Source organism: Mesoplodon mirus, assembly GCF_964341445.2.
Source record: "Mesoplodon mirus genome assembly, chromosome: 13".
Classification (NCBI taxonomy): Eukaryota; Metazoa; Chordata; class Mammalia; order Artiodactyla; family Ziphiidae; genus Mesoplodon; species Mesoplodon mirus.
The window spans coordinates 73041206-73185384 of NC_138989.1; the positions used below are offsets into that span (position 1 = coordinate 73041206).

General features: G+C 43.0%; 1 protein-coding gene across 2 annotated transcripts; it reads right to left on the reverse strand.

The window, feature by feature from the left end:
- Positions 1–5030: 5030 nt before the first annotated feature.
- On the reverse strand, positions 5031–117988 carry ATP8B1 (ATPase phospholipid transporting 8B1). Of its 2 annotated transcripts, none has more exons than XM_082641139.1 (28): positions 117736–117988; positions 68704–68906; positions 49182–49279; positions 47415–47528; positions 45740–45838; positions 45565–45626; positions 42580–42652; positions 42395–42465; positions 40689–40771; positions 40410–40568; positions 40152–40240; positions 37906–38096; positions 35086–35294; positions 33323–33366; positions 32522–32678; positions 26457–26645; positions 24602–24714; positions 22829–22993; positions 21969–22080; positions 20905–20980; positions 18198–18330; positions 17114–17402; positions 12748–12971; positions 11247–11330; positions 10239–10484; positions 9745–9883; positions 7906–8036; positions 5031–6742 (listed from the first exon to the last, which is right to left on the reverse strand). In XM_082641139.1, the coding sequence occupies exons 2-28, from the start codon at positions 68882–68884 to the stop codon at positions 6518–6520; spliced, it is 3756 nt and encodes a 1251-aa protein (XP_082497265.1). In that variant the 5' UTR covers positions 68885–68906; positions 117736–117988; the 3' UTR covers positions 5031–6517. The 2 variants fall into 2 exon arrangements, with proteins under 2 accessions (XP_082497265.1, XP_082497266.1); XM_082641140.1 differs by lacking the exon at positions 117736–117988 and adding an exon at positions 78725–78823.
- Positions 117989–144179: the final 26191 nt, after the last annotated feature.

The window sequence follows — 144179 nt, forward strand, 5'->3', positions numbered from 1 at the left end:
TTGTTAGATTGACCTCATTGTACCTATGTAATGATCTTCTTTATCTCTTATTACAGACTGTTTTAAACTCTATATTATCTGATATAAGTCTAGCCCCCCCAGCTTGTTTTGGTTTTCATTTGCATGGAATATATTTTTCCTATCCTTTCACTTTCAGTCTGTGTGCCTTTACATCTGAAGTGAGTCTCTTGTAGGCAGCATAGATGGGTCTTTTTTTTTTTTTTATTCCATTCAGCCACTCTGTGTCTTTTGATTGGAGAATTTAGTTCTTTTACATTTAAAGTAATTATTGATAGGTATGTACTTATTGCCATCTTGTTACTTGCTTCCTGGCTGTTTTATTTTTCTTCTGTTCCTTTCTTCTCTTGCTTCCTTTCTGATTTGATGCTTTCCTGTAGTGGTATGCTTAGATTCCTTTATCTCTCTCTTTTGTGTATCTACTATGGTTTTTTTTCTGTGACTTACATATAACAACTTACATTTATAGCAGTTTATTTTAAGGTGCTAACAACTTAAAAGTTTGAATGCATCCTACAGCTCTATATTTTTATTTTCTGCTTCCTCTTGTTTTATGTTTTTGATGTCACAACTTACATCTTTTTGTGTATCCCTTAGCAAATTATTATAGTTACATTTTTTACTACTTTTGTACTTTAACTTTCATACTAGCTTTATTAGTGATTAATGTACCACCTTTATAACATTATTCTGAATTTTACTATATATTTACCTTTACCAGTGAGACTTTCATGTTTTCCTGTTACTGATTAGCACAGTTTCCTTTCAGCTTATAGAAGTCCTTTTAACATTTCTTGTAAGGCTGGTCTAGTGTTGATGAACTCCTTTAGTTTTTGCTTGTCTGGAAAACTCTTTATCTCTTCAGTTCTGAATGACATCTTTGCCAGATACAGTATTCTTGGTTCGAAGCTTTTTTCTTTAATCACTTTGAATATATCATGCCACTCCCTATTGCCTGCAGAACTTCTGCTCAAAAATCTGATGATAGTCTTAGGGGGGATTCTTTGTACATAAAAAGTTGTTTTCCTCTTGATGCTTTTAAGATTCTCTCCTTGTCTTTAACTTTTGACATTTTAATTATAATATGTCTTGGTGTGGGTCTCTTTGGGTTCTTATTTGGAACTATCTGTTCCTCTTACACCTAGGTGTCTGTTTCCTTCCCCAGGTTAGGGAAGTTTTCAGCTGTTATTTCTTCAAATGAGTCTTCTCCTTTCTCCTATTTCTGTGACCCCTTTAATGCAAATGTTGGTCCATTTGATGTTGTCCCATAAGTCCTTTAAGCTATCTTCACTTCTTTTCATTTTTCTTTTTGTTTCTCTGATTAGGTGAAGTCCACTGCCCACTTGTCCTTTCTTCTGCTTCGTCTAGTTTACTGTTGAACCCCAGTAGTGTACTTTTCAGTTTGATCATTGTTTCTTTAGCTCTGTGACTTTTTTTTTTTAATTGCAGTATAGTTGGTTTACTATGTTGTTAGTTCCTTCTGTACAGCAAAGTGAATCAGTTATACGTATACATATATCCACTCTTTTTAAGATTTCCTTCCCATTTAGGTCACCACAGAGCACTGAGTAAAGTTCCCTGTGCTGTACGGTAGGTTCTCATTAGTTATCTGTTTTCTATATAGTGTCTGTATGTCAATCCCAGTCTCTCAGTTCATCCCACCCCCCAACCACCAGCTCTGTGACTTCTATTTGATACTTTCTTTTTTTTTTTTTTGTGGTATGCGGGCCTCTCACTGCTGTGGCCTCTTCCGTTGTGGAGCACAGGCTCCGGACGTGCAGGCTCGGCGGCCATGGCTCACGGGCCCAGCCGCTCCGTGGCATGTGGGATCCTCCCAGACCGGGGCACGAACCCGCGTCCCCTGCATCAGCAGGCGGACTCTCAACCACTGCACCACCAGGGAAGCCCTTGATACTTTCTTATACCTTCTATCTCTTTGTCAAAGATTTTACTGTGTTCATCCATTCCCTTCCTGAGCTTGGTAAGCATCTTTATGATCTTTGTTTTGAACGCTTTATGAGGTAAATTACTTATCTGCATTACATTCATTCTTTTTCTGAGGTTTTATCTTATTTCGTTTGGAACATATTCCTCTATTTCTTCATTTTCCTTGACTCTCTGTGTTGGTGTCTATGCGGAGGTAAAACAGCCACCTCTCCTTAATCTTGAGGGGGTGGCCTCATGTAGGGGATGAACCTTGTCATCCAACCCTGCTCTAGCTCTTGGTTGTCTTTCAAACCTTTGTGATTGTCCAAGCTGCCCATTTTAATTTTAGAGGTTCTCAGTTGTTGAGCGTTGGCAAGACCTGTCAGTATCCCATAGAGGAGGATCTCAGCAGGCTTATTGGAAGCTAGACTCTCAGGTAGCAGTATATGCAAATATACACAGTACTGAAGGACTGCAAGCATAAACCTGCTGGCTGCAAGAGCTGGATACCCTAGAAGTGTCCCCCTGGGTATCAGTCACAGAAAGTGGGGCTCCAGACAACTGTACAAACTCCTTTCTGAGAGATACTGGTGGGCAGATGGAGAGCACAGAAATGGTGTCCTCTGGCTTTTGTCCAGGGAGAGCATCTCAGTAGGTCCCTACATTCAGCCAGAAGCCTGCCCCTCAGGCCAAAGCTCCAGGACAAGCCAACATTCCTTTATCACAGAAAGACTGAGGTTTGTTTCAGTCAGCTGTCTCGCTGTGCCCTGGGGCTGGTCGTAGGCCAAGAACTGTCTCCCCGTTTATACCAACGCCATGGGACCCAGGAACACAAGCCCTGCCGGCCCCCAGAGGCAGGTGAGTAAGGGGCGTCCCCTAGGTGGCAGCCACAAAAACTGAGGCACCAGATGTAACGTCTGGGACCAGACACATGCATGAGCTCCTCCCTGGGGGACAGCAGTGCTCTGAGGGCTGTGGGGTGAAAGTGCAGAGAGCGTGCTCACCCTCCGAGGTGGCTGGAGAACGTTACCGCAGACACGTAGACATGTGCTTCCTTGGAAATCGGCTCCGCAGGCCACAGTTACGAAGGGAAGTCAGTGGGCCTCTCATAGTGAGACTCCTCGGACTGTTGCCCTTGCTGTGCCCTGGAGATGGTAGCCGGTTAAGAACTCTTTCGCTGTTGGTTACAGTCCTGCTGGACCCATGAGCATAAGCCCCACTGGCCGCCAGAGCCAGGCAATCAGGGGTGTCCCCTGAGTTGCAGTCACAAAAACCAGGGTACCAGACATAAAAAAAGGATACCAGATGCACGTAAAAGCTCCCCTCTGGGAGATACTGGTGCTCTAGATTGCAGCATAGGGAGGGCATAAAGATGGTGCTGACTGGGGGGAAAAAAAGAACATAGATTAAAATACTAAAAAGATGGTGCCCTGCTGGCAGGAGTGAGACAAAGATGGCATCCACCAGCCTTTGTCCTTGGAGGGTACCCCAGCAGGTATGTGTGTTAAATCTGATCCCTGCCCCTAGGACCAACACTCTAAGGTAAGCAATAAAGCCTCTTACATAAAGTCTGGATGCATTTCAGTTGGCTCCTTCTGTGCTGGGCCCTGCCTGGTGCAGGTGGGTCTGAGAGTCTGAGCCTTTTTTTTTTAAAAATAAATTTATTTATTTATTTTTTGGCTGCGTTGGGTCTTCGTTGCTGTGTGCGGGCTCTGTCTAGTTGCGGCGAGCGGAGTCTACTCTTTGTTGCGGTGTGTGGGCTTCTCGTTGCGGTGGCTTCTCTTTGTTGCGGAGCACAGGCTCTAGGCACGCGGGCTGCAGTAGTTGTGGCTCACAGGCTCTAGAGCGCAGGCTCAGTAGTTATGGCACGTGGGCTTAGTTGCTCCGCGGCATGTAGGATCTTCCTGGACCAGGGCTCGAACCCGTGTTCCCTGCATTGGCAGGCAGATTCTTAGCCACTGCGCCACCAGGGAAGTCCCATGCACCAGCAGTTTTATTACAGCTATAACTTAGAAGCAGATTCTGACAAGACTTGTAGAAGCTGTCTTAAAATTTTCCTAAGCTTCATTCACATCACATGAAGGCAGCAACTGTTAAAACATTTAGATTCCATTAGGGTACATTTTGCTAGCACATTGGAGTCTCTTAAGAACCATTTTATCCCCATCAGATGCCTTTACTGAACAGTTTCTGGTACTGAACATCAGTAAGAACCTTTAGGTGGTGCTCTTTGGTTAAAAACATTTATGCCTCAACCAATTTAAATATAGTAGTATATCCTAAGGAAAAAATGGACCTTAATTTTTTTTAAGGGACCATCTCCCAGGTCTGCTCAGGTTTTCTCATACCATTTCTATTGCAGAGGCTAATAATCTGTCCTGTCTCCTCCCACCCATTTCTAACAGGTTGCCCTGATGTAGATATGAAATTCCGTTCTGGAAGCAGGCTGTCCGGAAGCCAGGGTCCTGATTTCCTACCTTACAGAACACCCCTAGACTGATACTCTCTCATCACCTACTAATTATGCCTCCCAGAAAAGTCCCCCATCTCTGTCCTCCTGCAAAGAACCTCCTCATCTGTCACATTTCCCTAATGGGGTCACAGCTTTCCTTACTGTCCAGGAACTGACTACCTGTCCTGCAGCTAGCTCATCAGACTCGGCCCTCCTCCAGCCTCAGGCATCCCTCCTTGTCCTTACCTGCTTCTCCTGCCCTTCAATATCCTAATGCCCCTTTGCTCATTTTCTGCTCACTTCCCAGCCCCTACTTTTGGTCAGGGCTTACCTTTGCTTTTATTCTGGCTCCAAAGAGTTGAGGTCACTTGGAAAAATTGTTCCCTAATATCCTAAGATGCACCCTCCCGGGGTACAGTTGGTCTTGCCAACTATAAATCCATACCCTCTGCCTCTGTAGTCTGATCCTTTTCTCAGCCACTTTGACCCTAACACTTAGTACCCTGCCAGTAACTTCTTACCACCTATGTTCCTTTAAAAACCAGGTAGGCCTAGATTCTTCCATCATCTGCCCCCAGTCTAAAATAAAGAACCCAACTTAAAAAATATTTTAAAAGATTTGTACTTCCAAAGATTTTACTAAAGCATTTATTTTTTAAACAAAAATATACATTAATCTCAGATTTACAGAATATAGAAATAATTTATCCAAAGCAATTTGCATTTTAAAATTGTTAATATTGCACCCAACCATGTAAGTCTTTGACACATTTGCATTGTCGACCTTTCCCACAATTTGCAAAACGGGAGAGAAATCTGAAACTGACAGAATTACACAAAAATCTTACAATTTTTAAATTTACAAGATAAAGTTGTAAACTTCCGGAAATTTACTTCCTTAGACTAAAGAGCTGTATTTTTTTCATATCTAGACAATGAACTATATACATGCTGTGATTTCCTCATAAGGAATTCAAAGGAACAGATACTGTGAACATTCACAACCTAATGGTAAAGAACAGAATTACTGAAGACACTTCTCTGTCTTCACTGAAACATGGAAACTAGTGTGTGAAACACACAGAGTGAGAAAAGCCCCTGGATAAATAACTTTTACCTCTTTGAGGATAGTTTCCATAATTGCCTAAAGTTATCTTCAGTTTTAAAATGATACACTGTTAGTCTTAGAAATATGGCTACCAACAGCCTTTTCTCTCAAGACATTAAGTAGAAAAGAGTGAGGTCTCTGTTCAAGTCCCTTATAAAATACTTTACATATAGGCAGGCACAAAAGTTTGCTTTTCAAAAGAAAGCTTTGCAAAATATTCTGCAGTTTATCACTGATACCCTCAGTTTTTAAAAGCTTTTTTTTAAAAAGCCCATAAATATTTAAGTGTATCTTTTTTTTAATGACAGTAGAAAATAAATGCACTTGGTACTACAGGAAGTGTCTGAAATAATATATAATAGTAAGAGTAAACATAGGTAATGTGCTCTTTTAACCTGGTAGTAAACCAAAACAGATCAAAACCTTGTACTTATGAAATGTGAAGTAATTTTTGTTGATTGAGCTGAATTAGTAAACCAATGAGAACATGAAACCAAGCATCCCCATTATCAACTCTGAAAAAGTCATCAGACCACTTAGCTTCTAGGGGATGAACATTCATGAATCTTTCGTCATTACCATTGTAAATAAAAGATCTTTGTTAGTAAGGTCGACTCCAGGAAAAAAGGAGCCTCTGGGAAATTTGTGCTGAAGATCCCAGACAGGAAAATCTAATTGTAATTTTATAGTACAATACCATTTGAACCGAAATGAGACGTTTTCTAATTCTCTTGTCCTAGATTGAGATGGGGTTAAAAACGTTCACTTTGAATCAAAACAAAACATCAACAGTTGAATAATATGACTTTTCAAAAGGTCTCCTTGGCTTTGCTATTGCAGTAGTCCAACCCAAGTATTGTAGCTTGTTTAAAAGGTGGTTGCCTTCAACATCCTCGTGACAAATTGTTTTTTTTTTTTTTTTCAAAAAGTCGAGTCTCTCATAAAAAAAGAAAAAAAAGAAGACATTTTACTTTGTGTGATTGTTTTGCTGCAGGTCACCTGAAGCAAATGCCTCAGCTCTCCATGGTTCGCCTGTATTCTGCCGTCCCGTCGGCAATGACTGCATCCAGGGGATAGCGCTTCTTGCGGATGCTGCGCCCGGAGGAGATGAGGTCGGCGTAGCCACGCTGGTGGGAGAAAGCGTAGGCCGAGCGCCGCGTGGACATGCCCCGGCGGAACACATTCTGCCGCCGCTTCCACTGCTCTTCAGCTTTCAACTGCTTTCGGTGCTTCTGAATCTGCGAAAGCGGGAGAGATGGGGTAAGGTTAAAAAGAACTGGCTGCACACCTGTCTCATTTGGGGGCGGGCATAACCATCCTCGCTTTAAAGTGGAGAAAATGGAGGGAGGCAGGTTACATGACGTTTCCAAGCTCTCAGAGCTAGAAAACGGGGTGCCAGGATTCCCACTCCTAAACTAGTGCTCTTTCCATTTCATAAATCAGACTGGTACAGGTTTAGAAAAGACTGTTAGCCTCCTTCTGGGTTGCTACCACACACCCTTGTCAGTGGAGGAGGGAAAGCTGGAGGATAGTGAAGGCTGCCTACCTAGCAGCTGTTCTCTCCTCCTTTCTGATGGAAATGGAGTTTAGTCAGGTACCATCCTCCTGCTTACAGCCACATTCCTCCATGTGGACCCTCCAGGGGTAGGACTGATTGACTTCCCTTGCTCTCTACTAGTCCAGGAATGGGCATGTGATCTCATTCTGGCTAATGAGACCTGAGGAAAGTGTGCTGGGCCCTTCCATAAAAAGTTGCCAGGCAAAAAAAAAAAAAAAAAAAGTTGCCAGGCTCCTAAGGGAAAGCAACAGCATAATCAGTCTTTAATCTTCCCCTGGATATTGACATGTCAGGACGCAATGCCGGGAACTGCTGTAGCCATCTTTCAGCAGAGCGGGGAGATGGAAAAAAACCCAGTTCTTTTTTGATAACATTAAGTTGCCCATCAGCTGAGCCTGAAACCTAATTATTATGTGAGTGGAGGTGATACATCATCACTGAACCATTTTGAGCCGTATCTTCCTGTTACTTGTAGCTCAAAGGATCCTGCTACAAGAGGATTTTTCTTTTTCCTTTAAATGAAGAAAAACCCCAACCTGTGTATGCAGGGCAAAATATTAATAGTATAATTGCTAAATTGAGAAGATAGATATATGGGGGTTCATTATACTGTTTTCCTTTTGATATTTGGTAATTTTTGTAATAAAAAGCAAGCAAACAAAAATACCAATCCCAAAGGACTTATTTGCAAGGGGGAGTTAAAAAAAAAAGAGTAGTAGTCCTAAAAAATTTTCAGACCAAACTTCCCAAGAGCTTAGAATTTTGCAGGAAAGCTGCTTTGGAGAAATGCTTTGATTTCTGTGAGAGGCACTCAGAGTTAGGAGAAGACTCTTTTTTCTATACCTTATCACTTTCTGATGGCCAAATGGTCATTGACAAGAATCGTATGGCAACAACAGGCAGCAAGCACACGGCAACAGTCAAGATGATGGTCAACCAAATATATGGCTGTCTCAGAGCATTTGAAGCTGTGCCTGGAAAAAGCACAGAGAATGAATCACAATGGTTTTCATCCCAAGGGGGGCATAGCTAATATCCCACAGTCCACAAATGGATTCTCTGTGGTGAGCTTTTACAACCAGATTGCCCTCCCGAAAACATCCCACCACTGCTCAAGGAATGAACATTTTAAAACCAGACTAAGCAAAGCAGAATTAGGCACGTAAATTCTTTGGAACAAGGCAAATGTATATAAGTGAACAAATAGCGAAAAAAGAAAGTACATTTGTTGACATTGCATTAATTAAAAATGGAAAAGTAGGATTTTTTCAGGAACTTAAAAAAGCACTTCCAATTTATAGTTTAGTTTTGGTTTGAAACGCCACGTATTTAACAACGGGCACTGCCATCTGTGGGATAAGCCTTATGCTGGGCACTGCCATCTGTGGGATAAGCCTTATGCTGGGTGTTTTAGGTCATGCCATTTAATCATTTCTGAGAGAGGAGTATTGTCCTCTATCACATGAAGAAACTGAGTTGTGGAGAGTAAAAAAATTTGCCCAAGGTAACAGAACTGGCTATGGCAACTCCTGAATTAAAACCCATGTCCATCGGACTAGAGCTAGGCTTTTACCACTGAATTAGGCTACTAGTTTTTATGTCAAAGGAAGTAACAATTCAATTCTGTAATACAACCAGGTGCAGGTGACCATATACTACTCAATTTTAAAACTAGAACCAAATTTCTCAATATTTTCTGTACTTACACTGTGAGTTTATAAAAATAATAGCATAAATGTGTATGGGTTTAAAACACTTTCCCTATGGGAATATTCTAAGTAAGTGGATACTAAAATTTTAAAACAGAGAGTCAGTAAACAAGAACACAGTCTTAAAAAAAAAAAAAGCTCAATCCCAATAAGAAAAGGGTTACCATAGCAATTGTGTTAACAAACGAAGAAAAACCTAAAACCTAATCTTTTACAGGGAAATTAGTTTATGGGGAATTTTTTTCCACTGTGAATCCAAACTACCCTATGCATAATAAGATGTTCATAAATTCCAATTTATGCTATTTATAATATTTTTGATATTTATCATTTCATCCTAGCGTTTGTCAATTTGTCATATATTTTATATAGCTGTAAACTTTTGTTTTCCATAAGTTTACTTATTGCTCTGTATATGTATTTCCGATGATGCAGTCCACTTTTAAGTTCTAGAATTCCATCATCTGGGATTCATAGTTTGTTTAGCTAATTTGATATTCTTAGGTCTTAGGGTTATTTCCAATTTTTAAAAGACAATTAGAAATGTAGTGATGCAGTCTTTGTACGGATTACCTTTCCAAAATTTGGTGTGTTTCATCTTAGGGTATTTTCCCCATGTGGAAATACTGGACCAAAATGTACAAAAAACTTCATTACATATTTCTAGGTAGTGCTTTAGAAAGATTAAACGATAGTGCTACCAGCAATGCATGTATCCCCAGTTTCCCAGTAACCTACCAATATTAGGTTTTATGGAAGAAAAAAAGCACAATTATAGCTTAGTTATTTTAATTTGCTTTCCTCCCATCACGTTACCACCCTTCCAACCCACCACCCCCAATTCTAGTCAGGACATTAATTTTCACTAGCAGTAATTTACACTTTATGTTTTTACTTACCCTGAAGTTATGTCAGAATCTAAATTAATGACATATTTCTATTTATTTACTTTTGGAATTTAGAAAATACCAACCTGTAAATTTAAATGCAGATGGAAAGAGAACATGTATTCCAGCACTATGAAGGTCAAATATGATGCCAAAATAAAGTGCAATGCTTCCAAAAATTGAAAAAGCATTCACAAAAGTCCAATAAGAAGTATCCAAGCCAATCTGTTGGGAAACCAGAGAAAAACGGAGCACTCATTTTGGGGAGTTAGCAAGAAATAAAGGATCTAAGGATTCTGAAAATATAGAATTCAGCAGTTTAAGCATGGTATGGCTTGAATACTGAACAATCAGAAGCTATCTTTGGCTCAGGCAAGAAATAGGAAATATGTTTGGTATAAGGGATGAAAATAGCATCCTTTTGGTATAAGGGATGAAAATAGCATCCATTCACGTTTGCAAAGCAGCAGAGGCTCAGTTGGAGGAAGAATGGGAGCCAGGCGGATGTGCACGCTGGTCTACATACAGAAATGCACACAGTACCAACAGGTACTGAAAACAGTCGACTAAAGCCACATACCTGGAAATTGACTGTTATTACAAGAGCAGAGGCAATTGTGACAGCAAAAGATTGGTAGTCTGAGGGCGCCTCTCCATCCTGTCCCACAGTTTGCAGATAAGCTCCAAGAGGTATGAAGAAGAGGATCAATGATGTTAAAACCCCGTGCAACAAGCTTACGAAGAATCTCCTATAGTTGAATAGTAAGTCTCTTTGTCCCACCACGTATAACCCAGGGAAGCGGAGGCTTAGTTTGTCGCTCACATCCTTAAGGGGAAAACATAAGTAGAGTTGAGTGCTGTCCATCGGGATCAAAGAACTCAGAGACACGTCACCACCTCTATGTCGAAAAGAGTTGCAACTTGTTAAGTTCTAGGAAGGCAAAAACTAAACAAGATGATAAATCCTGAATAATTTCATTGTGCAGAGAGCATTGCTGTAGTCCACCATTATTTGATATTTAATTCTGAGACTAGGTAAAGTATTATTATTTTGCTACTTAAGAAAGCAAATCAGTCATGTTTTTTTAAAAAGTGTAGGAAGCCTATTTTTACTTTCTGAGAGAATATATTTTTTCTAATACTTTGGGAAAGCATTTTCACATACACATTGATGAGTTAATTCCAAATTATTCTTTTTATTCTTGAAAGCAGTTTCTGTAAAAATTGCTACTAGATAGAATGCGGACTAATTTGGAAATTAAACCTGTAAGTTTGGGGAGGTATTAAAATAATTTACTTTAAAGATGTGTAAGTTGTTGTTGTAGAGACATACTGTTAGGTATCTAACAAGAAATTCTTAGTGTCCAAAATGAGGGTAATAAACTCTTTTGTCAATGAATTCAACCCAGGCACAGAAATCCTCTTCTTACTATGAAACAAGCATAGCAGTTACTCTTGTTGCCTGACAGCAGAAATATAATAGGGTTTACTCAGAAAGAAGTGAAACCAAAAGAATGCATTGAAATATTTGCTTTGAAACAGTCCCTCGGTCTGTCCAGCAGCGACCCTGTCAGTGCCAGGCTCCTACCTGGTCGAGCAGCCCCATGAGGAGGACGGGCAGGCTGGAGTACAGCACGTTGTAGAGGGTGATGAACCAGTCTTCGTACGCGGTCTGTGAAGAGATGACAGAGTCTGCGTGTCACCGATGAAGAAATATTGCCCACCTAGTTGACACGTGTGCATCTGCCCTCAAAGCTGGGGTGTCCCCAGGGAAAGTAAACCACCACCACCACCACCGCCCGCCGCCAGCTATGCCAGTAGCAGGCACGAGTTTGTTTTGATGGAATGGACCGGCTTCCCACAGGCAATAATCTTCCCTGTAAAATAAGTGGGGAAATAGACTCCGAAAAGTTTTTGGAAAAGGAGTCTGGTCTATTTGAAGAACGCTGGAAAACAAATCAGTGTTCATCGTCTTTTATATCCCTTTTATTAATGAATTAGATTACATACAACTGGTTCAAAAGCACGTAAGTACCGTTCAGATATACTTTTCTCTTGCCAGTCCAGCATCTCCATTTAAACATTTTATAAACCAGAATTTGAATATAAGAAAGATGCTTCTGGGGCCTCCCTGGTGGCGCAAGTGGTTGAGAGTCCGCCTGCCGATGCAGGGGATACGGGTTCGTGCCCCGGTCTGGGAGGATCCCATATGCCGCGGAGCGGCTGGGCCCGTGAGCCATGGCCGCTGGGCCTGCGTGTCCGGAGCCTGTGCTCCGCAACGGGGGAGGCCACAACAGTGAGAGGCCCGCATACCGCAAAAAAAAAGAAAAAAAAAAAAAAAAAGAAAGATGCTTGTGAAAAGGAGCACACCCCAGTCCTCAGTGGGGGATAGAGGAAATGGGCTTCCTCAGCACCAACAGTGATATACCATCCTGCACAGAAACAGGAGGAAGGCCCCAACCTTGCTCAAAACCCCAGGGCACCCTGGCCTCCAGTTTCTACACCTGGCCTCCTCTCATGCCAGTTGTCTGTAGCATAGCATCAGAGAAGTTTGGACAACCACAGGCACTGACTTAGGTTTTTTGCTAATGGTGTGTTTCTGCCATATCAACGATTTAACGTTGTAGATATGCCCCCACTCCCATTTCAGCAAAAGGTCAAAATTAAAAAACCAACAATGGAGACATGATGTTAGATCTGTGATCACCCCCAAATTTATATAATCCCCTCAGCCCCAATGTAATTTTATACTTAAATTTGAACAGTTTTTTCAAAGTTGAACAATTTGTTATCACTATTCTGAACGGCAAGGTGACTTGGGAAAAAAAAAATCTATGGTGAAGGCAAAGACGCATCAACAAAAGCCAACAGACCAGGAACAAATCCTACCTTTTTAAAGGCACAATAAAATATGTTTCAAGCACCAGAAACATTTTAGAAGCTTCATAAACTTAATCTGTACCTCAGCTGTTAAGAGAGAGCACCAAAACTACCAATATGGAGGGGGAATCACATGTTTTTCAGACATAGTTTTGTTCATGTAAGAGAAGAGCGCTACTCATTTAATCATGATGATGATGGTATGTTACCTGTGCCGAGTACCCGTTGAAGAAGGAGTACCAGAAATGAACCAAAGTGAATGCAAAGTTTTTATAAAAGAAGTATCGTAGGAACTTGCACATCCTGATGTAAGACCACCTGCCGTGTACCAACAGCAGTCTCTGCAGGTATCTGAACTGTGCCAAGGAATAGTCACTTGACATGACGGCTTGCATGCCTTCTTGTCCACTTATTCCAACACCAATGTGGGCAGCTATGGCGGGGGGAGAAGATAACTGTGAATCATAAGCGTACGTGAAGGCAAACCATTGAGATGATAAAAACGTTTCCATAGCAACACAAAAAACCCCTCAAATGGATGACACAATAAATGTGAAAACTGTTGCTCACCATGCCCCACCCCCAGCTTCCGAACTCAGAGGTACGCGTCGCTAAACGGAGCACGTGGTTGGGCCTCCATAAATATTGGTGAAAGGATCTCAAATGGGTAATGAATTCCATTTGGATTATCTGCCCAGCTCATAAGCCATCCTTCCCACCCAAAGGGTGAGCCCCAGGCACCCATGTGTACCGTGTATCCCTGCCTCCCTGGCCACAGCTGAGTCAGCCATGGGCAGATACATAATCTATGGTAGATACTACGAATTGGCTCTCCTTCGTTCTAGAACTCTTGTTCTAATTGGAGAGGTGGGAAAGCAAATAAAAACCCCACATTGCTTAGACTCCCTTGCAGCTAGGTTCTCTTTGTGAATTAAGTTCCACTTGTTTGGACCTGCTTGTGACTTGGAAGCAGAAGCAAATTGGAGCCCAGCATCCCTTCCCTTTTTGGCATTTCTGCAGCAGAATTCATATCCATTCTCCAGCTGCCCAGATGTTGATAAACAACTGCAAGGGCTTCTCAGTTGGAAAGCTCTTCAGAGGAGCCTCAAAGCTAGAAGCTCCTCTGGTGAGTGACCCAGACTTGCAGACACAGCCTAGAACCTACTTCTTCAGTTCATCCAGAATTTTCATGAGCACCTGGTCCCCTATATTAATCACTTCCTGCTTAAAGTACCTAAAGGGATCTGTTTCCCTCAGTCTCTCTTGGTATTTTGGAATTAGGATTTGGGTGTGTTTGTGTTTGGAATTTTAACATGTAAATTTTTGAGTTGTGGGATGGATATACTTCTTTCTGAGCGGCAGAGAAAGTCGTCTAGAGAAAGGATGAGAGAGAAGGGCAGACATTGGGTTCCTGGTGCAGCTTCAGGTCCTGGTTCTAGCATATTCCTGAGGCCCGGCTTCTTGAGCAGCATGAGACATATTTGTAACTTTTAAAATAGGTTTCTTTTCGTCTTAAGCTAACTTGAATTGTTCTCCAATACATGCAACCAAAAGTGTTTAAACTTAGATACTGTTAAACTTTCAAAGGCTTATGCATGGCCCACTGAGACCTCAAGACACACAGTTGTTTTGAGGGGGGGAGGTTTCCAGAATGGATAAAAAGGAAAGTCCCAATTTTATCCATCCTCCCAATAGTCATTAAATCACATGTTCCACTTAGAGAATTATGAGTTTTATCTAGGTCTTAAAAGTCATGGAAGTGAGATCACTTTAAGAACATGTGTTGCAGAATACAACCTATTATTACTCAGACCCTGAGAAGTGTCAGCCAGCTCAGCAGTCTCCAACTAAAAGAAGCTCCACAACTCCTGCCCCACTTGCAGAATACAAGGTCTGGCATTAACATAGTGACTTGTCCAAAACCTAAGTTTTTAATAACACTTTGCAATTCTGTAAAATAGAATTAACTGCATCTCAATCAATACTTATAACCTCTTTATACACATAAATAGTTCTTAATGACCAGTTATGGTTGCCAAACTGTTCTTTCCTACCAAACCATGGCCTTCTTTTCTGAACAGATAACAGGGAAATGTTGAGATTCTGTCAGAGACAAGGAAGAGGAGCCACCGCCCCAGGCCCTGACATCCAGTCCAGCCTCTGCCGAGCAGACCAAGGACAGTATGTGAAGTGAACGCTGCCACAGTTTACAGAGTGACTCAAGGCAACTGAACAGATGTACTTTATCAGGCCACACTGCTTTTTGTTTGTATTTTCCTAAAATCTAAACATAGGCACCTAGACTTCCCTGCAGTTGCCAACGTGGTTTCAATTGCCTGTCCGGTAGGCCACTTCATCATTCCCTAACTAGCTGATCGCTTCCTCTTGCCTCTCTAATGCCACCTGTTCATTCTCAGAATTTAGACCAAGGAAAATAACACCCACCAGCCATCTTCAGGCACAAGGGGGAGAGAGGGCAGTATCCGAGGGCCCTTGGATCCTTGCTAGCAGCAGACCATGGTGGGCTGCTGTTCCCTCCACTTCTGCTAGACTACACCACTAACCATGAAACATGTTAGCAAATGGTCAGATTTGTTGGACACTTAAATTTCACTGTACTTCTTTATAAACAACAAAGTTTCTTTCGGTTCATTGTTCTTGATGTAGGTAAAAGAGATGACAGTTTTCACAAAGTTCAAAAAGGCACTTAATACTTAGGTTAAGCTACTGAGTTCCAAGGAGACCTGAGCTTCTTTGATTTTCATCCCAAGTGGATGTCTCCTACATTATATATAAAAATGTGTATCGGGGCCTCCCTGGTGGCGCAGTGGTTGAGAGTCCGCCTGCCGATGCAGGGGATACGGGTTCGTGCCCCGGTCTGGGAGGATCCCATATGCCGCGGAGCGGCTGGGCCCGTGGGCCGTGGCCGCTGGGCCTGCGCGTCCGGAGCCTGTGCTCCGCGACGGGAGAGGCCACAACAGTGAGAGGCCCGCATACCGCAAAAAAAAAAAAAAAAAAAAAAAAATGTGTATCGCATAACAGAGCTTAATAAAATTCTGAAAACAACTTAAGAAAAAACAGTCTCTAGGAGGTTATCTATGCCAACTTTGTGTGATCCCTTTTGCTATCAGTTGGTGAACTCAGAGGAACAAGAGTTTTCAAGTCTCAGTCACATAATCGGTAAATCTGAAAGGGAATCCCCCTTTCCCGACATCTAGAAGTCTTCATTATAACTGAAGAAAAATAATGTTTGAGTCACTTGCCCTTTTGGCACAGTCATTTATGTTAAAAGGTACATAATGGAAAATAAACTAGAGCTGGCTACAGAGGAAAGAAATAGATCTAACTCAGAGCAAGAATCGCCATTTGCATGGCAGGATGAACATGTGCAAAAAACACAGTGGAAAGGAATTAAACTGGCCGTGGCCACAGACATAAACATGAAGAAGTGAGAAGACGTACATTATATAGCTGACTCCTTTTGAGGAAGATAAAGTTGGAATATTCTTAGTATATATCAAGGAGGAGAAGGAAGAGACTCTAAGGAAAGAAAGAGAAGAGTTACGAAACAGGCTGAATTAAAAGTCTAGTTATACATATAATGCATTTAAGCTACCTGGCACCACAGGACATGTGTATACATGCCATGGATAGTTCATCTTAAGAAAAATACTACAAAGCTAGAGGTGACATCAGAGATAATTTTCTTGTTCTCAAATGAGAAAACTGAGGCCTGAGCATGAGCCCAGGGTGACACAGCATGCTGACATTAGGATGAGGACAAGTATTCAGAGCTCATTAGTTTGGGCATTTTCATTACAAGATACTCCTGTATAAGTAATACAGGGAGAAAAAGGACCAGGATTCAGACATATTGATGAGGGTTTGGTTCCATATGCTTTTAATACCAGCAGAATTGTATTTCTGCAGTGACAGGACTCAGTCCATCTATTTGGGGGTACCTAGGGTCCTCCAACCAGCAAAATGACCTTGGGAGGTCAGGAGAATGTTGAGGCCACGTCAGAGCTGTGCTTCAATGTTACACTGAGCTCACACTAGGTCACCTAAGGGTGAAGTTCAACAGATTTACCAAAGGCAAGAAGAAAGCCCCAGAAAACAATGCTCAGGTGTGGGAGAATAATATTCCCAAAATAAATAACAAAGAGAGTTCAATAATTTATGCCAAGCTCAGCAGGAATTTTTGCAAAACATTAAATAGCAGGGTTCTTAATAAGCCCTGAAGAAATAAGGGAGGAGAAGCAGCAGGAGCAAACACAAAACCAAATCCAAACATACGTAAAAGAAGGAAACAAAAAAGGATAAGTTCACCCACACAGAGCTCATCTTCGACTTGGCACTCTTTGTATAGAATAGTCATACCTGCGCTCTCCTACTGAGTGGACTGTAAGCTTCCTGAGGGCAGGGTCACAGGTGTAGTTACCACAGTTAAGTGCCTTTATTAAAGGTCTGCTTCATGAAAGCCCAAGCAATGAAATCAGAAAAAAAACTACCCCAAAAATGTTCCTGCCATTTCCTCTACTAATTCAGGTGGCACTGGCCATGTGCGAGACTCACTTTTGATCATGTTGACATCATTGGCCCCGTCTCCAATGGCGAGCGTGATGGCTTTCTTGTACCTCTTCACCAGGTCCACCACCATGGCCTTCTGCTTGGGGGTGACCCGGCAGCAGATGACTGCACTGCACTCACAGGCCAGGTCAACAAAGTTCTGCTGCCGCTGCTCTTTTTTAGCTTCCATCCTCCTCTTACTTTGTGTCCGCATTCGTCTTTCTTCTTCTGTCCTGGGGAACTTCAGTTTCAAAATCTTACTTCTCTTGGTCTTTTTCTCAAGAAGAATTTCATTCTGTGAAAATCAGAAAGGGAAAGGATTCTAACCATTTGGGGTTTAATAACAAGAGTACCATTCCGGGCTTCCCTGGGGTGGTGTAGTCGTTAAGAATCCGCCTGCCAATGCAGGGGACATGGGTTCGAGCCCTGGTCCGGGAAGGTCCCACATGCCGCAGAGCAACTAAGCCTGTGCGCCACAACTACTGAGCCTCCGCTCTAGAGCCCGTGAGCCACAACTCCTGAGCCTGCGGGCCACGACTACTGAAGACTGCGCACCTAGAGCCCGTGCTCTGCAACAAGAGAAGCCACCGTGATAAGAAGCCTGCACGCCGCAACGAAGAGTAGCCCCTGCTTGCCACAGCTAGAGAAAACCCACGCACAGCAACAAAGACCCAACGCAGCCCAAAATAAATAAATAAATAAATATATATATATATATATTTTTAAGTACCATTCCCAAGACTTTAATCATCTGAAGGATAATTCTTGGGTTGTATCATTGATGATACTGTTCCGATTATAAAATATTTACTATAAAAATATAGAAAAATTTAAAATATACAAAGAAGAAAATTTTAAATTTAAATTAATTATCAACTAGTTGATAAACTGGTAATAACCACTGCCACCAGTTTGAATCATATAATATTATATGTATCATATAATATTAACTCTCAGACTTGGGAAATTGCACTTTATTTATAGGCTAAGAGATTTTTAGGTTGGTAATTAATACGACAGACCATCTAAAATTGGTCCAGAATGACCTGCTTTAGTTTGAGCCAAAGGGAGAGACACTAACGATACATACCAGCCAAGAGCCAGTGATGATTAAGGCACGGTTTCCACCAGATGGAAAAAAAGGTTCGTGCACTTGGGGTACAAATTTTGCGTAGACTCCACTTCGGTTCCTCTGGTTTTCCATCCTTGTATGAAGAAGAGCACTGGGGGGAAAATTTAAGTGTTTAAAAGTACAAGACCGGGCTTCCCTGGTGGCGCAGTGGTTGAGAGTCCGCCTGCCGATGCAGGGGACATGGGTTCGTGCCCCGGTCCAGGAGGATCCCACATGCCGCGGAGCGGCTGGGCCCGTGAGCCATGGCCACTGAGCCTGCGGGCCCGGAGCCTGTGCTCTGCAACAGGAGAGGCCACAACAGTGAGAGGCCCGCGTACCGCAAAAAAAAAAAAAAAAAAAAAAAAGTACAAGACCATTGGGCTCCCCTGGTGGCGCAGTGGTTGAGAGTCCGCCTGCCGATGCAGAGGACACGGGTTCGTGCCCCGGTCTGGGAGGATCCCACATGCCGCGGAGCGGCTGGGCCCGTGAGCCATGGCCGCTGAGCCATGGCCGCTGAGCCTGCGCGTCCAGAGCCTGTGCTCTGCAACGGGAGAGGCCACAACAGTGAGAGGCCCGCGTACCACAAAAAAAAAAAAAAAAAAAAAAAAGTACAAGACCATAAACAGGCCCTTGACTGTGAGATAATTTTGACATATGATCTTTTAAAAATTGTGGTAAAAAACACATAACATAGAATTTATCATCTTCACTATTTCTGAGTATACAGTTCAGTAGTATTAAGTATATTCATATCACCAACCTCCAGAACTTTTCCATCTTTTAAAATGAAACTCTATACCTATTAACTAACAACTCCCCATTCCTCCCCTCCCCCCAGCTCCTGGTAATCACCACTCTGCTTTCTGTTTCTATGAATTTGATGACTCTAGGTAAGTCATATAATGGAATCGTATGTGTCTTTTTGTGATTGGCTTATTTCACTTAATACTATCTTATTTCACTGTTCTCAAGGTTTACTCATGTTGTAGCATATGTCAGAATTTTATTCCTTTTTAAGGGTGAATAATATTCCATTGTATGGATATATCACATTTTATTTATCCACTCATCTGTCAGTGGACACTTGGGTTGCTTCCACTTCTTGGCTATTGTGAATAATGCCGCTATGGACATGGGTGGACAAATATCTATTCAAGTCCCTGCTTTTAATTCTTTTGGATATATATCCAGAAGTGGAATGGCTGGATCATATGGTGATTCTATTTTTAATTTTTTTGAGATACCACCATACTGTTTTCCATAGTGACTGCACCATTTTATATTCCCACCAACAGTGCACAGGGTTCAAATTTTTCCACATACTTGCCCAGACTTGTTATTTTCTGTGTTTCTTAAATAGTAGCCATCCGTGTGAGGTGAAATTATGGTGTTAATTTGTATTTCTCTAATGCTAAGTGATGTTGAGCATTATTTCATATGTTTATTGACCATTTGTATGTCCTCTTTGGAGAAATGTCTATTCAAGTCCTTTGCCCATTTTTTAATTAAGTGGCATATAATCTTACTAAGTCTTGATTCCTCCACCATGGAGGCACCATGTTCATGGTACTTCATTACTTGCCAAAGGCAGCTAAAGGAAGATACAGTTGAAAATGTGTTCACAAGCAACAGAAGGAGGGCAATCTTGATCTGAATTCTAATACACAGGGGTGAACCCTCGTGTATTACCAACAGTGACCACTGTTGGGCAGAAAAAAACTTATTTCCACATAAAGTTATGTCTGCTTTTGAGATATTCTCAGTGCTTTATATCAACAAATTATTGAGAAGACCACATATAACTCACTCATGTGATAGAAAAATGAGTCGTGGAACTTTGGAGTAAAAGGGACTGTAAATATCCAATCTCTTCATGTTACAAATAAGGAAATCAAGCCCGAGAGAGAGAGCGTGATTTGCCTGCAGCGAGTTGATGGGAAAACTGCAATGAGGACTCAGGACTCCGAACTCTCAGCCAGAGTTTTCCTCGTTACACACATGGAGCCTTTATTCTTCACCTTTAAGAACAGGTTTCTCAACCTTGGCACTATTGACGTCTTGGGCCAATTAATTCCTTGTTGCGTGTGGCTGTCTATTGTATTGTAGGGTGTTCAGCAGCATCCCTGGCCTCTACCCCCTGGAAGCCAGGAGCACCCCCCTCCTTCCCCACTGTGACAGTCAAAGATGTCTCCAGACATTGCCACATGTTCCCTGGAAGGCAAAGTCCCCACCTCCCCTACCCCAGTTGAAAACCACTGCACTAGAAGATTAGGTATTTATTATTCACTTTCCACATTAATTCTCATTTTCAAGTTGAAAATAAGGAGTGATCAAGACAAATCACTAAAGGCTGAAAGAGAAAAAATATGTATATAATTCATACTAAATAGTGGTGTCTCAAGCCCACTTCCTTTTTCAGCAGACAAGCACTGAGTGCTTCCAAGGACTACAGAAAAACGGCCCCTGAAAGGGGAAACAAGGCCCCAGGTTTTCCTACAACATAAGGTCGAAACATGGTAAATTGGAGCTGCCTGTTGTTTCCTTGCTTCATTTAAACTTGAGGAAACTGTGCCAACTGACACATTCTAGCTCCCATTTCTCTGTATCTGCTGTGTCTACTGGGTCTAGTCTTGCTTTTATAAAAATGAGACGTGACATATTCTCATACTGCAGGCCCTTTACTCACCTGATATCTTCCCCATAGCAGATAGTGGTATCTTCAGTAAGAAGTTCACAGGCAAATCCTATATTTTCAGCAGTTTCTGCAACAGAAAAAAGTTAAGTCATATGTCATTCCTACTGATGAATTTAATAATGGACTTTAGTAATGATATTTTTTCAATTAATGAAATAACCAGATTCAATCAAATATGTTGTTTTTCTGTAGCAATGTCTAGAAATCACATAAAGAAAAAAATCCCTTTCTCTGTAATAAAGTAAATGTAATAAGTCAAAGTCTGGTTGAGATGTTTTCAATAATAAAATGTGCTATATATCAAATACATAAACCGTTATTTAATAAATCAATGCTGATTGAAATACTGAACACATTTAGTTCATGTGGTTTAATCATTCTGTTATAGGGGAGAAGGATAACCATTTCCATAAGCCCTCATATGGGGCTCCTACTGGAGATTTTTCCCCTCTTCCACCACCTTAAGGTCAGGACTTAATCCCTTAGCTTATCAAAGTGTGTAACCCATCAACTATGTCAATCAGAGTAAGAGACGTGATCTAGTTTCCCATGGGAGGCTTCTGAAGTAAAGAATAAATACAAACAACTTGTTGAGCTCTAAATTTAAAAATGAAAATCTTCCCTTGGGTATAAAATTTTCATTATTTTCAAGCAGTAAAAGGGGCAGGAAAACAAAAGTTGTTCAGTATTTTGTACTGTTCTACTCTATGCCCAACAGGTGCCAAAGTGCTGGGGACGACAGAAGGGACCAGAGTATAGCAGCCCAGTATAGCAGCCCACATCTGGTGGGAGAGAGAAGACTAAACACAATCAGGAAGACACGACAAAGAGCTCAATTTTAAGGAGTAAACTCTGCTACTGAGGGAGCTTCGGGAAGGATGCGGTCAGGATGGGCTGGAATAACAGAGAAGGATTTCTTAGGGAAAGAGTCTCTGTCCCAAAGAAATAGACAGTGTTTGTACAGGATGGAAAGTTTGAGGTCACCTTGAGCAAGGGAAACAGGAGCTATGAATATTTGTGAATTAACAGATATGCTTCCCTGCAAACTAAATTACCCTTTTTGTCTCCAGTAAGCACCCAGATCTTAATGTCAGCTTTTGCAAGTTTTGAAATGGTTTCTGGGACTCCATCTTGTAGCTTGTCTTCAATAGCTGTTGCTCCCAATAGCTGAAATGTGCATTAAAAGAAAGGAATTAGCAAATAAGCCAAAAATGTTCTGTAATTGCAGTTTGCCAAACTGTAAAAAGAAGGACTAAATACACCCCAGTTGGTGCTCTGTTGGGGCCGGTGGCCAGCATTAACTGGGAAGGCTGTCATGTGTCACACTCATCAAAAACCAAACAGCCAAAAACTTTTTTCTTAAAGTAATTCACCAAGACAAAAATATAAGTACAAATCAAAGACAATAAAAATATACTTTCATTGTGTGTATACTACTTTACATGGACACAAGCCAATTTCTCTTGCTAAAAGTCAATACTGACTATTCACTGAACATTTCCTTTTAATATAAACACTAAAGGCAGTAAGTGTTAAACTTTAAAAAGTCTCTTTAACAAATGGTATATTTTCTCATTTCAAGATTTTGCAGAATATAAATCTCAGTAATTCTCACAATGTAATAAGTATATGCTGGCTTGTTACTGTATACAAATCATAATGAATTTTAATAAGTGATATAAAAATAACAATCAGAACCTCATAGTGTTTTCTGTCATTTGGTTTCTCCTAATGGAAACTCCTATTTTGCTTGCTGAACAAAAGAAATTCAAGTGACCTAGTTCCACTGTACCAATTTCAAATACTGAAGTTGGAATTATCTTTCAAGCATGAGATCAAAACTGTAATAAAACTTAATAAAATTTCCAATTCTGTTTGGAATATCAAGGAGAAAGTTACAAAGGTTAAGACTCACAATTAAGTCTTTTTCAATCTCCTCATAAACTTTATCCAGAGCTTCATCCCGGTTGGTTGAGGCTACACTTGCAGCCATAAACTTTTTATTCCATTCTTCAAATTCTTTTTCTTCAATTTCCTTATAGCAAAGGCACAGGGTTCTAAGAGTCTCACCTGCAAAGGTCTGTTTAAAAGACAATCCATTCACCCAAAGAATAGTTAATTTTATGTAATTCAAGATCAAGTTTGAAATCTTACTTTGAAATAATACAATAAGAGAATTTTAAAAGACTGTGAAAGATGGATTCTGTACACATACATTCCATAGAGGAGATTAAACAAATACTTTGTTTTTCTAAGTATTCTCAGTATCTTAGGAATATATTTGTAGTTCCCAAATTAGTTCAAGGGAAAAGCATATCTTCTAAATCAAGTCATGAGAATTAAAAAAAACCTTTTTCTCTTAACTAAGAAAATAACAGACCAAGGAAGCTGCCTTGGGGTATGATGATTTTGTAAACCTGACCTGACTCCTTTATAATTTGTTTCTACAAACTGTTACAAGTCCAATCAACTATGAACTCTCAACCAAGCATTATTCCCTCAAACCATTTCTGAAATACATGAGCCACTGCTAAAGCTGAGATAAAACATTTTAATGAGTCTGGAAAATTTAATCATGGTGAACAGATTTAAGCCATTTTAAATAGCTTAAATATGAACCAGTAAAAATGTTCCATTACTTCACAATCACATCTTGTCTAGCCAAAAATGGCAGAACTGGTTCACCCAACTGAGGGTCTGTTGTCAAAGACTCTTTGCAAGGTTCTGCGTGTATTTGATTAGACTGCCTTTGTTCATCTCCTCATGAGAAATTATCCAGTGTAACTGCTTCAGTAACATTTACAACCTTAAAATGTGACCCCACTTACTAAACATATTCATCAGGCTTCTTTCTGAAGGACCTTTGGCTCCCAAACTCAGACCCGTCAAGTGAAGGGAAGAAAAAAACCCTTTATTAAGCACCTACTAAGTGCTAGGGGCTGTGCAAGATGGTTTTCATCCACGAGGCTTTGCACCAACCCTCCATGGTAGGAATTATCCCCTTCCTCTTCCACACGGGCAATTAATGATTCATCTGAGACATCAACCATTTCCCCCCAGAGGGCACGAAACAAGTAAAGAGGCAGAACTGGGACACCAGATCTGACAGATATGCTCCATACTTCACTGCCATCATTATATATAAGCAAAACAATATAAGGGTTGGTAGGCAATTCGAAAAGAGAAATTTCCAGAAGCCTTCTGAATAACTGCAATATCACTGGACCAAGTACATAGTCCCCTAAAATAGCAGGTTTGAAGTAATGAAGACCAAACTGATTCTCTAACAAAGATATCAGAACTTGATTATCCAGTGCACTGCTTTGTCATGCCCTATCATACATGAATGCTTTCTTTCCTTCACTGGACACTAGGACGTTGGAATTCTTGGAGACTACGGCACAGGATGGTTATGTAGCTTGCTCGAGTTCACCAGAAGAAAGACCAGTGTTTCTCCTGGATCCGTCCTGCAGATACTGCTGACCTGGATGCTGGGAAGTGGTAGCAAGGTCATTTCCTAGGAAGTCAGCGTCAGGGACAGAACATATTCCTACTTCGGTGCTCTTTCCACTCAACTACACCAAGACAATAGGTCAACGGTTAACACAGAGCTTTCGTTGCAGCTTAAGGGATAGTACCAGAAAATAAGTTTGGAATCTGTGGCATAAAGAGTGGAAGTGAGACTTACATCCAGGGCATCCTGTGTCTCTTGTTTCATAGGAGTCGTTCGATGTAACCGTTCATAAATTACAGTGTCGGCACCTTTACAATAAAGCCTGATATTGCCTTCTAGGGTTCTTACTAGTAGCAAGGGAAGGAAAAGCAAATAGTAAAGTTAATGTTTGATTTCTTAAAAGAAAAGTACATTCATGAAGTTAATTTGAAGTGTTACAGTGCTAAACATTCATAATTAGTTTAAAATCAGCAATGTACTGAGAAAAATGGTCTCAACAACGTTGGTAAGCCACTGTCTACATAGAACGTAATAGTGAAATAAATATGAAAAGATTCCTTCAGTCAGCTCCGTTTTCCATAGCCTTGCTTATTCTTTCAGCAAATATTCACTGACTCCCTACTATGTGCTAGCTTCTTCCATAGAGCCTTTTTTGTCCATGCCAGCCAGTGGGAATCTTTCTTACCTATAAACCCACAACACTTAACTGCCTTTAATACTGGGACCAAAACACGCTCCTTGTGACCATTTTCTTGGCGTTTTTGATCTCTGCAGTAATTTAATTGTATTACGTGTCTCATCAGTAACTAGATTTTAAGTTCTCTAAGGTAGATGCCAGGCGTGATAATCAGCCCAGATCAGTGCTGGGTACGCAGAAAGCACTCAGGAAAATGAGCCTAATCAGAGTTCAGGAGGCAGTTAAACCTATATATCTTTTTGGTTAAAAAGTCAATCTCATGGTGGAAAAGCTTATAGATATCACTTAACCCAGTGATCCAAGCTGATGTGACCAGCAATCACAGGCCTTCTGATGTGATGTGCTGGGAAAGACACGGCACCGATCTACGTACCCCTCCTGCCAACAGTGCGTCATCTGAACCTAATCATGAGGGAACATCAGACAAACCCAAACTGAGGGACTCTTGACAAAATAATAGGCCTGGGCTTTTCAAAAATGTCAGTGTATGAAAGACCAAAAACAGGTTCTGGAACTCTTCTAGAATAAAGGAGACCAGAGTAACAATCACCGAATGCAATGTGGAATATTAGGTGGGGTCCTGAATCAGAAAGAGAATTCCTGGTAAAATTCGAAAACGTTCTGTACAGATAATAATACTGTAATGTTAAATTTTCTGAGTCTGATCAGTGTACTGTATATAAAAATAAGTGAAGGTTCCCGATCTTAGGAAATACCTACTTAAGTGTTTGGGGGAAAGGGGCATGAGATCTGCAATTGACTCTCAAATGGCTGAGAAAACAAGAACTTGTAAATGATAATGACAAAGGATTTGTGACCAGTGCTAACAATGGTGGATATGGAAGAAAATACAAGAGTTCTTTCAAGTGTTCTTGCAATTTTTCTGTAAGTTTGAAATTAACTTCAAAAATATGAACTTGAAACATTCCAATACTATGAAGTGATCATTGTCTCCACTTGGCTGCCTGGGCTGGAGGTATGATTTTGATTCATAAGCACAGCCTCGCTTTTCTCAGAACTCCTCTCCTGCTACACTCCCCCTTCCCTGATGTCCCTCAAGCCTCCAGCAGAAGTGCTCAGAGTGACTCACGATATAAAAGCTCATGTTGTGGGTCTACCACCCACAGTGCTGCCACCCCAATTCCACAGCTGGCAGCCCACATCTTTGAAGATACCCCAACATCTGCAAGATTCAGATCTACTGCATTTGTCCCTTTGAGTGATGGACATGGTGTAGAATGAAGAAAACACTAGTTTGGACAAGCCTGCAGAAATCCTCCGGGAGCCAAGGGGTTCATTCACTGCCTAGTTTATCCTGGTGTCGCTAAATAAAATGTGTGAAAGGCAGCATCTTCATGAGCCATTCACAGACGTACCCTGAGGGCGACCTACCAATTATAGACATTCGCTTCCGGTCACTGTTGAAGTCTAACATCGCGAGAACATTGTAGGTCCTCTCAGTGCCCAGCTCACTGATGGTGATCGTGTTCTGGGTCCTGGTGAGGAAGGCAAAACCGAAGTTCCTGGCGGCGCTTACCAGAGCACCTTCGTCAGGAGAGGCCGCCTGGTAGTTGAGCTGACCTAGCAAGCGAGGCAGGAGAGAAAACCGGAAAAGCTGAGCTCACCACCAAGAGTTCACCAGTGCAGTTCACATGCTGGGTGAGGATGTATGGTTACCCCTCAGTACCAGCAGGGGACTGATTCCAGGAGCACCCGCAGGCAAATTCTACGGATGCTCTAGTCCCTTATAAAATGGCAGACTACAGCAGATACAGCTGGTGTTCCACATCTGCGGGCACAGAGGACCAACTGTATTGCAAAGCCCAAAACAGCCTCAAGAAAACAAGTCACTGATTTTTAAGGAGTATGCCAACATTAATTTTAAAGTTTTTCAAAGGTAAACTTTTATTTCTAATCATAAACAGTGATATAAACTAGAAGTAAAAAACAAAAAAATCTGGCCAAGAATAGGGGGAAAAAAAATCTCATAATCCCACCATCCAGAGGAAGAACAACACTATTGACATTCTGTTATCATTTCTTCCAGTCCTTTTGGAAATGCCTATTTCTGTAATAGTTTCCATCATGTTAAATATACATTTACATCCTGGTTATTTTAACATTGTATTTTGAGCATGTTATCATAGCTTTAAAAAAGTCTTTCTATGTATTATTTTAAAGGAATGTAACCTGTGAATGTAACATGTGACCATTTTCCTATTACCGGCACTTAGTTCCTTCCCCCAATTTTTTTACTCTAAAAAATAACATTGTGGACTTCCCTGGTGGCGCAGTGGTTGGGAATCTGCCTGCCAATGCAGGGGACATGGGTTCCATCTCTGGTCCGGGAAGATCCCACATGCCACGGAGCAACTAAGCCCGCATGCCACAACTACTGAGTCTGCGTGCTACAACTGCTGAAGCCCGCGCACCTAGAGCCCGTGCTACGCAACAAGAGAAGCCACCACAATGAGAAGCCCGCGCACCACTGCGAGGAGTGGCCCCCACTCACCACAACTACAGAAAGCCCGCGTACAGCAACCAAGACCCAACAAGGCCATAAATAAATAAGTAAACAAACAAACAAAAAATTGCCTTCTCTCAAACTACTAAAAAAAAGTTTTAAAAATAAATAAATAATAAAAAACAACACTGTAATAAGCATTTTGTATGTGTATAAAGGTTTTTCTGACTCTATTTTCTAAGGATAGCTTCCTGGTCGTGAAAATACTGGGGTAAAGAATATTGACAATTTTTAAACCTGTTGGCACATATTTTACTCACTTCTTTTCTAAAAGGGTTGTACCAGGTTATCTTCCCTCTAGAAGAGTGTGCTTTCTTCACCTTAGCTATATTCTCATAATTTAAAAAAGTCTCAAAATGTATCAATCTGTTCAGTATCTTGATATTTGAAAGTTATATAATGGGAAACTGCCTTTATTTCACAACTAAATTGCAACAATAGGAGTAAATCTCACAATGTTGAGTGGAGAAGCCAGACACCAAGTACAAACCACATAATTCCATTTACACGAACCGCAAAGCAGACAAAGCTAACCCACACTATTCGAAGTCAGGATAGTAGTCACCCCTGGAGGGGCAATGACTGAAAGGGAACATAAAAGGGATGTCTAGGGGATGGGAAATGTTCTTTTTGTAAAAATCTGGGTACTCATGACGAGGGAGTATTCAACCTGTGAAAACGAGCTATACGCTTGTCTCTGTACACATGTTGTACCTCAGTAAAAAATTAAAAGAAAAAAAGCTCCACCTATCCAAGAGTTTCTATTTTTCTACTCTTAGTTCTTCCAACTCAAAGTAGAATGAAAAGTATTTCTATAGTCAGATGAATTTCCACAGGAAAAGGCATTTCGTTTTCCACCATGGAAATGATCAGGATGCACCCATAGATGGATGGGCAGCTCTTTACCCCATCCGTCTATGGGGAGGGGGCGGATGCCCCAGGGTGCACAGCTGTACGTAGAGCTAAACGCCCGGTCCCTACCCTACTCCCTTCACATACATGCTCAGGTGGTTCACTCTAAGTCAATATTAATCACTCCCAAATAGTAATTAAAGATGACTGTTAGGTTGGTCTCTCTCCATCTGTCCACCCAGAAAGTCATACACCAGAAGTTACGAATGTACTTGCTAAATCCAGCCATTCTACAAACACACACATACCAGAGGGTAAAATATTTAACCAGAGCTAAACAAGCAGCAGTGAGAACACAGTCCCCTCCCTTCAGCAAGTTTCACTGACAGGGATATAGTGCATCATACTGAAGGCAAACTTACTTCCAACAGAAAAAAAAGGAACAAAATGATAAAAGGTGGTAAGGTTCCCATGAGTAAGACAATCATATCTGGAGAGAACACTGATATTTTTATCATTAAAAGAAAATCCTTCCATTTTGTTCTAGTAATGGAATCACAGAATTGCAGACTAATAGAGACAGGAGGAACTTCAGAGACCTGGTCCAAACTCCAACTTTATGTTTGCAGGAGGAAACCTGGACTAAAAATTAACCTCCTGAAACCTCTTCTGCAGAAAACTCTTTATTTACCACACGCTCAGACACAACCAAAGAGACTTTTTCTTTTACAGACTAATTTGTGGATCACGGAACTGATGCAAATAAAAAAGATGCTGAAACAACAAACCCCACCTCTCATTATCCTGATTCCATAGCTTCCTCTGGTTGATAATCTTCTAGTCACCAGTCTTGAAACAAGTTACGTCTCAGATTGACTATCCCCTCCCCCAATTTGTTACTTTCTCATCCTTCCCAAAGACTCCACGCTAACCCAGGTCCTCAGTTTCCTCACCCATCTCGTGTGTCCCGGCTCCACACTCCTAAAACTCAGCTCTCTAATCATAATCTCATGGTGCATCCCAACTTAAAGGGCTTCAGGTAAAGAAAATGCCCCCAAGCCTTTTGAACGCTTCTCTCCCATGGCCTCTGCAGGAGGCAGGAGGCTATGATGGCCCCAAGGTGTGTCTCCCCACCTCGTGTACACATACACTTTCTCCCAGTGACTCAAGCAAACTCTAACCGAGGTATTTCTGGGAAGGGATTTTATTGATATAATTCAGGTCCAGATCGGGGTTGACCTTCAGATAAGGAGATTATCTGGGTGTTCCCAACCTAACTGGGTCAGTCCTCAAAAGGGACGGGGCTCTTCCTGGGGAGAGAGATTTGAAGCATGAAAGGGGTTTGATGGAAGGGAGATTCTCCACTGCTGGCTTTGAAGACAGGGGGAACCATGTGGCAAGGAAGGAGGGAGGCCCTGGGAGCAGAAAGAAGCCCTAGCTGACAGCAAGGAAATGGAGACCTCAGTCCTACAACCACACAGAACTGAATCCTGCTCTCAGCTTGCAAGACGATGCTGATCTCCAGTTGAAAACGTGGCCTGACCTTGATTCTAGGGAGATTCTTAGCAGAGAACCCAGTCACGCCGTGTGCCCAGACTGCTGACCTAAAGAACTGTGAGCTAATGAATAGGTGATTTAAGCCTCTGACTTGTGGTGATCCACTACAGAGCAACAGAAAACCAATGCAGCTTCTCCACACTCAGCCTCCACGTGCCCTACATGTACTCAACACTTGGGCCACACAAACCGTCTGCTGAGCATATGTGACAAGATTCTTACCTCTCACTGTTGATGTTATGCATAATAAAAGATGAGCCAATCTCTACTATTCTTGTAAAAGAGGGAAAATGAGAGTGCAAGAGCAGAGGCACCCCAGCATGGTGGAGTGGGAGGACTCAGCTAAAATGAGTCCTAACATGCTGTCTGAGCTCAGATAGGTCTTGGTGCTTCTGGGTCTGAATTTCCTCATCTATAACATTTGGAGGAGTTACTCCCAAGGTCCCTTCCAATGGACCCTTTCAAGGGGCTTTTATGTATCAAAGCCAAAATCAATTTTTCTTTTACCTCCAATAGCTTCTACACATTTAGTTTTTATGCCTATTTCTCCTCTGGAGATTTCATCCACTACATGTGAAGCCTCAGCATCAGAAAACAGAAAAGGACATTCGTTTGTATGCTGGGGCTGATTAAAGTGGAAAATGCATATGACAAAAGGGCACCTTTTGCTCTCTCCAGAACGCACATGTGTATCTATATAATGTATCACTGTGTGCATAGGTGACAAAATCCCTAGCTTTCATTAATACTGGACAAATTTGCTCTAACAAAGGCAGCACAAGCTGCATTTAGAATGCTGCAGACTTGGAAACAACCTAAATGTCCATCGACAGGTGAATAGAAGATGTGGTATATATACACAATGGAATATTACTCAGCCATAAAAAAGAATGAAATGCCATTTGCAGCAACATGGATGGACCTAGAGATTGTCATACTGAGTGAAGTCAGAAAGAGAAAGACAAATACCATGATATCACTCATCTGTGGAATCTAAAATACGACACAAATGAACTTAAACAGAAACTGACTCACAAACAGAGAGAACAGACTTGTGGTTGCTGAGGGAGAGGGAGGGTGGGGGAGGAATGCAGTGGGAGTTTGGGATTAGCAGATGCAAACTATTGTATAGAATGGACAAACAACAAGGTCCTACTGTATAGCATAGGAAACTGTATTTAATATCCTGTGATAAACCATATTGGAAAATAATACGAAAAAGAATGTGCATACATGTATAACTGAATCACTGTGCTGTACAGCAGAAATTAACACAACACTGTAAATCAACTATACTTCAATTTTTTTTAAAAAGGTTAATTTAAAAAAATAGAATTCTTCAGAGGACTCTACAAGTCAACTTGCTTGTTCCCATGCAACTACACATGAATTATGCTCCTTCAAATGAAAAAGGCAGCTTCAGGAGGCCTAGGCTTTTGGCTGCTATTATTTCAAACCCCAAACATATCTGAATGTAAAACATAAGTTCTCTCTGAAATTATTTTGTAGTAAAGACTGTCCGAGTTTAAAGTCCACTTATCATCCAGATAAGGTTTGACTCATCATAAATATTAAGTAATCAGATAGTGAGAAGATTTTGATCCTTCTGTTATAACGCAAGAGTCAATCATTTTTTTTTTACTGAAAAGATTTCAATTCCAAAGTGATAAATACATCTGGAGCTAGAACTGTGAAGGAGATGTATATTTCCGGAGGCCAGGAGCCTGTTTCATGGGTTGCTGGCTCGTATACCATCTAGTGGAAGGGGCCCACAGATAGTCATCATTTGGGTGGAGATTCGACAAACTTGTCACGCACACAACTCTTTTTTAATGTTTCCTTTGGACAGTAATATTTACTATTATAGGAAATACTTATACACCTTGTTATATTTGTACTTCGAATTAATTTAGTGATAATTTGCAATATGCTATGTGGATTCAGACTGCAATCATTTGAAACTTTACGTGACACACCATCATAATTCATATGATCCTGTGATTCTAAAGTTTAAATCTCACCAGGTTGAGATGGGAATTTTCAGAAGTCATTTACTTTGATGATATTTGGGTTCTCTGAAATAAGTGACAGGATCCCTGGGAGAAGGACTTTAAGACAGTTGCACTGCTATCCATTCACTTCTTTTCCCCAGAGGGGGTAAAAAAAAAAAAAAAAGGACTGAGGCGACCTGGTCTAACTGTTTTGTCAGCTGGCCCTCTGGGTAAACAGACCAATCATATTTTCTAGGAAGAAGAAACCTTATATCAGAAATGCCTTTTGCAGGATATCTCTGGCAAAGAATTACCTATGGGAAATAGAACCCAGGATCTAGAAGGCAAGGCTCCCTGGAGTATGCCATGTAAGCCATGCACTTCTCTGGGGTATAAAATATCATACGTGAAACCTAACTGAAACACCTCTAGTTCATACAACTCTTTATATGTGCATTCGAGTCCCAAGCACGAGTTCCCCGTAAACTAAAAAAACTGGTCCCCAGTGTCCGAGATGCGAGAGCCACACTCACCGTCAAGCCTGTCCACCATGACCGTGTGGCACACGGCCAGCAGGAAGAAGAACTGTCGCACTTCCGGCTCCTTCCCTGACTGGATTTGCTCGATGAGATAATGGTCATAAAATACAAGCTTCCCATCGGAATACATATTCCAGCTAAAATCCACTGGCTGAAAGCAGCAGAGGAGGAAAAGTCAGTGTGATTTAAAAGAAACAACTCGGGCTTCACGAATGATAGGGACTTTTCTCTGAAGCCGTGTCTTCATGCAAGCATCACCTTAGGATTTTAACACGTTCTGAAGTGTCAAGAGGCTCACATCTGTCTTAACACAGCCTGTTGTAAGTTGAATTGTGTTCACCCAAAAAGATATGTTGCCCTAACCCCTGGTACCTGGGAATAGGACCTTCTTTGGAAATAAGGTCTTGGTAGATGTAATCAAAATTCAGGTATACTGGATTGGGGGGGCCCTAATCCAGTGACTGGTATCTTTATAGAAGGAGGGAAATCTGGACACAGACACAGGCAGAAGGCCATGTGACGACACAGGCAGACTTCTGAGTGTTGAGTCCGCAAGCCAAGGAACGTCAAGGATTGCAGGCAACCACCAGAACCTAGGAAAAGGCAAGCAAGGAGTCTGCCCTAGAGCCTCCAGAGGGAGCGTGGCCCTGCTGACGCCTTCGTTTCAAACTTTGAGCCTCCAGAGCTGTGAGGGAATACATTATTGTTGCTCTAAGCCACCCATTTTATGGTGGTTTGTTACAGCCCAGGAAACTCATACACAACCCAAGAGATTTCCTAAGTGAAAGGACTCACCTCTATCTTGCTATGATTGTTCTGAGAAGCATCCCGATGGTCTCCTGTGAACAAACAGGACAAGACAAATTGAGTCAACGGGTCTCGAAGCCCGTTTCTGGACAGCCCTCGAGTTAAGAGTGGTTTTTCAAGAGTTGTAAAAAACAAAGCATAACCAAGAAGATACTTGATACAGACCATAGGTGGCCGGCAAAGGCTAAAATATTTCCTATCTGGCTCTTTACAGAAACAGTTTGCTGGCTTCTGGTCTAGAGGTTCAAATACTGGCAAATTGTGTCCCTCTACACTGCCATCTCCTCTGGGGCCAGAATCACGTCCTATGAAGTGCTTTACCCCCGCCCTCCCCCAGCTCAGAAGGAACCACCACCCACGCAGAGGAGAACCCCTTCCTCAAGCCCTCAGCATCCCACCTTCCTCACTGATGTTCTGGGAAAGTACCATACACAGCACAAAGTTTCCTCCAGGTGGAAAGCATATGATGTTATGCTTACAGCTTTTAAAAGAATTATGTCATTTTTATTTAAAAGTTAGAGCACCCTATTTTTTTTTTTGGTACGCAGGCCTCTCACTGTTGTGGCCTCTCCCATTGCAGAGCACAGGTTCCAGATGCGCAGGCTCAGCGGCCATGGCTCACGGGCCCAGCCACTTCGCTGCACGTGGGATCTTCCCGGACCGGGGCACGAACCCATGTCCCCTGCATTGGCAGGTGGACTCTCAACCACTGCGCCACCAGGGAAGCCCCCTAGAGCACCCTATTTGAATACAGCATTAGCCTTGTTATTTTTATAAATCTATAGCACATTTCAGAATATCAAATGGAAATCAATTTTTAAAATATAATGGTAGTGAAATACATGTTAACATACAATTTACCATCTCAACTTTTTTTTTTTTTTTTTTTTTTTTTTGGTATGCAGGCCTCTCACTGCTGTGGCCTCTCCCGTTGCGGAGCACAGGCTCCGGACGCACAGGCTCCGGACGCACAGGCTCAGCGGCCATGGCTCACGGGCGTAGCCGCTCCACGGCACGTGGGATCTTCCAGGACCGGGGCACGAACCCATGTCCTCTGCATCGGCAGGCGGACTCTCAACCACTGCGCCACCAGGGAAGCCCCATCTCAACTATTTTTGAGTGAACAGTTCAGCAGTACTAAGTCCAATCACACAGCTGTGCAGCCATCAACACCATCCATCTCCATGGCTCTTTCGTCTGGTAAAATTGAAACTCTGTACTTATTAAACACTAACTCCTCATTCCCTTCTCTCCTCAGCCCCTGGCAACCACCATTCTACTCTCTGTCTCTGTGAATTTGACTCCTCTAAGTACCTCAAATAAGTGGAATCATACAATATGTGTCCTTTTGTGCCTGGCTTATTTCACTTAGCAGAAAGACCTCAAGGTTCATCCATGTCGTAGCAAGTGTCAGAATCTCCTTCATTTTTAAGGCTGAATAAAATCCCATTGTGTGTATATACCACATTTTCCTTATCCATTCATCCACTGATGGACACTTAGGTTCCTTCTAAGCCTTCACCATTGTGGATAATGCTGCTACGAACATGGGTGTACACATATTGCTCGAGTCCCTGCTTTTGGTTCATTTGGGGTGTGCACCCAGGAGCAGAATTGCTGGGTCACATGGCAAGTTAAATTTTTGCAGAATGTGTACCTATTTCTGACTCCTGACCTCCCCGAGCCATTCTGGGAAGGCAGCCTCTGGCCACACATGCCCAGGGACTGAGTAACTAACAGCTACCACTCACCGTAAATTTGCCCGTTGATGCAGCACTTTTTAAAGGTCATGATGTTCTGTGTGAGCGTCCCTGTCTTGTCAGAGAAGATGTAATGGATCTGCCCGAGCTGCTCATTCAGCGTGGTGGTTCTTGCCTTCGCAGGTGTGTCTTTCTCAGGATAGTACATCTGCAGGTCCCAGTTGATGAAGTAACTCTGTCCAAGACGAATCACTTCCACGCTAGGAAGACAAAAGATTACTTTTGATCGAGCTCTCAGATATGAGTGGCAGGCAGTGGATCTTGTCCTAACTTTGCACCAGGAGCGAGCTGCTTATCTATTGATACAAAGAGACAAGCCCTGCGGTGACCCATGTGCCCAGTCTCTGGGTTCTCCTGACCAAACACATCTTTCTCCAGCTTCAGGGTCAAAGTGTCCTCTCAGTGTGATTTCCTGCTCACTCCTGAGCACATCTGGCCACGGCACCCCACATTCAGAACACGCCACCCACACGAGTGACATGGTGACACTGCAGGGGGCACCCCACGATGTGACAGCTTCTACTCTTTTCTCTCATTCCCCATCGCACTCAGAGACAACTGGAAAGGCATGTTCACCTTTGCCCTCAACTGGAGGACAAAGGGAGTGAGGGTCCACTAGGTTATACACCCCTGTGTACTCTTAAGTAGGACAAAGGGCTTTGGGCAAATAACCCCTAAAGCATGGTTTTTTCCTAAATTTTTTTTTTTTAACCATTTTTTAATTGAAGTATATTGTGTTAGTTTCAGGTATACAGCAAAGTGATTCAGTGATATATATACATTTTTTGAGGAATGTGTACCTATATTTACATATTCTTTTTCAGATTCTTTTCCATTATAGGTTATTACAAAATACTGACTATAGTTCCCTGTGCTAAACAGTAGGTCCTTGTCATTTATCCATTTTGTACATAGTCCTAAATTCTTATAAGGTTACAGAACGTCCAAAGTACGATAATCTAAAAGGATCATTTCCATTTAAAAACTATAACTGATTAAATCTATCTCAACTATTTAAGAAAGGTGCTTACACATCCAGCAACTGTTCAGTGGGCAAAGGATGTGTCTATAATAAGCTAAACAGATGGAAAAATAACTCCCTCCTTCTCTCCTCCCTTATGTATTTCCTGAGTGCCTACTATGTACCAGACACCATCCTAGGTACAGGGGACACATCAGTAAACAAAAGAGACAAAAACCCTGCTCTCAAGGAGGTTACCTTCTAATGGAGACGGACAAATAAATAAACCGGTAAACACACAGTATATCAGGTGATGAAAATTCTCTGCAGAAAATCAAAGCAGGGTGAGGGGAGCTGGAGACCGACAGGCAGAGGAAGTGTTGTTTAAGAAAGAGAGGGTCAGGAAAAGCCAGGGGGATTAAGGTGATTTTTGAGCAGAGACCTGAAGGAAATGAAAGAGCAACCATGTAGATATGGAGGGGAAAAGCATGTTATAGGTGGAGGTCAGAGCAGGTGCAAAGGCCCTGTGGCAGGCACTGGTACGGCTGTGGAATTCAAGGAGGCTAGAGATGAGGGAGTCTAGGGAGTGGGTAGAGATGCTGGAGGTTATGGTTGGGTGTGGAGGGCAGAGCAGCAGATCACATGGGCCTTGTGGGTATAGTGTGGCTTCAGTGAATCTATTCTGAATGAATAGATTGTAGGGTTAAAAACAAAGCAGAGATACTATCTGAAATGACCTGACCGATTTATAGTTTGAAAGGACCTTTACTTCCAAGAGAAACAAAGAAAATCATATTAATCACATGATGTGACTTTTTAAACCTAAAACTACATATACGGTTCATTTCATAACATACATTTATAGATAGAGACAAAATAATCTGTATAATAGTTCCCCTAACAAAGGTAAAACTCATCTCAGTTTTTTTTTTTTAAATAACTGCAAACACATGGCTCCCCAGGGCTTTACTTCATGTTAAAAGAACAATAGTAACTACCTGTAATAAAATTAAAAATAAAACAAATGCACATGTAATAAAATTAAAATAAAATAAATGCTTCTAATTACAGGTGTGCATGTGGCCCTATATGCCTCTGGGCTATTACTTCTTGGAACTAAGAGAAGGCTCTGAATGCTGGGTATATTTCAAGGCACAATTTCTCTCCCAACGGTCTAAAGTTCAATTGACCAGGGATAGTGAACTTTGATATTAAAAAATGAAAAAGTAAAAGAAGTCAGAAATATCACAAAACAAGGTGATGACCATTTGTCAGAGATACGATCCAGACTCTTATCACGGTTGAGGTTGAGATGAGAAACACAGAACACTTTGAGAAGTTGACGGTGGGCAGGGAGAGTGGTATTCCCATTAGAAGGCAGCGTTCAGGAAACCCAGTGAGTTTTCCAAGCAATAGGTGTAGCAGGTGGTAAAAAGGAAGACACAGAAAAGAGGTTAGGAAGGCTCCTGAAAAGGAAAACCACCACGTTATTCCACGACGTTCTAAATCTTCACCCAGCTCTTTCTGATGCTTGGGCTTTGGAGCCCACCAGGAAGGAATCTTGCCAAGCCAGTGACTAAGAAGTAGAGTTTGATCTCTGAATCTGGTAGCCGTATCTGTCAAGAGGTCGAGATAAAAGATGCTGTGTCTGGCACAGAGCAGACACACCGACGTTAATTTCCTTTCCCCGTATTAATTTCCTTCCTCCCTCAATTCTGAAACGAAAGCTATTTTCTTACTTGTTCCTTACGACCTTTGAAACAAGAATTGCTAGAGTTGAAGGTGTTCAGTTGGGAAGATGTACTGTGTTCTTCTGTTAAAGCAAAAGGCCAAAGAGAAGACAGCCTTACCTGACGTAGAGAGAGATGGGCACCAGGGTATTCAGAACAATGATGTAGCCCCAGAAATTTAGGAATCCACGGTAGGAGGGTGCAGAATCTTCTCCATCATAGAGGTACCAAGAAAAATTGCCAATTTGAGCTTCCCAGTAAGCATGGCCGATGGCAAGACCCGCAGAAAGCAAGATAAGAACCACAATGATCTAAAAGAGATTCAACAGTTAAGTGTATTCTAAAGATGCACTGTCGACCCCATGCTAGTTTATCTTATCAATACTTTCCTTATGTATGATAATTTACTAGTCTGTAAAAACAACACACTTAAAATAGAAACAGTGTCATAAGAATGCTTTGAAAATCTATTTATTTCTATGGTTGATTGATTTATCCTACATACCACATATAAGGTGAGGTTTTGTTCCCAAAATTATCTCTCAGAAGAGAAGGTGGTATCTTACATTCAAGTCTTTAAATATTCTCATATTATTGGACATCCTCTCAATTACTTTTCCTTTGAACAATAGCATGCTGTTTGGGAAAGATACCTTACCTTAGCATGAAACAATTTCAAAGAGTGCTAAATTGGGATACGTATAGAAAATGTTTGAAGGAAATGATTTTTTTTAAAAAAGAAGGCAAGGAAATTTCACCCAGATTTGGGTAATTATTCCTGAAGGTTTAATGATCACTTAACGTTTAAGATCCTTAAGAAGTCATATAGTAAGTATTCTGTTGCGGAAATTGAGCATATACTTAAAGGATGAATAAAAAAGTCAACAGCCCTAGTGCTAGTTGGTTATTTGTGAGTAAGAATAAAATTTCCAGGGGCAAATTGAAAGTTCTGGACACAGATTCCGAAAGTGCTGTATTTCAAAAGAACTTGGCACAGAGGAGAGATGATGAGCCTCTCATGAAGGCTCACGCCATAACCAAGACAATGACATGGAAGATGCATCCGAAAAGTTCAAATGAAGTTTTCATGAAATGTGAGAGCAGGGAAAAACGAATTGTCTCTTAAATTAATATATTACTTTCATGTAATTTTGAATATGTATATGCAGTTGAAGTACTGTGAGTACTGTAAGTCTCTAAAAGTTTATGTATTCAAAGTAAACTAGATCAGATTGATCAAAATGGTGGACTAGAAGGACCTGGAATTCACCCCCCCTGTGAACATACCAAACGAAACTAAATACCTGAAAAAAATTCTCACTGGCAAACTGGAGGACTGCCTGATATTCAGGGCCACGCTACATGCAGAACAGTTAACAAAGCAGCCCTGAGACTGCTATCCTTAGAAGGCCTGTTTGCAAGGTTGACTGTTGGCTGGCTTCTGGGAACTTAGATTTTGGAAGGGTTTCCTGATTCCTTATTTCTTATTCTCTGATAAGAATGGCTCATTGTACCTAACTATTTGTGTAAAACAATATGTTTTATGCTGAATACCCACATTCCTTTAGGGAGTCTGAAACTTTGGTACATGCCAGGCAGATAAATGCCTACACGACCAGACCCCAATAAAACCCAGGCACTGAGTCTCTAATGAGCTTCTCTGGTACAACCGACATTTCACATGGGCTGACACAAATTGTCACTGGGGAGGATTAAGTGTGTCTGGTGTGTATGACCCCACTGGGAGAGGACTCTTGGAAGCTTGCGCCTGGTTTCCTCTGAACTTTGCCCCATGAGCCTTCTCCCTTTGCTGATCTTGCTTTGTAATAAGCAAGAATTATCATAATTAATTCTAACTATAAGGACAACTATACACTGAATTCTGTAAGTCCTCCTAGTGAATCATCAAAACTGGGGGTGGTCTTGGGGACCCTTGAGAGAACTTATACCTAAACTTGCCTTATATTTGGACTCATACAGTACATGTTGGGGAGGGGGGCGGGAATGGTTGGCTTTTAAGAGAACTATCCTTATGGGAAACTAACAGCAGTAAAATCAACCCTACATTGACTTTAGGAGCCCAGTCCCACTAACTTATCTAAAGTAAAGGCTCCCTGGATTCCCAACTGATCACTCCACTCATCAACTCAGGGTACCCAACAACTGAAATTTACATTCCCAGGGAGATTCTCCAATTAGAAATGTAGCATTTCTGAGAAAAGGTGAGGGAATCTCCTCTCCCGCCCACCCCTCCCAACTTTGGTGCACCTTATGAACTATTCTACTTGGCCTACAGAGATAAGACTTCTCTGCGTCAACAAATCTAGACCAAAAGACAGCAGTCTACCAAAACAGAAAATAAATACCGTATACACCATGTAGTTCATCAAGTAATCAATTTTAGTTCTTTTAAATCTGGTTTTCCCACTATTCTTCATTATTTTAGTGTCAGCACCTAAAAATGGAAAATTCAATATGATCAACAATTGGGAAAATCAATTCACTGGCATGTCAATAAAATGACTCTTTCTTTGGTTTCAACAGAGAAAGGACATAAAATCAATTTCCTCCTTTAAATTTTTAATGAGCCCACAGATCAATTTCCCAAGAGACTCAGAAAGTACCTGCAAAAATGACCAATCCATGGCAGAAATCAGTGTTCCTGATTACACAGCCGCGTAACAAAATTTTATCAGCATCCAAAGGAAAACTTGTATTTCTCCAAAATAGTGTTCCTGTAAACTTATCTAGTCGGTTATTCGGTTCCTCACATTCAATAAAACCTTTTAAAGGAGATATGATCTACATAAGTACTCACATATGAAAGATTTTCTGGTTTTAATTAATATGGACTGAATCAAGCAATGAAAATTTGAAACAAAGTAAGACATGTTTGCACAAACCATCAAATGTTGCCAATGAATTTTCTTTTTGGAGATATTGGTGTGTGACTTCAAGTGCCATTTTGAACTTTAAATTGGTTTCTCTAAAGGAAGAGAAAAAAAATTAAATGAACAAATTTCAGAGTTCGAAAAGGACGTTAAAGAAAATTATACAAAGTAACATTAGGCATACCTGGAAGTGAAAGGTAAATAATTAGTTTTTTCTATTTTCAAGCTCTCTGTTCACTTTGGAACTTCAGGTTTGGATGAAGTTATCCCCTGAACTAGACAAAATTCCCTGACCCGGGAAATGTTGGCCCCCTTTGCTGTTTGTTACAGTGAGGCAATCTGGGTAGGACAGAGGTACCCAGAAGCTTCCTTTCCCTCTTCTTAACTAAATCCTTACCACCAACCTGAACAATCAAACTGCTGTTTAAAAACTTAGCTTCTAATATTTAATCACACTAAGATAATTCTACAAAACATATTTGTGTTTGAAAGGATCAAGACTCTATCAACTTAATATTTTCTAGAGTGAATAACTGGATCCTATGTCTTTGAAAGATTAATTCTATCTAAAAAAGGACATGGTCACCTTACCCCCAATACTTGGCATGTCCCCACCGCAGTGGAAGACTAGGCACATGCAAGAGGACACGCAGGGCCAGGCTGGGCACACATGCTCTGGAAAGCAAGCCTGTCTTACTAGGATGAATGACTTTTTTCAAGTTCCACAAATATTGACTGGGGATTTCCATGCGCTAAGAAGTGGACCAGTGGTTCTCAACTTTCCATTCTGTTTGCTCTGACAGAGCATGCTAGCATTTTATATCTTTGTAAAACTTTAGAATCTCTCACTCACAGGAATAAGAGCTGTTTTACAGTTAAGGTTGAACAATCAACAGACTGACTTACAGAGCAAAGAAAGCCCTCGTTTTTACTCAGATGATCTCAGCTCTCCATAAAGAAGCTTACGCACATCTAGGGTGTGGGAAAAGGGTTTTATGCCGGAATGGGAAACACAGGCACTGGCCTTGGGAGCGAGCACAGGGGAGCAGCACTCCAACTCTGCCACCCACTGTGTGACCTGGGGCAGGCGACCTCCCCTCCAGTGCCTCCGTTTCCTCATGGGTAACTTCGAGGTAATAATAATATTGCCTCATAGGGTTGTTGAAAAGATTAAATGAGCTACCACGTAAAACTAATGCAACCTAGTCGGCACTCCATAAATATACTGAAAACTGGTCAAAAACAGAAGTTTATCTTTTCAAGTGGTAGCATAATAACCAAAACCAACAAAGGGGGAAAATAGTCCACTGGCAAAGACTTTAAAAATCTATTCTTTTTTTTCCAAAACAGATACTAATAGTCATTCATCTGTGTCTGAATACTGATCAGCAGCTTACAAAGGGCTCAGGCATACATTGTGTCACCAAACCTTCTACTTTCCCTGAAAATGGGCTTTCAAATATGGCAATGGAATAGGCAAAGAGAAGTTGGTATACTAGGGAGTCAGACCGCTGTTGTCTTACTGTTGGTCCTTCTAGGTACTAACAAGGCAAAGACAAAGAGAGACTGGTCTCCTACAGAGGTTGTTGGACAGCCAGCAGGGGGTAGAGGTAAGGCCAGACCTCAGGGCTTCTCATCCAAGTGCACAGCTTTCCATGTAACAAAGGTTAGCCTTCCAAAGGTTAGCTTTCCAACAGGCCCACTTAAGACCCACTTACCCATCCAGTTCAGCCGTTTCCACGTAGCAGAGGCTGTTAGGTTCAGAGCTGGACAGCAGCAGGATGTCAGCCTGTTTGAAACAAAACACACCAATAACACAGAGAGACCCCAACCCCCGAGGCAAAACTGAGCACCAGGTCAGATGTGAGGACAAGGAATGAGACGGCAGAGCTTGTCCACTTACCGGGATGAAATCATTTTTTTTCAGACGAATGACATCTCCGACTTGAATCTCTTTCCACTTGGCAATTTTGAACCTAAATATTAAAAAAAAAAAAAAAAAAAAGATAGTTTAGTGGCTTTTTAAAGTTACTGACAAGGGATTTGGAATTATTCTGTCTGGAAGCCAAAGATTCTGGGAAAACATATACATCACAGGGAAAAGCTGTGCCAAAAGTTCAGCCATCTGATGATTAAGGCGTCACAGGATCGTCTTCTCCACTGAAGGAAGTCACAATGGCAGTGCTGACTTTGATGTGTCCTTTGCATTCTATGTTGTGTAACTGAGGGTCAATGGGGGCTCCTTAAATGTGTGGGAAGGAGACACATGCCACCCCTTTGTTTTTGCTCATGTCCTGTGCTCCCAGCCCTTCTCCTTCCTTTCCTCTCAGTTATCCATCACCTGCTGGTCCCAGGACAGGGATGTACTATGGCTCCCACATGGGCCACCTGGAATCATCATGGAGCTTTAGTGCTGGCCTCCTCTCTACTGTTTAAAGTTATCTTTTTGATGAGTGTGTACCACTTTCCTAATGAATCTCCTAAGGATATTGATAAAATAAAAAGATTGCTTCCTTCAGTATTAAATTCTACTGGAAACAACCATTTAAATGTTTACCAAGTCAACATTTTTTAAAAGTTTTAAAATATAGTATAGGCAGACCTCGGAGATACTGCAGGTTCAGTTCCAGACCACCACAACAAAGCAAATATTGCAATAAAGCGAGTCATATGAAATTTTTGGTTTCCAGTGCATATAAATGTTATGTTTACACTATAGTCTATTAAGTGTGCAACAGCATTATATCTAAAAAAAAAAAGTACATACATTCTTTAAAAATACTCTATTGCTAAAAAACACTGTCATCTGAGCCTTCAGTGAGTTGCAATCTTTCTGCAAACGCAACATCAAAGATCACTGATCACACACCACCATAACAAAAAAATAATAATGATTAAGTTTGAAATATTTCAAGAATTACCAAAATGTGACAGAGACATGAAATGAGCAAATGCTGTTGGAAATACGGCACCTTGCTTGACGCAGGGTTGCCACAAACCTTCAATTTGTTAAAAAATGCAGTGTTTGTGAAGCGCAATAAGGCAAAATGCAATAAAGTAAGGCCTACCTGTTGTCTGTTTTAAAGGTTTTCATTATAGAAAAGATATCCCTAACAGATATTATGAACCTACCGCAACTAATAACTTTAATTTTTTTGGAGGCAGAAATCCAATTACTATGTTGGTCCTCCCATTAATTTATGGATAAAAGAGACCTGGAGATTTAAAATACATTTAAAATATACGCTTCTACCCCAGTTTCCCCAATTTTACAAGAATTTAATACACAATTTTTAATCTCAAGATTTTTCTTAACCTGGTTATCTTTCACTACGAGGAATGGTAGTTAGTTCACATTTTAATGTTTCTGAAATGATCAATTAGCAATGTGCATGTGGGTCTCAATTATAAATGGATAAGTTAAGCACCTTCTTGCCACGGCTCTTCAGGGGTATTAGAAGCAATTCCGTTTGACTCTTCCACTATGATGTCCAGTTTCCCCTTGGGAGACCCCTGTCACTTTGCCCCACGGATGCCCAAGTCCCCATACATGGGCTGTAGGGGCCACAGTCATGCCCTATACGCACTCCTAACCCCAACTCAAGGCTACTCAGAGCTACTCTTTACCAGTGTAGTCAGCCAGACAGTGGGCTAAACAGGGCTCTGTGGGCTAGCTATGAATCTCACCACCATCCAAGACAGTGATTCTAAGTGACTTGAAAGGTAACCTTTGGAACAGAATCTATTTATTTGGAAGGGAAAAACATCTAAACATATTTATAGATTGAAATAGTCTATATTCAAAGTAGACACCATTGAAGTGTGGCTATAACTCGGGTTATTTTCCTTAGTGTTGACACATGAAACGTCTTTGAATTGGGCCTTAGTCACTATTTTTAGCACTTGAATTTGTAGTTCTGCCTCGAAGCTCTTGCTCAAAAAACGACTCACCACTGGCCCCTGAGTTGGCACGTTGGTCACCATTGACTAAGTTACTTTAGCAAACATTGATGAGCTCGTTCTGTGCACTGGATGCTCAGGCGGACACAAAAACAAATACCACCAGGTGCAGTCTCCCCAAGAAACTTAGAGCTCCAGAGAGATGAGACTTCCACACAAATAATTCTAACGAAATTCAGATCATAATAAGAAAGATGAAAACAAAACGCTCTGAAAACACAGTGAAGGACTTCCCTGGTGGCACAGTGGTTAAGAATCAGCCTGCCAATGCAGGGGACACGGGTTCGAGCCCTGGTCCGGGAAGATCCCACATGCTGCGGAGCAACTAAGCCCATGTGCCACAACTACTGAGCCTGCGCTCTAGAGCCTGCGAGCCACAACTATGGAGCCCACATGCCACAACTACTGAAGCCCGCGCACCTAGAGCCTGTGCTCTGCAACAAAGACAAGCCGACGCAATGAGAAGCCTGCACACTGCAACGAAGAGTAGCCCCCGCTCACCTCAACTAGAGAAAGCCCACGCACAGCAATGAAATAAATAAATATCTAAAAAAATAAATTTATTTTAAAAAAAAAACACAGTGAAGGAAGAAATCACTGTAGCTGAGGAGTCAGGAAGGGTGTCAGGACATCTGGGCAAAGCCCTGGGCAGCATAAGTTTGGGAAGAGCAGAGATGGAGCAGCGCGCTCCAGGATGACGGGTTGTGTAAACACAGGAGTGCCGAGGACACAGAGCCCCATCGGGCAACCGCCTGGACCCCAACTTGGGTACAGCTTTGTCTTAGGAAGTGAAGAGAGGCCTTTATCAGGAAAAGGTTCATGCACTGATAGACTTTCAAGTTCAAATAGTTATCTCTAAGGATGTTTCTAGATGTGTTTGTACATTACATCCTTGGAAGAAAGTCACACATTCAGAAAAGCGTGGTACCTGCCATCCTTAATGACTTCACACGTCCTATTGTTGATTTCCTTGTCCATTTTATGGCGAGCCTTGAGAGGACAGATGGGAAAGGTTATTTTAATCCTCTCAAAATGTCAAGTATTAAGGCCACTTGAAAATATGCTTGCAGCAGTGAGGAGGAAGCTGCACAAAAAATCCTTACCACATCGTCCACGAGGTCTTTGATGGCCGTGATGCCCAGAACCACAAGCAAGGGCACCAGGGTGGTGTACCACGCCAGGGTCGAGATTTGAGGGATGGCCTGAAAGAGATAAAAGAGAAGGCGTACGTGTGTGCCCGGGAAGGCACAGCTAACCTACAGGTAACTGCTAACTAAGCTTGTTGATTCTAAGGCTAATCTCCATTATCATCCAGGTCTGCATCCTGCCAAGCAGGCATGAAAAGGTGCTGAAGCATCCAGCTAACCTTTCTCGTGCCTCTCTCTGTCTCTCTGTGTCTCACTCACTCACTCACTTCTGGTCTCCTGGGACACAGCCCAGAGGACAGTGGCTCCTGGTCTCATTATGGCTTTCACTGGACACCAAGGAAGCTTTGTAACATGATACCTAAGAAAGAACTGCTCCAAACCTTTTGTGAAAGTCATAATTAACAACGGGCAGGCACTGTAGGGTCCCAGGGAGAAGTAGTCCTTTAACTTTTAGGGAATGCATACAGCAGGCTCTACGCTACTGGTTGTCCAGCAGTGGTCTCTGAGGGTCCCATGATGGAGGCAAAAATGGCAGTAGTTAGTGGCTGGCTCTGGATTGGGTGGGGCATCTATGGGACCATTAGAAGAAAGTGCTTCCTTCTTGGTCCCTGCTATCGGTCTAGCCAAGAAAGAGGGTGGCCTTGCAGGAAGCCTCACATCCATCAGGATGGCCATCACATTGGAGTAAAAGATTGGGAAGCAAGTAAAGATCTCTTGCAACCATCCTATTGATCATCAGGCTATAACATGTAGTGGTTAAAATGACAAGCTTTGGAGTCAAACTCCTGGATCCAAGTCCTACCCAGCCTCGCCACGTAGGGTGATAGGACTTGAAGCAAGTTCCTCTACCTCACCAGGCTTCAGTTCCTCTCTGCAAATTGAAGGTTATGATAGTACTTAACGAGCACAAGAATTAAGTGAAGTAACAGTGCAAGGAAAAGGCTGTCTAAGGCTATTACTAGTTCCCTAATTTGGATCACTGTACCTTCAGAAAAGATAATTAGGGGATGGTTAGAAGAGAGAAAGCTCATTTCCCACATTATTGTCAATATGTGGAAGTCCCTTTTTCCCTCTAGAAGGAAGTAAAGGGAAGGTAGCACTTTGCTCTCCAGATAAGTGAATTCCTTGCCACGATTAAGATAAAAACAACAACAAAAAAAAACCTCAGGAAAAAGTTAGGCCTTTCCAGTAGTGTAAAACCAGTTCACAAAAATAATTTGAGAATTATGACCAAAATGCTAATAAAAATCAATATTTTGGCATCTAAATAAAAAAATAAAGGCCAACCATGAAAAAATGGATTTAATTTTAAGGTACGATTATTTTACAAAGTGAAGATTTTAACTTTACTCACTTCAGGGAAACCAGTTTTACCACTGACATCAGTAGGAAATTGAATTTTTTAAAATACAGAATTAAAATAACATTTCCATTTGCTCCCATTCCCTGTTCACTTAACACTGTTGAGCTCGTTGTCTATAAGGCACTTTCCCTTACATGCAGAACGCAGATGTCCATATAGAAAACTTTCAAGATTATTCACATTTCATATGCAACTTAAACAATAACAACCTGAATGTTATTAAGTCACCATAATTCAAAACAGATTTAAGATATCAAAGGGTATTACCTGTAAGATAAGAAGGACCAGGAAATAGAAATTGGCTGCTCTCTTAAACTGCTCAAACAAATTCATTGGTAGAAAGGTAAATGCATTATACTTGTATGTTTTAATTGCATTATTCTGTTGGAAAAAATGAGAAAGTCATTTTAAACAATGCCACACACTTATCACAGTGTCACAATGTATATACACCTGCAAAAATCACTAAGCCCTGTGGCCTACAGGGACCAAGGACGTAATTTGTCAGAAAGATACTGAGATTTCCTTTAAGCTTTTACTTCTAACTGGGCCTCAAAATGACCCCTTGGAGGCTTATGTCAGAGACAGTAACAAGATGCAGACATTTCACCTCAAAGGTCTCTGTGGCAAATCTGGCTGTGACCAAATGGATCCTGCTGTTGGGTCCCTTGACCCCTTAGAGCCTCCTTGAAAATGGGGCAAAGATGGGAAGAAAATGGGAGACATCAACATGGGGGGAAAAGGAACATTCTTTTACTTAAGAGGGATGGAGGCTATGTAAGAAAAAGAAACAGGTGTGGCTGAGTTGTGTGCCCCAAAAGATATGCTCAAGTCCTGACCCCGATACCTGTGATGGTCATCTTATTTGGAAATATAGTGTTCGCAGATGTAATCAAGTTACAGTGAAGTCATGCTGGATTAAGGTGGCCCTAATCCAATGACTGCTGGCCTTAGTAGAGAAAACTTGGGCAAAGACACAGAAACACACAGGGAGGCCGTGTGAAGACAGAGGCAGAGATTGGAGTGATGCGTCTACAAGCCAAGGAACACCACGGATTGTCAGCCAGAAGCCACAGGAGAAGTTTGGAACAGATTCTCCCTCAGATGCTCCAGAAGGAACCAACCTTGCTGACACCTTGATTTTAGACTTCTGGCCCCTTGAATTGTAAGAGAATAAATTTCTGTTGACTTAAACCATCCAAGTGGTAATACTTCGTTAGAGCAGTCCTAGGGATCTAACAGACAAACATTTCAGCCCAGACATAATGGGGGTTCTTTATATTTCAATGATAATTTTGAGGTGAAAATATCTTCAAAGTCTCTAAATCCATCACAGGCAGAGGAGGGGGAAATAAGTTAGTAAGATTCCATTCAAATTCTTATTACTGTCAAAAACAAGGCTTCTGTGATATTACTGTAGATTCTTTTATAAAATATTTTTAAAAGAGCTTTGTACATACAGAGGGGAAATTTCAATCTACACAATTTTGTTTTGTTTTAAGCCACCCCCATACACCCTTAAGGTCGTTAATCATAGTGTGATGAATAAAAATGACATTCTAAGAATCTAAAATATGACACAAATGAACCTGTCTATGAAACAGAAACAGACTCACAGACCTAGAGAACAGACTTGTGGTTGCCAAGGGGAATGAAGTGAGTTTGGGGTTAGCAGATTCAAACTATTCTATATAGGATGGATAAACAACAAGGTCCTACTGTACAGCACAGGGAACTATAGTCAATATCCTGTGATAAACCACAATGGAAAAGAACTTTTAAAAGAATGTGTATATATATATATATATATATAGCTGAATCACTTCGCTGTTCAGCAGAAATTAACACAACATCGTAAATCAACTATACTTCAATTTAAAAAAATGACATTCTAGAGAACTAATGATGATCATCAGTAGCCCCAGGCCAGGAGTTACCTGGAAGGCAGGTGTCACACAAAGCCAGTAAGCATGATGGCTATTGGGAAAAACTGGCTTTCACTAAAATTAATTTAGGAAGTTAAAATCAACTTACCTCATATTTGCTCTCCTTAATGCAAAAGAACTTTGTGTTCATAAAATGAGGTTGTTCGTAGAAGTTTCGATCATTTGCTTTGACTTGCCATGTACAATCTTTAAAAAAGAAAGAGAAAAAAGTCCATCAAGTAGAAAATTCACATGTTGCTATGGGTTGAATTATGTCCTTCCTAGATTCACACATTGAAGCCCTAACCCCCATCCTGTACCTCAGAATATGACCTTATTTGGAAATAGTCACTGCAGATACAATTAAGTTAAAGTGGGGTCATTAGAGTGGACCCTAATCCAATATGACTGCTGTCCTTATGACAAAAGAAAATTGGGACAGGGATACCCATAGAGGGAAGACAGTGTGAAGTCACAAGGAGAAGACAGCCACTTACAAGCCAAGGAGAAAGAGGCCTGGAACAGAACTTTCCCTCACAGCCCTCAAAAGGAATCAACACCACAACACTTTGATCTCAGACTTCTAGCCTCCAGAACTGCGAGACAAAAAATATCTGCCGTTCCAGCCGCCCAGTTTATGGTACTTTGTTAGGGCAGCCTGAGCAAACCAATGACCATGTTGTAACTGGACCCACTGTTCATAGAACATTCAATTCTAAAAGGGAAATCCTCATTTAAACATGGCCCGAACAAAAATCCCAGAGCTCTACAAAATGACAGCTAAATTATTACTTCAAACTCATTTACCTGGTTTGTAAAATGTATAACCCATTACATACTTAGTGAATGAATAAATCAAAGAAAAAGGGTATCGCCGACGAATTCAACACTTTTGAGTCCTGATCATAGATCGGGGTTGTGCACGGCTTTATCCTGATGGCCAGCATCTGCTGCTGTCTTTCTAAGTTCATTCCATGCACTTAATGTCACATCTACCACCCAATTGCCAGTTCTCAATTCCAGGCAACTTTAGAAAGCCCTTGGCTTCTCTGTTGCTAAAGGGAACAACTCTCAGGCGATAGGTTCCCATAAAACCTCTGACAGGCTGGAAGGACCCTCCGAGGACATGCTTGCCGACCTTCTGAATGGACAGGAAAGGTAAAGTTCACAAACAGTGACATACAGTTTATCTCTAGCCTGATTCCTTTCCATCTCAATGGTGGAGTCCAGCTCCTAATGGGAATTTCAGCCAAAGGGACCTTCCAACCTAGAGGTGACTAGTCTGGCAGTCAGGCTACAGTTGTCGGGAAGAAATGTCCACCCACCTGTTCTGTCTTTGCCTATCTGCTCTTGAGTTCTACTGTCCCGTGATCTATGGTTCTAAAGGGAACATTTGTTCAGTGCTTAGTAGGCGCCAGGCATCATGCCAAGTAGTTAATATCTCAGCTTTACAGCTGAGGAAACCGAGGCAGAGACAGGATTCAGGGGGAGAATCAGAATTCAAAGTCTGGCAGTCTGACCCCCAAGCCAACCTCTCCATCCACCTTGCTCTACTGACTGGACTTTCTTTTGTGATTTATGCTACAAACCACCATGAGAACTGCCTTGTTAGTGAGCAGACTTTGGGGTGGGGGGCGGTCACTTATCAGTATAGAGTCAACCTTTCCACTGTTACCTAATATCAGGCTGTGCTTCTTCTCCTAACAGGAAGGCATAAGCTGTCACCACTATGAAAGCTCAAGACAAGGATATTATAACTTAGGAAGAAAAGTTCAGGAAGCACCTTTTTGGCATAAGGTCCCCCACCGACTGTGTGTTTGAACATGCACGTGAGATGAACTTCCCTTGTGTGACACACACGAGAGTGGGTGAACCAGGTGTTGTTGTTTTTTTTCCCACATTACTCTTTTTTAAATTTTTAAAGTTTTTTGTGTGTTTTGGCCGCACTGTGTGGCACATGGGATGGTTGCCGGACCAGGGGTCGAACACAGGCCTCCACAGTGAAAGTGCCAAATCCTAACCACTAGGCCACCAGGGAACTGCCATGAACCAGGTCTTGATGAGCTCCTTCTGCAAACTGACAAAGGGGGATCAACAACTCGTGAGACACTCTTTTTGGAGATGGGATTATATTAAAGAACACTTACAAGTAAAGGATTATAAGATTATCAATCTTATGACTACAATTATAAAAACTTAAATATGCTTTAGAAAAAAACATATTTCATTTTTTAATGATTCATTTTCTAGACTTTTACTTCAAAGAAAGGACGTATAATACTGCAAAAGGGACAGTTGCGGAGTACTGAAGAAAGCAAATAATTAACCTTATGGCTTTTTGAAAACCACTATACCATTACTGAACATTTCTCTTGCATCATTTGGACTGCCATTCATTGGGTAATCATAACTGTTATGTCATGACAAAGGGAAATGTTCTAAGCATCTTTTTAGCTTACGTGCAATATTATCAAAAGGGAAATTTTTAATGGAACTACACGACGGCCCCTAAGGGCTGTTAGAATGTGTACCGTCAGAACATTTCTTTTCGACTGAAAAAGGAGATCGAAATGAAAGTAGGTAAAAAAAAAAAAAAAAAAGATATTTTATAGGGTAATCTTGAATCCATTCTATTTTATGGTAACCTGCAAATTTTTAAAGGTTTAATTTGGCTCCCAGATGACTTGTAACACATCCCTGGTCACCAGTGTTCTAGAATACCTCTGAGAACTGCCGTTCAAAAATTCAGGAAGGTTGAGAAGAAAAACAGACAGGATTCCTCGAGAAGGGAGAAAAGACCAATGAGAAGGGATAAAATCAATCTCAGAAATACTTAAGAGGAAAGAATAAGCTGCCCTGTTAATGAGTTGGATTCTTCGTCCCCCTTGTGGCTCTTTAAATTTGCTTCATAATTAAGTCCTCCAGCCAGTGGTTCCTCTGTCTCAGCACAATCCCCTCATTCCCCAGCCCAGTTTGAACTGGATGCCTCAGATAGAGGGTAGTATCTGACCTCAAGTAGGGGCAGTGAAGGGTCCGCTAGAAATGACCTTGGTCTCTTAACTTTACAGTTTGAATAACACGTTGGGGAGCTTGGAGAAAGTAACTAGTGTCTTCGTCTACAATAAACTGAGCTTAACCACAGAAGCATTTGTAGTTAATTTCAGAAATCTGATTGCAGTCAAGTAATCAATAACCCTATTTCTAACAAGGTTCCTTGTTGGGCCTAATTCAGACAAATCAGCAGGCAAAGAAATTGGTTCCTTTTCCTGATACTTTCCTGAGTTTCACACTAATTGCTTGAGGAATATTTCAATCAGAGACCATAAAGTAAGTGAAACGTGTTCTGTGGTCAAATACATTTGCAAAACGCAGCATCCTACATCCCTCCCTTGGATATTCAATAGACCCACTGGTGTATTAAAGGCTCTGAGAAGTCCTGAAGTAAAGAAACATTTAATTTTATTTAATTCAATCTTTTCAAAATTAATGTGACCACAGGCACATTTTTAACAATCACAGAACACCTATTAATATGGTTTGAGAAATGCTGTGCTAAAGCACATGCCTTTAGGAAAGGTAGCAAAATGACACTTGGAAATTTGTGGTTTTGATCAAACATTTACTAGGTACCCAGTTAAAACAGAGAACCTTACCGGACACTTGGACCACAAGGCTAATTTACAGAAAAAGTAGGAACCTTGCCCCATTTTCTAGAATGGAAATACTGACCAAGAAAAGAGAAGAAGTAATACAATAACCAGCAAAAAATTCACCTTCACCATATGACCCGTTGGTTAAAAGCTAGAGAGAAATCAGCTAGCAAAGGTTGTGCCTAATAAAATCATCAATGCATGTTGCATTTACCATCAGCCAGCTCTGGCTCAAAAATCGTCTGGTAAACAAGTATTTAATGCATGTAAATGTGGCTACATGATGTTGGGTGTTCCCAGGGTCACCAAGTCCTTTGATCATCGCCATCCAGCAAAGAAAGTCAGCTTCGCCTGGCCTCTCATCCTCTCACAGCTGATTCTGAACTCTTGATTTATAGACAGCTCTGCAACCAAAAAGTTGCATTGGTTGGTACAAGCTGCAGCAAACTAGCAGAGTTAAACAATCAAAAGTTTAGTGTCAGAAAAGAAAAAAACAAACAACCCAACAGAGAAATGGGTAAAGGACAAATAGACCATTCATACACAGGGAAATTCAATGGCTCTTAAATACGTGAAAAGATACTCAAGTTCATCAAAAAAGAAGTACAATTCTTCAGTTACATGCCCATTTTTATCCTATAATGGCAAAATAAACAGGCCCTCTTAGGTGGTCTCTGTGGAGAGCAATTTGGCCATATCTATCAAACTTTAACACAGACACATGTGCTGAGTGAGTGTATATATACTCTTGGATAAAGAAACAACATATCTCAGGGCTATTCAATGCATCCCTGTTTATCAGAAAGATTAGAAACAACCTAAATACCAACCAAGAGCAGCTAGCTAAACATCTACACAGTGAAAGCCTATGTGGTCTGCAAAAAAGAATGAGGTACCTTGATGTGTACTGATAGGGAATATCTTCAAATTACACTAAGTGATAAAAGCAGGGAGTATCTACCATGCTTTAAGCCATGTGACATACAGGATGAATGCACAATAGGAATGCAAGCATGCACACACACTTACACACATGTGATTACATGTATGTGTATTTATGGGTCTATAAGGGCTCATGTTTGTAAGTATTCTTTGCGCAAGGAGTGTGTGTATATCTCCGGAAGGACATACGAGAAATTGGTAACAGCAGCTTCTTTCTGGGAAAGGAAACTGCATGGCTGAGACACAGAAGAGGCAGGGAGGGAGACTTCATTTTCATTCTGTACCCTTTTATCATCAGCTCTATGTGCATGTATTACCTTTGGAAAAAAATATGTTTGCAGTTCAATTCCTTCCCTTTATAGGTTTACATATAAATCAAATACGTAAGTTGCTTGACTTTCTTATGGTCATTATGCCATTATGCTTAATATTCTAAAAAAATATTATTCTAAAGGCAGTGGGATGGTGGGTGGGAATAAATCAAGAGAAGAGAATACAGGAAAAGATGGAAACCTATGCAGTCACAGGTAAAAACCACATCTACATTCAACAATGAGTAAATATTTAAAATATCTCAGAATAAAGCCACACACACACACATACAAATACATACTGTATTCCATTCCAAATCATTCCAAGTGTCTGATTCCATTTATACACAAAGTTTGAAAACATGAAAAACTAAACTGCAGTGTTTAGGGATATATATGTAGGTGGTAAAACCATAAAGGAAATCAAGGGAGTTATTACTATAAAAATGAGGATGGAGGTTACCTCTGAGGAGGGAGCAGAAAAGGGTGGGTAGGACGGACTCGGATGGGGCTTCAGGGGCCCCAGCAATGTTCCTTGCTGGACCTGGGTGGTACTTACACATGTGCTCACTTAATAATGACCTGTTAAACTATGTATTTGTTTTCTATGCACTTTTCAGTATTTCAAAATACAGGAAAAGTAGATCAAAAAAGAGGCAAGGATAAAAGTAGCGACAGGGCTTCCCTGGTGACGCAGTGGTTAGGAGTCCACCTGCCAATGCAGGGGACACGGGTTCGTGCCCCGGTCCGGGAGGATCCCACATGCCGCGGAGCAGCTGGGCCCGTGAGCCATGGCCACTGAGCCTGTGCGTCCGGAGCCTGTGCTCCGCAACGGGAGAGGCCACAGCAGTGAGAGGCCCACGTACCGCAAAAAAAAAAAAAAAAAAAAAAAAAAAAAAAAAAGTAGTGACAGAAGGGAACTAGCCCAGGATGCTGACAACGGCCAGAACTCAGAACAGGTGAATGAGAGGAACAGTGACCCAACAGTGAGCCAGGCCAAGTTCTCCTGGGGCTCTGGTTGGACATGACCTGGAGGGAGTCACGTTGGAGGGGGCAGCAGATGGTAGTGAGAAAAGTGTGTCCTGTCCACATCCAACCCTGCTGCCAGGAGGGGCTGTACCTCTCTCAGGTCACGAGTGCGTATCGGTCACTGAGCTATACATGCGCTGGGTCCTTCCACTCTAAACTGGGTCCAGAACCATCAACACGCCACAAGGGGTAGAACAGAAGGTGAGATTGAACAAATCATGAGATCAACCCTGCCTGGGAAAGTGAACGAAGTGCCTCCCCCTGGTGTCTTGGATTCTGGTCTTCCCAGATTAGGCTCTACCTCTAGGTACACTCCTAGTCTCTAGAACATATAGATGGAGAAAACACAGGTCAGCTGTAATCATGACATGTTTTGTAGCAGTGGTTCACAGAGTGAGGGTTCCAGACCAGTGGCAGCGGCATCACCTGAGAACCTGTTAAAAATGCCAGTTCCCAGGCACTACCCCAGAACTGTCATATCAGAACTTCCAGGCGTGGGCCTGACAAAGTGTTTTCACAAGCCTCCCCTGCTGATTCGCACGCACGCTCAAGTCTGAGAACCACTCATTTAAAATAAGGTAGACCTAGGGGTTAGCAGATGCAAACTATTACATATAGAAGGGATAAACAACAGGGTCCTGCTGTAGAGCACAGGGAACTATATTCAGTATCCTGAGATAAACCATAATGGAAAAGAACACAAAAAAGAATATATATACACACACACACACACACGTATGTATGTGTAACTGAGTCACTGCTGTACAGCAGAAATTAACACAACACTGTAAATGAACTATACTTCCATTTTAAAAAAAGCAAAAAATAAAAGAAGATAGAACTAGAACTCATTTCAATGGAAACCATCTCTCCATCAGACACAATCCCTACCTTGAGGAGCCCATTGTCTCTCCATGGTAGGCAGGAGAGATACCTAAACACATACAGGAGTGAAGACAATGTATAATGTGGAAGAAAATGTAAGGAAAGAGCTAAGCCCTCGGCAGGACTGGAATTCTAAGTAGCAGCAGTGAATCCGGCCAGGCTTTGGTGGCGTCAAGAGGTACCTTTTTGGAAGAGGTACCTGTTGAGTGGACTCTTAAAAGCTACCCCCAAATCATGCCTGTACAGGGAGAGGAGAGGGGTGAAAGGCATTCCGGGCATAAATACAACAGCAGTGGCCAAAGCACAAAGGCAGAAAACAGCCTGGCTTGGGTTCATATGTGAAGAGCTGGGTGTCAGGGGACCACAGGAAGGACAGGAGGTGAGCTGAGAGCCAGTGGAGTGAGGGGGCCTGGTACGGCAAGCAGAGGGCAGGGGACATCCACCAGGGGCTTCAGGATGGGAGTGGCACAGCCAGACCGTGGTTTGCCCAGGTCACAGTAGGAGCAGTGCACAGCATACATTTGGAGGGAAGAAGTCTAAAGGCAGAAGACAACTTCAGTCATGGAAGGGAGAGTTGATGAGAGCCTGACCCAGAGCTAAGGGGACAGAAATGGGGAGAAGACAGATTCAAGGACAGCTGACTGAATGTGGGCAAGAAAGAATGGGGAATAAAAATGAAATCAGGAGAAAGACAAACAGCCTATGATATCACTTAAATGTGGAATCTAAAAAATGGTACAAATGAACTTATTTACTAGACAGAAGTAGACTCATAGACATAGAGACAAGCCTGTGGTTATCAAAGGGGGAATGTGAGGGAGGGATGCATTGGGAATTAGGGATTAGCAGATACACATTACTATATATAAAATAGATAACCAACAAGGACCAACTGTATAGCACAGGGAACCATATTCAATAACTTATAATGGAAAAGAATCTGAAAAATAATATGTATACATATATATCTGAATCACTTTGCTGTACGTCTGAAACACTGTAAATCAACTATATACTTCAATAAAATATACATATAAATTTAAAAAATTAAAAATAAAAATGAGAAAAAAGTGACCCCAGGATCCTAGTTTGGGTGACTGGATGAACAGAGGTGCCACAGATGAGCTAGAGAACTTAAGAGGTATCCATCTAGTTGGGGGAACAATGCATTTTCAGATCTGGTGAACTGCAGACCCCCATAGGACACAAGGGTGGAAACGTCCATCCAGGAGCTGCAGAAACCAAGCTGGAACTCCAGGCTGAGGTGCAGGTCAAAGATACAGATTTGAGGGCTTCCCTGGTGGTGCAGTGGTTGAGAATCTGCCTGCCAATGCAGGGGACACGGGTTCGAGCCCTGGTCCGGGAAGATCCCACATGCCGCGGAGCAACTAGGCCTGTGAGCCACAACTACTGAGCCTGCGCATCTGGAGCCTGTGCTCCGCAACAGGAGAGGCCGCGATAGTGAGAGGCCCGCGCACCGCGATGAGGAGTGGCCCCTGCTTGCCACAACTAGAGAAAGCCCTCGCACAGAAACGAAGACGCAACACAGCCATAAATTAATTAATTATTTATTTATTTATTTATTTAAAAGATACAGATTTGAAGGTCCTCAACACTCAGACGTTAGTTGAAATCATGAGAGTGAATGGATTACATAGGAAGGGAGTATGGACGCAGAACAGTGAGCCAAGAGCAGAGAGTTATGGAAGTACTGGGGGGAGGGGGAGGAAGCCGTGAAAGAGACTTCAAGGCTCAGGGAGAAATCAGGAGAATGGGGGGTAACAGCAGTGAGAGGGCGCAGGCAGGAGGGGCAAGTAGCGAGCTGCCCGGTAAGAAAGGGCATCGATGCCCAATGATCTGGTGATCACAAAACCACACTGGTGACCTGATTGAAATACGTTTCTTCTGGATGAGAAACTAAAGGGGAGGTGGGCTCATTAGGAGGTGTTTTTTAGGAGGGGGAGACTGAAGGGGCCAGGAGAGAGGGAAACAGGCAGAGAGGGGATGGCTGATGGTGGGGGAGCGTAGAGCAGGCAGGATGGCTCCAAGGCGAGGGGCAGAGAAGGAGAAGCGAGGGTTTGAACAGCTTTGAGTTTCTTGACTTACGAAGCACCCTCCGGAGAGTGGTGACAGTTTGAAAAGCTTTTCAGAAAATGGGAAAGGCACTAAGTATGGGCAGGGAAGAGGCTAGAGTCAAGATTTTATCGAGTTTATCTGCTTGATTATGTGGTGTTTGTAGCATTCAGCTCTGTTGCTCCCCATTCCCACCACCAAGTAAAAGAAAAAAAGAAACTCAAACACTGATAGATTGAAGGCAAAGCAAAAGGCCAAATGCTGCTGTTTGCTTGTGGAAGAAAAAGAAAAAACACACAACTTCACTCTTGTTCACACTTGCTACTCAAGGTGTGGACCAGGTGTATCACCTGACATCCAGTTACAAACGCACAATTTCAGGCCATGCTCCAGACCTGGCACCAGAAGGGCATTTTAACAAGATCCCCAATGAATTCCTGTGCACCTTGACATGGGATGAGTTGCTCTTGATTCTGCTGGAATCCGGGCTTTTATCCAGATGCTCAGGGCTCCACCCCCAGGGATTTTTGCTCTACAGCAGGACCCTTTGCTGGGGTGGACCCAGCAAAGGTCTCAGGTGACCCTCATCTGCAGGCGAGGTTGCTATCCACTGTTCAAGAGCAGCATTTCCCAGCCTTTCTCCTGCCTCCGTCACATCCATCTGAGGGTGACAAACCCTCTTTACAGCACACCTTGTCACTGAAGCAATACACTGCAGGGTACGAGCAAGGCAGGACTTTAGATTTTAAAATAAATGCCCCTCTCCTCATTGAGAATCTTTATTCTCATGGTGCTTTCCAAACTTGAATGTGCCTACTAATCACCTGGGGTCTTTGTTAATAGATTCTGATTGGCTGATCTGGGAAGAGCCCAAGGCTCTACATTTAATCAGAACCCTCGTGAGGCCAACTGGTAGACCTTGCTTGACGAGCAGGTGCACTAGTGGATGAGATGGACTATTCTGTGATGTGAGGTTGAACCTGGTGGAATTCTCCCCTTGCCTCACTCCAGACCTACTCTATCAGCGCCTCCAGGGGCTGGGTCCAGGCACCTATGGAGTTTTAAAAGCTCCCCACGTGATTCTAATGCATCAGCAGGATTAAAATCCCCTAGAGTTAGGGACTTCCCTGGTGGCACAGTGGTTAAGAATCCACCTGCCAATGCAGGGGACGCGGGTACAATCCCTGGTCCAGGAAGATCCCACATGCCACGGAGCAGCTGTGTGCCACAGCTACTGAGCCCACGTGCCACAACTACTGAAGCCCGTGTGCCTAGAGCCCGTGCTCCACAACAAGAGAAGCCACCGCAGTGAGAAGCCAGCGCACTGCAACGAAGAGTAGCCCCCGCTCGCCACAACTAGAGAAAGTCCATGTGTAGCAACGAAGACCCAATGCAGCCAAAAATAATAAATAAATTTATATATATATTAAAAACAACCCTAGTTAGTGTCCTCCTAAGTTGACTTCTATCATTAAACACCTGCTTTAGAGACTCAGGTTCCAAAGTGGCATCAGGAAAGCAATAGCTGAGTTGGGTGTCCATGAGCAAGAGCTTCTCACTTGAGGTTCAGTCATAAACGACACTGCTCAAAAGCAAGTTCTATAAAGTGAGACAACGCAGTCTCACCACCCCCTCCGTCATTACAAATCACTCAGCTAGGAACACCCCACACAACCTTTAGTTTACAAGCCACCAGTTCCTGTGGTGTTCTTAAGGCCGCTGTAGTGGAAGGAAATTTATGGCTGATTAGAGAAAGAAAATAAGTAGCCAAAGTAGTATCTCCACATGGGGTGTGGGTCAAAAATTCAAAATGCATCAAATTAAGTGGAAAACATAGCTCCTCAGCATGTTTCCTGGATTTCCTAGGATTTCCATATTTTAATGGACTAGCTTAATCTGTTTTTTGATTCCAGATAAAAATTCATGGATGCTCTAAAGATCAACACCCTTAATTCTGTATTTTTATCTGAAGATATCACTTTCATCAGGGATCTAGCTGCCCTTGTTTTGTTGATGCCACATCTGGTCCGAATTTATGCTCTAAGAGAGAACTTCCTCTCTGTGTTCTGATGCTCTTGTGGTGATATCTTTAAGCCTTAACGATTAAACATTCCACCTTAAGTACTGTCGACCAATGATCATTTCGCCCCTGAACAGAATTTTGATCAATGAAATTCTGAGTTGGAAAAGATTTTTTAAACAAATGCAGTTTTTTATTTTCAAGCACAGAGAGCCACCCAACCCCGTCAAGAAACCTCTTTGGGGATGGCCTCTCATGGAGAGGCATGCCTAGCCTGCCAGCTGCTCGCAGGCATGTGCTTCAGAGGTGCCTAGAAGTGGTCCTGCAAGGGGTTTAGCATCGCCTGCACGATCTTGCTCACAGTATTATTTGGCTTTCAACAAAAAAACAAAAAAGATAAATGACACTAAAGCCTCTGTCTGAATCATCTCTAATTCCAAAGTTGTAGAATCAGAATTATTCAGTTCTCCTGGACATTAGTCGCATGTCTTTGCTAACTTCACAAGCACAGACGGTATGCAAACTGGGCAAATGGGTACTCCAGGAGCCCGGGGTCGGGGTGGGGGGGGGTGTCTGTGTGCTTATGGTGGGGGTGGGGGCAGATGCTCACTGGAGGGGCTCCTCTCCTAAAACTGAACTCACCTCTCCCTAAGAATACACAGTCTGGGAACTAAAGTTCAGTACTGTTACCGCGTGCTTAAGAATTTTAAATTCTAACAGTTCCCAGGGACAACGCTGCACCATTCTTGGTCATTTCTTACTTCATCCTATATTTCTAAGCTACCAGCTACCCAGCAACACTAGTGGAATTCCAACCAATATCCAAAACTGGTCAAGTTCAAAACAACAACCCTCTCGACCTACAAGGGGCTCCCCCCACCACTACTTATCCCCACAAACAGCTCTGTTATTCACTGAGGCAGAAGGCACCTTCTAAAGGCAGCTGCAACAGTATCTCCAATCCTGCAACGTGACCTTGTTACTCCTCCATCAAGAAGAGGTGTCTAATTTCCTTCCCCTTGAATCAAGGCTGGCCTCAGTGACTCTTCTGTAACCAAGAGCAGGTAGCGCAAGGGATGCTGCATGAATTCTGTGACCAGCTTCTACTCTGATGTCTTGGGACATTGGTTCTCCAGATGGTCCCTCTAGAATGCTCCCATGGCAGCCCAGCGTTATGCTGGGAGAAGCCCAGCCACGTGGAGGTGCTCCCACTGAAAGACCCAGTTGAGCCTTTGAGTTACCAGCTCAGATGCCAGACATAGGAGTAAAGAAGCTTCCAGATGATTCCAGGCCCCAGTCACCTCAGCTGTTCATCTCCAGAGCTGAGGGCCCAGATATCCTAGAGCAGAAACAAGTTGTCTCTGCTGTGTCCTATCTGAATTCCTGACTCACAGAATCTGTGAACATCGTGAAACGGTCATTTTAGGCCAGTAAGTTGAGATTGTGTTTTATGTAGCAACAGATAACTGGAATATACACTGGGCGTGGTGGGGGGGTGGGCAGCTAAGCCAGAAATTATTCCTCAGGCATCCTTTTCCCTTGACCCTCCCATCTAATGGGATTTGTGAATGTCAAATCCCTAACATATGTCATGATCTGTCCCCTTCTCTGCATCCTGGCCATCTTGGTTTTGATCCTCACTTGGATTATTATCTACTCCCTTCTCCCCACTGTTGCCAATGTAGGATTTCTAAACAAATGTATGTACCCAGTGTATATTTATTGAGCATCTATTACGTGCTCTGATGGAACAGATATGGCCTCAATTCTTTTTTTTTGTTTGTTTGTTTGCGGTATGTGGGCCTCTCACCGCTGTGGCCTCTCCCGTTGCGGAGCACAGGCTCTGGACGCGCAGGCTCACCGGCCATGGCTCACGGGCCCAGCCGCTCCGCGGCATGTGGGATCTTCCCAGACCGGGGCATGAACCCGTGTCCCCTGCATCGGCAGGCGGACTCTCAACCACTGCGCCACCAGGAAAGCCCGGTATGGCCTCAATTCTCATGAAGCCAACCGTCTACTGGGGAAGCTTCATCCCTACTTCACACAGTCATCCAAGGACATAATCATTAATGCCCGCAGGGTATGAAGGAAAGTGCAAGGGGCTCTGAGGCCAGACGACAGGTGTCTGCTCCAGGCTAGGGCTGGGGCTCAGAGAAGGCTTCTTTAAGGAAGTGATGCCTATATCAAGCCCTGAAGGGTGAGAAGGAGACGGCCACAGAGAAGGGGGCTGCTCTGGTCGTTGGGAAGAGTGGATGGGAAGTCGTGGAGGAGGGAAAGACTTGCTGGAACCAGGGACTGAGCGTAGAACAGGGTGAATGGAACGTGTGGATAAGCCTGCAAGCTGCAGGCAGCCAGCCAGCCAGCTCGGTCGGGAGAGGAAGATGGGGCCCAATCACACAGGCCTGAGCCGCCAAGGAAAGGAGATGGAATCAGATCCCAGTGCAGTGCCGTCTTTTGCCACCCTGGAGATGGGACTGAGAGGAGGAAACATAGCTATGGAGCAGCTGTGGTGGGAGGAGACCGCTGCTGCACTCTCAGCTGTGTTCCTTTCAGCCTAAACTGCTGGCAGGCATGGCTCCCTGAGGTCCTCAGGAAAGGGATCAAACTCTTCAGCATGGCCACTGTCCCACCCCATCACTGAGCTCCAAGAATGACTCGAAGTTCCCTGAACTCTCGGCCCCTTGGAGCTTTCCTTCACGCTGCGTCGGCCTGGCAGGCCCTGCCCCTGAGACCACGGGGACCAATTTGCCTCTCACACTTATTCAGGACTCAGCGCAGGTGTCCTCACCTCCAGGAAGCCTTCCTTGACCAGGGAAGGCCTCTGAAGCGCTCGCTCACCTGGTCCCCTATTCACACTTCTGTTGAAGCCTCCAATGCTGTCAGTCACAAACACCCACCAAGCCTCTACGACAAATACCCTCCACGCCTGCTGCCCTGACACCAGCTCAGAATAAGACAGATCGGACCTTGGGTCCTTGGAGCACTTACAGATTTATCTGGAAGACGGGTAATGTACAATCAGCATAAAATAGAAACCAGTCGTTTCTAAGTTACAATGTGATGGGTGCTGAAATGAAGGGGAGTGAGATGACTAATCCTCTCCCCAGAACATCTTCATTCCCCCAGGCTGAAGTCCAGATCCTCCACGTGCCACAGGCGTGCACCCTCCCTCCTGCCACAGAGCCTCTGGATGTGGCCCCCTATTCGGGAGGCTCCTTCCTCTCCACGCCCCTAATTAACTCTTCTTCATCTGTCACTTGACAGCGCGGGCATGCCTTTCCACAAGGAAGCCTTCCCTGACCCCCATCCAGGGCAGACTGTTTTGTCACAGCTCCTGGAGCGGAACCACAGGTCAGTCCATTAAAAGACCAAGTCACGGCATGAGCGAGACTTTTTTTGCAACCTCTAGCCTTGTCCCTGTCGCTTTGTGTGTGCGTGGGCAGACTTTTCCGTAACTACAGCTCTCTGTCTTCTCTGTCTGAAGACTCTTATGCCTTGCCCCCCGGCAGGTGGGCTGAACTATCGGAGAGGCAGTCTAAGGTTTTATCTGAGAACCCACTGGAGCCTAGGAAAGCCTGAGGGTGGGGTCAGCATAAATGTCCACAGATTTGCAAAAAAAAGAGAAGGCTGGAGAAGCTTGTACTAACAGGAAAGGTTTATAAGATGGCAGAGGCAGGGGTGACACTACATCACCAGAAGTTTCCTTAAATGTGTGGGTAAACTCATTGCTGGGAAATTAACTGTTCTTCAGCCCATCCGTCTTTCCTCTCCATCCATCCACCCATCCACTGTGCTTAGATGTGGGGATGGAAGGATCCATTAAAATGAGTGACTCAGCAGCTTCAGCCTGGGGGGTAGTCCAGGGGAATCTGAATATCCCAAAAGGAAGTGGAAGGGTCAAGAAGAAGATCTGATGATGGAAAGATGAGAGAGGAGATGCCGGGTGGGGGTGATAACAGCTAATATTTATTGAGTATTTACTGCATGCCTGAAACTGTTCTCATTCCTTTACATTTGTTTTCTGACTTAATCCTCACAACCACCCAATGAAGTAGGTACTCATATCATGTCCATTTTACAGATGGGGACACTGAGGTACAGAGAGAGGAAGTCCTTTCCTCAAGGTTACACAGCTAGAAAGTGGTGAAGCCAAGGCTGAAATCCACACAGCCCGTGCCCAGCATCCTCCCTCTTCACCACCGTGCAACACTGCCTCTCAGGGTCATGTACAGAGATGCGGTACATGAAGTGGATTAAAGGGGATTAGCTTGCCAAAGGCAGGCCTGTAGACAGAAAACAAAGGATGACCCAGAATGGGAACATTTTAAGGGTGGAAGGAAGCCAGAAGGAAGGAGAAACAGGAGGAGTACTGAGACAAGAAGGTGTCATCACCTGCCAGGGAGGCCAGCGTTTACTGAAGGAGAGACTTTCAAAAAGGTCAAGCACTTCAGAGCAAACAGAGGTAGGAAGAGAATGGTTGACAAAAAAGCTCACTGGACTTGGCACTGGGGTTCTTGGTGATCTTTAAGAAAATGTGTCCCACAGGGAGGTGGGGCAGCTCGCGGAGGGGAAGGACCGGGGGAACGGGTGGATGTGATGGTAGAGAAATGGGTTTTCACGGGCTTCCCTGGTGGCGCAGTGGTTGAGAGTCTGCCTGCCAATGCAGGGGACGCGGGTTCGCGCCCCGGTCTGGGAAGATCCCACATGCCGCGGAGCGGCTGGGCCCGTGAGCCATGGCCGCTGAGCCTGTGCGTCCGGAGCCTGTGCTCCGCAACGGGAGAGGCCACAGCAGTGAGAGGCCCACGTACCGCAAAAAAAAAAAGACAGAGAAATGGGTTTTCAGAAGCTTGGTCATGAGAACAGGAGACAGGACAGCAGCCAGAGGCAGAAAGCAGGACTCAGTTAAGAGCTTGCTGTAGGACAGGGAAGTGGTGAGTGTATCTGTAAGCCAGCCAACGCGGAAAGAGGGGAGAGTTAACTGACAAAGCAACGCTGCCAACAAGGTAGGACACAGCTTTCTCATTGCATCCGCAGGCTCCCAAGAGCGAGCCGAGGCGCACTCATGCAGAGCACGTACTGATTCCCAAGGACTTCATCTCTAAGCTGGTTCCTGACTGGCACAGAATTACCCAGGGCATTGACCTGGGGACACCAGGATGGTGGAGGGGTAAGCTACACAAATAAACTAGAAAAGCACCTAGAGTCAAGGAATTTTAGGAACCTGTGGCTAAATAAAATTAAACTGGCTTCTTTAAAGTCTAAACTTTCTTGCATCATTTTCTGCTAATGGACAACCTTCAACTCCAAGAAAAGGATAAAGAATTCTGAGTTTCTGGTCTCAGGGACCACAGAATCTTTGTGTCTGGGAATATCTGGCAGAACCAGTGTTTCTCAGAACACATTCTGGGATGTACCGTTCTTGTGTGTTCAGGGAATGAGAATGTTCATTCCATCAGATGGAAACATTCCCACTCGCTCTTGTCACCAGTTGCTCAAAGGAAACCAAGGGTAAAGGTGCTTTAGTAAAATCTGTGGGCTTCTTTCTTCCTTCACGGCACATTCTAACAGCAGGCTTACACCCGTTCTCGATGCTCACAGCACACAAGAAACGTCCTTCCACTGAAAAGCACTTGCAATGGTCTCTCAAAACACTCGCTTACTAAAGCTCAGTGGGGCTAAAGCATCTTTATAAAAAAAAAAGAAAACCAATTTTCTGCACTACGATATGGTTAAAGGACTTCCCTGGTGGTGCAGTGGTTAAGAATCGGCTTGCCAATGTAGAGGACGCGGGTTCCAGCCCTGGTCTGGGAAGATACCACATGCCGTGGAACAACTAAGCCCATGTGCCGCAATGACTGAAGCCCGGGCGCCTAGAGCCCGTGCTCCGCAACAAGAGAAGCCACTGCAATGAGAAGCCCGTGCACTGCAACGAAGACCCAATGCAGCCCCCCCCCACACACACAAAAAGATATGGTTAAAAAAATGAACATGGTTCACACATTTTTAGACACTGCTCTGCTGTAATAGGCCTGGGTCTCTGGTGTCACTCAACTGGATGGTACTTCGCAGAGTGACTCACGCTCTAGTGTTCTAAAGAAGTGCTTTTTTTTTTTTTTTGTAGTACGCAGGCCTCTCACTGTTGTGGCCTCTCCCGTTGCGGAGCACAGGCTCCGGACGCGCAGGCTCAGCGGCCATGGCTCACGGGCCCAGCCGCTCCGCGGCATGTGGGATCCTCCCGGACCGGGACATGAACCCGTGTCCCCTGCATCGGCAGGCAAATTCTCAACCACTGCGCCACCAGGGAAGCCCAAGAAGTGAATTCTTTGAAGAAAATTGTCCTTCACGTAAAATGTCAAGACAGACAGATTATAGTTAAAAAGGAAAGTCAGAGTGACACTGACCTTCACTGGGAAAATGCCCAAGTTAGACTATGGGAGAAAAATTAAAAGAGGGGAAGAGGGGTGCAGGGAAAGAAGGGAGGACGGGGTGGGGGCAGGAAGCAGAGCGGCCAGAGGGGACACAGGGTGGACGAGGGAACGGAAGTAAAGAGGTCTAGCACTTAATAAATGCCCTCTCGGTGTTTGGAAAGGGCACACAGAGGTGTTAGAACAAATAATATGTTTTTGGAATTCCCAGGCGATCCAGGGGTTAGGACGCGGCACTTTCACTGGTGAGGCCTGGGTTCAATCCCTGGCCGGGGAACTAAGATTCCGCAAGCTGCACAGCAAGGCCAAAAAGAAATTAATAATAAGGATAATAATGTTTTTTAAAGTCACAGGCAAAGTCACTTGATAAGGGTTTTTGAAAACCACCAAATTCCCCTAGAAATATAAACCACCACTGGAAAAGACCCTGAAGAGCCAAGATCAAGTTCGAGCTCCCTCAACGCCTGTGCTCTGGGGGTAGAAATCTACAAGAACTATGACCTGTGAACTGAACGATCCGAAAGAGCCCAGGGCAGCAGCATGTGAAGGCAGAGTTGGAAAAAAACAGAGGTGAGGGTTTCCGCCCACTACGTGCCCCTCTGACATTTCCGAAGGCACCCAACCCCATCCCTTGGCCTTGTCCTGGACCACACATCTGATAACATGGCACCGAGCACCAACAGCAAAGTTCACCCCTAGAGAACTGCAGCGCCAGCTCATCAGATACCCACATACGGTAGAGATATGAAACTTACAAGCACAGCGGGAGAAGGAATAAGAAACACATTATGTACTATTTGGGCGATCAGCTAGAACTCCCCGTGCTGACTCGTCAGGCTACTTCAGCCCGAACAATATCCAGTCTGGACGTGTTATGACAGACGCCACATTCCTGTTCAGATTGGCAGTGATTCCATTGCACCGTAGCTCGATTATCGTGATTTTAGTGCCTTCTGCTTCAAGGCGGAAAGCACTTATACTCAATAGCTGAAAATTACAGCCAGAAATCCACAGTAAGATCTGATCATTCTAAATGTTTGATATGGAAAGCTGAGGATGGAAAAACAATAGACTTGAGACAATGGCCTTCCCAGGTTTTGGAGCCTGCGGTGGCAGTCGGCCCTTGTGGCACATGCACGTCCCCACACAGAAGAGCAGAAGACAGGCACCATCTGACCAGAGAGCAGGAGGAATCATTACATAAGTGGGATTTCATGCTTTGTCACTTTTTCTACAGGTAAAACCTGTTGGGGCAAAAAAAACAAACACACAAACCAGCTTAACAGGCAGCAGAATCCTGGAGGGAGAGACAAGCAGGGAGTGACATATGGAAAGCAGGCTTCTGGCAGGCCTGAAAGGGCAGATCGGCAATGACAGAGGCTCTGGGGAAACCAGATAAAACCAGAGGTTATTCTGATTGAGGCTGGGGAGAGGTGCACGTGGAGAGTCAGAAAGAGAACAATTTCCTGGAGATTTCTGTGAATGGGAAACTGAAGTTATTTAGCTGGAATGCAAGGGACCGTGGAGGAAAACATTTTCAACCTGAAATCTGAAGCAGATCTGGGGTCTAAACAGAAAAGGATCAGCTTCCTCATGGAGCAAAGGAAAGAAAAGAACACGTGTTTGCTGGGGTAGAGAACCAGCAGGAAATGAAATAGAAAAGCCACAAGGGAAAAAGCAAAATCATAAGAGTCAGCTACATTCTGTTACCCTAAATGACAGACTGTCTATGGCCATTTTCAAGAAACATCAGTAATGCTGAGTAGTTTTGACAGAGACTGTATGACTCACGAAGCCTGAAATATTTACTACCTGGCCCCTGACAGAAAACGTTTGCCAATCCATGATCTAGACCCTGCCTTGAAGCTGCCCTGATCCTAGGCAGGGAGCACAGTTTGCTGCATCACAGGCTACTTGTGCCGAGCAGAGACCCATAATTTTTTTTTTTTTTTTAAACTGGAGAGTCAAAACCCTTTTATATTCACAACTGACTGAACCAAAGGTATGGTGACTCCAAGGTTCTTGGGTGTGGTAACAAGCAAATTCTTCCACACTCAGCTTCCTTCTAAATTTATAGGCACAAAGCAAGAACTTCTATTTTCTCTGCAGAACTTGTCAGCTATGGTCCACCGGCCCTACCACACCGAGGACAATGTGTACTCTTTTCCAAGAGCTTCAAGTTTCATCTGAAGCTAAGAGAAGGAAGGTGCCTCCTGGACCATCTGTCCTTTGCACCTGTTGCCACTGCCCTTGTGAGGACGGACAAGTACCCCATTTCCAGGTCCCAGCGTGTTACCTTTTTTGAATGGCTCCCGGTTTTCCTCTGTTTCTCTGTTAACTCGATTCTGCTCTGGTTCCACCGCAGGCTCCTGGTCTTCAAGTTCATCTTCTGTTTCATCATCACTGTAAGGGACCACTTCGTCATTAGGCTGAGAATCCTCCTCAAATGTCGTTTCTGAGTCTCTTTCTGTATTCATTCTGCTGGCAAATTGGAACTACCTGGTTTAAAAGAAAGGGAAACCAGAGTGAAACATGACTCATACCCAGTTTTTGGTTGAATTCTGCCTGCATTCGGTTACAATGCTTTTAACAGAACCTGACTTACTAACATGGAAATATGCCTGAATAATGATCCCAAAGTTCAAATTGTCATGCAAATTAACAACAAAACCATTCATTAGTGATTAAATGCTGGGGTGAGAATTTACAACTGTCATGTAGCTGCCAACTTTTTTTTTAAGGATAGACAGGCTTTAAGGTTGTGTTTCAACTCGTGGGTCTCTACCCAGCAAAATTAATTTAATTGGTTCACAACCAACATTAAAATAAAGTGAAACAGATTTTAAAATATCAGAGTACAGCACACATAAAAAGAGTTAGTACTGTTTGGGGAAGAGTTTTACAAAACAGACACATATATACATTTATTTGCATTGTGGGTCTTAATGGAAATGAATTTCTTTTGGAAATTGTGGATTGCTGGCAAAGTTTGAAAACCACTGTCCTAAGATATCTGGTTTCTGCTAACGCTAATATTCTGAGCTTTTACTCTGTGATGCATTTAAATACAAGCTTAGGTCCTCAAACTTTACTAATGACTTCTTGAAAGCACAACCTACTAGCCTACTGCCTAACTGCCACCACCCACTCCCTATATTTAAAAGCTGTGTTTGTGTATACACCACCGTATAAAGTGACACTTTATAAGTGCCAAGTACAACCTCAGTTATATTTATATTAGGAAAATATTTACACTAATACCCCAGGCTTTGTGAGGACAGACATACAGCCTGGCATTATTATTATTATTATTATTATTATTATTATTATTTTGCGGTACGCGGGCCTCTCACTGTTGTGGCCTCCCCCGCTGCGGAGCACAGGCTCCGGACGCGCAGGCTCAGCCGCTCCGCGGCATGTGGGATCTTCCCGGACCGGGACATGAACCCGTGTCCCCTGCATCGGCAGGCGGACTCTCAACCACTGCGCCACCAGGGAAGCCCAGCCTGGCATTATTTACATAAGCTTCACACCGACATGTACTCAATATCATTAATAAAGGCAGCTCACATTAATTTAGTGTTAACTGCGTGCAGGGCTCCGCATGAAATGCTTTATAAACACTGGCTCCTTAAAACGTCCTATACCACCCTAGTGAAGGTGGTATTATTGTTATTGGTACTCTATAGAGGAGAAAAGCAAACCTTTGCAACGTTGGATAACTTGTACAATAATTACTGAAATTTTGAAGCAAGAGCAATTGCTTTCCAAGGAGACATCTTTTATATTCTACATTTATGTTACAGTTTGTTAGATATTTTCATCAAGTGTTAGTTGCCTTGAGTGGAACTATTTCCCTGGCTGCATGCTTTATACCAAATCTAGCAACTTGAACATCTAAATTTTTATAACCATAGGTGTACATCTAGGAAATGTTCAAATACTTATGTGAGGAATTTGTCCAATATTGTTTAAAACAGAACCCAGAAGCAACGTGGCTATCCAATGATTAGCAACTGTGTAAATAAATTGTGGCATCTTCACACAATGGGACAGTGCAAAACAATTTAGATCATGGTGGGACAAGTTTTTAATGACATTGCAAAAATCCAAACACATTTAGTTGAAAGGTGAGTTAACAATCCTCATGTACAGAATAGTCCCAGTTATTCGCAGACATTTATTCATTTTCCAAAATTTCAACAACTGCTATGCATGATTCTCAGTGAGATGATGCACGTAAAGTGCTCGATTTGGTCTTTAGCCTAGAAAGTACTCAAACGTCAGTTGCTGTTATTGTTAACAATTATTTCCATAATTAGAAAAACTGTGTTTTATAATAACAAATGGAACAGTGTGGGGAATCTAGCCCTGTTGCCTTTTCCATCTCCAAAAATCACTTCTAAAATGCATGTGCCCCTCACTGGGAAGTAAAATATTAGACTATTACAAAATACGGTTATACTTAAGCACAGGCATATTCACAGTTAAAACCTTTAATCGACAAGTAAAACATTTTTCCTCTCTCCCTATTTTCTGCGGGTTAGTAAATGACTATTTCTTGGGATTTTACATGTGTTTAATTGGCCCTACTTGTGGCTTTATGCTTTAGCTAATATTTTAATATACTCCTTAAAAAATTCCCAAACTCTCAAAGGCAGACTGTCACCAGAAATTTTTCAGAACAAACATAAGAAAAGTGGTGACCATTTATTGAGCACCTACTACCTGTCAAGCAGGAAAACCCTGTGAGGGAGATGTTACCTACCCACCTTTTGGATAAGGAGACTGAGGCTCAGCTAGTAAGTGGCAGAGTTAGCATCTAATCTCTCCATTACAGGGGCATAGAAAATATTGAAAAGTCTGAAAGCATCATAGAGAAAGTTTCTTTATTGTAGTACATATACACAACTAAATTTACCATTTTAACCACTTTTAAGTATCCAGGTCAGTGGCATTAAGTGCATTCTGTAGAAACATTTTGTAAGTGATCATTTCGTTATCATTATTGCCAAGCGTCTCTGTGCTTATTTCCCATGTTAAAGTTGGACCCAGGGGGACTTCCCTGATGGCAGTGGTTAAGAATCCACCTGCCAAAGCAGGGGACACGGGTTCGAGCCCTGGTCCCGGAAGATCCCACATACCGTGGAGCAACTAAGCCCGTGCGCCACAACTACTGAGCCTGTGCTCTAGAGCCTGCGAGCCACAACTACTGAGCCCACGCACCTAGAGCCCGTGCTCCGCAACAAGAGAAGCCACCACAGTGAGAAGCCCGCGCACCACAATGAAGAGTAGCCTCTGCTCGCTGCAACTAGAGAAAGCCCGCACGCAGCAATGAAGACCCAACGCAGCCAAAAGTAAATAAATAAATAAATAAATATTTTAAAAATTGGATCCAGGGAATTCCCTGGCGGTCCAGTGGTTAGGACTCCGTGCTCTCACTGCGGAGGGCCTGGGTTCAATCTCTGGTCAGGGAACTAAAATCCCACAAGCCACATGGCGCGGCCAAAAAAAAACAACAACAAAAAAAAGATGGAAGATGAAATCCAGTCTGAATCCAGTCCTTCGAGGTTGAAGGAGGAGACAAACAAAAAGGGATAGATTTACAACCACAAGCATGGGATCCAAAGAAAGCAAACCACTGCACAACCAAGCAACTCACCATCCGAACACCTGCCACAGGCCAGATCTGGGCGGCTGACTTGGAAGGCTGGGTGGGGACCTCTAAGCTGAGCAGGGAGTTCTTTGCTGTATGTATATGAGTGTAATGCAAACACTCATGGAATAGTTTAGCTCTGCCGTCTTAGACTACCAAAGAAAAGTTAGCTAGAAATCATTTCTTGGAAGTCCTAGGTGACATAAAGCAGCTTTCCAGGTCTAAACCATGATCTCTGTAAAGCAGGCACTACATACATGGATTTGGAAACTTTGTAATGTCTCTTCCCATCACTCCAGCACGTCACAGACACCTGTGCATTTATTCAACCCCCACTGAGCACCTGCTTGGCACAGACTGCTACCGGAGGCACCGGGAACCAAACCATCGTCCAGGTTATTGAGGGATACGGGTATCTAAATTATGTGTGACAGCCCAAGGACACAGCAAGGCCTGTCATTTCTCCCCAAACACATACCTCCAACCCATTTCCTCCTCTCCATCTCCACGGCCACCACCCTGATGCAGGCACCACCATCTCTCTCCTGAAATGCTGCAGGCGGAGTCTAACAGGACTTCCCACCATCCACTTCCACCCGGCCACCAGAGTCATGCCACTCTCCTGCTTAGACCCTTCCTATGGGTTACGGACTGAACCGCCTCCCCCTAAAATTCAAAGATTGAAGCCTAACCCTCAACGTGACTGTGTTTGAAGATAGGGCCTTTAAAGAGGTGACTGAGGTTAAATTATGTTTTATGGGTGGGGCCCCAATCCGACGGGTCTCACGTCCTTATAAGAAAAGGATAAACCACCCAAGAGCTCTCTCTTTCTGCACGTGCACAGAGGAGAGGCCATATGGGGATGCTGCAAGATGGCGGCCAAGGAGAGATGCCTCTCCAGAAACCACACAGGAGGCACTTTTGACTCTGTCCTTTGGAGACTTACAGTCTAGACAGGAGTCAGCAAATTACAGCCTGAGGGCCAGATTTGGCCAACCATCTGTTTGTGTAAATAAAGTTTTATTAGAACACATCCTTGCTCTTTCCTTTATGTACTGTTTATGGCTGATTTTGCACAATAGAAGAGTTGAATAGCTGTGATAGACACTGGATGGCTTCAGAGGCTAAAATATTTACCATCTGGCCCTTTACAGAAAAAAAGTCTGTTGACCCCTGAACTAAAAGAAAAGATAATAAGAGACAGCAACAAAAGAAGTGGTCAATATCAAATGCCCATGGTCACATAAAATCGTTATTGACCCGGATAAATCATGCACACTTTGGGAATGTGAAATAAACCACCAGGTGTAGTGGTGGGGAAATGTCCCTAAATCGTACGGTTGCCCTATTGATTGGGAATGGTACTATTTCAACTGCTGCATAACTGTTTAACTAGAAAAGACACACAATTCCAAATGCCTGAGGTAACAACACACCATCATCTCCCCGTTTCGTGTGAGGAAGCTGTGGTCATGCATCTGCCAATACCCAGTTCAATGCAGTATTTCATCATTAATCCATGCGCTTATAATCATGACATTGGATATAAATGTAAATAAATATTAGAGCAAGGAAGCAAAAGATTTATCAGGATTTTTTAAAAGTCATCAATGTGATTTAGCATTTAAGGATTTTTCTGGTCACATGATCTTAGGAAAATGTCCTTGGCTCCTGCTCAGGCTGAAAAGCAGCATGATTAATTGGAAAGAACATAGGTCTGGATTCAAACCATGGCTCTACTGTTCACCACTTTATTACCATTTTGGAAGCTCATTTTTCTCATCTGTTAAAAGAAGGGAGGAGGAGGAAGATGTCTTATTTCCCATCCTGCCTTCTGCAGTATTCAGCCCTCTTGGTCATAAACCCCAGAAGACAGGAGGGGTAAATGGCAAGATTTCCAAATCTGAACCCCTAACATCTATCACTTGCCATCTTTAAATAATTGGCTATGAAATGCTTGTGAAGTGAATGAATTCATGAAATTCTCTATTCCCTTTGTGGAGGAGGGGGTCTGAAGGAGAGAGAACAGGGAAACCCAGGCACAAAGAAATACCTTTCTGTCTTTGCAATAAAACTCTGAAGTCAGAAGTAATGAAAGCACAAACGTTTGTTACTATCACAAGGTTTCTAGATTCAAATGAAGGGAAACGAGGAGCAAAAAAAGTTAAGTTCTGCCACTGCTAGGGTCTGATCTGTACACATAACACAACTCAGAGGCTGGGGAAGGCCAAGAGTCCCCGAGCAATGATATCTTTGTGGTATAAACTGATTCATGTCCAGGATGACTCCAGCCTAAACAGGAAGTAACATTCACAATATTCATCTTGGTTCCTTCTTCATCATCTTTTTTATGGTTCTTTAAAGTCCTCAACAAGAAAGGGTATTTCTGAAATGGAATTTTCCTCATTTCATTTGCCTATTTTTATTATTATTATAGATAATGCAAAGTATTTAACATAACATATATCATGATATAATAAATTTGTGTATTATATTTCTGTATGCTCTATGCTATCTATGCATGTTTTAATTATATGTTTCATACTAAATATAATAAATTACAACTCTGGGGGACTTCCCTGGTGGTCCAGTGGGTAAGAATCTGCCTTCCAATGCAGGGGATGCAGGTTCAATCCCTGGTCGGGGAACTAAGATCCCACATGCTGCAGGGCAACGAAGCCCGCGTGCCACAACTAGAGAGCCCACGTGCCACAACTAGAGAGCCCGCATGCCACAACTAGAGAGCTCCCACACTGCAACTACTGAGCCCGCGCACTCTGGAGCCCGCACACCACAACTAGAGAGGCCCGCGTGCCGCAACTACAGAGAAGCCTGCATGCCGTGACAAAGAACCAGCACAGCCAAAAAATAAAAATAAATAAATAAATAAATTACAACTCTGGCAGGCAGAATCTAAGATGCCTCCAATGATCTCACCACCTGGTGTTCATGCTCTTGTGTAATCCCCTCCCCGTGAGAATGGACTGGACATAATGCCTTGCTTTTTTTTTTTTTTTTAAACATCTTTATTGGAGTATAATTGCTTTACAATGGTGTGTTACTTTCTGCTTTATAACAAAGTGAATCAGCTATACATATATAATGCCTTGCTTTTAACCAACAGAATGGGGTGTCTTGTGCATGATTAGATTATAAGAAGTTGTGACTTCCTTGTTGCCAGCCAGCTCTCGTCCCCTCACCCCTTCCTGGCTTTGATGAAGCAGCTATCCTATGGAGAGGCTCATATGGAAAGAAACTGAGTGGGCGTCTGGCCAATAGCCAGCAAGCAACTGGGGTCCTCAGTCCAACAACCCTTAAGGAAATGAATTTTGTACATGTACAGCATGGTGACTATAGCTAACAATACTGTACTGTATAGTTGAAAGTTGCTAAGAGAGTAGATCTTAGAAGCTTTCATCACACGAAAAAAAACTGTAACCATGTGAGATGACGGATATTAACTAAACTTACTGTAGTAATCATTTCACACTATATACATATATCAAATCATTCCATTGTATACCTTACACTCATGCAATGTTATAAGTCAATTATATCTCAAAAAAACAGGACAAATAAGCATGTTTTTTGAATTTAAAAAAAAAAGGAAAGGAATTTTGGCAACAACCACAGGAACTGGGAAGTGGAGCCTTTCTCAGTCCAGCCTTCAGATGAGACCCCAGCCTGTGCTGACACCTTAACTGCAGGCTTGTGAGAGACCCTGAAGCACAGGACTCCGTTAGGCGGTGGTCAGATTCCTGATCCACAGAAACTGTAAGACAACATATGTGCTGTTCTAAGTTTTGGAGTGATTTGTTATGTAGCAATAAATAACTAATACACATATCATTAATCACAAATAATAAGAATTCTATGGTAAGACACCTAATATGGTTGGTATTATTTCCAAGTAATTCCAAAGAAGAGTCCCATCCAAAGGGCAGCAGAAATCTCTATTACCCTAGTCAGTCTAGACACATGCCACACACTGTTTGGAATCTGCTCAACACTCTTTTTTTTTTCTAATTAATGTTTTTATTGGAGTTTAGTTAATTTACAATGTCGTGTTAGGTGCTCAATACTCCTGAGAGTAAAATCTGATAAGCTGGACGACCGTTGTAATGAGACCAAAACAAATCTCATGAACCAACAGTAATAAAACCTCCTAAGATCTAGATTAAGTTCAAACTTTGTACTGTTCTAGAAACAACACAATGACTGTTCCTAGGACAAATGGGGTCATCATTTTTATTTCCTCCCAAACTGAAGCCTAGAAAACCTAGAAGCTTGGGATAACTAACACAAAACTAAGGGACCATCAATATCACCGTTGTAGGGACAATTGAGCCAGGGCCTTTACTCATGATAGAAAAGGCTTCTCTGGATCCACAGCTTTATCCTCTTTTCCTCTGAAAGTCCACCCAGAGCCCTTTGCCACAAAGGAAGACCGACCCCCGTTCACATCACACACCTCGGACGGCTACCATTTAAAAAGGTGCTGGGGGAGGGGGGGGCTTCCCTGGTGGCACAGTGGTTGAGAGTCCGCCTGCCGATGCAGGGGACACGGGTTCGTGCCCCGGTCCGGGAGGATCCCACATGCCGCGGAGCGGCTGGGCCCGTGAGCCATGGCCGCTGAGCCTGCGCGTCCGGAGCCTGTGCTCCGCAACGGGAGAGGCCACAACAGTGAGAGGCCCGTGTACTGCAAAAAAAAAAAAAAAAAAAAGCTTCTCCCTTTATGTCACATTAGAGTGTATGGAAATCAATAATCATTTCCTAGCTGTTTTGAGCTGAGCAATGTGTGTGGGAATCACAGAGGGCAGCAAGAACTCTGGATGGATGGGAGAGACATTTTCAGGAATGAGGAACAGGTAGAGTGAAAACAGCAGCAGGAAAGTAAATATAAGGCACCTGCCCGGCTGAAAGATTTAGGGGGTATCGGGGCAGAGCTCGTGAAAGGCTGGTTGGAGTCATCTCCCCCCGCCTACGAGGACCTGACAAGGCTTTAGCCCAGGCAGTGGACAGGAGCACTGAACGTATCTGCAAGGAGAGACATCCGATCTGCCCCGTGCTTCAGCAGGATGAATCTGATAGCGGAGGGAGTGTGGGTGGCCAGGAAGGTGAGAGCCAGGCAGGGAGACCATCCAGAGGTCACACCGGACACTGAGCATCTCCCAGGCACACTTGTCACCGGTAAAACCAAGCAGTTCGGTCCTATTACTTCTGTGGCCACATTCAGCAATGACGCTCAGTGTGTGAATGTAGCTGCAGCCAGAAGGAACACAGGCCCGAAATAGGGTGGTGGCAACTAGAAAAATGTGTTTCAAATTAAGATTGGGTGGGGCTGCCATTCTTTTGTCTGGAAAACTAAGAAAAATAAACAAAACACTAGAATGGATTCCCATAGGATAATAATGCCAGAATTCCCCACAGGATGACTTTGGAGCACAGCTTCAATCCACAGTGTGTTTTGATAATAAATACTGAAAGTTACCAGGAGAAAAACATTGTTATTTTTACATTCAAGCGTCATCCTTGTTAGGGACAATGGTCCCATTTTACTTCATTACTATTGCCTCTGTGATTAGGTTTTTCACTTTTACTCGTGCTTAAATAATATAAAATCATTGGGGCTTTATATTTGACAGTTGCCTGGAAGCCAAACCTCCAAGGTGAAATAAAAAGTGAGTCTGTCGAGTTGAATTAATTTTAATGTTTGAAGAGTCACCAGCCTACTGATGGATGGATGCAATTAACAGAAAGATTACACTACAGAAGGATATAAGAATCAGCAGAATCTTGCAGGACTGAATATAAATCTTAAACTTTTCATTCTACAAAGAGACAATTTGTATTCCCCATTCAGATTCAACAGGAACTGCTTGTTTGAATAAAAGGATAGAAAAAGGTCTGATGTAACAAGTAAATGGGAACAAACACACAGGAAAAGATTACTCTTACTAGCAATCAAGGAGGGGAAAACTGATGAAGACGTAAGACACCATTTTATGCCTATTAAGTTAACAATATTCAATGACTACATCTAGTGCTGGGCAGTTGTACAGCTGAGTGAATTTCCTCTCTCTCTCTCTCACACACACACACACACACAGGCCTCCCACTGCTGACATTGAAACTGGTACATTCCAATGGAAAAAAATATAGCAACACTTTATGTCCCAATAACACTAAAGATATTTATAACATGTGACCCAATAATCTCATTTATAGAAACATTTCCAACAGAAACAATTCAACAAGTAAAATAACTCTATTCACAGAAATATGTTGGATTGTTGTTGTCAGCTATATAAAGCAGGAATAGAAACCATCTGAAAGTCCATCAGGATAATGGTTTTATAAATTATTATCTTAGAGTATCCATTAAAAAAGACAGCCCTAGAAACAAAGGAAATGCTTTAAACACAACATAAAATTGGGGGAAAGACAGAAATCATAATTGTGTCCTATTACTGCAGCTCTGTAAATAATACATACATGTGTATTTTGGAAAAGAATTTTTGCTCTGAAAGAAGAAACCCACTGTGTGTGTTTTTCTTCTAAAGTAATCAACAATTGATAATACCTACCCACCCTTATATCTGAAGACTGTTCAGCAGTCACTTATGTGCTGGGCTCATTTCATGAAATCCTCACAACATACCTAAAAAGCAGGTATTATCCTCATTTTGCAGGCTTTATAGAGGTTAGGTGACTCCTCCAGGGTCACAGAATGAGATTTCAACCAGGTGTGTTTGCCCTCAAATCTCTTAAGATTTGTCACAGAGCTGTTTAAAGGGAGAGAAAAGATGTGTCAGGGTATCAGGACCATGCCCACCCACGCTCTCTTACTATCAATCCTATCTCTTTGCAAATGATTACAAAACCGAAAGCAGGCTGCTTTCATCCCGAGGTGGTCTGAGCCCTGAAAAGGGATGGTTTGCATGTCAGGGCAGGAGAGATGAAACCTACCTTTTTATCTTTCGTATCAACACACCTTCCCGGTGCATTAGTCAATATAAGATCCCAATTTTCTCCTAAGGATCATGAAATGCCATGAAATCTAGTCTGGGCCCATTTTTTTCCTTACAGCCCTCTGTGCCAATGGAGACCCCAAACTACCAACCTTCACTAAACTTCCGGGCTTCACACAGTAAAAAAACAACAGACCTCACGAGCCCTGGACAGAGGTCCAGTGACAAAATGATTTAAAATGTTAGTTGTTCCTCATCCCATCATAATAGACATCCGAAAGGTCTGTGGCCTCAACTGAAAATACAAACTCCCTTGTGGTACCTTTTTATATGTAAAGATGTTTTATAATTTCCAAATATTCATCTGTAAATATGTTTCAAGGTTTAAATAGACAGTATGTATGATTGATACATCAAGGATGATCAAGGCACCTACTTGGTATCTTTTCAAGACACTGTCATGGGGACTTCCCGGGTGGCACAGTGGTTAAGAATCCTCCTGTCAATGCAGGGGACACGGGTTCGACCCCTGGTCCAGGAAGATCCCACATGCTGCGGAGCAGCTAAGCCCGTGCGCCACAACTATTGAGACTGTGCTCTAGACCCCACGAGCCACAACTACTGAAACCCGTGCACCTAGAGCCCATGCTCTGCAACAAGAGAAGCCACCACATCGCAACGAAGCGTAGCCCCTGCTCGCCACAACTAGAGAAAGCCCAGGTGCAGCAACAAATACCCAAAGCAGCCAAAAAAAAAAAAAAAAGACACTGTCACGGTTTCATGAACGTCTATGCCTGGTCACAGAGTCTTACTTCTCGGTCCATTTGAACGTTAACATCTTCACAAATTCTGGGTCCCAGAAATTGAAGGGATGAAGGCCACAGCTGATATTTCATTACTGTCTCCCCTGCCGTATTTAAAGTCAGCTTAGAGGACACAACTTAGATCACAAACTCTTCCCAGACAGCTGAATTCACACCCAAAGTTTTGGACCAAGATCATATGCAAACACATGGTTAATATTTTATATGTCCCTTGGAAACATGTTTGGTTTGAACGATCTCCAGAGTTTCCTACAGATGGCCAGCGATTCTAACTATCTGTTCTGGCTTTCAGATTTTTGGACAGGTCAACTAACAGAAGTGTCTACGTTTCTACAGATCTGATAGGTTTAAGGATTTATGAGAATACTTACAGAGCTTCCAAAGCTTCCAGTGTTTTCCTGGGATGACGGTGGTGAGTGTTTAAAGGTAGCTGACGACACATTCTGTGTATCAGTCACTGAGCTGAGAGCTTCGCATGTACTATTTTATTTCATTTGCTGAGGGTCAAACTGTTATCCCCATTTTACAGATGAGGAAACTGACATTGAGAGGTTAAGTTCTCTGCCCAAGGGCATATAGGAGGTACATGGGATCAAATTCCTTATTGAAAGTCTATGCTCTTAGTCACAACACTCAGTGCCTTAACTGTACCTAATAGTATCACCATGGGGTAAGTTGGAGAAGAGATAATTAATCCAATTTATAGCTGAGGAGACGTATAACTAAGAGACACACAGTTAACTTTGTGTTGGAGCTAGTATGGGCATGTGCCCAGCCAGGATGCCCTCGACATCCTCGGATCTCTCCACTCAAGGTCTGACCTCTGAGGAAACTGAGCAAGGGGGAGGGGCATAAAATGGAGGTCACTACTGGCAAGCGTGGGTTCACCCTTACAAGAGGATTCCTCACTGTCACCTAGAATCCGGGTCTCTGACTTTATATGAAATGCCTTTTGCCCTCTGTTTACCTGGGAGGAAGAAGTCCTTGGAGCTGCCTGGCTCCTACCCTCTACCTCATCCAGCCCCCTATGCTGACTGGTCACGTGGTTTCCCAAAGGTGCCCCTTGGCAGTGTCCTTAGAAGAGCCCCTGGGGCAGAGGGGCTCAGTAGTTCAGCCGCCATCTCTTTTTTTTTTTTTAATAAATTTATTTATTTTATTTTTGGCTGCACTGAGTCTTTGTTGCTGCGCACGGGCTTTCTCTCGTTGCAGCAAGCAGGGCTACTCTTTGTTGCGGTGCGCGGGCTTCTCATTGCAGTGGCTTCTCTTGTGGAGCACAGGTTCTAGGGGTGGGAGCTTCAGCAGTTGTGGTGCACAGGCTCAGTAGTTGTGGTGCAAGGGCTTAGCTGCTCCGCGGCATGTGGGGTCTTCCTGCACCAGGGCTCGAACCCGTGTCCCCTGCACTAGCAGGCGGATTCTCAACCACTGCACCACCAGGGAAGCCAGCCATCTCTTTTAAATCTATGGTGTACTGTAGAATTTTCATTTGAAGAACTATGGCTTTCAAAAAAAAAAGATATAATGACCACTGCCTTGGCCCATTCTCCCAGGAACTAAGAATGAGAGATGTGTGTGATATCATGATTTACAATAAGAAATATATATTTGGTCTTTGTCCTGTTCCTGGGACAGATCTCCTAAAACCTTGGCATCTCCTAAGTGGTGCGAGTTACAAAAGTGTCTTCTGCTATTTAATGAGGTGACTTTAGGAAAGCACCTAGGGACTGGGAAAGGGGCTACAGGTTGAATCAATCACCAATAGCAATGATTTAACCAATCACATGGATGTAATGAAGTCCCATTAAAACCCTAAAGGAGAGGTCTGAAGAGCTTCTGGGTTTGCGAACAGGTAGAGATTTGGGAAGAGGGTGCACCTTTCCCCATACCTTGTACAATGCATCTCTTCCATCTGGTTATTCTTGAGTTATAGTCTTTTATAATAAACCAGTGATCTAGAACAAGCAAAATATTTCAGTTCTGTGAGCTGCTTTAGCAAATTAATTGAACCCCCAAAGGGGGTCATTGGAACCTCCTATCCATAGCTGGTAGGTCAGAAGCACAGGTGACAACCTGGACATGCCATTGGTGTCTGAAGTTGCGGGGAGAGCAGTCTTGTAGAACTGAGCCCTTAACCTGTGGGGTCTGATGTCATCTTCAGGTACAATGGATAGTGTCAGAATTATGTCGAATTGTAGGACAGCCAGCTGGTGTTAGGGAATTGCTTAGTGGTGTGGGAAAAGCACACACACATTAGAATTGGGTGCAGAATCGTTTAATGTGACTCATTCAAGTTACCACAGCTAGTCAGGGTCAGGCTGCCACTGCAGGGACCTACAGGAGTAGGGAGTTTGGTTAGCCCAGGTTGCAGGTAATAAGGAAGTGCATTCCCTGTAGAAGATTCAAAAACAGCAAAACCAACTAAAAAGTCATAGTTTTTCTTACATTATTATCGCCATGAATGGATGTCAGTGATAAAACACTCCTCCTCTCAAAAATCTTTTTGTTGTAGTTCCTGCTCAATTTTAATAATATATAGGTAAACTTAAAAAAAATACTACTTACCTACAATAAATGTGGGATTCTATGGAAGCTAATTCTGAGAACTGGTTACACAGCCCACCTGTCACACCCAAGTTCAGGTGCATGTGTTTTTGCAACAGCAGCTTTGAGGCTGGCTTCCAGCAGTAAGTGGCTTCCAGCCTCTGGTATTACATATGCCTGAGCTTCTGTAGCAGATTTGAAATAAGCAATTATAAAGACAAGAGACAGAAGAGTGACATGAAATTTAAAACAATCAATCACAAAACAGAATGCTTCCTTCAATTCCATCACCCTCTCTAGCCACTTGGAGTTTTTATTTGCATTCAAAATTTAAAACAGTGAAACATACAGTGAGTTCTGACTTATCTCCAAAAATTCAAAATGAATTCTAGTTTAATAAAAGAAAACACCACTGCCTGGGTTTCTTTTCCAGAAATGAAAATTATTCTTATTCATTTCATCTCCTGATTGCTAACTAAAAATAATTTTGTCCTATAGAGAAGGAGGCTTTAAAAAATGATCTGCACTGCATGTCAAATACTTGCAGTACACCACGGCTGGCTGGTCTCCAACTCCTGGGCTTTAGCTCTGTTACCCATATCATGCTGCCTGCTACAAATGTCACCCCAAATTCATATGTTGAAGTCCTAACCCTCCAGTACCTCAGAATGTGACCTTATTTCAAAATAAGGTCATTGCAGATGTCATTAGTTAAGGTGAGATCCTGAGGATGAGCCCCAATCCAGTATGAATGGTGTCATTATAAAATGTGGACATCTGGACACAGAGACAGACACACACACACAGAGACTGCCATGTGAAGATCGGAGTTATGCTGCCACAAGGAACTAGCAGAAGCTGGGAAAGAAACCTGAAACAGATCCTTCCCTAGTACCTTCAGAGGGAGCATGGCCTTGATCTTGGACTTCTACAGCCTCTAGAACTGGGAGACAACAGATTTCCATTGTTTAAGCCGCTCAGTTTATGGTACTTTGTTACAGTAGCCATAGTAAATTAATACATTGTTTCAATGTGTGGTTTTAAATTTTTAAGTTCCTTAATTCCTAGGAACAGAAGATGTTACAGTCAGATACTGCTTATTGTGTGTCTACAAATTCAGAATTCACCTCCCACCATGACTGTGAACCTAAAAGGGAAAGTGGTGGCTAGCTTTCATAACAAATTATACACTTAAGATGTAAATGACCATGTTCTATTTTCTCTCTCCTAACTACCCAAAGATAAGACACGCTACTTTTTTTGCCACTTAACTAGGTTACAAGTTCTTTGAAGTGAACAACGGGAAGAAACAACTGGTATTTAATGCAAATAAGGGCAGGCTGCTCAAACAGCAATGACTGATGCAGGCCTCCTAGAAACATCTATTCTGATTTGCATTTTAAGAGAAAACATAAAACCTATAGAGATGTCCAACATTTATTAAAACAGCTGCAAAATGTTTTGAGGTTTGAAAAAGTGCCAATTAAAAAAGCTTTTTACTCCATCTCTTAAAAAACATGGCCCCAGGAAAAAATGCCAATTCATTCTAAACGTTCTTCTCCTCTTGGTCAATATTTGCTTCCCTTTACAATCTCCGTGTACCTTTCTGGGAGCATTAGCACATGGTGAGGAGGCCTGCACTGGATTTAGCAATACCGCCCCCTCTCCCACACCTACTCCACCCCGAACACAAGGCATGTAACACCGAGAAAACATTTTTTTTAAACGCTGAAGTGAAATAAAACGTAAAACCACCAACCAAAATACATTTGAGTATTGTTTACTCTTTCACATGCCAACCTTCTCCAAAGACCCAGACTTCAGCCCTCACCTCCTGCAAGGACTTGCTCTATTGACACAGAAAAATTACTTCCTCAGCCCAATTGTTATCATCATACTATTCATAACTTTTATCATGCTGTTACTAATGCTAATAAACTTTTGTAATAGTTAACGAGGGACCTCACCTGGTTTAGGTGCAGGCAGGCTATGGAACTCTGAGTTGAGTTGGGAAGATGGTCTGGGGAGGAAGCAGGCCTTGGCTGAGGTGTTCAGAGGACCCTCCCCATCACCTTCCACCCCACCTCTACGCTCCAGAGCAAACCCTCAACTGTCCATCATCAACTCCCAACAGGTAGCAAATCTCACTGTCCTGAACTTCATATTTCAACACAATAATCCTCCTGACTGCCCAGAGCTCTTTACAAAAAAAGGGGGAAAAAAGTAGTGTAAGAATAAAGAGAAGAGCATCAATAACTCAATCAATAAATGAGGGGCTTAAATAATCATTCAATCTTCATAGCCACGCCAGGAATGAATATGTGCACACAGCACACAATCCAAGAAAAAACTACTTAAAAGCCTTGAAATACTTCATGGATTTGAATGTTAGATATCTGGAACAAATGAAAATCTTTTTAAAGCACTCTGAAAAGACTCTGCTCTGGATTTACAATTGGCCATTCCTCAATATCTGAGTTGTGACACACATACTCTGTCATCCTATAGTCAGTGAAAAGCCAAGCTACACTCAAGACCCAAAGTTGGTGTTCTGGCCACAAAACGGGCCACCTCCAAACACTCCTCAGCCAGACCTGCCTAGCAGGTCAGCCCCTGGGCTCAGGGCTGCCTACACTCAACCCAGACTCAGAGGCCACACCCTCTCCTTTGCTTTTTCACCTCAGAAATCTGGCGATGGTGACTTCACGTCTTAGCTTTCCAAAGTCTAAATGCCACGCACAGAAAACAACGTTGCCCAACCCTGATGCTGTTAATCCTGTGTATGTCTGTACATGTCACGTGAGGATTTATCTTTACGCACCTTGTCACAGTTTAGACACGCTATCAATAAGAGAGGAATCATTCAAAAGAGATTTAAATTTTGCCATCAAGGCCAAATACAAGATACAACTAACATTCAACACATTCTGAAAACTGAATCAATGACCTAGGCTGTCCTAGGTCAGATGCGGAAATCTGGGAGATTATTCAGGTTGTCTTCAAAAGCTACAGACAGATGGTTTCTGTTGTGCTCCATTACGGAAATGATTAGTTTTACATCTGCGTTAGCATTAGAAAGGCTATGGCTCTCAGCTCGGGCCCCGCCCATCGTGGTTCCCCCCACCGCCCCACTCCAGCCACCTCCTGCCCACACACAAGGACACACTCACAAAGACACTTTCATCCCTTTTCCAGATCCTCAAATCCTGATGCATTGGCTTTTTCATTTGCGAACAACTTACTGTCTGCCTGACCCATTCTTTGTATTCTGCCTTGTATTATGGTTGCTTTTGTTTCTTAAAAAGAAGTAAATTCCAAAGCTCAGGACCAAGCCCTATTCCTCTTATTTCCCAACTGAGGCAGGATCACGGGATGGTTAAGGGCTTCTGTCTGAAGACAAAGAGACACGGCTAAAATCCCAGCTATACCTCTTTCCACTCATGGGACCTTGGGGAAAATAGCCTCACTAAGTCTCCTCATTGGTAAAATGAAGGTAATGCCTATCTTACAGATCCTTGTGAAGCTCAATCTTGGTCTCAGGTAAAACCCCTAGCAGAGTGCACAGCATCTGGGACCCAAGTATCCACTGAGTGAACCATTTCATCAGAAATTCAGCAAGACAGCACAGCTATGAGACAATGAATAATATATTTGTCCATAAAACTTAGTTTCTTATAAACTATTATAAGCTTAGAATACTTGTGAGCTGAAGTTTTCAAGTGAAAAGCAGAGTAAGAAAATAAAGATAATAGTAACCTTCGTATTTTACTTGAGAGTTTGCAAACAGTATTCACATACCATTAATGCACTTGAGCTATACAATGTCATTGAAAAGTAAATTATTTTTGTTTCATTCTCTGTGATATCTCCATGGCTCAGAACAGTGGCTGACACACAGCTGACCTTTGAATAAAGAACTACCAAATGAATGAACTTTATAGATAAAAAATCAAGCTCAGAGGTCACTGTTGTATCCACATTCTCAGAGCTCATAACGAGCAGGGGACCAGGACCAGATCTTATCATCTGAATACAAATCCTGCATCCTCTCCCCTCATCACCTTGTCTCTGGCCACTGGGGGAAGGTTTCAGAGAACTATGATCATTTAAGGCACTATACACTTTCTAGAGGATAACTCCAAGACCCCCTAAAAGTGGACCCAAATTAAACAAGCAAAACTATCACTCTTGTACAGCTAGGAAAGAGTTACAGTTAGTAATCTAACTACTTAAACTTAAATGCATATTTTTGCTGTCCTCAAGTCTGCCTAGCAAACAATCATGGTATGAAAAAAGTGAAACAAATTTCAAAACCGGGTTTGATGGAAAGATACACTGGCTGAGTTTGCTTTGAAATAATACGGGGGAGGGAAGAAATAGAGGTATAGATGAAAGACTGTTGGCCATGGCCATGAACAAGGGGGGTTGACTATATGATTATTTCTATTTTTATATGTGTCTGAAATCTTCCTCAATTAAAAGTAAAGAAACAAAAAACGAGCCTTAAAATTAATGTATTACCATTAGGTCACCATCATATGCAGCATATGTGTCCTAATTCATAACACAGGCTCCGAAGGGACCACACGCTTTGTGCAGTCATTAGCCCATCTTGAGAACTCATATTAAATAACTCACATGAAATAAGTCTGCTCATGGTCAAAAGGAGAGTATTGTTAAGTGAAACCGAATATTTCATATTTTCTAAAGTGAAAAGTGGATTTCACTGAGTATTTCATAAAGTGAAATGTCACAGAAAACTGCAGCATTTTCTAGGTTTGGGGCTGCTCTGTTTGTATGATACCTGAGGAGGTATATGTGCTCTTTGGATCACTAAGAACATTTAGCATTTATCTTGCTTTTGTGCATTACAACTTTCAAAAAGAAAAGTTTTATTGGAGTATAGTTGATTTACAATGTTGTGTTAGTTTCTGCTGTACAGCAAAGTGTATTAGTTATACATATACATATATCCACTCTTTTTTAGATTCTTTTCCCACATAGGTCATTACAGAGTTTTGAGAAGAGTTCCCTGTGCTCTACAGTAGGTCCTTATTCGGTATCTATTTTATATAGAGTAGTGTGTATGTGTCAATCCCAGTCTCCCAATTTATCCCTCCCTTCCTCCACCCCCAACATTATAACTTTTTTTAAGAATCACTTTTAGCTCAAATACTGTCCCATCCTTAGTTTTCTGCTCCTCTACATGTGAGTAAAATATCATTATCTGCATTTCAAGGATGCACAAACCGAGGCTGAGAAAGGTTACAGGGAGTGCTCAAGGTCCACAGCTGGTTGCCACAGGGCTGAAACCGGAACCAAGTCCAAATTCTCCAGTTGCCAAGGTTATGTCCCTGTGCCATTACCCAGCAGCATGCTTAACATGCCCACAGTTCTTCCTAGGGCAGCAGTGGTGAAGAGCATGGGCTCCAGAGCCACACTTCCCGCCAGCTGGAGACCTCAGGAAAGCTCATTAAGTAACACTGCTGTTCCTCAGTTTTCTTATCTGTCAAATGGGTACGATAATAGTGCCTGCCTCTTAGGGTTGCTGTGAGGATGAAATGAGCGAATATATAGAAAGTTCCTGGAATAGAGCCAGACCCAAAGGGAGAGTGCAGTAAATACCAGCCGCCCTAATTCTTACCGTGAGAGGAGTAAACACTAGAAGAAACGTGTGACCAAAGAAACGCTCCAGGAACAGCTAAGAAATTACTACAGCCCATGCAGGGCTCAAATTTACCTTCATTTGTTGAATTATTCATAGGGACGGGAATACCTAGCTCGTAACCTGCCGTGCTCGGGCCGCAGGAAAATGTCACCCTAGTAGTGAGGGAGACATTAAATATTTTACTCTCCCAGCTGCTCACAACAAAACAGACTGGGGTGTATCCATTACCAGCTTTTTCAACTCTCCTGAGTAAAGGAAAAACACGTCACAAAACCCAAACTCTGGAATTCAAAATATAATCTAGACCACACTTCTTTTGGTCCGTATCTTTGCACAATGAATAAAAGTAGGATTTTTCAGAGTGAGAAAGTGTTATTTTCAGACACAGAAACTGTCTTTACATCTGACACCTCTGCCACCATACACAGTGTGTCTCTTGCCAGCAAGAGACACACTATACCAGCCAGCCCAAAATAGTCTCAGGTTGTTTATCAACAATGTGTAATTGTACATTGGAGAACCCCAAGCTGAATGTATTCTTATATTCACATATTACACTCCCACTGGAATTGGTTTATTAAACTGTTCCTATGATGGCATCCTATTTCAATGGTAAAACTCATGCATTATATAACCATGTCAACTTTTGGGAAGGGAAAAATTAGAACACAGACCAATTCTTCTCATTTTTTTCCTACCAAGATAAGAAACCTTGATAAAATTTCCTATGGTTTTGGCAATTTCACATCAACTGCTTCATCAAGTTAATCCTTGATTATTTGAGTGTTTAATGATTGATTTCTTCACTGTCTATGGATCCCCGGCCGGGCTCCCTCCCTGGTCAGCTGCATGAACTCCCGTTTACACAGGCAAGCTCCCAGAGGGAGTTTCTAACTTTTAACTGTTTGAAGAGTGGGGAGAAATGGTCAATACCATTACGCTAATAATTTCCAGACCTTGAATGCAGAGAACCCCTCTATATTCTCTTACGTTCTCTACAGTCATAGAAGAGTTATCCAGTTATTTCCTTAGGATAGATTCTAAGGATAGAATAGTTGTTAAAAAAAAAAGTCTTCTCTACAGATGGAGTTCTGTTTCCACAGGTTGTGTAAGGAACATGTTGGGGTACTACTACATGTAGAACATGAACACTATGACATGCATAGTTGTAACATGTTGGCATTTAAGGTTTCATATGCCTTTTTCTTTCCCCCAAATTCTAACAAACATTTTCAAGGACCAACTGGAATAAATTCTACTGATTTTATTTCTTTTAATACAATTTATCATACAATAGGTACTCAGTGTATAGGTTTTAATTGATCAAAGAAGTACATTTAAGAAAGTTAAGGAAGGGCCCTTTCTCTGACATTATCCTTAAGTTAACTTTTCTCTTTCAAGTACTCAGGTGTCAAAAAACAAAAAATAACAAGTATTGGTATGGGGGAGGGATGGATTGGGAGTTTGGCATTAGCAGATGCAAACTATTTTATATATGGAATGGATAAACAACAAGATCCTACTGTATAGCACATCCTGTGAACAACCATAATGGAAAAGAATATGAAAAATATATATATGTATATATATATATATATATATATAACTGACTCACACTGCTGTACAGTAGAAATTAACACAACATTGTAAATCAACTAGACTTCAATAAATTTAAAAATAAACAAGTGTTGGTGAGGACAAGTTGGAACTCTTGTGCATTGCTGATGGAAATACAAAGTGAGGCAGCCACTGTGGAAAAAAGTATGGTTGGTGGTTCCTCAAAAAATTAAACATAGAATTACCAGACAATCCAGCAATTCCATTTTTGGGTATATACCCAAGAGTTGAAGCAGGGATTCAAGCAGATATACATACACCCATGTCATAGCAGCATTATTCATAATAGCCAAAAGGTGGAAATAACCTAAGTGCCCATCAGTGGATGAATGGATACATTCTGGCATATTATACAATGGAATATTATTCTACCTTAAAAGGAAATACTGATACACGCTACAACATGGATGAACCTCAAGGACATTATGCTAAGTGCAATAAGCCAGCCACAAAAGGACAAATACTTTATGATTCCACTTATAAGAAGTACCTAGAGTAGTCAAATTCATAGAGAAAGATAGAATAGAAAGGAGAATGGTGGTTTCAGGGGCTGGGGGGAGGGGATAATGGGGAGTTAGTGTTCAAAGGGTACAGAGTTTCAGTTTGGGAAGATGGAGAAGTTCTGGAGATGGGTGGCGATGACGGTTGTAAACCACATGAAGGTACTTACTGTCGCTGAGCTGTATGGTTATTAAAATGGTAAATTTTATGTATACTTTACCCTAATTTTTAAAAAGGTGCTCAGTTGTTCTTTATCTCCTCTGGAGAAAGGAGAAGAGATTTAAATTGGTTTCAGCTAAAAATTCTCTGACAGGACAAGCTGTCTAAAGCATAACCAAAGTATCATCTTTGGAGGTGTTTCTTGAGAATCCACTCCTCTGAGCCATGCAGTATGCTAAAGGCTGGGGACACCGTGTCAAATGGGAAGTCACAGATTCCCACCTTCACGGAGCTTATGGTTTAGCTCAGTGGTTCCCAAACTTTAGCTGGCATCAGACTCCCGTGGAGGGCTTGCTAGGCCCAACCTTCGGAATTTTTGATTCAGGAGGTCTAGGCTGGGACCTGAGAATTTGCATTTCTAGCCAACTCCCAGGTGATGCAGATATGGCTGGTCCAGGGACCACACTTTGTGAAGCTCTAGTGTAAGGGGAGAGACTTATAGGTAAATAAGCAATTTCAAACAAGTGTGGTAGGTGCTATGATGGGGATACACAGCAGCAGGGGCACCTACCTGTCCAAGGAGAGGTCAAGAAAGCTTTTCCCAGAGGAGATGCTACAGGAATCGACATCTAGTCTGAGACCCATAGGACGTGTAGGAGTGAGCCAGGTGAAGGGAAGGGAAAGGGCATTCCAGGCAGAGGGCACAGTGTTTGCAAAGGTCTAGAGGGGAGAATGCACACAGCCTGATCTTGGAATGCAAGTCTGTCCACATGATGAGAAGTCAGAGGATGATGGGGAAAGTGATGAGAGGGAAAGTGACGAGCAAGAAACTGAGAAGTGACAGATAGTAAACGCCGTTAGGAGCCTAGAGTTTATCCTCAGGGCGATGTGGAGCCTTAGAAAGGGCTTTCAGCATTAAAGTTCTAAGGACTAAGGTTAGATCATCACATCCCAGGGAGGGCTTACTTCCAGCAGAGACACTGCCTGAGGGGCTGCAGACGGGGCAGGGGCACCTGTCCCTCTGATTCTTAGTTCATCCAACCCCACTGAAGCTCTAGCTCCTCAGACAGCCAACTGCTGCCTGAGTTACAGGCTATTTCAGGTGGGAACAGTCCAAGTCCACTCTGACTACATACTAGTAGCCACCAGCCATGTGAGGCTATTTACATGTAATTAACTCAAATTGAATTAAAAGCCAGTTCCTCAGTCAGTTGCACTAGCCACATTTCAAGTGCTCAATAGCCATGTGTGTCGAGTGACTAGATACAGGACACTTTCATCATCATAGAAAGCTCTACTGGACACACTGGTCTGGAAAACTTAGGCAGGATTGGATCTAAAACTTGCCAGGCATCTTGATTTTATTATAGGAAACCAGCCCACAACTGTTTTGAGACTTCATTCATGAAAACACACACACATACAGTTCTAAATTGACTTTTTAAATTACAGAGTAAAAAATTAGACCACTGGCAGCCCTTTACCATAAGTATTCAAGCTACAAATACCCTAGATAGTATTTACATAAGGAGATACAAGGAATACTTTTTCCAAGCCACTAAGAAGAATCCTAGAATCACACTTATTCTCCAAAGCCATTTTGAAATCCTCAAAATAACTGGCCAACGGAATTGAGGGAAGATAATACACCCTAGATAAAAATTCTAAAAGGCCGTTTTTACTGCTTAGGTGCCCAAAGAATCAAGCTTTTACAGCTTCTTCTCTATTGTGTATTTTACCTACCTAATTCAATTCACAGGATTCTTAATATTACATTGCTAATCCTCACTCTAAGTTCTAAAAATAAAAGACAAAGGTATTGCCTGCCAAGTTGGTAACAAACCCCAAGCCAAGGACAGAACTGGAAATCGATGCACGGAGGGAATGAGTTATGCTGTAAAATTAAACACACGCCCGGGAGAAAGGTTTAACCCTTGAACTGACCATAACAGCCATCAGTTTTAGCCACTTAAAAAGCGCAAGGAGCCAGAGGTGGGTGATAATTTCCGCAAATAAAAATACAGAGATGGGACTTCCCTGGTGGTCCAGTGGGTAAGACTCCACGCTGCCAATGCAGGGGGCCTGGGTTTGATCCCTGGTTGGGGAACTAGATCCCGCACGCACCACAACTAAGAGTCTGCACGCTGCAACTAAGAAGTCCGCATGCTGCAACTAAGACCTGGCACAGCCAAAATAAATAAATAAATACATAAATTAAAAAAACAAAAAAAATACGGAGATGTTTTTATTTTCTCAGCTGGGAAACTGACCAGGATGTAACTGACCAGCCTGAGTAGAGAAGCAATGGCCAAGATCCCACTCTCCAAACCCCCCGGAAGAATCTGGTGGGCGCGTTCCCAGTCAAGAACTGGGTTCTTCCAGGTTGCCTGAGTGTTCTGGTCCTGATGCCAAGGGACGGGGGCTTTGAGGAGTATACCCAGGCAGCCCACATGTAGCCCCTTTGTTCCCCATTCTCCAGGACCAGGCATGTCACAAAGAAACAGGAGCTGGTGTCTGCGTTGCTCAAAACCACTCAATAGCCCAGGAGAGCCCAGCCAACCCCTAACCCTACCCCCAGCCCTCTTTTCCGCCAGCCTACATGCAACTCCCTCCCCCTCAGTGCTCCGTCTTTGCCTGGATCTGCCCTGTGGGGAGATGGAGAAGATCTAATCAGCTCCTTCCTCCATACTCTGTGATTGGAATCCTTCTTCGGGTTAAAACCAGTTTCTCTAGAGCCCTTCCAGGAATGCCCATGAGACTTTCTACAACAAGCCACCATGAATGGAAGGCCATTTATTTACCAATTCCTGGCTTAGTTAAAATCAGGAACAACCAGCAAGAAACGGTGTAAGGCTCCTTGAGGGTGCTGGGGTAAAGCAAGAGGCAGTTAGTATGTGGATTATCTCAAGTGGCAAGAAAAAGCCAGAGAGGATCCCAGAAGAGACAGTCAGGATGGGAGCTGGAGAAGAAAACTAATTCATAAGGAGCCCTGTGCTTATAGCATTCCAGATGCATAGCAAATGGCATATATTCTCCAAGAATTGTTTATTTGTAATTCTGATTGAATAATGTATTAATGATAACACTAGCCAGCACTTATTGAACCTTTGTGCCAGGTACCGTTCCAACCACTCACACGCATAAATGCATATAAAGCTCACAAAGACCCAGTGAGGTTGGTCCTGTTATCCCCATTTTATAGATGAAGACACTGAGGTCAAGACACTCACCCAGGATCTCACAACCAATACACAGTAGAACCTAGATGCAAATCTAGTCAGTTTGGTTCCAACATCCTGCTCATAAAACCATCATGCCGAGAACTCCTTTTTCTTGTTCTCAGGCAGAAGTGCCTTAGCCCAGCAGTCCTCCCCAAGTACCCTACCCACCCATGCTGTATACATTCTAAGATTTTAGTTTATTGTCTGGAAATAAGGTGGAATCTTTCCAGAGTAGTCCTCAAAATGCACATTTGCCTCCAGAGGCCTGTGTTCTACATAAAATGATACCAAGGAACTTGGTCACCTTGTGTATTAATGTTTCTGTTCAGTTTGGAAGGCCAGAGGCCCTCTCTCCACTCCCCATCTTCCTTGGTCCATGACCTGCAGGCGACACAATACTGCTTCCACTATGTCCAGCCAGCCCACTGTGAGAACGAGGAGCCCTCAGAGTCAAACCATTGAGACAAGAGCTTCAGGGGTGGGAAGGGGTTAGAGGAGAAGGAGAGGCTGGGACGGGGACTTGAGATTAACCAGCCAGCAGGGCAAACCACGTGTGAAAGACAGGTGTGTGGAGCCTGTCTCCTGCAGCAGACCTCAAGTGCATGGCAATATACCCACATGTGACAACATCTGGACATGTTAAAGAGAGACAGAAAAGGGACAGGGGACAGTCAGACGTGGGTTATCTAGCATCTCCTCTCTACTAAGAAATGGACTTTCATTTTTATCAGAAGGAAATGTGGACTTAGTGCTAATACAACTGATGGGAGAATTAAGACAGTAAAACTTTTTTCACAATTACCTCATCAAGTCAAAACAGAGCTATTTCTGTTGGCGAAAAACTCCCTCCTTTAGAGGATATGTTAGTTACCCTTCACACACTCAGATGGCTTCACTGAGCATGATACAGCCTACCCCCAGCAGTGGACTTCGTACATCTCATATTTTGAGATAATTCCCTTCTGCGCCTTATTCTGACCCTTCAATCTGCCTTCTTCCTAATTCCTAAGTGATCTGACATTACCAGGTTCTCCTTACTTAAGCCTCCAAGAATCAGGCTGAGGAGTCCTTTTCAGGCATTTGCAGTTTAAAAGTCCAATGTTGAATTTCCTTTTTAACAAGTGATGAGCTGTCAATGCCTCATGAGTCTCTCAGGCCACACACAGAGGGGCGTGCCCTGGGGTACCGGCCTCAAGACTAAATTTTACTGTAATCCCTGACAATGGGAACCAATGAGCTGATCAGAATACATCCAGTTTCTGAAGATTTGAGTGGTCTCAAACAAGATAAATTAGTTTTCCAGTAACATCAAGAGGCACACTCTGTATTTTACTTGGAACAACCAGAAAAACCACATTCAGAAGGGAGCACAGCCTGAGGCCCAGAAATTCATGATTACCTGGGAGGAAAGAGGCCTTTAGCTTTGAGACAAATAAGCCAGATCCTAGACCTCCAAGTTCAGAAAGAACCTGCCTGCCGTCTCCAATGTCACACTTGTAATTTTGTTACCTACATCAGCGCTTTACAAAAAGAGTAAAGATTAATCATAAGGAACAAAACTCATACAATGTAAAATGTCACCATTTCCTCTGTTAACCCCCAAATTAATGCAAGAAATTATTAGTTATATATAAAGTATATAAAGATACAGAGAGATATATCAAGGTGTAAAGTACCCATAGCATATGAAGCATATCTAAGTATATAAAGTATAGAGAGATATAAAATATGGTCCTCGTCCTCATAGGCTTGTAGCCCTTGCAGCAAGTGACAAAAACACACCTCACCATAAGAGAATTGACTGTGACAGGTGCTAGGAGGGGAATCCATAGGAAGAGCAGTCAACTACACCTGAAGAGCAGGGACTTCAGGGAAGGAGTGGATTGAATTGGGCCTTGAAGGTCAGGTGGGTCCGTGATCAGGCTGGGAGATGAGAAGTAAGAGAAGCAAGACATTTCAGGAGAGGAAACCATGGGTGCGAAGGTTCCGAAGCATGGAAGGACACAGGGTTAGTTTAGTTCCTGAAGTGAAGGCAGGTGTAGGAAGACAATGGTTGGAGGGGAGGCTAGAGAGGGGGACTCAGGTGAGCCTGTGAAGGCCTTGCAGGTCAGAGGCATCTGGATATTTGCTGACTGGATGAAAGGTCACCTTGTTAATGAGGCCTCCCAGTCATCTATGTAAGACCATAAGCCCTCACCTCTTTCATCCTTACTCTTTACCCGCCTTGTGCCAATTTATTTTTTGCTTTGCATTTATCACTGATAAATGACATTCCACTTCTTAATGTCCTTAATGACCAAGGTCTCTCTACACGAGAATGTAAGCTCCATGAGGCCAGGGGACTGTGTCTCATTTTTCTCCCTGCGGTATCCAGAACTTCTAGCCAGCAGCTTGCACATAGTAGGTATTCAAATATTTGGTGAAAGACAGAGAAAGAGACAGAATGAAAGAACAGAGAGAAAGAGCGAGAGAGAGAGAGAAAGAGAGAAGGAAGGAAGGAGAGAGACAGAGAGAGAGAGAGAGAGAGACAGAGAAAGAGAGAGAGAGAGAGAGAGAGAGAGAGAGAAAGAAAGAAAGAAAGCAAGAAAGAAAAGGAAGGGGGCTTCCCTGGTGGCGCAGTGGTTGAGAGTCCGCCTGCCGATGCAGGGAACACGGGTTCGTGCCCCGGTCTGGGAAGATCCCACATGCCGCGGAGCGGCTGGGCCCGTGAGCCATGGCCACTGAGCCTGTGCGTCCGGATCCTGTGCTCTGCAACAGGAGAAGCCAAAACAGTGAGAGGCCCGCATACTGCAAAAAAAAAAAAAAAAGAAAGAAAGAAAAGGAAGGAAGGAAAGGAAGACAGAAAGGAAGGAAGAAAACAGAGGCAGAGATGTCTGGAGGGAGGGAGGGATTCTCACTCCATATCATCAGGGTCACAGATGAGGGGCCTAAAACAAACATTAACTGGTTCTTCTACCTATAGTAAAAGATTCTATCAGGGAGCAGTGAAATAATTAAGCATTCATTTAAAATGAGTAACTACACTACCAAATGTGAAATGTGAAATAGATAGCTAGTGGGAAGCAGCCACATAGCACAGGGAGGTCAGCTCGGTGCTTTGTGACCACCTAGAGGGGTGGGATAGGGAGGGTGGGAGGGAGACGCAAGAGGGAGGGGATATGGGGATATATGTATATGTATAGCTGATTCACTTTGTTATACAGCAGAAACTAACACACTATTGTAAAGTAATTATACTTCAATAAAGATGTTAAAAAAAAATTTTTTTTAATGAGTATCTAGTAAAAATGCCAGGACAAAAACTAGACAATACATTGGGTCCCAAAGAAAGGGATCGTGAGGCACCAAACAACAATCATCGTCATTTGTAAGCCACCTTCTTCTATGGTTCTTTGAGCAATTATCGCAAAGGACTGGCCAATCTTGTGAGTCGGCATAACAAACCAGCCTACTTCATGATTTAATTCCATTTAAAGGCAATACTACACATTAAGGAAACAAAACGAACCATCTGTGTTCAGCTGAACTCTGCCCAGTTGTTCTTTCACCTCCATTGCAAGTTGTCCGGCAGGCCATCTAGAATTTTAAAGGTAATGACTGTAATGACAGTACCACCTCAATTCATAAGGCACCCTTCTTCTAAGGTATTTATTAGTCTTCAAATACCATGGTAATCAGGCTTCCGCCATTCTTGAAAGTTATGATTTAATCACCTTCACCTTGCAGAAGGATAATGGAGACATGAAAAGGTTAAGATGTGTGGCAAAGGTCTCAGGGCCAGCTGGGAAGGAGCAAACTCTTGTCCTGGGACACCATCCACATGATTAACAATAGCTACCACCGGGGGCTCCACCACGGGGGTGATAAAAAGAAACAGGCATAAAACGGCAGGAACAAGCCCATCACTTTCTTCTTTATATCTGTTCTCAGGACTCATTCCACACCTAACCCAGGGTCATCTGAGTTCCCTAAGGTGACCAGAAGCAAGTCACACACACACACACACAATCTAATTTTTCACAACAAAAAGGGTTCTTAGGGAGAAGTTGGCTGGAAGATAAGAGGAGAAAAGTCTGGAACAACTGATCTTTATTTTCATTGTTTATCTTTTATTTATATTTATTTTTATTGATTGATATTTATTTTCTGATATGGACAGTTATTTTCACCACCCTTTCCCCAAAGATCAACATGATGCTTCATTGTGGAAGCCTCTCAAGAGCAGCTCACCTGGATGTATTAACTTCTCTCCTGCCCACAGGCAAGGAGACAAACCAGATGGCCCCTCTGGGTCCTGCTAGCATTCTGCCCTATCATTATGCAATATGTTATCTTCCTTTCAAAGGTTCTTCAACTGCTTCCTCAAGTTAATTTCTTATCTATTAAGAGCAGAATCCGTTGGCAGAAATTATTTAAGGTTTCAATCTGTTGCGTATCAACCATACTCCCGATTTCAAGCGGAAGTTGAAAGTCAAATCCGCTGCCCTTTGTGTTAGGGGAAGAAAAGAAATAGGCATGTTCGCCTTTGTAAATGCAAAGACTGTCTCTAGAAGGTTAACCATAAACTCACAATGGCTGTTGCCCTGGGAGAGGGGGACTAGGGTAAAAGCGGGCAGGAAGATTTATTTTTACCCTTTACATCTCTCATACCTTTTGAAGGTTAATTAAACTGAAAGACAATACGTGCAACAAAAACTGAAGCTTGGAAACTATTTTTGCTGGAGCCCTTCATCAGAAAAATAACGATGATGACTTGGCATCTTGGCTTACCTACAGTGTTTGGCAACCGAAGAGCTTACCAGATAGATGGTGAGCTCCCTGAAGGCAGGGGACGCTTTAATTGTACCTTAAATCTTTGTCCCTGTATTAGTTACTGACTGCTAAATAACAACCCCCTACCCCCAAATTTAGCAGTTAAAACACAGGTATTAGCTCAGTTTCAGTGGCCCAGAAACTCGGGCATGGCTCAGGACCTCTCAAAGGCTACAGTCAAGGTGTCACCCAGGGTGCAGTCCTCTAAAAGGTCACCTGGGAAGGCTCCCAGCTCACTCACAGGGCTGTTGGTGGGATTTGGTTCCTCATGGGCTATTGGCTACCTTAAGTTCTTTGCCATGTGCGTCTCTCCATAGGGCAGCTCACAATATGGCAGCCGGCTTTGCTCAGAGCAAGTCCAAGGATGCGACAGACAAGGGCTTAATCTCCAAAATATACAAACAGCTCATACAACTCAACAACAAAAAAACAAACAACCCAATCAAAAAATGGGCAGAAGACCTTAAGTGCAAGTCCAAGGAGTCTTTTTGCACCCTAGCCTTGGACATGACATGCCACCCCTTTTGCCCCATTCTGTGCATTAGAAGTGCATCACCAGGTCCAGCGCACACGTGAGGAGAGTGAATACCCAGAAACAGAAGCCACAAATTACACTTAATGAGAACCCTGAGACATTGTAGCAGGGTCCCAAATTTGGTCAAAAGTCATTTGAGACAGCTCTTATGGAAGAAGCGTGAGAGTTCTCGCAGTAAAATGAAACCAGAGAGACACAACTTCACTCAGACCAGCTTCGGAAGAGACATTATAAGCACTCACGGATGGAGCTGGGGGGGCTCCCAGAAGAGGCAAAAATAAAATTCAATTAACTTTCAACATCAAAGTTGGTATCAGCTATGGTCTGATGTTCATTTGTTTTTTATGTTCACAACACCGTACGTGGTGTTTACATATCCTGTTCTTTTCGGAATGATTAATTATCAATTCTTAACTTGTGCAATGAAAGAGAAATAAAATACTCAGGTATAATGTCAAACATTAGCTTTCTGTGAAGCCCATTGTAAAGCACTGTGGCATTTAAATGCTAGAGTTCAAAAACAAGAAATCAACTGACCTTGAAGTTCACATATTCTTCGATTATGATGAATCTGAAATTCACGAGCTTATCAGTATATGTAAAGTAGGTTAAAAAAAAGCAAACAAGATTTTTTTCTTTTCCTCACTTAAGTAAATCCTTGAAAGGGTTAACAAATATTCAACTTGTCAATTGCTTTAAAAAGTCCTTTTAAAATGAAAATGCATAAATTCACCTTGACTCTAAACATAGCTGAAAGTTTTAACAGGATTCACTCTGTAAATGGCTCCCTCTGGCCTGGCTCCCAAGTCACTATGTGCAGCTGTAAGGAACATCCTGTTGTATGTTTACATATATTAACAGCTTCGGGAATATAACAATTAAAAGAGTCAGATCTTATCATCCTGCTCAACTATGGTAGGCTGGCTTCCAATTCAGGGCAGGGTTGCGGGGAAGACCAAGAAAACTCGGAAGATGTGTGGGTGGGCGGAAGAGTCACAATTACACTGGCAACAGGGCTTTACAAGAGTTTGCCAGTGATACCCAAGGCCAGAGAGATAATTTCATTTAAACTCTCAGATACACTTGCCTACTCTTCACATTTTGCAGCCCTGAAAATCTGTTCATTGGCTTTAGCCAAAGGGGTTGGCTGATGGCAATAATATTGCACACAAGATGTGAGAAACTTGTTTTTCCTGTGAACGGTTTTATCCTAAGAGAAAGATGTGGCTTCACATTTCCTTTTCCAGCTCACCTGCCCCTCCCCCTCCCCCTAACTGATTAGGAGATGATTTCTAAGTGGTCAAGAGTCCAGTTTCAGCAGCCACGTCCCTGATTCCATCATGATTTGGACAGAAGACAACTTCCTTGTCTCAGCAATGCAAGCATGATTTATGTGGCCTGGCGAACGCTGGCTGTGCAAACAGGCTGCTTTTGGGTCAGACAGGTGGTTAAAATTCATGAAACAGACAGACCATTCACATAACCACTGCTGGTCAGATGTGAGCGACCTCCTGAGCAGCAAAAGGGAGGCCTTCAGTTCAGAATGATCTATTTCCAAATCACTTGGGGAACGTCAGAAAAAGAAAAGGGCGAGGACCCAGGAGTGTCTACTTTCTCAACCTCCTGGGAAAGTAGATTGTATTGATGCACAAGAGTTAGGACCAGGTTCCCGGTCTAGGCTAAAATGTAAATAATGAATTTCCATTCTTGCCAACAGATGAGTTACTTTGATCATATTCTTTACTCTTTTATTCTCAAGGCTTTCATACCCATCTGAAGAGCTCTGCTGAGTTTTTATAACACTATCAAGTAGTTAAGATCTTAAAACAGAACCACCTATTTTAGAGCCATAAGGGTTATTAGAGAAAATGTCCAAACTCTTCATTTTTACAAGAGGAATTTGGAGCTCAGAAAGGTTAGGGGAGGTGACAGTGCTGGTCCTGTGTTGAGTCTCCCCCCTGCCCCAGTGTCTCCATCTGTAAAGTGGTAATTAATGGATTACCTAAATCTTCAAACAGTTACTGAATGCCTACTAGGCTATGGACACTTGGGATGAATAAGATATGATGACAGTCTCCTCAAGAGGAGAGAAACCATCACAGAGATCATTAGAGTTCAATATGGTAAATGCAGGAGAGGGTTGCATGCCTCAGATGCAGTGGGAGCTTGAAGAAGTCATACCTGACCCAGCCTGGTACCTGACCGAGCCTGGGAAGTACCCGGGAGGGGGCTCCAGGCCAGAAGAACACTGAAGCTGAACCTTAAACAATAAAGAACTGTGTTCCCTCAAGAAAGTGCAAATGGGAAAAAAGTGCCCTGCCCTCCCTTTAGAATTCCTGTGAAACTAATGTCCAGCATGTGAAGGTACTTGGTAATCAGCAAATCACTACACAGACCTTAGCTATGAGGTTAAGTGACTGAATCAAGGCCACTCACAAGCTGATGCTTTTCAGAATCCAGTCCGATGTCTTTGAATTATTCCACTCATTCATTTCAATCACTTCCCCCAATGTTTGTATCTAGACATTTCCATAAACTTGAGTGAGTTTTTGATACACTAAAAGATACCCCATAGACAGCAGACTCTTACAGCATCCAAGCAGTTCTCTGCCTTGACTTCGGGTCAGAATGACGCCAGGTGCACCCCGGTTGGGTGATCAGTATCTCCGGCATCAATATATTTGATGCTCCACAAGTGATTCTAATTTGTAGCCAAGTTTGACCACCTCATGCATTTGCACAGCCAAGAATGGGCTGCACGCTCCCACCCACAGACAATTCCTCAGTCACCTCTGGTTTATGCATCTCAAGGAAGGCTCCAGAGAACATGAAATCCATTTGTTTCAGTCTGGACTGTAACGTGGTTCTTGAAGGAAAACAGATTTAGCCTCTGAATGATGACTGGCCTAGATTAATACTAGTTTGTCTTTTCTGAAGATACACAGGTTGATAGGGCAGGGGGGGTGATGCCCAGAAGCATGACAGGTGGCAGAGAACAGACTGGGCTAAAAATGCCCTACAGAGAAGGCATAAAATAGATAATGGTCAGATTAGAGTGGGAAGAGTGCACCTGGAGGAATAAAGGCATGGAGACAATAATATCTAAGTGAATTCCTGTCTAAGAGAAGTACTACTGTATTTATTGTGGTTCTTTGAAAAGGATGACAGTCATAAAACAGGATGGATGCATCTGTCTCAAAACAACTTTCTTATGTTTCTATTTCTTTTCATCATACAGGCAGGCCCATGTAAAATAAGAACTTTAAAGATATCAAATACAGCTGGTAGATGCTGAAAATGAAGCCATAAAATACTTCTTGACACGATTCACAGGAAAATCTAAAAGGAAATTAAGTATTGGAGAAAACACAGAAGTCATCTTTTCTACCATTTATCAAAGGTCCCCGTTTGTTGTTCTTTCATCAATGTATCTGGTCCTCCCCATCCTCGGTGTCCTTGCTACTCAACGTGAGGTCTGCGACCAGCCACATCTCCATGATCAAGAGCTCGTGAGGATTACAGAATTTCACCACCAACCGAACCAGGATCCACTTTTTAACAAGAACCCCCAGGCTATTCACATGTGCATTCATGTTTGAGAAGCCGCTGGTCTACACTATAGAAGTAGCCACTTTCTGGAAGGTCCACCCCAGCCATGGGTGGGCACAATCAGGCACCAGATTTTCTTTAAGATCCACTTAATTTCCAGTATTACCCCCACCCCAATCGGAACTTTTTATTTCCCAAGTCATCTTCGGAGGAACCCAAATCATTCCTCAAGGTGGCCCTCCAATGTAACCCCTTCTTGGGAACCTTCCTGAACACCCCTAAACCGAGCCAGTAACCCCCTCCTCTGTGCCCCCATAGCCTCGAGCTGCACACACCCCTCCCTCACCCCTCCAGGCTGGTCTCCATTCATTCCCCACCCACTTACTCCCACTAACATTCCACTGATAGTCATCAAACCACAAGCTTCAGCCATTCTGTCGGCCACTGAGCTACAGTGAGCAGGACAGAAGCTTCCAGGCTCATAGGGCAGCACACCAGTCATCCCACAGATAAATAAAGGGTTACACGCGTGAGTACAAGAGAAAAAGAGCAGAGGGCATACATTGGGAGAGACCTATTTCATTAGGGTGGTCAGAGAACGCTCTGAGGAAATGACACTTGAGTCGAAAAGCAAAAGATAAAGAGGATTCATTCAGGGGAAGAGTTTTTCAGGTGAGAAAGCAACAAATGTGTAGTTGCTGAGACAGGAAAGGGTTCGTCATGCTCCAGAAACGGAAGTAGGACAAGAACAGACCTAGCGGGGAGGAAGAGAGGGTCGGAGGAGGCAAGGCCGGGCCTGGCGAGCCATGGAAAGGAGGTAAATCCTGTTGTAACTGCAATGCTGAGCTACAAAAGGGTTTTGCCGGCGGGTGTGGACGTGCTTCGGGATGAATGGCTGCTCTGGGCTGGAAGGTGGAAAATGGAGAGAGGCATCAGTCAGGAGACTCCTGGGATGGTCCAGGAGAGGGAGGGGGTGGCAGGTGGAGAGAACCAGGTGGATTCAAGATCTTCTGGAGGTAGAAGCAACAGATCTTGGAGATGGAATGGAAATGAAGGTCAAGGTGGTGTCGTGTGGGAGAGAAAGGGGTCACAGCTCAAGTCCAGCTGGAGAGGAGTCGTCTTCTAAACTGGCTGCGGTTCAGTGCTGAATGTGCTGTGTCTGGGGCGGGCGCTCTCAAGAGGTACTCAAGTGGAGGGAGCAGGCTGGCAGGGAGAAAAAGCTGGCTGTAATGGAAAGTCAGCAGAAATCGGCACATTAATAGTATTTAAGGCCATAGAAACAGAGGCGATTGGGCTTCCCTGGTGGCGCAGTGGTTACGAATCCGCCTGCCTTTGGGAGTGATGAAAATGCTCTCAAATTGATTGTTGTGATGGTCTTACAACTTTCCAATATATTAAAAACTATTGTATACACTCTAAAAAAAAAAAAAAAAAATCCGCCTGCCAATGCAGGGGACATGGGTTCAAGCCCTGGTCTGGGAAGATCCCTCATGACGCAGAGTAACTAAGCCCATGAGCCACAACTACTGAGCCCATGTGCCACAACTACTGAAGCCCGTGCGACTAGAGCCCGTGCTCCGCAACGAGAAGCCACCGCAATGAGAAGCCCACACACCACAACAAAGACCCAATGCAGGCAAAAATAAATACATAAAAATAAATTTATTTAAAAAAAGAAATTTTAAAGAAAAAGAAATAGAGGCGATTACTTCGTAGAGGGGGAAGCAAGCCTGGGACCAAGTCCTGCAGAACCCCAGCATTTTATGATCATGCCTGTCCGTCATTTACAGCAGGATTTCTCAGCCTTGGCACTACTGACACTCTGGGTGGGAGACTTCTTCACGGTGGAGGCTGTCCTGTGCATCATCTGTTTAGCAACATTCCCAGCCTCAACCCCTAGATGCTAGTAGCATCCCCTACGTTGTGACAACCAAAAATGCCCCCTGGGGGCCCAAATCACCTCTGGTTGAGTAGGTCAGGGATATTTTTGCAAAGTTTTTAATAAACCTGATGCCTGTTTCTGTCTCAACATGTTCACAGCCGACCCAGGATAAGTGTCCCACAAATCACGTCAACTTTCTCATGTTCTGGCTTTGTGGACAAGCACATAAAATTTATTGAATAAAAGCAGCCCTAGTATTAAGCTTCACTTTGCTCCATCTCATGGAAAACAATTGTTATATTAACCCCAAAATACTTTCCAGATCCTGAAAACTCATTATCTTTTGACAATAACGTAAACCCAAACCAGAACAGTGAGTGAATATAGGCATTAGCTGTTTTCCCTTGGATGCAAATATTTTCTAGTTCAGAGTTATAGAATGATCTAGAAGTTTCCAAGTATCATTAGTAAAAAGATCTCTAACCCAGACCAAGATGTCACAAGAGTCCATTTTTCCCAAATAGGAGCTAACTAAAAATAATCCCCGGTATTATGTGGCATTTGCAAAAGAATGGCAATAAGTTACAAAAGGCGCGACCAAACTCTTAAAATATCTATTTTTGTGTGTGACTATTTTGCTAAGGAATAAGGTCCAAGAACTTGGTTAGTCTCATCTGGCATCTTTCTAAAAGAATGAAAGCCATAAAATTCATGTGATCAGGCTATCGTGGGTTCTTTTTATCCCAGGGTCACTGCAAAAACAACCAACTTAATATACTTAAGATCTCATTGTATTTACAACAGCTCCTACAATTTAAGCACCGTGCTGGGGGCCGGGCTACAACATGAGTGAACCTTAAAAAGGGGCTCTTCTCACCGAGGTGACAGCCTCTTGCAAGAGACAAACAGACCAGCAATCACCATAGCGTTCAGGGGTGACACACCCCTGGGCCGCATCCTTCCTGCTTCTCGCCTGCTTGAGGTGTCGTCACCAAAGAATCCTAACACACTCTTCCCTGCCATGGCTGGACACTGCCTTGGAATCCTACTCATCCAATACCTCTAGGCCAGTGAGTCTCAACCTGGAGCGTCATCAGAACCATCTGGAAGTTTTGTTGAGCCACAGAATGCTGGGTCCCACTTCCTGAGTTTCTGATTCAGTAAGTCCAGGTGGGACCCTCAGCTGTGTTGATGCTGCTCCTGCTGCTGGGACCATACTTTGAAAACCAGTATCGAGGCAACTACTACGCATCAAGCCAAGTTGGCACATGAAATAAAAGCTAGCCACCGTCTCCGAGATGGCGTGATCCAAGCTGGGAGAGGAACGTACAGAGAGGGACTGGAGCAAAGGAGGGGCCCCTCACTTTGACCTGGGAATGTGAAGCAGCAGGAAGTCTTCCAGGAGGAAGTAGCACCTGGTCAGCAGGTGGAGGGGGGAGGGGAAAGAGGGTCACAGGTGAAGAACACAGCATATGCAGAGACCCTGAGACAGAGGGAATGCACTCTGTCCCAGCAGAATTCTGGGTAAAAAGGGACATGACATGTGTTATCAGGTAAAGTTAGTAGAAGCAACTACACTATTAACTGCAGGAATGAAAACATCCCTTTCCAACGGAAAGCATTTTAATGATCAAATATTTCACTGTCATCCTTTTTCCTTTTGTGCCGAATGCTTTCCTCCTTAAACAATAGCCCCTGCTTTAAAAGAGTCTATCACAATACCAGGGTTATTAAATACTAATAACCCTGCCATTTGAATATCATTAAGGACATGTGCAAACATGGCATGCTCAGAGTTAGTCTAAAGATGGTGCCTGCAACAGACCAGAAAACAAGCAAAGACAAAGTAAAAACCTCAGGATCACCTTTTAAGTGGAGACCAATTGAGGCAGAGGTAGAGGAGGGAAGGATCTAGGTGTATTTTGTCATACACCCTATACACATAGTAAAAAGCATGATTTGGTGTGTTTTTGTTTTTGGCTGCGTTGGGTCTTCGTTGCTGCGCGCGGGCTTTCTCTAGTTGCGACGAGTGGGGGCTCCTCTTCGTTGTGGTGTGCGGGCTTCTCACTGCGGTGGCTTCTCTTGTTGCGGAGCACGGGCTCTAGGCGCCCGGGCTTCAGTAGTTGCGGCACACGGGCTTAGTTGCTCCGCAGCATGTGGAGTCTTCCCAGACCAGGGCTCAAACCCAGGTCCCCTGCACTGGCAGGCAGATTCTTAACCACTGCGCCACCAGGGGAGCCCCATGACTTGGTTTTTAGACGAGGCCACACAAGCCATTTTAAATACCCTACTGTCCATGAGAAATTCCCTGACTTTAGTGAGTTCCCATTAAATATAAAACTGGCCCCTTCCCGTGTCTGATACAAACATTTTGACCTGTGTGTGTTGGTTCTGCCAACTAGGCAATACTGTATCAGGCTTCCACTGCCATCCTTGTCCATAAAGCAGGGCTAGAGCATTTGCACAGGTGCTTTCTTTGCTCAAATTTAAATGCTTGATTGGCATTAAAAAATAGTTAAATGTATGATTTCACAAAAAAAGGCCAAAATTAAAAGGCTGACCCCAAGGATGGGAAGCACTGGTTTCATAAGGTTTCCAATGTCCCTGTGGAAATCGTCATACCCAACTCCACACTTCTGGTTCCCAAGGTTACGTGTCTCCAGCCAAGATTTCTGAATCTATCAGAGCTTGACCTCTGGCCACTCCTGGGTGTCCCGGCAACTGGAAGTTAACACGACCAAAGCTGAATTCTTAATCCTCCAGCCTGCTCCTCTGTCTCTGACATCATTATCTTCCATCCCTTATGTTAGAAACCCGAGAATCACCTGCTCCTTCCCTTCCGTGAGGTCCTCGAATCTGATCCATCACCAAGACCGAGACTCCACTTCTAAAATGCAGCTCCCGCCCTCTGCGTCTCATCTCCACTCTGTCATCCTGGACGAAGCCCCCATGACCTCTCTCTTTCGGCCACTGCAGCAGCCTCCTAACTGGTCTCTTCCCTGCTTCTGGTCTTGGCCCCCTACCCCCTACCCATTCTCCACATCACAGCCTGAGTTTTCAGCTGAAATCAGAAATCAAATCATGGCACTCCACTGCTTACAAATACATCAATGCCTTCCTATCAGCCTGGTCTCTGCCTACCTCACCCCATGCTTCTTAGCTCCACTGTCACTTCTCCCCAGCTATCCTGGCCTCACAGTTCCCAGAACACAGCACTAAGCTCTCACCACAGGGTCTTTGCACATGCTGCTCCTATGGGCTGGACCAGGAAAAGCCTCAACTGGTCTCAACTTAAGAATATTCTCCTCCAAGAGATCTTCCTGGGCTAAATCTTTTATTGTGGCAAAATATATGCGACATAAAATTTACCATCTTAGTCATTTTTAAGAGTACGGTTCAGTGATATCAAGTACATTCACATGGTTGTGCAGCCATCACCACCATCCACCTCGGGAACTCTTTCATCCTTCCAAACGGAAACTCTGTGCTTATTAAGCAATAATTCCCATTCCCCCTCCCTCTGCCCCTGGTAACCACTGTTCTACTTTTTGCCTCTATGAATTTGACTATTCTGTGTACCTCATATGAGTGAGTGGAATCGTACAGTAGTTGTCCTTTTGTGTCTGGCTTATTTCATGCAGCATAACGTCTTCAAGGTGTGTGTCAGAATTTCCTTCTGTTTTAAGACTGAATAGTATTCCACTGTATGGATGGACCACTTTGTGTTTATCCATCCATCCTTCCACGGCCATTTGGGCTCCTCTGGGGCCACTTTAAAGTCAGCCCTCGTTATTCTCAGTCATGTCTTATTTTCCTTTAAGTGCTTATTACAGATTCTAATTCTAATATCGGTCTGTTTCATATCTCTTTTGTTCAATATTTTGTTCAATATCGACTCCCGCCACCTCTCCCGCAACAAGCCCGTAAGTGTCACAAGGGGGCAGCCCCCGTCTGCTTTGTTCATCCTAGAATTAACCACCAGGACCTGGCACGGGAGCTGGAGTGTAGTGGGCATTTAATAAGCAAATGTTGACTTTTTAAATGAAAGAAAATCATTAGGTCACTAGAAAGCCACTAGTCTTCAGATTCACTCACAAATTCCACGTACTTTGTATTCAGCTATGAAAGATAACAAATTAATGCACATGTGCGTGTGTGCGAACACACACACACACCCCTTCACAGAGACATATTTAGCTCTCTGGGCACAAACAATTCCCTTTCTAACATTAGTCAATCTATTTGTAACTAACATACATTTCCATTTCCTGTGTTCTTTTCAAGAATGCCTCATGTGCAAAAGTAACTTGTGTCCTCAGCAATTAAGAACTTAAATACTGATAAATGCTACAACGTGGACAATTACACTAAGCAAAGCACCAAGGAAACATTATGCTAAGTGAAATAAGTCAATCACAAAAGAACGTATGTTGTATGCTTCCTTTTATATAAAATGTCCAGATAGGCAAATACAGAGAGTCAGAAAGTAGAGTATTGGTTGCCAGGAGCTAAGGGGAGAAGGAATACGAGTGACAGCTAAAGGGTACTGGTCTTCTTTTTCGGGGTGATGAAAAGCTTCTAAAATAGACTGTGGTGGTGGCGGTACAACTCCGTCAATATACTAAAAACCATGGAATTGTACACTGTAAAAAGATGAACTTGACGGTACATGAATTATATCTCGCTAAAACTGTTTGAAAAAAGATAACCTGTGTGTGTGGAGATGGGGGTGGCCTGCCTGAGTTTGCAGGCTGGAAAAAGCTTGCCTTCCCAATTAGACAATGCATGGCAAGGTTGGGAGGTGTGGGGCCGGGATCACAGCCTTGCCTGCAATTTGGCCGCAGGCCTGCAGGGGCAGCCTGTTTTCTCTTACAGAGGAGGCCTCCTGGCCCCACGTACCCCGTTGGTTACAGACCATCTTCCTTCCAATACAAGCAAAGGCCTCTGCCTCCTGGAAATCATCATTTTCTAACACCTCCCCTCTCCCTCCAGCAAGGTAAACAACATGCTCTAATGATAAACAAAGTTCTCTGTTGAAGTTCTCTGAACCAACACCTCATGTAAATGTGTATCTCCGAAGAGCCTCTTTATAACCTATTATGAGCAATCTGAGCACACCGAATTTACAGCGTTTTGAAATTCAGATTTCCATTTGCAGCCCAAGCTCTGCCAAGAAAGTTATCTGTGCCTCCTCTTTCTCTTACACCCCATATCCAATCTGTCCGGAAATCCTGTTGGCACTACCTTTAAAAAAATATCCACAACCTTCTCTCTCTCAGACGTCTCACCCTGGTCCCAGGCTCCAACATAGCTCACCTGTTTAGCCTCCTAACTAGTCTCCCAACCCAAGAGCCCTCCCTGGCCTGGTCTCCACACAGCAACCAGAAGGACTATTTAAAATACAAGTCAAATGACAGATCACAACCCTCCAATGGGCAACATCCTGCACCGACTCCCCCCACCCCTCTATCCATCTTGCACAAAGTCACAGCCAAAATCCTTCCGCTCCTAGGAAGAAGCCCTGCACGATGGGGCTCCCCACCTCTCTGCTCTGTCTTCCCCATGCCCCGCCCTCCCCACTCACAGGTTGGAGGAATAGCCAACTACCTGCCTTCATCACACCAGCCAGGCACCAAGTCATCTGTCTCCTCTGCCTGGGACACTCTCCCCAACCCCAGATCTTTGTGATTCACCCTCTCCCTGCTGAGTCTTCACCCAGATACCACCTTCTCCACTCTCCAACTGCATCTTGCCCCCTTGCACATCCTCCCAATTCCTTTACCCTGTCCAGCTTTCTCTTTTTATCCCCTGCAGCACCAATCTTCAAACATACCATGTAATTTACCTATTTATTATCCACAGTCTCCCTTCCCTCTCTAGAACGTGAGCTCCTTGAGGGCAGTCTCTTGAGCTCCTTGATTGACTGACAGATGCCAAGTGCCAGGCACACAGGATGTGCTTTGTAAGTATCTGTTGGCCAGCTGGCTGTTTGTTTTGGACTTTAAAGGCTAAGGAGGAGGGTCCACTCTGTGAATTGACTAAGGAGACAGGAAATTCCCTAGGAGAAACCATGAGTTTACTTCTCTAGCCACTCAAGACGCCAGAACTCAGGAAGTGAGACCAGCAGTTACTAAGAGTACAGGGTCTGAGCAAACTTTCTTCAGCTTTCAAAAAGAGTGTTGGTCCGAGGGATCTCAAGGATCCAGGACACACTGGATGCTACTTATGTCACCACTCAAGAGTCTGAGGTTCTCAAACTGACCTTTGAGAATTTTCACCATGTTTCTCTATGTAAGGGGGAAAGGCTAAGACTGATTTAAAAAAACATTCTAAACAATCTCAAATTGAGCTAGACAAAGTATCAAACCGCCAAGAGATTAATATCCTTTTTGTGGCTGGGACTGGCACAGGATAGGAAGATGGAATGATACCCAAGAATGGTGATACTTGGGGTTAGTTTGAAGTCTGTGTGTGTGTGTGTGTGTGTGTGTGTGTGTGTGTGTTTACTTAAAAAAAAAAGGCTTGCTTTTTAAATATCCTTATCTTGGCTAATTTTCAGGGCACCGTATGAGCAAAAACTCACACAAGAGTCTACCGTTCTCTAGAAAATACAGATTAAGATGTCTTTAGCCTAACAGACTGACATCTAATCATGATCGAAAGGGTTCTGGGTTTTATCCTGCTCCACGAAGAAGCACATTAGTACACAGATGCAACATCTGATGATTCTGTCATCCTACAGTCTATTAGTGATCTCTTGCCTTTTTTGAAAGCCTATCTTGAAAACCATGGATTGTACCCTAAGGTAGAAAACAATCTGATTTTTAAGTGTTGCATTTTTCAGACATTAAATATCAATTTTTCTCTCATTCTAACCCTGCCTCCTCCAAAAACAATTTTTTTTATCTTTAATTCAAGTCAGTTCTGGGGGAAAGTTAAGGATTTTTGCCTCCACTAGAGAATATCCTCCCTGGAAGGCAGCTGTGGTCTGCATAGGTCTCCAGACGGTGGAGCCAGGTCTCCTGAGCTTTTACGCCCACCCCGGCACACAGCACAGTATCACCCACACTGCAGGCCAGCATGTGATGATACGCGAAAGGACCACCAGCTTTGTCAGAGCAGCTGCAGGTGAAAATGAGAAATGAGGCTGTCCACGTGTCTCCCAGGTAACCAGCCTCCCTGCAGTTCCTCCTGTTCTTATCTCCAAGCTGTTTTGGAGGAAAGTGTGATATCAAATACTACACGTCCCTGCCCATCTTAACCATGTTCTACGAACAATGAATCTCACAAAAAACTGAATCAGATCTCAACAGCTCCCGTGAAGAAACAGATACTCATATGCCCATGTCTGCAACAGCATCATTCACAATAGCCAAAGATGGACACAACCCAAACGCTCCTCAACCAATGAATGGATCAACAAAATGTGGTATATAGACACACATATTATTGGAATATTATGGAATATTATGGAATAATATTGGAATAGTGGAATATTATTCAGCCCTGAAAAGGAAGTGGAAGGAAATTCTGACTCATGCTGTGACAAGGATGAACCTTGAGGACATTATGCTGAGTGAAATCAGCATCACAAAAAGACACGTATTGTATGATTCCACGTACATGAGGTACCTCAGCATAGCCAAATTCATGGAGACAAACAGACGTTATCAGGGGCCACAGGGAGGGAGAGATGGGGAGTTACAGTTTAATGGATACAGAGTTTCCGAATGGGACGATGAACAAGTTCTGGACGTGGATAGTGGCAGAGCTGCAAGATACTGTGAATACGCTTTATGCCACTGAATTCACCTTAAAAATGGCTAAAATGACAAATTTTATAAATATCTTACCATGATTAAAACAAAAGTCCCATGAAATAAACTTCTGCACTAGGATGAGATCATGAGGAATCTCCTCAGCTCCCAGTGTTGTTCTGGTACCAAAACCAAAGCATAGATTTTCACTTAATTCTCACCATCTCAGCGGCTGAAGAACCCTCCACTCTTAGTTTCATTGTTTTAACAAATATTCTGAGCTTACAGAGCATCTGCCAGTGCCTGGTTTAGAGGCCCACACATGTATTTCCAATATGGTGGTAGGGCCACTCGTTTCCAGGTGTGAAATATATAAACCCCAACCTGCCTCCCCACGTGAGTGAATATTTCAACCACCGAAGTCAAATGGCTATCTGTTTTCTTACAGAGAGTGTTAAATGTTTCTCCTGGATGCACAGATCTCTGATCTCAGAGAATAGTCTCAGTAGTTCACTGTGTCCCAAAAACACAGAGTAAAGATTTGTACACAACTCATATCACACTTTATAAAATAAGTAATGCATCCAACCCACGGGAACTTCTCCAAACAGCAAGAATGGGCGATCAGAGACGGTAAGCGGATAATGCTTGGTGCCTGAGTTGTTCCGATGAGGATATTCCAGCTCAACTCAATTTGAGTAAAGGTTAGAAAACTGGTTTCAAATGCTGCCTTGCTCTAAATCAAGCAAACCTCAACTCTGGTGAACAAAAGCCACACAGCAAAGAGACAAAACCATAAATGACAGCCCTGTAAATAAAGACCAGAGCTGCTAGCCAAAGGTCAGGCTACACACGTACTCAGTGAGAAGTGCCAGGCTTCTCAGTCACGCTAGGGGGAGGTGTCATCACCACAGAAGGATGGCCCCAGAACAAGGGTGACCTCTGACACCCCCCAACCCCAGGAGTCCTTTCCCCAAGACTGAGAGCCAGCTTCCTACCACTGATCTGCCATAGCCTCCAGGCCCAGCTCTCCTTTATTAAATGCAAATTCACTGGACTTGAAGACTGATAATGAACACACAGCTTCAGAACTGGGAGCGGCCAGGGCCACGCTCCATGGTCTAAGGCAACCATCTCTCCAGGCAGAGAGGGACAAAGTCCAGAGCAGGAAGAGAGAGAACACCAGATCTGCTTTCTTACCAAAGAGGAAAAGATAAAAAAAACACGACTCAGGCCCTCTGTGAATCCCGCAGGCTTCCGTGAAGCAAGTAGGTAATCCCCAGCACAGTGCCTGGAGAAGATGTTCAAGCCATTGTTTTAAATGAATGAATGAATGGATGGATGGATGGGATTGTAGCAAAGGTCTCTGTCATTAGTGATGCTTACCAGGTGCCACAACTCAGAAACCATGCAGAAAGCACCGATCCTTTAAAAAGACTCAAGGTTTAGAAACTCCCAAGTTTTGAACAGGGAAGAGGTTTTTTTTTTTTTTTTTTTTTTTTTTTTTTGCAGTACGCGGGCCTCTCACTGCTGTGGCCTCTCCCGCTGCGGAGCACAGGCTCCGGACGCGCAGGCTCAGCAGCCATGGCTCCGCTGCTCCGCGGCATGTGGGATCTTCCCAGACCGGGGCACGAACCCGTGTCCCCTGCATCGGCAGGCGGACTCCCAACCACTGCGCCACGAGGGAAGCCCTAATTTTTTTTTTTTAATACAAGAGTACGGAGGTGAGGAAGATGAAAGACGGACAGGAAGTGGGGGAAAGGAGACCCAGCAGTGCTCAGTATGTCCCCAGGGCCTCCCTCCACCTGCAGGAGGATAGAAGGCCCCGGTGGGAGCGGCCACCCCTCGTGGCGGTCACTGAGCGCCCTGGTCCGTCGTGCCACTCCCCAGACACTTGGGCTCCAGAACCCAAGCCCTGGATCTGAAAGTTCAGAACCTCGCCCCTGCTCCAAGGGACTCCTTCTTACCAATGCCTGGTGCAAACAGACACCTATGTTTGCTAAATGAATACTAACCTACAGAGTGATTCCCGTTTCCCGCACAGTCTAGGAGAAAGGCAATGGCTGCATGAGCCATAAATATTTGCTGAGAGATATCAACAACACAACAGTAATAATACTGACTACTTTTAACTGAGCTCCGTGCTGAGCCCTTTTAGATCAATTCTCTCATTTGGAACTCATCACACAACGCTCTGAGATAGTACTATTCCTATTCCATCTTACAGGTGAGGAAACTAAAGCTAGATCAATTAAGTACTAATAACTTGCCCTGGGTTATACAGCTAGGGAGCAGTGAGGCCTGGATTCCAAGCCAGGTCACAGGACTCCAAAGCACCTGCTACTAACCCCTCACTGCTGCCTCTGGGTTCAGTCTCCATGGGACCAGTTATCAAACATAGTTCCCATTGTGCATGGTTTTGGTGACAATTTATTTTAACATGCAACACATTTAGAAGAATTAGGAAAAGTATTAATATGTTCCTAAATAATCAGATGATTAAAAATCCTTTGTTTTCTAATAAATATGGGAAACAAGACTGTTTTATATATACACACACACACACTATGATGTGCGTGTGTGTGTGTATACTTTCTAGACCCTTCCTCCATAATGCCAGCTCTTCAGTGACACAGGACCTCGAAAGATCTTAGACTGGATATTATTTAGAGCTGGGCACAGGGATGGGGATTTGGGAGTAAACTGCTTAACAGAATAAACCTATCTTCTTTTCGTGTTATTAAAACTCTCCTGGTAGCAAATTCATTTTTACGTGTCTTAATAAGTAACAAAACAACACCTACAGGCATGAATACAATTAATCTAATTGAACCATGCCAACAAACAGACCTGAAAACTCACAAGATACTTAAAGACACCACCAAAAAAAACACGTCCCAGGAGACTAATCTAGAAGCAGATATAGAAGCAAATTCTAAAGTTAAGTGCCTAAGAACTTTTAAAGGCACCTCTCTTTACAGACATGGGACACGAACAGACCCCATAAAACTTGTTCTGGTATCTAAAAAGCAAGTTCCTCTGCGTTCATAAGAGTGTAGGCTTCTTTTACAATGACTGAAACTAAAGAGCAAAGGTAACTAGTAGATTAAAATCTCTCTCAGGTGAGTTATAAGGATCACCTGGATTCCATGAATGCTCAGGAAACACTAAAATTGAATTCAAACTTTAGTAAGGCAATAAAATATTTAAAATACACCAAATATCTGGGCATCATACTAAGTTTTTAAAATATCCATTTAATAAAGAAAACAAGAAAGCAACATTCGAACACCTATTATGTATAAGGTAGGTTCACCTGTTCTCTCATTTAATCCTCAACAACCCAAGGAGGCTGAAAAATATGTTTTCCAGCAAATGAGTAAATTCAGAAAATTTAGGAATTCATCTAAGGTTATACAATTTTTAAAGTAAATAAATAAGAATAAATTGCAAACGTTAAATACAATTTAAAGTAAAAGAACTGAAATCTGTGGGAATCTAAATCCATATGTTTTCCACAACTCCTTGCTTTAGAAAAAAGAGAAGGAAGGAAAAAGAAAAGAGGAGGAGGGAAAGGCCAACAGATTGGGTAAGAAACATTCCACAGCTACATGTGGTCAGCGTTGTTAGTGCCAAGACCGCAGAGAAGTCCAGCTGAAACAGAGCCAGTCCTCAACTTGCTTTACACCTGCAGACAACTTACACATGCACGTTTTCACCAAATTATGTTAAAGGCTCAATTACAAAAACAAGCAAAGAGAAAAACCCCTATTTCTATCACTAACAAGTAATAAGTGCATACTGATATGCATTTTCCTTAAAATAAAAAACAGAAAGAAAACCTGAAAGTGGCCAAGGCCGCTTTCACGCAGATGGCATTTCCGTTCACTGGTATTAAGCGGTCTGAGCCTTGTTTGGCCCCCAATAATAGACCAAAGAAATCCTAAAAATTATGAATGTACGGTCATCATAAAATGGCGAAGGAACAAAGGTTAAGATTTCTCACCTAACATTAGAACAAGGAAGCCTCCACTACCTAATGAATACCATTAAGAGGATTCAGAGGAATAATTGCAGGCAGGCAGACTTCTCCCCCAGAAAGTAATCAGCATCAGCTAATAACCGTTCATCATCTTTTGCACAGTATATGCATTTATAATAGGTTTTAATAAGGGCTTCAACCACAGGCCCGGAATTAATGAATGGCATTTTAGGTCCAATACAAAAGTACTCCCCAGACATGAAAATTAGAACTTCTACTTCACATTTTGTGTTGTTTTCTCTTTTTATCTGCCCTTGTGTTTACCATCACTGGAGATTTTATCACACATCATTTTTACCTTTTGTTTTTAAAAGCAGTTAACCTTCCTCTGGAACCTACTGCGTGCTGGGGGTCTTTCAGTACTCCGCCTGTGTTGTCTCATTTCATTCTCGAGGAATGAAGGCAGAGTTGTGAAAGCAATGCAACCAGGAAGATGGGAGAGAAACTTTTCTTAAGCCAACAGGGCGGGCCGTTTCCGGGAGGGGAAACTGGCGGCGTCCGGAGCTACCCAAGGACTTCGAGCGCGCCAGGGGCTTCGCGGGCAGGGCGAAGGGTTCGGGCGGGGTTGAGGGGGTCACTAAGCAGAAATGGAGCTCGGGTTCCCCTTCCCCGCGCGTATCGAACCTCCTCCCCCGTTCTGCATCCCCTCAGCACCCTCGCCCTCCCCTACAGCTGTTACTGATCAGTGTTCCAAGCCTCCCCTCCCCACCCCGGTCGGGGACCAGGCGCTTACACGCCCTCGGAGAAGCTGGGCGGACAATTACAAGCTCTTCCCTCACTTGGGGAGGAGTGGGGAAGTGGGGGGGTTAAAACACTCGCCATTCCCTGCAACACCCCTCCCCCAACAAGCTGCCACACCGCACGCCCAGAGCGAGGTGACAGCGCCGGGCATCAAACTGGGGAGGGAAGGAGATGGCCTGCTGGCAGTGCCATGGGAGCTGGCGGACACGACCCTACAATCACCGGGGAAAAAAGTACCCCTCTTCCTCATCACCTCCCAACCTACATTAAGGCCCTCGGAAGATGTCTGCAGGGTTCCTGGTCCCGCAGTGGGCGCGGCGGAGGCGACCTCACCCTCCATCCCTCCCTGAAGGTGCTGCCGGTGCATTCGGCCCAAAGGTCTTTTTTCGGACGCGTCTGCATCGGCTCCCAAAGGGGCCACCAGCAGAACCCTGTCAAGAGGGACTTCCAGAGGGGCGACAGATATTGCAGGGGAACCAGAGGCGCTCCTCAAGGACCCACGGGCCCTGCCAGGCTTGCCCCTCGGAGCTTAAGCCCGGACCTGAGCGTAGCAAACGAGCGAAGAACCGAAACACCTCCCGCAAGTTCCCTCTCCTCCCGCAGGTGAAAAGCCCATGGCCTCCTCCACAGTGCTGCCTGCCCCACCAGCAGCGTCTCCCCATCCCCGAGGCAGCGAAGGCTCCCGGCACCGCCACCCAAATCCCACCCTTGCGGGCTCAGGAGCCCGAGGGCGCGGACAGCTGCTGCCACTGCATCCCTGTTCCCCGGAGTCCGCCGCCCCCCGGGCGGCCAGGGGACCTGCGGGGCCCGCGGGGTGAGGCAGATCAGGGGTCCCGGCGCCGCGCCCCTCCTTACCTGGCGCTCGCTGGGCCCCGGCTGGGGCATCCGCCGGGTGCGCGCCTATCCGCGCGCTCGCTTGCGCACCTGCCCGCAGCCGCAGCAGCCCCAGCCCTGGCCGCAGCACTAGCGCTTCATGGCGCACGGGGCTGGCCCGGGGCCCCGGGAAGCGTGTCCAGTTGGCGGCGGCTCCTCCGGCTCTCGCAGCTCTCCAGTGGCTCCCCGCCTGCCCCCGCCCCGCGTACGCGCCCCCTTCCTCTGCGGCCGCCCTTTTCCCTCCGCTCCGCGAGACCAGCCAAACTGGTTTCTCCGCTCCCGGGTGGTGCCTTTAGTCTCCTACTGGCAGCCGCAGCTGGGGCTGGGGGCGGGCCCGGCCGTCGGCCCTCCTTCTGTTCCTCCCCTGGGCGGAGAAGAGCTGGACGGCTAGCCCCGGCACGGGCAGACGCGGCCCAGGTCGAGCCCCGTGCCCTCGTGCGCCCCGGCGGCAGGGGGGCACCCAGGCCGTGCCCCGAGCGCGTCCCCCGCCTCGCCTGGCCCGCTCTCGGCTCCCCGGACGCTCCCGCCTCCCTGGGGAAGCGATTGCCACCCCACCCCGCCAGCCCCGCGTCACTTCGCCGCCACCCTCGGCCAGCCTGACCGCCGCTTGAGGTCGGTGACCGCGCCAGCCCGGAAAGCTGGCGAGGCCGCCGCTCGCCCGGGACCTGAGCTCCCTCGGTAAGGGGAGCTGTACCCTCTCGATGCCAAGTCACGTTCGGGGACCGGTCACCGAATGCGCGTCACGGTTCGCCGCGCGGAGGGTGGGGGAAGAGACAGCGCCAAAAGACTTCGAGAAACTTATCCTGTAATTGCAGCAAGCAGGCTTTCGGCTGAAACCAAACGCCCTCACCTTTACGGGTTTGGAGTCAAAGGGGCCAGGGCGCGGCGTGCGAATGGTGCGGTGTAATTGGACCTTTTGGACTCACGTGCCTGGTTGCTCGCTGGTGTCTGGGCGCTTTGAAGCACCCTCCCTTACACCAGAGACTCTGTTGCGCAGAATTTTACTGCTCACTTGCTATGGAAAAGTCTCTGCAATAAGAATGGAGGAAAGTCAAAGATGAATCAAAGAGTTTGCTGAAAATGTCATAGGGGAGATAGGACTCACAGACAAATAGCAAGTGATCTGCAGATCAGAGAGGCCAAGAGTTCAGACTGCCAACTGGGGGCTTAAGGAAGACTTCATTGAAGAGGCCATGCTTGAGGTGGAACTCAAAGATCCACACTTTCCGGGACCCGGGTTGCATGAGGAGGATATTCAAAGACTGGTCCACCAATTTGATCTTCAGTATATGAAAGAGTCAACCGATATTGTTCAACACTAGACTGCCTTGGGTTTCTTTTTCATTAGATACCCTTGGTCCTTGAATAGGTGGTGCTGGTCAGTCATTTAATCTCTCTGGGCCTCAGCTTCCTCATCCATAAGATGAGTCTGGACCAGATGATCTCAAATAGTTCCTTCCAGTGCTTATTTTCTGAGCCCAACAACAGAGCAAATGTCCAGAAGCCAGAAAACACAGGACCTGTTTAGTGACCATGGGATAGACCAGATGGCTGGCAGTGCATCGGTAAACAAGACTAGTGAGGGAACTGGGGCCTGGAAACAGGTCCCAATGGAAGGCAGGCTACAGTGTTGGGGGGGCTTGCTTTTGGCAGCACCTGCAAACGATTCAAAGTTCATGACCACAGCAGGGACTTGATCAGGTTGTGTTTTAGGGAAAGTAAAGGGGAGAGTTTGGAAAAGGATAAGACTGAAGATTGGGATACCACTTGGTACAGTAGGGGAAGGTGGGCCTGAAGGAGTTGCCTGTGGACATGAAAAGGAGGAGGAGCTTCCAGGGGCACCACGGAGGAGAAATGGCCAGGGCGCAGAGTGGCCAGAACCTGCAGCTGACTGGCAGGTGGAAGCATGGAAGATGAGCCAAGTTCTCCAGACTGGGTGATGGTATTAGTAGGAACAAGAGAGTTGGAGGGGAGAGAGGCTGCTGAGAAGGGCAAATGCCAGTAAACCTGGGAATCAAGAGATGACTCCAGACTAAAGGAGGGATCCCTTCCTCCTTGCAGACATCCCAGCAAGAGCTCAATCTGTCCAATAAAACATTGCATAGAAGAGAAACTGTACTCAAACACATCCAATCCACACCCATACCCAGCTCTGATAAATACCACCCCCACGGCTGCATTTAACATCCCTGTGTAGACACTGAAGATTACAAGTTAGGTTGCTTCTCTTACAGACTATGAGTGAGAGGGAGAGGGGTGGGGGAGGGGTAGATGGGGATGGGGAGGTGTGGACAGTGAGACAATGATGGGTGTTGTTTGAAAGATTTATTCATTTAACGAATGTTTGTTGAGTCCCTGCTATGTACTAGGCACTGTTCTAGTGACTTGGATACATCAATGAACCAATCAGGCAAATTGTATCTTAAAAGGCGATAAATGCTTTGAAAAAATAGAACAGGACTGGCTGGGAGGGCGCCACTGAGGAAGCCTTCTAGGGCGCCGTAAAAGTTCTGTATCTCGAACTGGGTGGTGGTTATACTGGTGTATACATAGATAAAAGTTAATCAACCTGTACACTTAAGATTTGCACACTAAAAAATTAAATAATAAAAAAGAGCAAAACCAGACACCATAAAACTTGAAGAAAACATAGAACACGCTTTGACATAAATTGTAGCAATATTTTTTTGATCTGTCTACTAAGACAAAGGAAACAAAAGGGAAAATAAACAAATGGGACCTAATTAAATGTAAAAGCTTTTGCACAGCAAAAGGAAACCATCGACAAAATGAAAAGGCAACCCACTGAATGGGAGAACACGTTTGCAAATGATATGACCAAAAAGGGGTTAATATCCAAAATATATAAAGAACTCATACAACTCAACATCAGAAAAACAAACAACGTGATTAAAAAATGGGCAGAAGACCTGAATAAACATTTTTCCAAAGAAGACATACAGATGGCCAACAGACACAAGAAAAGATACTCAACATCACTAATCATCAGGGAAATGCAAATTAAAACCGCAATGAGATATCACCTCACACCTGTCAGATGGGCTATCATCAAAAGACCACAGATAACAAATGTTGGCAAGGATGTGAAGAAAAGGGAACACTTGTACACTGTTGGTGGAAATATAAATGGGTGCAGCTCCTATGGAAAACAGTATGGAGGTTCCTCAAAAAACTAAAAATAGAACTACCATATGATCCAGCAACTCCAGTCCTGGGTATTTACCTCAAAAAAAAAACTAATTTAAAAAGATACATGCACCCCAATGTTCATAGCAACATTATTTATAATAGCCAAGGTATGGAAGCAACCTAAGTGTCCATCAACAGATGACTAAAGGAGAAATGGTATACATACACACACACACACACACACACACACACAATGGAATACTACTCAGCCATAAAAAAGAGTGAAATCCTACCATTTGCAACAACATGGATGGACCTAGAGGGTATTATGCTAAATTAAATAAGTCAGACAAAGACAAATATTGTATGTTATCACTTATATGTGGAATCCAAAAAATAAAACAAAGGAATTAATGCAACAAACAGAAACTGACTCACAGATATAGAAAACAAACTAGTGGAGAAGGCAGGGGGGGAAGGGCAAGATAAGGGAAGGTGATTAAGAGGTACAAACTAGTACATATAAAATAAGCTATAAGGATATATTGTACAGCACAAGGGATATAGCCAACATTTTAAAATAACTTTAAATGAAGTTTAATCTATAAAAATTTTGAATCACTATGTACACCTGAAACTAATATAATATTGTAAATCAACTATATTTCAATTTAAAAAAGAAAAAGAAAGGGCATCACCTAGGGGAAAAAAGAGCAGGGTTAAGAGACTAGAAGGGGGAAAATGAGGTGCAATTTTAAATAATATGGTCAGAGTAGGCTTCATGAAAACTTATATTTGAAGAAACCTTGCAGGAAGGTAAGGGAGTTTCATCCTAGGTGAGAGAAATTCTTTGAAAACTCATCTTACCTGGAACCCACAAGAAACGGGCATGGTCAAACCTTGTCCTGTTGCGTTTCCCACATGTAAGTCTTTTGCATCTTCCTGGTTTTGGGGAATGAGACTCTCAGTGCATGTCAGCTGATGTCGCTGATAAAGGAAGTCATTCACCTGGAAGCCCTGACCCTTGACATCTCTGAAAGAACTGTGCCATATTTCAGGGTGCCTCATCAGGGCAATGACTGAAAGTGTCTCATGCATGCAACAGGGATTGATTTTGAAATGTGTCTTTCTTGAGTCATTTGAGTGATGGCTTCGTTGTCCAGGCGGCAGCCCTGATCCCATGAGCCTCAGGCATACTTGCTCAGCGTTCCAAGATGGGATTGAATAAGCAGTCCGGTTTTGTTTAGAAGCCACTGCCACTCAATAACCAACACCTTTACCTTGCAAGCTGCTGGGGGAAATTATTAAACAGTCATTTCTAAAAGAGGGTGACAATGCTTTTCAGCTTTTGTAGCTCATAGTTTCCTCTGTTTCTTTCTTTTTTTTTGTCCCTTGGCAACATTCCTGTGCATTTCCATGATGTAGGTAGGAAGGCTGGGGAGGTTGCCAAGAGAACTAGCTCAATTTTACTAAAAATTGTTTTCCTAGAATTTTTTTCTCTAAGAACTAAGGGATAAAAGATACGTTTAAAGGGAGGAGATACTGCCTGTATTCAGTTCTTTGCTAAGCTCTGTGGTCATTTAAGCTAAAGCATTTAATGCCAACGGAAAGGTATTCTGCCACACTGGGTGCTGTTGTAACCCGTGCTTGGCAGTCAAGATGAACTCAGCTGGAAGGCGCATTCTTCACAGCCAGTCTAGACCAGCTCCAGAATTTTAAACATGATAAGAAGGTACATCTTATGTGAGCCTGTCTTTGTGATAAGTGACACTAGAAGCTTCAAATAGTCTGTTTTAAATGGTGTTTAAAACAACAGATAGAGATGATATATTCTGTTGTTCCTGCACAAATTTTCCAAATTCCTTCTGACTTATATGCTTTCCACCTCCTTTACTACCAAGTGACATTTTTTTTCTGACCAACATTTTAAATTAGACTTGCAAAAGAAATGTTAAGCATCAGGTAACAAAATGTGTGTCAGTTAATTTGTTATTACCTGTGCTTCACATGCAAGAGATGTTAGGGGAGGTATTCCTGGGCCTATTATTAAAATTCACTTGTCTTTCTTCCATATTCATGAGTTTGTAGATGTATAGGATTAGGCTACAATTTTTTCTTTTCTACAAGGCAGAGATTTTAATAACCTGTTATCTACATGGAATGTAATGATAATATGATGTATTAATATTTAGTATAATATATTAATAATATGACACATTAAATTTAATTCATATAATTAATTTAGACAATGCTTTTTTGTGACTTAAGCATTTAAAAATTTTTTTAATTAATTTTTATTGGAGTGTAGTTCATTAACAATGTTGTGTAATCAACAATTTTTGAAAATACCTTGGGGTCACTGTTAGAACACATAGCCATGTGTTTATGTGATTGTAAGAAGTTTGTATGTATTACCTTATGCTCTCTTTTCATCATTTACCATTGTGACATGAAAACACGTTTACCTTTCCAACTTCATCCCCCATCCTTGGAGACCTAAGCTCCCCCCATTCCAAGCTGCTTGCAATTCACTGAATTCTGAATAGCACTTGTTCCCTCTGCTTGAAATGTCCTCATCTGCCAGATCTCCAGTTCCAAAGTGACTTCCTCTGGGAAAGCCTTGCCCCAATCTCCCCCAGAGAGTAGTACCCAAAGCATTTTGCACCTAACGTCTAGAGAGGCCTTTATTCCATTGTGTTTTAATCGTTGATCTGGCTTATTCCCCACTGTACTGTGAGCCCTTTGACACCCCAAAACTGGGTCTTATTCTACTTGGTCTCTCTTGGTCTAGAATATTGTTCTAGTACCCCAAGTGCCTATTTGTTCTTGTAGAATGAATGAATGGTCTGCAGAGTCATATTCTCAATAGTTGTATAGTATTTTCTCCTGCTGATGATTTATCTAATCATTTGCTGTCATTGAATATTTATGCATTTATCAGATTAGCTTCCAGAAATATCTGATCAATCACAACACACCATCTATTTTAATGGCTTCTAAATATCTTATTTCTCTCTGGTTCCTATTTTTTAGTGGGTGTGATTTGTCTTTCTTTACTTCAGTCTAGAAATGGTGTGCCTCCCATACAAGAAAAGTTTTTGTCCTATTAGAAATACGACATGAGTAAGTCTTTGATGCTGTTATTAGAACAACAGAAAGAATGGTATTCAAGATTTCCATAAAGTTATAGCAGCCTATGCTATATATGAGTACTTCCTTTTTTATTTTCCTAAACTGCCAGCCAGCATGAGTGGTTATTATTCCTCCAAATTAAAGAAAAACAAATTAAATGCAAAAACAAACAAAAAACAGTCTGGTATTGCACTGCATTGGCAGTTTACAAGGACATGGGCTTTCACACACGGTTGGTGGGTGTGCAAATTATACAACTTCTTTGGAAGGAACTTCAGAAACACATATCAAAATTTTAAACATACATGCCTTGTGCCCTAAGAATTCATGTCTAGGAATTTATCCTAGAGATGTATTTGAACATTTACACAAAGGTAAATGTACGTAGATATTTATTGCAGCATGTTTTTCACTGCAAAGACGGGAGGTGACCTCAGTGTCCATTAACAGAGGTTGCATCCATACAATGAGATAATTATCAGCCATTTTTTTAAATTAGGGAGATCTGGTTGGGCTGTTGTTAGGAACATCTCCAAGATACATTGTTACCTGAAAATGCAAAGTATAAAAAAGGGTATGTGTGTGTAAATAAAAAATATGTGTGCTCCTTAATTTCAAACTATATTATCAAAGTTATAGTAATTAAAACAGTGTAGCATTGGCATAAAAACAGACACATAGACCAACAGAACAGAACAGAGAGCCCAGAAATAAACCCACCCATATACCACAAAGGAGCCAAGAATATACAATGGGGAAAGGACAGTCTCTTCCATAAATGGTATTGGGAAAATTGGACAGCCACATGCAAGAGGATGAAACTGGATCACTATCTTACACCATACACAAAAATTAACTCAAAGTGTATTAAAGACTTGAATGTAAGACCTGAAACCATAAAACTCCTAGAAGGAAACATAGGCAGTTAGCTCCTTAACATAGGCCTTGGTGATGATTTTTTGATTCTGACAACAGAGGCAAAAGCAACAAAAGCAAAAATAAACAAGTGGGACTACATCAAACTAAAAAGCTTCTGCACAGCAAAGGAAACCATCAACAAAATGAAAAGCCAACTTACTGAATGGGAAAAAATAATTGCAAGTCGTATGTCTGATAAGGGGTTAATATCCAAAATACATAAAGAACACATACAACTCAATAGCAAAACAAACAATCTGATTTTTTAAATGGCAGAAGATCTGAATAGACATTTTTCTACAGAAGACATACAGATGGCCAACAGGTACATAAAAATATGTTCAACATCATTAATCATTGGGGAAATGCAAGTCAAAACCACAATGAGGGATTCCCTGGCGGTCCAGTGGTTAAAAACCCACACTTCCACTGCAGGGGGCACAGGTGTGACCCCTGGTCAAGGAACTAAGATCCCACATCCCTAGCGGTGTGGCCAAAAGGAAAAAAAAAATCAAAAAACAAACCACAATGAGATATCCCTTCACACCTGTCAGAATGGCTATTATCGAAAAGGCAAGAAATAACAAATTTTGGTGGGGGTGTGGAGAATAGGGAACCCTTGTGCACTGTGGTAGGAATATACATTGGTGCAACCACTATGGAAAACACTATGGAGGTTCCTCAAAAAGTTAAAAATAGAACTATCATATGATCCAGCAATTCTACGTCTGAGTATTTATCCAAAGAAAACAGAAACACTAATTTGAAAAGATAAAGGCACCCCCATCTTCATTGCAACATTGTTTACAATAGCCAAGATATGGAAACAACTTGTGCCCATTGATGGATGAGTTGATAAAGAATTGTGAGATATGTAAAATATGTATATATGTAATATATAATATATGTTATGTATGTATATAATATACATATATGTTATATCTATATATATGTATATAATATATAGTATACATATATATATACACACACACATAAGTATATAATTCAACCATAAAAAATGAAATCTTGCCATTTTCAAGACAACATGGATGGACCTTGAGGGCATTATGCTAAGTGAAATAAGTCAGACAGAGAAAGACAAATACCAAATGATTTCTCTCTCTCTCTCTCTTTTTTTAAATTTTTTTGGCCATGCCACGCAGCTTACAGGATCTTAGTTTCCCGACCAAGGATCGAACCCAGGCCTCAGCAGTGAAAGCGCCAAGTCCTAACCACTGGACCGCCAGGAAATTCCCCAATGATTTCTCTTATATGTGGAACCAAAAACAAAAAGGAAAAATAAGCTCATAGATACAGGGAACAGATTGGTGGTGGGGGTGGGATTTATTCAATTTAAACTAAAATCTTTTTTTAAGTTTAAATAAATTGAATAAAATTTTTTTTAATTTTTAAAAAGGATGTTAATTTTGAAAATTATTTGTAATATAGGAAACAAAAAAACAAATGTCCATCAATAGTGTACTGGTTAAATAAAATATAGTATAATCTATAAAAGGAATACTATGCAGTTAGACATTCCCTATGACACTAGAATCCCCTTGAGATATTCCCTGCTGTAGCCTTCTGTCCTTGTTCCAGTACGAATGGGTTACCCTCATGCAGGACTTTCCCTTCATTATCATCCTGAGAATTCATTTTACCTTTCTCCTCCACATTTTCTCTTTTGCTTTACTTGGGAATTCTGGTGGAGCACATCTGAAAAAGAGAACATGAGAGAGAAATAGCTTGAGGTTTATCATGTTGGTTAGGATGGCTTTAACTGTGAATAATAGTATTCTGGAAAGTAAATGGGTTTATTATCAACATCATCATCATCATTGTCATCATTGTCATCTCACTTCTAACTCTCTGGAGGTAAAGAGTTCATAGTTTGGTTAATGGCTCAACGATGTCATCAGGACCCAGGCACTTTTCATATTTTTGCTCTGCTTTCACCACGATGATGGTGAGGTCTCCCCTTTCAGGTTACAGGTAGCTGCAGCAGCTGGCTAAATTTCATTTGCCAGAAACTGGTCATATGGCTGATCCTAGCTTGATGGAAGGCTGGAGAATGAGTATACGGCATTACCAGCATCTATTGTGGGAACTGGTCTCTGGTAATAGGGATGGAAGATTGGAGGTGTAGCCACTGGATAGATGACCTACAGGTCTGTGTATCTTACAAGTCTGGAAATGTGTTTATTCTACTCATAGTTTGGCTGGGTATAGAATTCTATCTTGGAAAGCATTTTTTTCTTAGAATTTTGAAGTCATTGCTTCTTTAGATTCTAGATCCCAGTGTTGCTGTTCAGATATTTGATGTTATTCTGATTTCCAATCCTTTTCATGGGATCAGCTTTCTGCTTTTTAAAAGGTTTTTCTCTGGTTATAAACTTTTACTGGAGTGTGTCTTTGTGTAAGCATGCATTCTTTTTGTATTTGATTTGTTTTCTTTTTCTTTGTCCATTTGTGATTGGCCTAAGGTAACCTTGATGACAATGAACTATCTTTTCTAGGCTGTTCAGTTTTTGCAATCCTTAATGTTCCCTGGAACCCCAGACTTAACCTCTTACCACTTCACTGCCTTGCCCCAATCTGTTTTCTTTGCCTTTAACTAACATACAAAACTAACCCAAAACCAGTGCTTACAACCAGAAAAGCTAACCTTATAAAGTGATTCACAAAGAGGTGTCAAGAACTTAAAATATTTTCATGAGCTTCCCTTACTCCAAACATGTAGGCCTTCATGGTCTTCAATATTTTTTATCCCAAATGAATGAGTAAAAAGTGGGAATTCTACAATAGTAAATGATGATTAAGAAATCCATATTATTTTATCCTTCAAATCATCTTTCCTAAGCAGAGAGGGGCAATAAAGGGGTAGGGGAGTAAAAGGTACAAATCATTAGATATAAAATAAGCTACCAGGATATGACATGGGGAATATAGCCAATATTTTATAATAACTATAAATGGCATATAACCTTTAAAAATTGTGAATCACTATATTGTACACCTATAACATATTAATATTATACAGCAACTATACTTCAATTTTAAAAAATCATATTTCCTAATTAGCTTCTAACTTCCCTTTCTTTCTTTCTTTCTTTCTTTCTTCTTTCTTTTCTCCCTTTCTCTCTCTCTCTTTCTTTTTTTACATTTAGATCCCTTATCCATTTGGATTTTATGTCTTGTGTATGGTGTAGAGTATTAATCTGATTTTATTTCTTGAAAATGGCTAACAAAACGTCCCAGATTCATTTATTTAAAAGCCCACATTTGCTTCAGTGATTTGAGATGACGTTTTTATCATGTACTCATCAGACAGTTGCATCTGTGTCTATTCCACTGGACTGTTTGCCTCTGTGTGTACCAGTACCACACTGTGTTAACTAGAAGGGCTTTCTAATTTTACTTAATACCTATTGGAGCTGCTCCCTTCTCATAGCTTTTCTTTCTTTTTTTTTTTCCAACCTTATTAAGATGTAATTGACATCTAACATTGTGTAAGTTTTGGGTATACAATGTGATGATTTGATACACATATGTATTGTGAAATGTTTATCACAATAAAGTTAGTTAACACATCCTTCCCCTTTTTTCTTATAAATTAGAATTGGGTATCAAAGATTGAAATGTATTACATACCTTTATTCAAAGATACTACAAATGGGAGTAATACAAAACACATCTTCTTTTTCTTACTGTACAAAGAGTTGCCAGGATGTCTTTGCTGTACATTTAACACGTATTTGTACCATGATACCTCCAATTCATCCTGTAACATAGCACGACACTATGGAGCCCTCCCGGGACAGACCCCTCTCCCATATCCTCTGCTTTAGCTTCTCTCTGAAGTACCTGGATAACACTATCTGATGTACATTTCCTGAGTTGTTCTACAGATGCTAAAACCTCCACCAAATGGAAGATGTTAAACACTTAATGACCATGAACACATAGCCCTCAGAGCTACTGGAGCCTAAGGGTTGATAATGTTAACCCCTGTGACTCCGCCCTGTTACCTCACCATCAACCAATCAGAGAACTGTGCACGAGCTGACCACACACCCTGCAACTCCTTTCACCTGGCCTTTAACAATGCTTTCCTAAAACCCATCAGGGAGCTGCCGTTGTTTGCAGTGCTTGCTGCCCTGGACTCCTTGTTTGGCATCTGCAATAAATGCTGCACTTTCCTTCACCACAACCTGGTGTCGGTAGATTGGCTTTACTGCACCCAGGCTGGCAGACCCAAGTTTTGGTTCAGTAACGATCCTGTAGCTTTAGAATACCTGATCTCTTGGGAGTTACCAGGACCTGCTTATTGGAAGGCACTTTGGCGGGGCCCTGTCTCCTGATTAGAACAAGACAAATGCTGGTAGCGCGGGGTGTAGTTTGTTTTGGGGGATTTGTTTGGTTGGTTTTTGGTTTTGTTTTTTTTGGGGGGGGTTGTGTGTGTGTGTGTTTGTGGGGTTTTGGGGGGTGGTAGTTCGGGTGCAGTGTTTCCTTTCATGTTTCTCTCTGGAACAGGATTTGAATAGTACTGTGGAATTTGAATCTGAGATGACAGAAAAATCACCTCTCTTATGGTTCTCAGTCTGACCCTCACCTGCCAGCAGAGAGTTCCACAGATTCCTCAGATACGTCAGGCAGTCCCCAGAGGCTAGCTCCGGAGAACTCACAGACAGATCTGGTTAAGTACTGGCAACAATCTCCTCCTTTCCTGCGGCCACTGCCTCTAAATATGCTGCATCCACCAAGAACCACCGTCTTCTATCAGGCACTGTCGACCTCAGTCCCCTGGAGCTTCAAAGCAAAGAAACCTGTCTCTGGGTCTGTGGGAGAAAGGAGAGAAATGTCATTATAGAGGCAATGCCTCTCCCCACTTTTTCTTGTTACCCTCTCAGTAGGGTCCAGAGCACTGATGGGTGGACCCCAATATCTTACAGCATTTTTAGAACTCAAGAACAACCCACAGACAAGGGATGGAGCTAACCCAGAAAAATCCACACTCCACTCAGGATAACTCTCTCCTCTAGATTATCAAGGATTTGAAGGTGCATAAAGCTCGTTGCTCTAATCTCCCTCTTTCCTTAGTATGAGGATGGTTCCAAGATGTGCCTCATATTTTCATGCACTGAGAATTCTAGCAGATGTGCCTTCACCCATCCACTAATGGAAATAAATGTCATTATTTAAAACACACACCAAAAAAAAATTTGGCTTTTTAAGGTACATTTCATTTGAAAGTAATTTTTAAATCTACAGGTATTAAAATCTAAACAATCTAGACATCTTGTTGTGGGGCACCTGATCAAGAGTTACTCAAATTCCATCTTGTGAGTCAAAGGTTACTGTGCTTCCCTGAGTCCCATCCTGTACGTCCTGTACAAGCATATGTCCTATGACTCACTTAAAATAATTTAATTTCTCAAAAATGTTGACAATGAAATGCTGGCAGGTGACTATGTTTGCTACTGTGGCTGGTCCTAAGCAATGCTGAATGACAGCCAGTGCAGAGGAGTGATTTTCAAACTTTTTTACAAACTTTTTATTTAAATTTTAACTGTAACACCTTAAAGCAGGCGTATGGTGTAAAACAGAGGTTGGAAGAACTCACCTGCTTGAATCCATGGTGGGACCCCAGTGGCAGGTTCACCAAGAAGCTAATGGCACTGAAACTTCAGGCACCCTCCAAGGCCTTTTGCCTGATTTTGTATTTTTAATTTTGTAGTTGTGGTTTTTTGGGGGGTTTTGGGGTTTTGGTTTTTTTTTTGCGGTACGCGGACCTCTCACTGTTGTGGCCTCTCCCGTTGTGGAGCACAGGCTCCAGACGCGCAGGCTGAGCGGCCATGGCTCACGGGCCCAGCCGCTCCGCGGCATGTGGGATCTTCCCGGACCGGGGCATGAACCCGCGTCCCCTGCATCAGCAGGCAGACTCTCAACAACTGCACCACCAGGGAAGCCCCTGTAGTTGTGTTTTTTTTTTAAGGAGCTCACCCTTCCACCAGTTATAAACTTCAGGCCCCATGAAACCTGGTTCCACCTCAGTAAAGCTCCCCAGAACCTCACCCCTTCCCCTGTCCTCTTCAGCCCTTCTCCAGGGGACCTTAATCCCCTGTGGAACAAAATAAACGACTGGTAAGGTGGTACCATTCCTGGACTAGGAATCAGGATATAGGGTCTGAGGTCTGTGCCTGCTACTAGTCATCTGTGTGCTTCCTTCATGTCATGTGATCCTTCTCAGGCTTGGTTTCATCGTCTGTAAAATGGGTATGTGACTAGATGATCACCAAGGTCGCTTTCAAAACTCAAAGTCTTGGGAATTCCCTGGAGGTCCAGTGGTTAGGACTCCACGCCTCCACAGCAGGGGTCATGGGTTCAACCCTTGGTTGGGGAACTAAGATCCTGCATGCCAAGTGGTGCAGCAAAATAAAATAAAATAAAATGTGAAGGACAGCAAATGACAGAGGTCAGGATCAATAAAAATTAACTCAGAAGAACCCCAAAACACCTCAAAGTCTTTGATCTAAAGTCCACTGGGGCTACTTCCTATATTATCTCCCAGGAGCTCCCACTCCCAGGCTTTTTCTTCCTCCCTAGGTGCCGGGAAACCTCAGGCCCCCCTCTGATGGCCGACCGGCTTCAAGAGAGGACTTTGGTGATTGTGATGGGACAACTCTGTCTTCTCCCCACAATTCAATGCATTCTCTCCCGCTAGGTGTCAGCTGAAAGAGAGAAATGACAGGTTGTAGCCACATGTGTTAACCCTTTCAAGGGTATCTTCATTGTAAATAGAAGTTAATGTTTTATCTCAATAACTCTTCAGTGGTGAAATTTTAGGCTGTGGCTCCAGTCAAGTTTGAGAAGAGATCCTTCCTGAATTCTTGGAGCAGGTGTTCTCTCAGAGACCCTGAAATCCCCAGAGGCCACTGCCCAGTGTTCCAGAAGCAAGAGACCAACCAAGGTTGAAGGACACAAGAGTCCTGTCACCCTGGGCACAAGAGGAACTTTATCTCACTTGGACTGTCATTCACACTCACAGCTGTTTAGGTTAAAGACTAGTGTGGTGGAGACTTGAGGTGCCCAGCCCAACGTCCACTCTCTACTTCCTCCCTACAGAGGAGGTACTGAAAATCCTTGGGGCAGCAATGTGCCCAGTGAAAGGACCACATGTCCCAGTCTCCCTCCAGCTATAGGCGGCCATCGGACTAAGTTCTGGACCGTGAGGTGTAGGCAGAATATTGGATGTGTCGACTGAAAAAAATGTACAACCTAAAAGTTGAGAATTCTGTTTTATTTGGCGGACAAAACTGAGGACTTAAGCCCAGGAGGCAGCCTCTAAGATAGCTCTGAGGGACTGCTCCAAAGAGGTAAGGGGGGCCAGGATGTATAGGAGTTTTTGCAACAAAGGTAGTAGGAACTTCAAAAGATTACTATTAATTAAAGAAAACCAGATATCTCCAGTTAATGAATTTAGCACTTTTCTATGTATGGTAAGATCCAAGTGTCTGGGCTCATTGAAATCATGCCTTTGATATGCACCTCACCTATCTAGGACCAGTATCCTGCTTTTCTCCATCCTAATCCCCTCAGGGTGCACTGTCCTGGGCAGCTGTAGTGGCTTGATGGCTGCAACATCCCTTGTTTACTAATATGGCAACAGCATTTTCCATTCACAGATGGAACTTCCAAGAAGGCTCTAAAAGTAAATGTCCTCTTTCTTAGTCTAAAATGTCCTCTTTCTTAGTCTTCTCATCGGCAAGGTGGCCGTGATGACTGCTGAGCTGGTCACCTTCTTGGATCTCAGGGGATGCTGAAGATGGAAGCCATTTGTTGAGGAGGATGGACCAGAAAGATAAGAAAAGCCTGGGTCCCTGATGGCATCACGGTGCCACACCACAAACCCAGACTGCCTCCCTCTGGACTTTGTGTATTTAAGCCACTGTTACTCAGTTCTCTGTGGCTCATAGCTAAATACGGTTTCTCACTGTAGTAAGGGGAGACTAAATGGTACGACTAACATTTCCACCTTTTTAAGAAAGGAGTCAGCAAGCAAAAATAGAATGTGATCTTGGAGAAATAGAAACAACGTTAAAACACTCAACCAACCCCCCATTTTATGCAGAGGAAAAGTGAGGCCCCGAGCGGGGAGTATGGCAGAGTCAAGCAAAATAAACAGTTTCAGTGGCCCCAGCACAGCCCGCTTTGCCTTTCTAAAGTAGACGTAAGTGCAAGGTGTTTCAATTAAATGCAAGTACTTTTTAGCTATTAATAATGCCAAATGAGGGAATTCCCTGGTGGTCCAGTGGTTAGGACTCTGCACTTTCACTGCCTAGAGCCTGGGTTCAATCCCTGGTCAGGGAACTAAGATCCCCACAAGCCACGTGGTCAAAAAAAAAGCCAAATGACACTGTATTGCAGATAATGGGGGTTTTGAACATTTGTAGCTTTAAAGAAACCAAAATAGGTTAGTATGTGTCCATTTTCCTAGAAAATGTTTTATTGGAACCCACTCAAAGAGACATTCGTTTAAACCCTAAGTCCCAGAAATTCAGATATATAGAAAGGGAAAAGAAAAAAAAGGAAATACCTTGGTATCAGCATTGGTGGATTATTGTTTCTCCCCCAGAGGGTAGAAGATAAGAAGGTAGGTAGGTCAAGCATCACGGCTGTTACAACCTGAAGTTGTTTGGGGAGGGACATTCCCAAAGCATGAGCAATGCGAAAGCCATCCTTGCTTTAGGGAAGCATGAAGTCACCTGCCTGTGCTGATTCCTGTTCTCTTTGCTCTATGAAAGGTCTGGCTCCCCAGCACTGCCCTCAGACCAATCTCTGTTTTGGCCACTGCAACTGCAAACTCTTTTCTTGTCTAAGACTTCATGAGGCATCTTTGGAAAGCTGGGATATCTACCTTGTGAACAGATTCAGGGCTGTGTTTGTCTCATTTATTCACTAAAGACTCACTGAACGCATCCTATGCACAGGCCCGTAGAGCTGGGGAACACAACTAGTGACCCAGCGTCCATGCTTGCCCTGAAGGAGGCGACAGTTCAGTGGGATCATAGGTAAGGAAACAAGGAATTTGGACTCAGGAGGGTCAGTGCCGTCAAGGCAGAAGGCAGGTAGGAAGGCGGGGGGGTGGGGGGGTGGGCCCTGACTCATACTTAGAAGTCACAGACGGCTTCTCGGTGAAGGTGACATCTAAATAGAGACCTGGAGGATGAGTAGGAGTTTCTGTCCTCTCGGGGCCACTCACTGTCCAGTGACAGCTGCCGTCATGTGACAGTTCTTACTCCAGATCCACAGAGTGAAGAAGGTGGCTACAAGGTGGTTAAAAAAATTAAATGCCCTCTCCCTTCCATCCCTTGAAGTCGGCAGACAGTACCATCTCATTTGTTCTCGAAGGAGTCAGAAGCCAGGGTCAAGAGTGGGGCTAAGGATGCTTTCCTCCCCTGAAGATGCTGGGTCAGGAAATGCCAACCTGGGCACCTTGGAAGTCATGCCCATTGGAATCTTCTGGCCATGGGTGGCAGTGTTTATGACTGTGGGCTTCTCACCCCTGTAAGTATAAATATAAACATATATAAACATAAATATAAGTATGTTTTGGTAACAGATTTATTGAGATATAATTTGAAAATTATATATATATAATTTTATATAAGTCACTCATTTAAAGTGTACAACTTAATGGTTTTTAGTACATTCATAGAGATGTTCAACCACCTCCACATTCGATTTTACATTTTCCTCACTTCAAAAATAAGCCCCATACCCTTTAGCTGTCACCCCTAATTCCCCCATTTTCCCCAGTGCCCAGCAGCCACTAATTTACTTTGTCTCTATAGCTTCTGCCTATTCTTAACATTTCATATAAATGGAATCATACAATATGTGGTCTTAGTGACTGGCTTCTTCGCTTAGCATAATGTTTTCAAGGTATGTCTGTGTTGGAGCGTGTACTTTGTTCTTTTTTATGGCCAAATTATACACACATGTCATTTTGCGTGTGCTTCAGGTTGGCATCTGGGCCAACCATCAGTCCTATACATTAAAAAGGCCACTGATTCATTGATTTGTTCTATAAACATGTAGCAAATGTGATGCCTAGGGTTTTATGTTCCCCCAAACTTTCCAGTTCATCTCCATGTTTCCATCTCCATCGCCACCATCCCATTCTACCATCATCTGTCTCCTGGACCAGGGAGCTTTCCAAAAATGAAATATTAGCCTTCAGAAGTGACCCCTCCCACACACACACCAAGGCTACCCTTGGCCTCAGAATAAAGACAAAACTCCTGGGTGTGGCCAACAGCACTCCCCCTAGTCTGGTGACATCCCCACCACTGTCTCAGGGTATCCCTTTGCCTCCAGATGTCCTGCTGTTCTCTAAGTCCTCTCACATGCCATGGTCCACACTTCTCCCCCATCTGGAAGCTTCTGCCTGGAACAGTCTTCCATCTCTTCCTCTGACTAAAGCTGAAGCCTGTTCATGCTTCAGATCCCGAGCCAGTCATCCCTTCCAAGAGAAATCCTTCCTGAGATTCGTATCCACACCTCTCATGACCCTCATAGCGTTCTGCACTTTTCCTTTGTCACAGAGCTTGACCCAAGATCAACTGGACATTTGTGACTGATTAAGATCTGTCTCCCCTCTAGACTGTAAGTTCTTTGAGGGTTGTTGTCTAGTTTTGCTCACCCCTGGATCCTTCTACCTAACTGTGCCTGGATTATAAATACAGAGAGGATGCGGGTACCAATATTCATAGAGTACCCCCTATAATCAGACACTTGTACAAACACTGTCTCATGTAATCCTCATAATAATCCGATGTGGCGGGTATCGTTAGCTTCCTTTTACCAATGAGATCAGTGAAGCTGAGACAGTATAAATAAATAACTTGCCCAAAGCTGGTAAGTGGCAGAGAAGGATTATATAGTAGGCCTCTTGAATCTAAGGCCACCAAGATCATTCCACTAATACCGAGCTGTTTCTGGAATCGAGAACACAAATCCCTTCCATTCAAGAGTTATTAGATAAGCCCCTTTTCACAAATGAGAATTAAACACAGAAAAAGAGTGATAGGTCAAAAGTTTATGCTCCAAGGAAGGCATAAACCAAGGGTTGCAGAGATCACAGCGAGATTGTATCAGGATTGGGCCTTCGGGAAAAGCTTCCTGATATTTGAGACTCATGAAAAGAAGCTCCCCCTTCCCCCCCGCCCCCAGTTTGTCAGTTTGGTTCTTATTGGTTTGCTGGAAGTAAGGTTTCACATTTCTAAAGGGAGACTGAGTATTTCCTTTGGAACTTTTTTACATTGTTTTATTCTTGGGCGTCAACCTTTCATTTCAGTCCAGCAAAGAAGTCACTGTTCATTTCCTTTGGGTTTTTTCCTTTTCTTTTCTTTCTTAAATCCTTCTTTAGAAAGGCAGTACCTCTACCAGGAAAAAATGGTTACCAGAGCTGGCCCCAGACGACAGCTGCTTTTGTGTAGTTGTCACTGAGGCGTTTCCACCTAAAGCTTCTCTGTCATTTTGAGGCAGCCTCAGAGCCTGGGAGCCAAGGCTCATGGGTGACCTCATCCTTCTGGACCGGGTCCAGCAGCTGCTCCTGATCCAGAAGATTTGTCATCACAGTGTGGGTGGCTGACTTCTTGCTACCATAGTTAGGTCATTAATAATTCCTTCTCAAACCAGGAATTTCCCAATTGACGTTAAATGGGAAAAGAATGGTCAGTCAGGGCCCCTGGCCCTTATGAAACTAGGTCATTTTCATATTACAAAGGACAGACTATTTAGGGCAGTGACTTTTGCCCTACCTAACAGATTCCTTATGCACTGAAGCTCTCTGGCTGTGTTCTTCTGTAGCCAAAACTGATGATCTTATCCATTTCCTACAGAGATAAATTTACTGAAACATGATGTCTCTATGAGCACAATAGAATACTATTCAGCCCTAAAAAGGAAGGAAATTCTGATACACTCCTCACCATGGATGAACCTTGAGGACATTACATCAAGTGAAATAAACCAGTCACAAGAAGACAAATATTATATGATTCCACTTATAGAGGTTCCCAGAGTCAAATTCATAGAGACAGAAAGTAGCATGGTGGTTGCCAGAGGCCAAGGGGAGGAGGAGGAATGAGAAGTTAGTGTTTCATGGGTATAGAGTTTCAGGTGGGGAAGATGAAAATGTTCTGGAGATGGATGGTAGTGATAGTTGCAAAACAACCTACTTGATGCCGCTGAACTGAACATTAAAAATGGTTAAGATGATAAATTTTAAATTCGATATATTTTATCACAATATAAAAATAATGTGTCTGAAGATTTTTTCCTAAGTCTTGCCTATTGTCCTTGTAATTGTTCATTAGTTGCACCTTCCTGTAGTGTGCCACTTATTATCTTGAGCCTTGTTACTCAAAGTGTGGTCCCTGGACCAGCATCAGCAGCATCAGCTGGGAGCTTGTTAGAACTAGAGAATCTCAGGCTCGCCCCAGACCTACTGAATTGGAATTTGCATTTAACAAGACCCCCAGGTGATGATATGCATGTTAAAGTTTGAGAAGCACTGCTCCAGACCAGTGTCACGCAAGCTTGAACGCACATTAGGATCACCTGGGGAATTTTTTAAATACTGATTTAATTGTTGGCTGTGGCCAGGCACCAGGATTTGCAACTACTCACCAGGTAGTTCTAAATTTGCAGCCAAGGTTGGCTCTACAAATATGAAAATAGACTGTAGTACCTCCCACACCAGCATACTTAACCACATTTTCAAAGTTCATTTCACAGGTTCTGGGGTTAGAACAATGGACATCTTTGGGGGACCATGATTCTATCCGCCACAGTATAACTATGAATACAAACCAGCCTCTACATTATCATTTCCATACACAAGAGTCAACACACATAAACAAAATTTCCCCTCACTTCTGACCTAGAGTTGAAACAATTAGAAATGGTTGAGTTTAGGGAACCAGAGACCTCCAACAATTTGAGGATTTTTCTTCCGAATGCCTCTTTATCTCGTGTCGATATTGATATGTAACATGTTCCCGAGGCAGGAAAAGATGGAAGGAGGTTTGCAAATCTAACTCAAGGTGATCTTTACCAGATTTGCCTATATTTTATCAAATTTCTTTAGTACATCAAGATGTTTTAATAATTTTTTAGAACGTTAAAAATGTAAAAATATACCAAACTTGATTTTTCATCTGTTGAGAACAAGAATTATTCACACTTCCAGTCTCATATTAGAAGAAAACTATTTACAAAGAGTATTGTGTGAAGGCCTGTTTTAATGTCAGTTAGTAACAACTCACAGAGATTATTTAAGAACAAAATTTAAATGCCCAAGCATGAAAAAAATAATAATACAAAGCTTTCTTCCCTAATACGACCAATAATGTTCAACTCTGAAAGAGGCTTGATTAAGAATTAAAAATGATCATGTAATATGTTATAAAAAAATAAATGCATGCTTACATTTTCTACAAATTTTTTAATATTTTGGGTTACAGTTGACACACTAACCTTAAAATATCACATGGTATCATGAAGTCCTACTAGCATTTAATTCACACCATAAGTGACTCAGCACCTGAATTCAGCCATACATGAACTCTTCTAAAACCCCCATTCTGGGGAAAGACCCTCAAAACTTCTGTACTTAACTTATATCAAACTGGTAACAAACAGTTCACAGACTAACTCCAGTGTGTTACCCTACTTTGAGTAACACCGTTTTAAAGAGAGCAGTCAGGGGTTGCCTCTTGAAAGAGGTGACATTTGAGCACAGACTTGAAAGGGGTGGGGGAGAGCCAGCTTTGTACATCTTTGGGGGAAGAACAATCCAGACTGAGGGAACAGCGAGTGCAAAGTCCCTGAGGCAGAAACATGCTCTGTGTCCTTTAGGAATAGCCAGGAGAGCCATGCGGTTGTCATACAGTAAAGAACGGATGAGACGATGGGAGATGGAGTTGGAGGATACAAGTGGGGGCCAGATGACAATGGGCTTTGTGACCAAGGTAAGAACTTTTGACTTTGCTTAGAGTGTGGAATTTGAGCTGGCGAGTGGCATGTTTTGACCAAACAATATAATTAATTTACTCCCAATGTAAATTTCTCAGGGCCTCCCAGGATCCTCCTGTATATGGTAAATCTTGCAAATGGTCAGGAAGTTCTGGTTTGATAGAAGAAAGGGAACACCACAAGCCCCCTCTTGGAAAATCCCCTAATTTCTCTCCTTTACTTATGATTTCTCCTCTCCCGGCCAGAGGGTCACTTCCTGTCACCACTGAGTCTGTCAGCATCTTCTTGGTGCACTCAGGTCTTCTGGCTCTCCTCCATAGCTCAGCCTTGAATGTATCACATCCAATGTATCACATAGTGAACAGATGTAACCTTTTCTAAATTACTCAGCCCTTCATTCTGAACCCAAATCACTGTTCAGTGCTTTTTTTTTTTTTTTTTTGGCTGCGTTGGGTCTTCGTTTCTGTGCGAGGGCTTTCTCTAGTTGCGGCGAGCGGGGGCCACTCTTCATCGCGGTGTGCGGGCCTCTCACTGTTGCGGCCTCTCTTGTTGCGGAACACAGTCTCCAGACACACAGGCTCAGTAGCTGTGGCTCACAGGCCTAGTTGCTCCGCAGCATGTGGGATCCTCCCAGACCAGGGCTCGAACCCATGTCCCCTGCATTGGCAGGCAGATTCCCAACCACTGCACCACCAGGGAAGCCCCCTGTTCAGTGCTTTAAATCAACCCTCCCACCCCGTTGCCACTTAGTGTGGACATAGGACTAAATTCTGGCCAATGGGGCTTGAGCAGAAGTGCTGTGTTTAATTTTCAGGTCATGCCCTTGACTGATCGAGTTAGCAGGGCAAGGAGCAGCCCGGCTGGATCATGAGAAGTTTAAAAAACCACAAGCTGAAGACTGCAAAGTAACTACGTAAGCGTTGAGGCCCTAAAACAATCTCTGGTATGGCTGGTATTGTCCTACTAGCTTGGACTTTCATGTGTCAGAGAAATACACCTGTTACCTAAGAGTATACTAAGGCAGTATTATTTTGGGCCCTCTTTGTGATAGCAGATGACCTGGTATCCTAACTGATTTCACCATCAAAAGAAAAATAATAAGGCAAGGGGAGGGAACCATGAAAGAAGGAACAAAAGTCAAATTTTACTCACTTCATAGTTTGGTTCGAAAGCACTTTTTTTTTTTTTTTTTTTTTGCCCATGATGCAGCTTGTGGGATCTTAGTTCCCCATGCAGGGATTGAACCCTGGCCCTCAGCAGTGAGAGCACGGAGTCCTAACCACTGGACCGCCAGGGAATTCCCTTGAAAGCAATTTTGAGTATGTGGAAGAATGCAATAAATAACTGTAATTCATCCAGAAAAATAAAAAATGTCCACAAGTGACAAATGCTTTTGCCCTCATTTTCTCTCTTGTGAATTGATAGAATAAAATTCAGGTCCACGTATTGATATCCAGCTCCTGTCAGTGACCTCAACTGTCAGGGTAGACAGTGGCAATCTTATCCTTTGGTCTCTATCTAAGGATAGACTCGTGGCCAGTATATTTCACAGGCTCAAGGACCACAGTTACTTCTCATCTTAGAATGAGTGATCCAAGTCTGTGATGTTTGGCCATCTTATGAAGCAGATAAGGCTTGTGATTACAGTAGACTTTTCCGTAAGGGATCCCTCAACATTCACGTCAGGGCTGAGTTGAAGGTGAATGTCATGCCCAAGACCTTACTTATCAGGTTGGAGTTTGTGTTCCACATGGCAGGCAAGGGAACAACGGAGGCTGAGTAATCAGACCTGGTTTTTGACAAGGTGGTGTGATGACCTGTCTTTTATCTCAGAGAACCATCTAGCCTCCCTTTCTCTGCTGTCTGCTGTCAGGGGTGGAGAAAATGACCGTTATCGCTTTCCTACACTCTCTACTCCAGCTCTCATAAGTGAAGGAGTCTTGAAAGTGTCAGCCCTTTCTTAGCTGATGGGTAGAAAGAGATGCAGGGTCAAGTCTGGCTTTTAAACACTTGAGGGACCTACAGATTTGACTATTTTCATGTACAGTGTCTGATCTCTACCCTTCTTTTATCTCCTAAAGGTTTTCTTCTGAAGTAGAGTCAGCTTACTCAGATTTGTAAGCTATTACCAAAATAATAACATTAATAATAATTATAATAGTAATATCAAAATCAGGTGTAGTTGTTTTTAATTCCCTGGACATTTTGGCCATGAATTAATTAAGACAATTTTAAAGGGTAAAGGGCACCATAACAAATCTCCATGCACTCACCACCCAGCAGAAGGAATAAAATATTCCTTCTATATTACCACTATAGGAGCCCCCTCTGTATTCCTTTCTTTCTCTTTGAATTTAAGGCTTATACTTAATTTGGAATTTATCATTCCCAGGCATTTCTTTATATTATATTTTAATACATATGCATGTATTTCTAAATGATATATTATTTAATTTTGCATATTTTGAAACATTTTATAAATAGAATAATTCTACCTGCATTCTACTGAAACTGCCCTCCCTATTCAACATTGACTAACCCATTGGCTTGGTATGTATAACTCTGGTTCATTAATTTTCACTGCTATATAATAGATGAGTATTAATATATTATACACTACGTATATACTACAATTTGTTTATCCATTCTCCTGTGAATATGCATATAAAATGTCTTTCAAAAATAAAATAAGTCTCTGTACACCGTGTAAATTGTGGCACGTAGAATTGTGTTTTCTAGAGCTGCACAATCTCAGACAGTAGCTGTGAGCCGTGTGTAGCTACTGAACACTTGAAACCTGCCAGGTCCAAACTGAGACATGCAATAGCTGGAATATACGCACCAGATACTGAAGACTTAGTGTTGGAGAAGGAAAAGAAAATATCTCCTTACTAATCTTTTGGATATATTGGGTTAAATAAAATATATTATTATAATTTCTCCTGTTTCTTTTTGCTGTTTAAACTGTGGCTACTAGAAAATTCAAAATTACATATGTGTCTCGCATGTGGCTCACATTGTATTTCTACTGGTCAGCTCTCCTCTAGACTGTATGTTTTTGGTGGCCTGGGACCCAGTCTGTCCTATTAATCTTTGTAAACCCAGTGCTCAGAATAGCAATGGTACAAAGAGGTGCATGGGATATACCTACTAAAGTGGATGAATCAATGACCACAGGAATAAGTGAAGATGATTATTTTATAATTCCACCCTTCACCCTCAACAAGGCTGCATGAAGCCGTCTCAGAATGAAATTCTTTTACGAATCACACTTGAACCTGATTTTGACTGTTGACTCCTAGGCTGACCACAGATGGACGTAAGACCCTCCCCGCACCCAGTTGAGTGGAGGTTGACCCTTGTCCCTGGGGAAGGCACACCAGCCGTAGCAGCCTAATGCACCTGTGTTTGTGCTTAAGCCTGTTACTGTTGTTATATGGTGTCACTGAGCCCAATAGTGTGTGAGTGTGTGTGTGTGTGTGTGTGTGTGTGTGTGTGTTTTGAGGTGGGTGGGGAATGGGGAGATCTTCTTCCAACCAGTAAACCAACACAGGACCATCCTCTGGAGTCTGGCATCATCATTTTTGTTCTTGAGAACTTTTCAGTCTAAAATAATCAACCTCCTTTTGCCTAGCCTCAAGTTATACTATTTTTTTTTTCTTTTTTTTGCTGTACGCGGGCCTCTCACTGTTGTGGCCTCTCCCATTGCGGAGCACAGGCTCCAGACGCACAGGCTCAGCGGCCATGGCTCATGGGCCCAGCCGCTCTGTGGCACGTGGGATCTTCCCGGACCGGGGCATGAACCCGTGTCCCCTGCATCGGCAGGCAGACTCTCAACCACTGCGCCACCAGGGAAGCCCCCTACTCTTTATTTGAAGCAGCTATTGGCAAGAAGATCGGTTCTTTCTGCTGCCCTCTCCTAATTCCAGTGTATTACATATAGATGGGGTTCCTGAGCCACAGGTGGTGTGATTGAAGGTATAAGCACTTGAAAACATGGAGGGTAATGCAGACACTAAGATAACCATGAAAACAGCTTATGCCTAAACACAGTTGTATACTTTAGAGAAACCCAGTAGACAAAAAAACCAAAAGTTACCAAACAAATAAATCAAGGGATTTTGTTTTATTATATACAACTCAGTTTATGCATAATTTAAAAAATGCATACTCCTTGGGCATTTTAAACATGATTGCACTACTTTAAACGCTGCTTCAGATTTCTTCAGGGACATTTGGCTGCATGGGATAAGGGGGACCTCTCTCCCTGTTTGACAGGGTGAATGATGTGGGTAACTTCTTTTACCAGGGTAAGTGATAAAGAAAAATGTTGACTTGTGTTCTTTTATCTAAGTCCAAGGAACATCTTTTGTGTTCTTTTATCTAAGTCCAAGGAGCATCTTTGTGGGTGTGGGATAGGAAAGGAAGCAGATGTACCTTCCCCTCCTCCCTGAATCCACAAGGAAGAAGAGGGGAACCACATTTTTGGAGGTTTGCCTAAAACCCAGGAAAAAATGTCTCCCTGAGAAAAATCACAGGTTCAAAGGCAGGGACATTTCTCATGGTGACCAACAGTGTTTTACTCCATTTCTTTTACTTCAGTGAACTCAATCATGAAAATACTTAAGGCATAAAATGTTTCATGTTGATGACCATTTAAAAAATTCAGGGAGTTCCCTGGTGGTCCAGTGGTTAGGACTTGGTGCTTTCACTGCTATGGTCCCAGATTCAACCCCTGGTCAGGGGACTAAGATGCCACAAGCCACCAGCATGGCCAAAAAAAAAAAAAAAACCCAGCCACTCACTGTGTTCCACTCCAGCTGCCTCTGGTTCCTCATCCATGTAATTGAGAGGGTCACACTAGCTGAGGGACAGGGGGTTGGTTATCTCATGTCACCACTCCTCCTCCTGAACTTGGGCAAACATCACTCTGCTCTGAGCCCAGACCTAACCTCTGAATCCTGCTCAACACTGATCCAGGAAGCCACCAATAGTCACTGAGTTGACACAAAGATTCCATTTTTCATGTAATAAGCTTAGGATCTTCTTTGTCGTAGACATGAAGAGAAATTTATGGCCACCCCGCAACAATCACCTCCATCTCTGACATCTCCTGATTTTGTGAAACTAAAACAACCACTGGAATCAGGGAGCAAGCACAGGGTTAGGAGTTAGTGGCCGAT

Excerpts from the sequence above, each read along its gene's own strand:
- ATP8B1 (XM_082641139.1), bottom strand. The coding sequence starts at position 68,884 with ATGAATACAGAAAGAGACTCAGAAACGACATTTGAGGAGGATTCTCAG. Across the intron at positions 33,367-35,085 it reads CATCAACGGGCAAATTTACG|GAGACCATCGGGATGCTTCT; the intron begins GTGAGTGGTAGC and ends GTTTGTTCACAG. Across the intron at positions 20,981-21,968 it reads GCTTACTGGAGACAAAAAGG|AAACTGCTGAAAATATAGGA; the intron begins GTAATTTAGTTT and ends TTTCTGTTGCAG.